Consider the following 121,896-nt stretch of genomic DNA (forward strand, 5'->3'; position numbering starts at 1 on the left):
TTCTTTTGTTTTCCAAAATGGCATCACGTAATATACGCCACCCTGCATCTTGTTTTTTTTTTAGTACATCGTGGAAACGCCAGATCCAAGCTGGAATCCACTCGATTAATGGCTGAATATTAATCTATGGCATAAAGGCGTCTCAGTTTATTTAATAGTTCTGTCGTTTCTGCCTTTACTTTGTTGAGTTTTTAGCAACATAAACGGCGCTGCCATGAATATATTCATCCCCCAAACCCGGAACAATTCCTGTTTTCACCAGTAAGGTCTGAGCACTAGTCTCCTCAGGCCCACGAGCATTTTGCCGGGCCGACGGGTGTAAATATCACGAGATCAGCGCCTGCTTTCCGCCCTGATGGAATCCACCACGATGCACTCTCCATTTTCCTACAGAAGGTCTCTCCTTTGCAACACTAACTTCCTGGGCCTCAGCCCTCTCTCCTCCCACTCCCTGGCCTTCTTTCACCAAACCCCTCCCCCTCACATTTTCAATTTCATCTTCCAAAGGTGTTCAAATCTCCCCATCCTAAGGGAAAAAGAACCTCCTACTCCCTTCTGTTACTGTCCTACTGCTTTCTTTCCATTTACTACACAACTTGAAAAACAGTTTTAGATTATGTTGCTGTTAGATATGATATGCCGTAGCTCGTAATCAATCCAAAGGTATAATATAAAAGGGAGAGACAGCACACCCTTTTTGCTAACCATCCATTCCTATCCCCCAAAGTGATACCACTTTCCTGTATATTTTTCCAGAAGAATTATAGCACTGTATATTTCACAAACAGTAGCATAAGGCACAGACTGCTCTGCAATGCTGCATAATTTCTTGGCCGTCTACCTGAAGAGGAGCTGAGGAGCTCTCTGGCTCCTTAACATTCTCCCCTCTGCTCTTCTCACACACTGAAGCTGCCTTCTCTAAGTGGCTGAAAAGTCACATGGAGTCCCATAGTCTAGGTTGTCTCCCATATCTGATCAGATGCTGCTTCCTGACAGTGCAGCCTTTGCAATATTTATTTCTCCAATCCTTCCTCTTTGTTCCTGTGACCCCCACTTTCTTCGGGCTTCATGTGTCACTTTGCCAAGCCACTGCAGTGGCCTCCAGGCTGTCGTCTCGCAAGATCTGGTGTTGATCCCTCATCCTGCCACTGGTTATCGATCCAGTAGTCCGTAGCAAATGCCCCTTAGTTTTAGCAGACTGATTAAGTTTATTGAATGGAAGGAGCATGGGTAACCAGAGGTCAGGGTAGAATCCAGACCTGCCCTTTCCTTGCCCGGTACCACCTTCCACAAATCGCTCCACATCTCTAGTTTCCTCACCAGATGATCTGCAAGGCTTTTTGGCCCTCGCCTCTGTGAGGCTACAATTACAGCTCCACTCCTCCCCGGTCTCCAGCCTGTGTGCTGGCCCTTTCCCCAGTCAGCCGCACTTTCCATTTCCTCTCATTGTGCCTCTGGGAAGCCCTCCTTATTCAGAATCGACCCATTCTTGAAGACCTTTAAGTCATGGTTTTTCTCGAAAAGCCTTCTGCAGTGTCCCCAGTGAGAGGAACTGCTTTGTCCTGGCAAGGCAGACTGTCTAGTTTTATCTCACGAATGGCACCGACCACTCTGCCTTGTAGAGTTGTTCCATACCTGTGCTGCTACACCATCCACCTCTCCCCTATGATCCCGAGCATAGTACTTTGTACATACTAGAGAATGCGGTTTTGGGAGTCCCAAGATCCGGGCCCCCTCTGACACTAAACGTGTGAATATGTCACGCGTTTTAGATTCTCAATATCCCCCAATGGAAAATGGAAAAAACCTATTTCATATTGCTGTTGTGTCGCTTAGATAATACGTGTATGTGAGAAAGTGCTTTGTGAACTGTAAAGCTATGTACTTATGTAGATAATAAGAGTAAAGATAAATAACACTCATTTATACATCGAAATATTACTCATCTAAATATTACTCATTTATTGCTGGCAAGAGTGATTGCCTTTCCAAAGCAGAATTTAAAAGGAAGGTAGGGAAAACTGGACAATGAAGGAGTTTTTCCTCTTGGGTGCAGTCTCAAAATTTGGGGACTGCATTCTAATTATTCTTGTTTGGTCAATTACCAGGTGGTATTAAATATAAGAGTAAAAGCTAGAAATAACTGAATTTTGAACAATGTGAAATGATTAAATTATGGTTAATAGGAGTAATGTGTGGTCATTAAAATTATATATATTTTTTTTAATTTTTTATTGGGGAACTGTTTCTCCAGGGCCCATCAGCTCCAAGTCAAGTTGTCCTTCAGTCTAGTTGTGGAGGGCGCAGCTCAGGCTCCAAGTCCAGTCGCTGTTTTCAATGTTACTTGCAGGGGGCGCAGCCCACCATCACCGGCAACCTTGTTGAGAGCTTGCACTCTAACCAACTGAGCCATCCGGCTGCCCTTCCAGAGGCTCAGTGGCTGCTCATTGTCTTCACTCTAGTTGTGGAGGGTGCAGCTCAGTGGCCCATGTGGGAATTGAACCGACAACCCTGTCGTTCATAGCTCGCGCTCTAACAAACAGCCATCCGACCACCTCCAAAAATTGTATTTTTGAAAAATATTTAATGACATAGGAAGGTAGTCATAACATAAAAGTTAAAATAGCAAGATACTAAATAGAGTGCGTGGAGAGGAGGTGTAAAAGGGGAAGAGGCTTTTCCCAGCACTCATCATAACCCTCTATGAGGCCTCCAAGTGGGGCACCTAGTGCCAGAGAGGTTGGAACACATTCCAGGGCCCTAGTCTTACACAAATAGCTCACTCCTTGCCTCCCAGGAGTCAGGGATTCAGGACAGATGAACCAGGAACCTAGTGCCTCTGGGGAGGCCACAGCCTGCCCCAGATCCAGGCACAGCCTTTGACCTGCCACTGTGTCCCAGGGTCCTCTCTGTACCATTTCTCCCAGCTGGACTGTGGACTTCAGACAAATACAACCTCTCAGGGCCTGCTTTGACAGTTTCCAGAGGGGGGTTACAGGAAAGGCCCCCTCTAGCCAAAAAGCAGACTCCAAGTACAAACACTGCAGAACTGAGCTTCAAAAAGAGTCCATAGGCCACAGGAATGGGCAAAAATGAGCTGTCGCAAATGACTGGGGAAGCTCAATGGACTCCAGAGAGAAGGTGGCATTTAGCAAGTGGAGATATGACCATTAAAATAAGGCTGTGTGGTCATTTTGTACCCAATGTTCATGAGGGGAGGTGTTTTGTTTAAAGTATCCTTTCTCCCTTATTACAATTTTGACTGTAGAAAATGTGGAAAATAAGGATAATGAAAAGAATAAAAGTCTCATAACTTTACCAACCTAGAGCAGTGATTCTAAACCCTGCTTGCACATTGGAATCTCCTGGGGAGCTTTAAGAAATGCCGTGAACTATCTGCAGAGGGTCTGATTCACTTGGGATGAGGTAGAGAATCCCAATGTCTACACACATAGACACACACATAAATCCACAAGTCTTGCCCCATCAATTAGCAAATCCTGCCAGGCTACCTTCAAAATATACACAGGATTGAATACTTCTAACCACGTCATGTGCTACCACCCTGTTCCAAACCACTGCATTCTGTCTGGATTATTGCTACAGCCTCCTCATTAGTCTTCAGTTTCTCATTAGCCCCCACACTCTTTGGACCCGCAAGCCTGTTCTCTACATTGCACTCCCCAGAGTGATCCTTTAACAGTGTAAGTCAGGTCATGTCCCTTCTCTACTCAGAATCTCCCCATGATTCCCCATCTCACTCAGAGTAAAAGGTAAATCTTTAAAATGGTTGCAACGTCTTACATGACCTGACCTGGCTACCTGACCTTGTTTTCTCCCACTCTCCTCTGTGGTCCCTGCACTCATCATACTGCCTCTTTGTTCCTCAAACACAGCAAGAATTTTGCTGCCTCAGGGCCTTTGCACTGGCTATTCCCTCTGCCTAGATTTCTTTGGTAGTTCTCACCTTTCCGTTTGGTCTCTGACAAATGTCAGCCCAGCAGAGGAGTATTCCCTAACCACTTTCAATGAACCTGTAAAGTACCCCCATCTCCCACGCTCCCTGTACCCTCTAAGCTGCTTTACGTTTCACCAGGACACTTTTCACCACAACATCTATCTTTTTTTTGTTAATTCTAGGCCCCAGACTTCAAGTCTCGCAAAGTTTCTCAGGAAAACAGCTTTTCTACTTCTGTCTCAAACCTCTCTCTCCTTTGATAATCAACAGTCCCATTGTCTGCCTTTCCCAGCCCCCAAGGCTACATTCCCCAAATTCCTCCCTCCTCCTGCCTTCACCTGTCAGGAAAATGAACTTCCAGAGGAGTCACCTGACTTCCAGCCCCACAAATGGCCCCAACGCTAGGCCCAGGCCAGGCTTTGATAGGGAACTCTGCTACGCATGTGCTTATTTATTTATTCTTTTAACTTTTCACTCAAAGTAGATCATAACATTTCTATTGTTGGACAGTTAGGGTGTTTTCCAAGTTTTTACTATTGTAGGCAACCTTGCACACACCCATGATTGCTTCCTTTAGATAAATTATTTGAAGAGGAATTATTGAGCCAAAGGGCTCAATTTTCAAGGCTTCTTGTGTGCATTGCCAATTTTCTCTTTAGTTTATCTAATTATAGTCCCAACAGCTGTATGAGATGCCTTTTATATTCTTACATCCTTGACAAAACTGGGTATTTAAAAAACAATGGGAGGTGAAAAAAGATCTTGTTTTAATTAACATTATTGGTGAAGTTGGACATCTTTTCATCTCTCTTTTTTTCAATGATTTGCCTCAGCCCTTTTTTCTTCTATTGGGATATTAGACTTTTTCTTCTCTTTTTATATGAAGAATATTTACTCTTTGAAACATATGAAAGTTTTTTCAGTTTGTTATTTACCTTTCAAATATGTTTTGCACTTTCTTACATAGAAAAGTTAGAAATATTTAGGAAATCAAGCTTCTAAATCTTTTTCTTAGCAGCTTTTGGTCTTGGTTTCATACTTCTAGGTGACAAGTTTTAAATAGTGCCCATGGAATTCCCTAACAGCTGAGACCTAGTATTGAATGGAGAGGATTATAAACTGAGAACTTTCCAGCTTTCAATCCATCTACCCAGTGGCTTTCAGACTTTTTTATTACTGTGACATGAAGTAAAAAATATATTTTACAATGCAAACCACTACCCACAAAAATATTTATCAAAAAATATCTTTAAATATTTCATGGAAAATTATTTATCCTAACTACATGTGATATAGTCTTATATTTCCTGTTTGACTAATTCTATTCTCTTTCATTAAAAAAAAAAGTGTCAGTCTTGTCCTAGTAAATTAACCCATCAATGGAGCCTTGACCCAGAGTTTGAAAAACACAAATCAGAACCATGAAGAGACTGATTTCCTCTCTCCAAATCTTACCTACTTCCATTCACTTCCCACTCCAAGGGGGTGATGGAGAATCCAGACAATCATCAGTCCCTAGAGATTACTTAAAACCAGTGTACAAGCATTGAGGCTGAACTAAGCTTTGATTGACATCTAACAGGCAAAAGCAAAAACTCTGGTTTTGGATTTTAATCCTGAGGTTTAGAATAAGGTTTTTTTATAGTTCTGTGGTCCCGAAATCCTCACTCTAACTATATTCACTTTAATGTAGTCCTAGAAAATTGCATTTGTCTACTATGTAATCTGGGATTTGGCAACAAATGGTCAATAGTATCTGCTGCAGCTCAGCTGTTCTTGCAATTAAAGACCAAGAAAAGGGTGACACTATTTTCTTGGGCAGAGAAAGTAATCTGATGCATTTTTTACACAGCCCCTCTGTGTAAAGGTTGAGCGTCGTTAGGTAACATACTCTGCAAGAAGGCTAATGACAAAGGAAAAAAAGAAGTCATGAATCCATTAGAAAGTCCTCATAACAAACAATAGCGTAGGATTCAGGGTCAGAAGACCTGAATTCAAGTCCTCATTCTCTCTTGGATTTCCTAATATTCTGTTCTAGGCCAAGTCAAAACTCCCCTGTACCTCATTTTCCTCATCCATAACTGGTTATAATAATAGCAGCTTTCTCAGGAGTCTAGAGAAATGCAGTTACCATAGCAGTCAGGTGCTATGCAATGGTATTACGGTTGCTGTTGATGCACATCCAGTCCTCCTCACTTTGAAAGGCTGGCTGAAGTACTGGCCATTTAATTTGGTTAGTGATTTGTGTCTATAGCTGAACTCCAGTTAGCGCTAATGGTTCTAATAGCCTTAAATGAGTTTTGGAATTTAGGCCAGGCACCTCTGGTTATTGCTTGTTAGGATTGGCTGTGCACAGATAGGTTTCTATGCACTGAGCCCAAACACACAGCTAAATGGAGTCAAATGCATGGCATACTTTTTTTTTTTTTTTTTTTTTTTAAAGAGAGTATTTGGGTTCATGGAGAGTGAGCACAGCCTGCCAACTCTGAGCTGTCTAGATTGTATGTCTTCCTTTCTCCTTGCCCTGAGCATCCTTCTGACCTTTAACCCCCAAGGGTTGCCTTTGGAAGACAAGCTCCAGAGCAGTCACTTTGGTGCAGTGAAGATGAGTTTTAACACTGTCAGGGGTCCACTGAGTTTAAAATTGCAGATATGCTGCCAAAGTTCGCAACCCTGGATAATGATGAAAGTATGAATGGAACAATATGCAGAGCTTAGGCTGAATTTATAGCTCAGAACATTACAGGAGCTTGTCGGGGTGACAGGGCACTCCTGTTCCCTTCTTCCCTCCCTTAGAAAATTTCCTGCTGGGACACACCTGGGGGTCTGTCTGGCTCACAGCTCTTTCTCTCATAAGAGCTGACACCCAGCTTACGGCACAGTGGCCATGGCTGGGGCCCAGGACACCATTTCCCCGGCAGAGCTGACTGACAGGGCTGTAGACACCTAATCCAAGCAGGCAAACCAGATTCTCTCCTGGGAATTTGAAACCTGAACGGACAGTCTCGGAGCCTGGCAAGCTTGGGGCCTGGTCACATGAACCACTGCATTCTAGAGAGAAGGTCCCCGTTGTCTGGTTCCTGCCAGTCTGGCCCTGTTTGTTTGCTCTTCCTTCGGCTCTCTGCACCCTGCAGTCTCCTTCCAGTAAAGCCCCATTTTGATCAGGTCATCAAAGTTGCTTTGGAAGGACTCAAAAAATCCCAAAACCAAATCCAACCAAGCCGAACAACGAAACGATTATAAATATTATAGCATCTAAGAAGTGGAGGCATGGTGAAGTAGAAAGAACATGGACTTTGGTTTTAGTATTTGATTTTTTAACGCTTGCCACACCGAGGGTGGTTTTGAATCTTGGTTCTTTGGCCAGCTGTATAGATTTAGGCAAGTTACCCTTTGTGAGCCTTTTTTTGACTATGAAGTGGAGATCAACTATGTCACAAAATCGGTTCTTTAATTAATCAACTAACATGTATTTTGGTCACTCAGAGGCTATTTTTGCTTATTTCTTAGTCCTGAGCTGCGTGACAGATAGCTGAAGCTTCTGGAAATTAGTGCTATGAAGGTATTTTAAGTATCACTACATTTGAACATTTTATTACACCAGGAATACTGTCTTTCTCCATCTTCTTGAAGAATAAGGAGTTTGGGGATGGGTGGTTAGCTCAGTTGGTTAGCACATGGTGCTAATAACACCAGGGTTGCCGGTTCAGTCCCCACATGGGCCACTGTGACCTGCACCCTCCTTAAATAAATAAATAAATAAATAAATAAATAAATAAATAAATAAATAAATAATAGAGTTTCAATACTTTTCCTACTCAAAGAGGTTTCTGTTTGATCACCTTGAAATCTCACTGGACCAAAAGGCTAGGAGCATGGTGTTAGCAACTGCTTTTTCAGAATGGCTCTTTAAAAAAAAAAAAAAATTATGGTGACATACACATAACAAAAATTACCATTTTTAAGTGTACAGTTCAGTGGTATTAAGTACATTCACATTGTGCAACCTTAGGATGGTCTTGTTTTTAATTTAAAATATTTAATCATGTTGTAATTTAATATTTAAACCCTTTGTCAGACAACTTGTGTCTATTTTTCTGGACTGGGAAGTGCAGTGACTATCAGTATGAACTGGGTCAGGTTCTAAGCAGTTTTGAACTCTGTCCCCAGAAACAATTCTTAGAAGGGAATTTAGGAATTGTCTAGTCCAAGGGCCTTCACTTGCATGGTTGTCCATTTAGTTGGTCATTCAGGCATCAAACCTTTACTGAGCCTGTGCCCCAGGGACTGGGATGGGTGCTGGAGGATGGATGCAGCCAGGGTGGCCAAGCCACCGTCCTTCCCGGAGGAGCTCGTGGCTGTCCCAAGGCAGGGGCAATGGTTTCTGTGGGCTGGAGAGGAGAAAGGTACAGATCTGTAGGAGACGAGATCAAAATATGTAGCCTCGGAACCGATTTTGAAGGGCTACAGATGACACTGAGAAGAGTGTAGATTTTATTTTTCTATAGGTAATGGAGGCCGTGGGGTGGGAGTGGAGCTGGAGTTCAATCTTAAATGAGGGAATAACACAGATGTGCATTTCAGAGCCATCCCTGGCAGCAAATGCAGACAGATGGTGGGCTGGAGAGGCACAAAGGAGGACGGGGTGGGGGGAGGAGCATGCAGGGAGAGAGGCCTGTTGCACTCAGTAGCTTGGAAGCATGAAATGTCTTTTTAAAATCACACGGTGAGAAAGCCAAGTCTATAGCCCAGCCCCCTTTTCTTTCGAAGTGACTGTGATACGAAGGATTTTTCAAAACTTTGCGTTGCAAAATGTGCTGATATTTCCTTTCACAGAAGCCTCCCTCCCACCCAATCTGCCTTCTTTTTCCTCATTCCATTGCCAGTTTCCCCACAGCCGTGCTGGAGGAAGGTCCCTCCTCTGAGAAAATGGTAGGAATGAAACCTGCTAGAAAAATGTGAAGCATTCCTAACTATGCCACCTCCACACCAGCAGCAGGTTTTGCAATGCTATCTTTGTGCTTTCAGATAAAGTCAAAGTTTCTCCAAGATCTGATTCCCCAGGCTGGTTTACATGAGGAGGAGTGGAGGTGGGGAGGAGGGGAGAGGCATGATAGGATGCAGATGGAAATTTCTGTTTCAAAGCCTTGGATCATTAGCAAGGGATCGCTAGCCCTGTTCTCTGCCTATGGGATTAGAGGCTGACCTCAATCTAGAATCCTGAAATGTGTAGGCCGGAAGCTGCTTTAGGCCTATCTGGGCCAACCCACCTATTTTATAGATGGGGAAGTTACTATCTCAGAAGTGTCCTACCAGACTGAAGACACCTGTTCTTGGCGTGTGTTTTTTTTTTTTTTTGATTGAAATATATTTGACATATAACATGTAAATTTAAGGTATACAGCATGTTAATTTGATACATTTATATATTGTAATATGATTACCATTGTAGTAATATTAATAATGAGCACCTCTATCACCATACAAAATTGTCATTTCTTTTCAGTGGTTGGAATCATTAAGTTCTAGTCTCTTAATATGTTTGATGATTATAATACAATATTGTTGTCTATATTTATTATACTGTGCACTAAATCTCTAGGGCTAAAAAATAAATACAATCAATTAATCAATTGCTAGGGCTTATTTACTATTTGTTGCAAATACTCTTGGCTTTTTATCCAGTGTACTTTCCACAATCTCCTATTGCTTCCATCCACTAATATGTGTGTATGTGGGTATAGGTTAATAATAAATAAAACTTGTGAGATAAATAAAAATGAACATACATTGCCCTAAAGTAGCTATATTTTTTATATGCACTAATTCAGAAAGAGCCAAAGTTAAAATGCTCTGCCTTTAAGAGGGAGAGGGAGTTTGGGGGCTCCTGTCTCCATATGAACCAGTTAACTTTTTAATCCAGTGATTCTCATTTATGGCTGAACATTAGAATCACCTGGGCAGCTTTTAAAACTCCTGAAGACCAGGCCCCAAACCCAACTAATTACATTAGAATCTCTAGGGGTGGCAGCAGGGATTTTTGAAATTCCCCAGGTGATGACATTGGGCAGCCAAGGTGGGAAAACTGCTGCTCTTTCCCAAGGGTATGTCCTGAACCTCTTATTCTGACCAGCATGTCAAAAAAATGTTCAATCTTTGAAAAAGAAGTTGGTAAAGAGAATGCAGATAGCTTTCTGTGTGTTTCAATCACACTAAAAAACATTGAAAGTGTATGTGTTTCTGAGGGTAGGTTTTTAACTTGGGTATTCTCTGCCGTGTGACACCATCTTTGTTGTGTCAGGGCATGTATCTGTGATGCACCCCAACTAGACATCAAAGTCTGCGCCAGGGAGGCAGTTAGGCCAACTGGTTAATAATGGGGGTTCTGGAATCCAACTCACTTTCTTACCTAGGATAAGTTACTAAATCAGTGCAAAGTGCATGCAAGTAGTCAACCTTGTAAAAACTGGAGCTATTATTATTTTTGACTTTGTCCCTTCATGTTTCCTTGGGCAAAGTAGATATTCAGTAGAGGTTCATTGGTTGATGGGCACAGGCAGTTCTGTCCAACAGAAATATGGATGCCGTGGATGTCATTACAGATTTTCTGGTAGTCATATTTTTAAAAGTAAGGTGAAACAGGTGAAATTAATTTTAATAACACAAGTCACTTAACCCAATATATCCAAATATCATTTCAACATGTAGTCAGTATAAAAAAGTGTTAATAAATTATTAATGAGCTATTTTACATCTTTTTTCCTGTACTATCTTTGAACTCTGGTGTATATTTTAAATCTTAATTCAGACCAGCCATTCACAGGCTTAATAGCCACATGTGGCCAGTGACTGCGTGTTGGGCAGTGCAGGTTTAATATTTCCCACATGTCCCAAACCTGCACATTGTAAGTTTCCATGAAATGTGCTCGTCTGGGCTGGTCCTGTCTCCTGACCCCTCCTCACAGTCCATGCTCTGCCCAGGACTTCTCTTGTTCCAACCTGAGCCGTTTTGGAAAAAGGCCAATGATTGCCTCAGTATTGTAGACGCTGATCCTTGTGTGAACATTCCATCCCTTTGCAAGATCCATCAGCCTCTGTCTTGCTTCAGCTTGCCTGCTTATGCCAGGAAATTTGTGCCCATAAGAGGAAAGTTACATTTTCTGGTTTAATTTTTACAAAAATATTTGGTTGACCCAAAAGGCAGCCTGCCCATAGGCAGGGTGGGAAGTTCACAGGAGCCACTGTACCTGCAACTCCTCCCACCCAGGCCCCGCCCAACTGTGGGTGGCCCCTGGGTGGCCTTCACAGCCAAGCAGCATGACTCATCCCAGTCACTTGTTAAACCTCGCTCCAGTCTCAGAGCCCCTTTTGTATTTCAGTTGAATTGGCAGCTGGAAACACACATACACAGCACACACACTGAGAACTAGGCTGAGGGTTTGGTTCTTAAGCAGGGAAGCATATTGTTTGTCATAACTACTATCATATTCCCCAAACTGACTCTCCACTGCCATCCTAGGAGTTGCTGGCACTCTGTCTGGGAAGCTCTCTGTGGTTTAACTTAAGGTAGAAGGTGGTAGAGGAATTCAGATCCTCATGGAAGGGCACTACAAGGCAGGAAGTCGGCCTCCTGTGACTTGGGGGGATGGCCACAGACCCCACATTACTTACTGCTCCGGCCAGGGCAGCAGAGCCTCTCCTTGTCCTCCCCTCTGGGGTTGGAGATTCAGACTCCATCTGCCCAAATTTACTTTTTGACCCCAGCAATTCTTAACCATGGTTGCACATTAGAGACACCCGGGCAGGTTTTAAAATTCCTGATGTCCAGGCCAAAAACCAGACCCATTAAATCAGAATCTGTTGAGGTCTTTACTCTGTGACCAGGTGGATTTATGATTTCCAGTTTCAGCCAGAACCCCAACCTCTGCCCAGCAGCACTTCATTCCTCCTGAGTCAGCAGGCCCCAACGCAGTGGTTCCACACCTCCACTGCTCTCTCCTTCCTCTGCCAGTCTGGTCGAGAAAGGACAGAGGTGGGAAATTATTTTTTCCTGAGACACTCATCTTACATACTTCCTTCCTGCGCTTCAGGGAAAGCAGAAATTGAGGCTAAAAGGGTCCCCAGCAAGGGAACCCATCTCTTCCACACTCTCTGTGCTTTGCTGGGTTATATTTTCTGTCTCTTATTCAAACTTTTAGTCTGTTTCACTGTCTTTTCCCTTTCAGCTTATGAACATCATTATATCACCATAGTACGCCACCTCAAGCAGTTTTTCTTTCCATGGTTTCAGTTACTTGCAGTCAACCTTAGTTTGAAAATATTAAATGGAAAATTCTCGAAATAAATAAATAATTCATAAGTTTTAAATTGTGTGCTGTCCTGAGTAGCGTGATGAAATCTCAATCTCACGCCACCCTGCTCCATCCCGCCCGGGATGTGAATCATCCCTTTTTTCCAGCATATATGCTACCCGCCCATTAGTCACTTAGTATCGCAGTTATCAGACTGACCATCTCAGCATTGCAGCATTTGTGTTCAAGTCACCATAATTTTACTTAATAATGGCCACAACAGTAGTGACGCCGTCAATTCAGATTTGCCAAAGAGAAGCTATAAGTGAAAAGGGGAGGACGGTACGATAAGATATTTTGAGAGCAAGAGACACCGCATTCACATAACTTTTATTACAGTATGCTGTTATAATTCTTTATTTTATTATTATTAATCTCTTACTGTGCATAACTTACAAATTAAACTTTATCATAGGTAGGTATCTATAGGAAAAAAACATAGTATATATATGGGGTTTGGTACTCTCTGCGGTTTCAGGCCTCCACTGGGGGTCTTGGAACATATGCCCTGTGGATAAGAGGGGAACCACTGTACCACCTGAAAAATCCTTCCTCAATTCTGTCTCCCTTTCAGTTTAGCAATTTATCTCTTGGCTTCCCTTCCCTGCTAAGAGAAGGACTCCTTGAAGGAGTCCTTAGGGAGTCTGCACTTTCTCAGCTCTCCTCAAACCACTGTAAGTAACTTCAGCCCCATCACAACACTGCTGCCGCTGACACTCACTAAGGTTGCTGGTGATCTCCTAGGTACTAAATCTTTGGTCTATTTTCCATCTGTCTCTCTTCGCTCATGGGCTGTGTTGATCACTCCCTTTCCCTTGAAACTCATCTTTGGTCTCCTGTGACACCTCTCTACTGATTTCCACTCATTTCTTTGATAGTTTTCTCTTCCTGTAGTCAGACTGGTGTGGTGCTCCCCAGTGCTATCCTTGGACTTCTCTCCATGTGACTTTATCTACCCCAAGGCTTCAGCTACTACTTATATGATGTTAACTCCCAAATCGTTGTCCAACCCAGATATCTTGTATATCCCGCTGTCTACTGGACATCTCTACGTGAATACCCCTCTGAACATGTCCAAAATGGAATCCATTTTATTTTTCCCATCAAATTTTCTCTTCCTGTAGTCATCATACTTAATGGTGAAACACTAGAAGTATTACTATAAAAGTTAGGAACAAGAAAATGTGTCTGCTGCCATCACTATTAGAATTGTACTGAAAGGACAATAGAAATCTGAATACAAAGATCTATTCAATTCAATAAGTCTTATAAGAAAAATAAATAAGAACAATACATGTTGGAAAGGAGGTAATCATCAATTTTTACAGATGTGGAAAATTCCAGAGAATCACTTGAAAAACAAAGCTACTCAAATAATTTAGCAAGGTTGCCTGTTACGAATTAATGACACACTAACAATAGCATTGCTTTGTACCTTTATTCCTTCACTCATTTAAAAACTTTTTATTGTTAACTCCTACAATATGGAGTTATTGTTTCTTAAGCTGTAGGGCTAGTTATGAACAAAAGATATATGATCTCTGCTCTCATGAAGCTTACATTCTATAAGTTAATACTATATTAAAAAAAAAGATTCCACTTATAATAGCCACCACAAATGTAAAATATCTAGGAATAAACTTAACCACTCATGTGTATGACTTAGAACAAAACTATTCAGAGGCGTAAAGGGGATCTTTAAAAATGGAAAGAAATACTATATACCTAAACTGGAAAATCTAATATGAATTTTAAATTTTAATTAATTCATTTTGAAGGTACTTCGATGCAGTAAATTTAGTCAGAAATTTAAATGAGAGAAAATATTCAAGAAAGGGTAGAAAAGGGTGCTACCAGTTATTACCATTTAGTACATAGACACAATAACCAAACAGGGTAGAGCTGGCATAAGAGAAGACAGGCTTATCAATAACACAAAAAGTCTAGAATAAAAAAGAATGTATTTTCTAATAAAGGCCTCTCACGACGATGGGGAAAATGATGGATTAGTCTAGGGAATGACAAAAAGTTTCATCTTCATGCCAAAACTCACAGGTAGGCAGTGGCTGCCTGAAGTTCTGGGAGGGCTGTGAGACCTAATATAGTTTTAGCCAGGAGTTCTGCATTTGATTAGAAATGTCTTCCAGGGGCCCAGGACTGGAAGACTACACTCAGGCCACATATTTGTCATTCCTGGATTATTCAATAAATATCATTGGGACAACTAGACAGCAATTCTGGGGGGAAAGTATCTTTTCCCATCATAGATACCAAAATAAATTTCAGGTGGATTAGATTTAAATATAAAAAAATGAAAACATAAAATACTAGAAGAAAAAAGAGGATTTTGTGTGTGTGTGTGTGTGTGTGTGTGTGTGTGTGTAATTGTGGTGAGGGAACTTCACAAGCATGTCACTTAAGACAGAAACCAGAGTTAAAGATTGATAGATTTAGCTACTTAATCATTAGAAATGTCTACAGAGCAGAAGTTAATAGAAAACTGATAAACTAAGGGAAAAAATGCAGTATATATATAATGAAGCGTTAATATTTTGCTATATAATGAGCTCCTCAATCAATAAGAAAAAATAAAAACACGACAATGGAAAAAAGTGAAAAAGATGTTAATAGGTAATTCACCAAAGGAGAAATGTAAACAGCTGAGAAACATAGTTTTTTCTCCTCATCAGTAATCTAAAGAATAAAAATTGACACGATGCTATGCCATTTTTTTCATCTGCCAGACTCAAAGAAAGATCTCTAGTGTGGTTAAGAATGTGGGAAACATTGAGAAAATCCCAGCTAATGGGGCCTTGGACACAAAATCCACTTTGTAATGGTTTCTGGTTACCTTTTTCAGAGAGCAGTCAAGCTATAGAAGGTAGCATTTACTGGCGAGATCTGCAAAAAGTTGTGAAAGGAGATCTCCGTAGCTAAGCTATAATTCTGTAAATTTGTGGTTAGCTAGAATATCCTGTCAGACTGTTAAGTTCTAGTTTCCTTTTCTTATTTTAAAATGTGTCTTCCTAAGAAATGGGTCATGAGTGCTTAGGCTATCGTCCCCTAATCAAGCTTTAACTTCTAGGATAACCCAAATCCCTTGCTAAAATTTTGGGTATAAACTGGCCCCACCTCAGGGTACGATGAGACAGCCCCCTGCTGGGCACCACAGTGCTGGCATGAGGCCAGGAGGCCCACCCAGGTGGGTCATCTCCTCCCCTGTGAGGAACAGGAAACTTACAAGTCTCCAGCCTTCTGAACAGGTGAGACCTGCCACACAAACAATAAACTCCACATTTATCATCCTGTTCTGGGTGAGGAGTTTTCTCCCCAAGAACATTTAGCTGGCAGGTGTCCTGACATGATGACATCAAAGATCATCTTCATTGTGGCTCAGATGTGATTTCATTTTTATTGTGTTATATACCCAAATAATCAATAGAATAAAACTGGGAAGATTTTATAAATATGATGAAAGTGCTAATCAGTTCCCTCCTGATGCCTTCCTAAGGCCAAACAAGCACATTCACACACTGCTGGTAGGAAATTAAATTAAAGAACAATTTATTCAACTTTGGGCTAATACCCTGAATATAAAGAGTGCTCTTACAATCATTAAGATAAAAGATGCCCATCCCAGCACAAAAAATGTGAAAATGATACAAAAAGGCAGTTTATAAAAGAAAAATATAAATTAGAAAACTCATGAAAAAAGATTCCATATTATTAGAAATACAGAATGCAAATTAAAATCACAAAGCCTGCTTTTGGCCTAACAAATAAGCAAACATAAAATAAAAAGAATCATGCCCAGGGCTAGTGTAGGTGCAGGGAAAGGGGCACAGTGAAGGAGAGATCTACGGTAAAAATCTTTCTACAGAGCACCATTTCTCAAAAGAGTGGTCAGGGACCCCTATGGCTCCTTGAGACTCTTTCAGGAGTCTGAGAGGTTAAAACTATTTTCATGATAATACCAAGACGTTATTTGCCCCTTTCATTCTCATTCTCTCACTGGCATAGAGCGCAGTGTTCCAGAGGCTGCATGATGTGGAATATCACAGCAGATTGATGAAAAAACAGACATGAGACTCAGAGCATATACTATTAAGCCAGACATTAAAGATAAAATGTCTTTAACAAAAAAATAAAACTGCCAATTTTCTCACTAAATATTTTTTGTTTTGGAACATTGTTATTTTTAATAAAAATATATCACTTATATTAGCATTTAATGGTTTCATTATAGTTATTTTTAAATGAATTAATATATAAATGTTTAACATTTTTCTACACTTTAATTCTAAGACAGTTAATATGGATAGAAATTACCCACACAAACAAAAGCCCTTTAAAACCTCAATAATTGTTAAGAGTATAAAGGGAAATGTTTGAAAACTGCTGGCTTTCAAGCTAAGTGCTAATATGCATCTAAAGCCTTGAAAATGGAGCTACCCTTTAATCCAGACTTTCCTCTTTTAAATAATCTGTCCTAAGAAAATAATCAGGGATGTATCTCAAGATATTTTTGTAAGTATATTCAGCACAGTGGTGAATATACTTACAAACATGAAAACAACTTAAATGTCTGTAAATAGGAGATTGGTTAAGTAAATTACATCAGTGTAATGGAGTACATACAGCTAATAAAAAATACTACAAAATATTTATTATGGTGAAAATGTTCACAATTTATTAAGTTCAGAAACAGGATATAATGAAAGAATAGATTTTTTTCAACAAATGGTGATGGGACAACTGGATAGCTACATGCAAAAGAATAAATTTGGACCCATGCTCAGACCATATATATAACAATTAACTCAAGGGATGCCCAATTAGCTCAGTTGGTTAGAGTGTGGTGCTAATAAAACCAAGGTTGTCAGTTCAGTTCCTTCATGGGTCACTGTGAGCTGTGCCCTCCTTAAAAAAAAAAAAAAAAAAAAGTATTACCTCAAAATGGATGAAAGACCTAAATCCAAGGTCATAAATATTTATACTTATGTTTTCTTTTAAGAGTTTTATAGTGTAAGAAGTAGAATTATAAAACTCTTAGAAGAAAACATTAGAATTGGATCAGATATAATACCAAAAGCACAACAATCAAAGAAAAAAATAGGTAAACTTGACTTCATCAAAATTAAAAACCTGTGCTTCAAAGCACACTATGAAGAAAGTTAAGAGGGCACCCCACTTTTGGGTATCCCCTCTCGTAAGAGAGCTGTACTTTCGCTTTAATAAAAATCTTTGCTCCTCTACGTCTCAAAAAAACAATAACAAAAAATGAAAGTTAAGAGATAACCCACAAAATGGGAGAATATGTTTGCAATCATTTATCAGATAAGATTCTAGTATACAGAATATATAAAGAACTCTTACACTCAACAATAAAAAGACAACTCAATTTTTAAAATGGGCAAAGTATTGGAATAGACATTTCTCCAAGGAAAATATTGAAATGACTGAGAAACACAAGAAAAGATGCTCAGTGAAGGAAATGCAAACCTTTAGGGAAATGCACATCAAAATCACAATGAGGTACCTACCACTTCATGCCCAGTAGGGTGACTGCAAAAAAAAAGTAAAAATAAAGAAAAAGAAATTAACAAGCATTGGCAGGAAGATGGGAAAATTGGAAACCCTATATACTGCTGGTGGGAATGTAAAGGGGTGCTGCCGCTGTGGAAAACAATTTGGCAGTTCCTCAAAAAATTCTGCATAGAGTTATCCCGTATGACCCAGCAATTCCACTCCTAGGTATATACCCAAGAGAAATGAAAACATGTCCCCACAAAAACTTATACACGAATATTCATAGAAGCATTATTCATAATAGCCCCAAAGTGGAAACAACCCAAATGTCCATCAACTGGTGAATGGATAAACACAATGGAATATATTCAGCCATAAAAAGGAATGAAGTATTAATATATGCTACAAATGGAGGAACCTTGAAAACATACTTAGTGAAAGAAGCGAGACACAAAAGGTCACATCTTGTATAATTCTATTTATTTGAAACATCCAGAATAAGTAAATCTGTAGATTCAGAAAGTAGATTATTGATTGCCAGAAACTGGGGTAAAGAGGGTCGGGTGAGCACTGAGGAATGACTGGTAATGGGTATGGGTTTCTTTTTGAGATGATAAAAATGTCTGGCATAAGATAGCGGTGATCATTGCACAATGTTGTGAATATGCTAAAACCCACTAAACTGTACACTTTAAAATGAATTTTATGGTATATATCTGAATTTAATAAAAAGGAAAATAGCATACAAATTAGTGTGTAGAGTATGATCTCATTTTTAAAAGAATAGTATATGTTACTTTAAAAGAGTAATATATAAATCAAAGAATAGAAGATATTAACAGTAGCAATATGTATGTTTCTATGTTTCCCCGAAAATAAGACCTAGCGGCACAATCAGCTCTAATGCGTCTTTTGGAGCAAAAATTAATATAAGACCGGGTATTATATTATACTATATTATACCTGGTCTTATATTATATTAGACCTGGTCTTATATTAATTTTTGCTCCAAAAGACGCATTAGAGCTGATTGTCCGGTTAGGTCTTATTTTCAAGGAAACATGGTAGTATATATATTCACACATGTTTTATAGAAATATGTATCGCTGTCTTACTTGAAAAATTGGGCAATGAAAGTTATTAAAGACAAACTAAAACAAAGTGCAGACTATCTGTCCATTTAGACTCTCCCCGAGGCAGTTTTTCTGGCCTAGAGGGATGGTCCAGAATCGTGGTTAAAAGAGCAGTGTGGGGGCCACCTCACTGGGCTTCAAATACTGGCTCTGTTACCAACTCGCTCTGTAAGCTTGGACAAGTCACTCATCGCTGTGTGCCCAGTTTTCTCACCTTTGTAAAGTGGCATCAAAATAATATCTGCTTCATAGGTCTCTACGGATTCAGTGAGTTAATTCATTTTAAAGTGCTTGGAACAGTGGTTTGCACATACAGTAGCAAGAATTTGATAAATGTTAGGCAGTCCTGGAGACGTTTCACAGGTTCCAGGCTGGGAAATAACCACATCTGACCTAAGGTCCTGTCAGGAGCCAGTGGGAGAAGGTTCTCTTAAGGGCCCACTTGAGTAAGCCCAGAAAATGCTTTCTCGAGCAGAGGTGCACCAACAAATGAAAGCACAGGTTTTCATTCTCATGGAGGCAGGTATATGAAAGCGCATCTGTTACTCCTCATGGTGGGTGAACTGCTCAGGGAATAACTAAGTTCGTGTCTTCCATCACTCCAGTGATGAACTGGGTAGTGTTTGCTGTCACTGAAGTCCAGTTGCTTTAGCTCCCTACCAAGCTGTCCTGGGCCTGGTGGCAGATGTCTGGAGTCCTGGGAGTAGAAAGGGGGCAGCTATAGTCACCCTCTCCCTACTTTAGTGGACACGGGGCCAGCGGCCATTCAGGGGACTCAGAGGCCTCTCATAGAGCCCTGACCATTAGGGCAAGAGAGCAGGGGAAGAAGAGGTAGGGGGCTCAGTTCTGCGAGAGGACTAACTCCACCTCCATGTAACCTTCTCTGGCATGCCCCCTTTGCCTTCCCCTCTACTGCTCCCTCCTCTTCCCCATAAAGTTTTGAAGGTGACAGCACCTTCAAAAATGTTCAGAGCAAATTTCTCTGGCACTTCCTTTCTTTCTGCTTCCTCTCAATCAAGTGAGTAGTTACCCAAAATGCCAAGCTGGGGCTTGTAGCTGCTGTTTTTTTTGTTAACTTCCGCTTTTCTTTCTTAGAGTGCTTATGGAAGGCCTATATGTCAGAAGTCAGCAGAGATGGGTGCCCACAAAGGCAGTATTATTTCCCACGCAGCCAGAGAATTGTGGGTATTATGCCCTCTTCTCAGATGGAGGATTAAGACCCAGAAAGAGGGAGCAGCTTGTCTAAGATCACCCAGGGAGTTGATGCCAGAGGTAGGACTAGACTCAAGTCTCCTGATCCTCAGCAGAGTGTAATTTTCCTTCCCGAATGTTGATGCTCAAGAGCAGGAACCCCAGAACCCCAGGCAGGTAATAAAGCATTAGAGAGCCAGGGTCAGAATGACGAAGAAACAGCTATTTCCCGAGGATGCCTAACAGAATGACTTTGGGGAACTGTAAGTCATTCTGTATGGGAAGCTGAAGGCAGAGAAGACAACGGCAAGGCTTGCACTGCTGAGGCTGGTGGGAGCAGATCCTGAAGGGTGTGGAAGCTGTCCTGGGGAGTTTGAATTTTCTGTATGCCATGGGTGGAGGTAGGACTTGATGGCCTGTAGGCAGGGGGGTGATGTGACCAGATCAGAATTCTAGGAAGGCGCCTTCAGGTGGCCAGGCAGGCAAGGTGGCCAGAAGACTTGGCAGTGGAAGGCTTCTCTGGTGATGACTGCCTATTTATATGTCGGCTGGGTGCTGTCTCATTGGCAGGGGGTGACAGGCCCAAAGATGCTGAACAGTATGTGGCTCTCTACTCGGTGTAGCCAAGACTAGCAGGGGGTGAGTTGGATTCAACTTACAAACCTCAAGCTCTTGGCCACTACTCCTTACTCTCCAGCTGACAGAGAGTAAGTAGCTAGCTATTCTAGGGGTGAACCTTAGCGTTTCATTGCCCAAATTTCTGGCTGGGGTGGGGCATGTGGTGTTGGTGACCATGTGCGCATGTTGATTAGGGCAAGGAAGGAGCCTGGGGATTGGGGGGAGAGTAGCCTTCTAAACACGTGGCATAACTCCTATGGCTACGACACAACACGTGCTTGTCAGTGGTTAGATAAATCATTATACACTCCTGACTGTGGCAGTAGCTGTGGCCTAACACTGGTGGTAGAAAATGGGCTATGACAAGAAACACAGCAATGGTAGAGGCGACTCATTCATCTCCAGTGCTCAGTCCTAAAGAGGACAGGACATACTCAAACTGCCCCAAAGAGAAAGGAGAGAAGTCCTGAAATGCAAGTCCCCATAGGAGTGGGTACAAGTGAATTAAATTCTAATAGTCAAGCTGGTCTGGCACTTGATATTCACTGCTCCAAGACCCTCTTCTAGCCACAGTCCCTTCTAACCTGTAGCTTTTATTTTTAGCCTTCTATTGATTCCTCATTATTTGCCTTTGGCGAGGTGCTTTCGAAAAACAAAAATTTCCCCCCCAAGTTATTGTCCTATTTCTTTTTCTCCTTTGCACCATCAAGTGTTTGAGCCATCTGCACCTGTCTCCACTTCCTCACCCCCTCACCCCCAGGCCCTCCTCTCCTGGTGCAATTTGGCTTCTCCCCATCACTCTTCTAAAATTCTGCTTCCCAAAGATTCCTATGACATTGAAATTGTCACCCCCAGTATCCTCTTGGTCTCTAAAATGACTGGGAGAAGGGGTGTAAAAAAAAAAAAACTGTTAGAAATTAGATTTCAATATTTTTAATCTTAACTGTTAACATTTAAGTTTTTGTTTTCTAATATATTTAGATTATGCTTGTATATGGTTTATAAATAAGCATAGTGTACATATACATAATTTATAAATAAACATGTAACAAGGGTATATGACGAAGACTTTTTACTGAAGGGGTACACATTAAGAAAATGTTTGGAGATCACTGGTTTTTTAAGATCAAGCTTAAACCCTTTATTATTGCATTCAAGGCTGTTTACATTTTAGCCCCAAATGATTTTGTGGCTTCCTCCCCTTCCCTTTATCACATACAATGCTCTTACATAGTTGGAGCTGCTACACATATTCTAATTGTACCAGAACATCAACTTTTAGTTCAAAGTATTTTGCACGTAGGTGTTCAATCAAATCTGTTAAACCTCTCTGTAGCATTATTGTCATTCCATCAGCCTTGAAACGTTCCTCCTTGACTCTTCTCAAGGGCACTATCCTGTTTTTTGCCCCTGCTGCTTTGACCACTCCTTCATTGGCTGCTGCTTCTATCTTCACTCCACAAATACTTACGAGCCCCTGCTCTATCAGTGTATTAAGTTGCCATCATATTAAGTTGCCATCCATCCTATGCCTTGCTGCCTAAATAATTACGAATCATTGCCAGCTTTGCCTCCTAAGGGAAGTTTGAGAATTTGAGGCCTATGTTTTATAGAGCATTCGAACCACGTCACCCAGCGTTTCAGGGATTCCTCCTTACAAACCATTTGGCTTGGTGTGTGAGGGGCCAATCTAATGATCCATTCTTTCCTTCCCCTACACAAACTTGATTTGTGCTCATTTCCAGGACACAGTGAACCATTTCAGTCTTCACTAGTCTCACCTGTTCTGGCCCCTCAGTCCAATTGTCTTCTCTCAGCTTATTTAGTGCACATTGCCTTGTTCCCCACCTTTTAATATCTATCTTCAGTGCCCCAAAATATTGTGGACAGCAATGGGCCTTTGGCTTTTTGCAATCTAAATTAAATTGAAGTTTATTGTGTTGTAAGCAGTTTTGCTTTACATGTTTTTTTTTTTCCAATAAGCCCAGATGATGTGTACTTTTACCACCATTTTATACTGAGGCACAGCCATTTGCCCAAGGCTACAAGTGGCAGAACTCAAATTAGAACTCAGGTTTAACGCCAGAATCTGGGCTCCTTTCAGTGACTGCATGCCGGACCCCACATTGGGTGGTGTAAAGTGCATAACAGACCCCAAACTTACCTCCGGGGACTCTCAGAAGTAGGTCTATACCTCTGAAAAAAGCAGATGCCCTGTAGACAATAAGTCTCAACATATATTTATCGCAGGTAATATTCTCCCACTGAAATTTTTCTTTGCTGTTAGTGAGCTCCCAGTGCCTGTGGTTTGAACACTTTGGCACGTAATCACCTATTGTCTTGTACTGTTGTTTCTGGTGTATCTTTGCCTAACGTAGAGAATTTTCTTCTCTCAGGTCCAGCCTAGTTGCACTGGCAGATGTGGACATGAGGCTTCTCAGGTCTTCACTGCAGGAACTCCCTAGTCCACTGGCGAAGAGACTCAATGGCACTCAAAATCTACCTTTTGGAGTGTTAAAAATGCAGTCTTCTGATTACATTTGGGGTGGGACCCCAGAATCTGCATTTTTAACAGGTCTTTCTTAGGCCACAGCCAATGAATGGTTCAGTCTACATTCTTGCCTGTGAGGACTGCCCCATTTAGGCAGAATTATTTCCTGGTATAATGATTTCTCTAAATATTGCACACAGCTGAAGAATTAGAAGCTGGGCCTCTTTTGTTTCTGCATAGGCCACTTGGCAGGTGTTAATAACATCCTGACAGGCTGCTTGCCACAGGTGCATGGTTTGACACGTGCACCCCGCCGGTACCATCCCCCACTCGGCCCTTCAGCCCAACCCAGACCCCTATCCCTACCACCACCCTGTAACAGTCGCCCTCTTCCAAGCCCTCAAACCCACCCTAGCATTTCCCTTCCCCCAACCCCCAGCCCCTCCCCCACTCCGGACGAGCCATTCCCTCCTCCCTTTCTGGGTCCCCCAGGCTCCTCCCACCCGAGAACATTTTTTTTTTGTTTCTGGCTAAGAGTTTTCCAAGTGTGACTGGGGGTGGTGGTGGGCTGGTTAGACCGGAGGATACAGTGCCACTCAGGTCCTACCGAATGGGTGTACTTGTCCCAGCTGAGAAAACACGTTTTCTACCCGAGACGGGCAAAGGCCTCTCTCTGCAATTTGGGTGGAGGGATGTTATTCCACCAGCGAGACCCTCAGTGTACAGACATCCCAAAGCAGGCTCGGCCTGCTGAGTTCCTTTGTTGGGACAGGGAGGAAACGGAATCTTACCAATAAGGTGGAAAGGGCTTGAGAGAATACCAAGGACCCGCCTCGCACTAAAAGGGAAGGAAAAAAAAACCACCAACAAAGAGTTTAAGATAGCAGTTCCCAGCTTTTTCAAATATGAAGCATTTTTTTAACCAATCCACTTTTTAATTTTTAAATCCTTGACATTACAGAACTAAACTGAAATTTATTAACATTCCACTCTTACATTTCTCATTGACAAACAGAAATAAAATTCATGAGCATAAACCCAAAACAAAACTAAAAACAGGGAAAAGCTTATAAAACTAAATATGGATCCCAGCATTAACAGCTGAACAAAGAATGTGATTTTTAAATTCTTAGCGGATGAAAGTCGTGTAGAAACTGAACCCTTACAAATTATTTAAAACCTGGAATCACTGACCAGAAATTACACAGTTGGATCATGGGAAAACAGCAGAAAGGGGTTACGAGTGGACCTACACTGTTCTAGCTGCACCCCATGCCCTTCTCAGAGGAAAGCCTGGCATTGATGAGATACTGGGCCAGACTGATACTGGCAGCAGAACCAGTGATAGTAACCTGCCGCCCAGAGGAGCCTTCCACTGGGTTGGCAATTTTGATCTGGGCCCCGGACATCTGGCGGATCTCATTAATGTTGGCGCCTTGGCGCCCGATTATACAGCCAATTAAGTTATTTGGAATGGTGAGTTCATGGGTGGTTTGAGTAGATGCATCCAAACTTGCCCAATAGCCTTTCACCTCTGGAGAGCTGGAGTCAATTCCGGCGAATCCGGTCCCGCCGTGCATCATGGCAAAGTGAGACTGTTGTCTTGCCACCTGGTTCAGCTTGGCCAGATCGAGCGGAGAAATGGTGTGTTGTCCTTGAATCGAGTAGGCATCTAGAGGTGGTCCCTCCAGGTCATGGGTGGCGTGGGGGTAGCCCGCGGCGTCGCTGCAGCGCTCCTGGCCGCCCGCGCAGATGACGGGAGAGCTGGCCGGCATGGGCTGGTACGGAATGGTCATGACTCTCCCCTGCGGAGACTGGGAGAGCGTCTCCAGCATGACCAGGCAGATCTGCTTGACACACTCGGTGACAGACTGCGGCACGCCAGCAATGGTGATGGCCCGCTCGGTGGAGTTGGGCAGCATATCGCCCGCCACCTGGACCTGCGCCCCCGTGCTCTCGCGGATCTCTTTGATCTTACACCCGCCTTTCCCAATCAGGGAGCCGCACTGGGTGGCCGGCACCACGAGCCGCAGGGTGACCGGGGGCCGGCTGGCCGCCGTGCTGTTGGTCATGGAGCTGTTGATATCTTCCTCCAGCTTGTCGATGATCATAGCGAAGGCCTTAAAGATGGCATTGGTGGGCCCCGTCAGAGTGATGATTCTCTCCGGGCAATTCCCCTCCGAGATGTTGATCCGCGCGCCACTCTCCTCGCGGATCCTCTTAACCGACTCCCCTTTCTTCCCAATGATGCTTCCTACTTCCTTTCCGTGCATAAGCAGCCGAATGGTGAGAGTCACATTTAGTCCACTTTCAGTCACACCGGCATCCATGGCGAGCGGCGGGCGGCGTTCGGGGGAGTTGGGCTCGTTACGTGGTCAAGTCTTTGGTGGCTGGCGGGGGGAGGGGAGGTGTAGGCCCAAAACTGCCGGCGCGAGGCGAGCGAGGGCCGCGGGAGCGAGCGGGCGCGGGTGGGAGGCCGCAGCGTCGTCGCAGGGGCGGACGGCGGCGGCGGAGGGGGCGAGCGGGGCCGGGAGCGGCGGGCGGGCGGGTGGGCGAGGGCGCGGCGGTAGCGACTCCGGCGGCAGCCTCGGCGGTCTGGGCGGGGCGGGAAGCCCGCTTTCAACCCCGCGTACCCTCTGACCCGGAAGTGCTTGCTGCGCAGGACCCCTTGAAAAAAAAATGAGGACCCGTCTTTTTTAGGTCACAAGATTGCGCCAACCTCCACACGGTACTTAAAAAAGACAAAACCTCTTAACAGTCTGGTAGTGAAAGTAGAGCCCCGATGGGCAGAAGCTGTGAGTCCGGCAAAGTTTTAAAACGAACATGTATTTTATTAACCCTAGAGGCACTGGCGGATGTTTGGAAATGTTAAGTGTTGTGAATGGGGACGACACATTATTTTCGGGTCCTGCACAACGGGTTTGGTCACGAAAGAACACGGGCAACCCTGGCAGTAACTGCAGGCGGCAGCTGGGACGCCGCGGGTTTAAAACGTGCGCGTGAGGCGGCCAGAGCGCATGCGCGAGGGTGTGGGTGGACGGGAGGGGTAGCCGCAGTCTTCCGGGGGGGAGGGGCGGCGAGGCTCGCAGGGCGGGCGCGCGCGCGGGCGGGCACGTGGGGCCTTTTGGTCCTCGGCATTCGGGAGCCCCGCGCTAGCCACCCCCCAGGTTTCGGCCCCGTGGCGGCGGCGGGTGAGGAAAAACACCGAAGCCCACTTCCCGCCGCCGCAAGACCTGCGGGTCCGCTCGTCGTTTCTGGGAAGTGCTAGAAACGTGGCCTTAAAAAAAAGAATGGCGTCCATTTACATAATGCTTTGTTTGCACTTTGCAAGTTTCTTGCGTTAAACCCGCAGAAACTCCGCCTCCTGCCCTGGTGTCGTTTTAGCCTCCGCAGCCTCCTCAGACATTTAAGACAATGGTGTGCTTCTTGGGGTTCCTGTTCCAACAACTGCCCTGGGGAGCTCCAGCGGCTTGCCCCGCGCGGTGCACCCTCCCGCTGCGGCCTCGCGGCCCGTTCCTCGCTTGGTGCAGTCGCACTCGCTTGGTGCGCCCCGCACTCCGAGGGCGGTCCCCGACCCGCCATCTTGGAAGGCCTTTTCCCGTCAGTGCCGCTACCACATATTCTCGCTAAAGAAGGGTCGCTGGGAAAGCTGGTGTTACCGGTTGTTATTTCTGCCCCTTCCCCTTTGTCCAAGCCCCACAGAAAAGGCCGTGTGCGCACCGTGTTCCTGTCCCCTCGGGGAAAGCAGCTAACGTGGCACTCCGCCCCCTCTTCCTTCCCCACGGGGGTGGCCGCCATGTTTTCTGAACACAAAATGGCGACACGTGGCCTGTATTTGTCGCCGAGAAATTGGGGTCAGCACGAAAGCTCTAGAATGCGCCCAGCCGTCCCCCCCAACCCTCGGTCCGTGGTTGGGGGGCCTTCCCGCCTAGCGAGTCTTTTAACCACTTTGATAAAACCATCTACAGGATGATCCGAATCTCGTGGGGTTAATTTTAAGGCATTTCTCCCATTAATTTGAGACGGGAATGGGAATAAAATGTAGGCATAATACCGAGTCTCTTGGTCATTTTAAATTGAATGCATAGTGGGGGCCGATACCCCTGGGTAACTTGGGCACCAAGTACCAAAGCGTTTAGGAATCACTTCCTTAAGGCATGAGATGGGGAATTCCTTTCCTGGACTTGCAGCACAGCTTGTGGTGCCCGAGAGACCGGGAAAGACGCTTACAAGTCTTTTAAAACAGGCGAGTTCCATGAAACAACAGGATGCCTGCTGTTTTCACCGGCCCGCTGGACAGCCAAGGCCGGCTACCCCACTTGGTATTCCTTTTCAGTTCAGAAGGGAGACATGTATTGCGGATTTAACATTGCCAGATCCCGTGCTAGGCATTTGAGTCCACACTATCTTTAATTTTCACAACGATCCTCTGAGGTAGGTGGTATTGTTTCTCTCTCTCTCTTTTTTTAACAGATGAATTCACTTAGTCCCAGGGAGATGGAGTGATTCATGCAAGGTCACACAGTGTCAAGGATGGAATCCAGACCTTATTTCCTTATTGGTGAGCGCATTTCCACATTTTTCTGTAGATCGGGATTTTAGAATTTAAGTGCGATTTTAATGTTTAGGTGAGCTTGTCGTTTAAGGGAATCCCTCGGGTAACCTTTTGGTGGGTGGTTACCCTCTATTTGTATCTGTTTGGGGATTCCCGTTTTTCCTGGTGTGAGCTACACCTGTAACGGCCTCAAATGCTTTTTTTTTTTTTTTTTTTTTAATGAGGTGTCTGGGTGAGGATAGGGAGGGGGTAGTGATTCAGCCCTGCCTAAAGGCTCGAGTACAGTGTCATTCCAGCCCTGTTTGTGGCACTCGTGAGTCTATCTGGCTCTGTGGAGCAGGCAATTTCTCTGTATGACTCACTGGCTTCCTTCATCTACCCATGGGCTTGACTTCCGCCTTCCTCACCTCAACTAGGCAAAAATAAATAATTTTACACTGGCACCAAGTGTCCATTTCTCTGCAAATATTGACAGAGCATGACAGAGTACTAGATAAATCGTAGTCTGTGGACACTTCACTTCCCTGTAACAAATAAAGTGGGCCAAGCAACAAATAAGTGCCTAAACAGGGCTCTGCTTGTGTGGGTGGTAGAGATGGAGAGAAGGGCTTTTTGCTTCCTTTAACTTCCATTAATCTCACATACCAGACTTGCCGAAGTTTTTTCACATTACCTTATTTAGTCCTACAAACAATTTTAATGGGTAGGAGCGTAACAGCAACAATGACGATAATAGCACTAAGTGCTTACTGTGTGCCAAGCACTGTTCGGAGTTTTATTCTATGTGTTAATTCAGTTCTCACATTTTTAGAAGCAAACCACTTTTAAGAAATAAATTTTACATAATAACGTGTGTGTGTATGTGTGTATACCATGTGTGTAACAAACAATTTTTGCAAAGTGTTAACTCTTACTACGTATTATGTACGCTGGTAATTTTTATTCTCTTCACATTGAAAAAAGGGGCACATGAAAACTAAAGTGATGAAAAATCCATTAGTAGGTTGTGACCAATATGATTAGTGTTCACATTTAATTTTCACCCAACCTGAGATGGGGGTGATGTTATTTCCATTTCATAGAGGTACGGAAAGGTAGAGGATTCTGTCTAAGGTCACATAGCTAGTAAGTGATAAAGCAAGGATTTTAATCTAGGCAATCTGAGTCCAGAGCCTATATACTTAACCATGAAGCTAGATGTGGTCTCTGCAGAGGTCCTTACAGGGAGACAGAGTTGATTAGGGAATTAAAAATATTAGCAAATGTTAAAAACTAAAGAGGCAACAAAAGGACTGAATTACGTATAATGAAGAATTATGCTGATGCAAAGAGTTCTGGTCCTCTAAATCTCCCACCTGTTTATTTTCCCTAAAGAAGATTTTATCCATTGGGTCTTTCTTCACAAGACTTCTTACTATTTTAAGCCTTTTCTGCCTGAAACGTTCCTTTGGTTTCTTAGCTGAGTACCTCCAGGACTATACTCACCTCCTCACTGAAGCCTTACCTTTCCTAGCTCTCAGCATCTTCTCTTCCCCCAGAGTCCTGCAGCCTCTCCTTCGAGTAGCCCATGTTTGGCTGTTGATTAAATTATAGTGTGTCTTTGTGTTGATAATGTGTTATACAGGCCATAGGTGCCTGGGGTGACTCTGAGATCTGGCAAAAAAAAGGGTGCTGGACTTGGGAATCCGTGGCTCTGGCTCCTAGCTCCAGCTCTACCACTCATTAGCTTCGAGACTTCCATAACCTAGTTCATTTATCTGGACCTCAGGGTTTCCATCTGTAAGAAAAGAGATTAAATGGTCTCTAAGGCCCCTTCTAATTCTGTCCGGGACGTGATGATGCTTGTTAATGTTGGTTATTTATCCCTGGAAGGGAGGGTTGTGAAAATACATACTTTACTCACTTAGGGTAAATTCTTCACTCCCTTCCTCAGACCTGCACTATCATGTGGGTACGTGACTGAATTCCACACCACCCATTTTACAGATGAAGCCACTGAGATATGGAGCAACTGACTAAATAGTTACCGCCCCACCCCTGGAGCCTTACACATGACTCTTCTCCTCCCACTCCAGTGACTGCAGGTTGGTTAAGGGGTTTAATGAGGTTGGGAAGGTGAGTCAGGCTTAGACTTTGGAAACTGAACCACAGGATTTATACTCCATTCAGAAGAAGGATTTTTTTGCTTCCTCTTACCTCACATTGGCTTGTTATATAAAACCTTTCAAAGTGATTTCACATTATTTATTTAGTCATCACAAACAATGTGGCCAGGAAGATATTTATTCTGCCCATTTTATGGAAGAGCCATTTTTGGATCAGAGTAGTGAAGTGACTTGCTCAGGTTCACACAGCTTATTAGGATCTGAGCCTCTTTTTGTGTTCTTTAAACTTTTTATTTATTTTAAATGTGTTTTTCTAGTACCCATCAGCTCCAACTCAAGTAGTTGTTCAGTGGCCCATGTAGGGATTGAACCAGCAACCTTGTTAAGAGCACCACACTCTAACCAATTGAACCAACTTTCTGCCCCCTAGGACCTGAGCTTTTTGACTTTTAGTTGTGCGTGTTCCTTTCCTTGGCTTCTGCTGCTTGTGGCACTGACTTGGACACATGGAATAGCTTTATCTTAAACTCAAAAAGCTTTCTACCCAGTCTTCATTTTGCTGTTTCAGAACATCCAATCCACTTGTTAGGTTCCAACTCTTCTGGTTTAAGAGAATCTCTTCCCTCTTATTCTCTAATGTTTATGTATCTGTGAAGTGTTGGGCATGATTCCTCAGTAAGACTCTTGAGTTCCCAGTGGGCAGGGATCACATTTTTTTTTTTTCCTAACTTTCCTGGTCCAGCAAGTATACCATAGTTTTTAAAATTTGCCCTACCAACATGCAACATTTTTTTTAGAAAAACATGGTTTATTTTTCTCTTCTCCCTTCACATTTAACTTCCCATTTCTTTTTTATTTAAAATTATAGGAAATTAAAAGGGCCTTTCCTTATTACTTTCCAGGATACTACATAGTGCAGCCTAGAAACATGTCTTTGCCACTTTGTGAATAGTAACAATTTGACCTCATGTGTTGGTAACCCTACACTGCTGTTGTGGGGTCACTACAAGGTTTCCTTCGAAACAGAAGAAATGTGTTGGTGTGCCTTACAGAAATGAGGGGGAGATACAGCAACATCGTTGGCCTAAGTTCTCCCAACTGGGCAAAGCACTGCCCATGGATTCCCCATGGTCACTCTGATTGAAATAAGGCTCAAGAAGGGAGTGCCGAGAAAAGCTAAGGGGAAAATGAGAACAGAATGCAAATGCAAAGTATCTAAAGTGAGAAAGAAAAAAAAGGTAAGAAAAGGACAGAGAGGAAAGTGTAGGGCAGAGAAGAGGAGAATATAGGATTAGTGGAAGGGAGGTAGAGAGCACGGTACAGAGTCCACAAGCCCCTCCTGTGGTGTGGGAAGCATAGGCTGCTGTCTTGTACCCAGGAAGAGCAGCTGGTGTGATAACTCCTCCCGAGCTGATCCTGAGTTGCAGGTCGCTCTTTTTTTTTAATCCTGTATTTCCAATATCAGGTAGGGGAAATTTTTTTGTTTCTGCTATCAGCTGGGAATGGGATTAGATCCCAAATAATTTTTCCCCCTCTTCTGCCTCTCCCCCCACCCCCAATGCGGTTCAAGCTGTTGTTTCTCACTCTAGTTATCTAGGACACAGCTCCCTGGCCCATGCTGGTATTATGAGCCTTGCGCTCCCCCCCGGCTGAGGCAGTTGGTAGCCGGTTGTCTGTTGGATGCTCACAGCAGCTCATGGCAGCTCACGCTGGCTGCCGGCCGTTCACACTGGCTGCCGGCCGCTCCTGGCAGCACAGCAGCCCATGGCAGTGCAGGGCCTCCCAGCTCCAGGGAGAGCCGTTGTTCACACTCTTAGCTGTAGAGGGCGCAGCTCACTGGCCCATGTGGGAACCACCTGAGCCATCAGGCCAGCCCAGATCCCAAATAATTTTAATATCAGCCTCAGTTCAAATGGTTTATCAAAGAAAATGTGCTATAAAAATCATAAGGTATTCTAGGTCAAATTTCATCTTATTCATTGAACAAATACTGATTGCTTTATATGTCCCAGACACTGAGGCTATAAAAATGAATAAGATTCTGTCTTTGCCCTCAAGGTATTTATGGTCTGGAGAGAGAGACAAACAGTTCATAGTACAGTGTGTTAAAATACTAGGATATGAGTAAGCAGAGGGTACTGTGGGCTCAAAGGAGGGCCCTTGATTCAGTCTTGAAGGGGACCCAGAAATGTTGCCTAGAGAATTTGACATTCAGGCTGAGTCCCAGGTTGGCAAATTGTAAGGTGGAGAGCAGGGAATGGTATTCCAGGCAAAGGTAGCAAAGGCGCAAAGGCAGAGAGAGCACAGTCCATACAGAAGTTGTAAGCCATTTCAGGAAGGAATGAAATATGTTTGCATGATACAGGTTTTGGTGATTGTTGTTCTGCTTCAGAAGTTTAGATTATTGAGACTTTACTATTCTTGCTAGAGCACAGAAAGTTAAAATCTTTATTTTGTAGCAGTAATTCTCTTCCAAGATGAAGACACCAGAAATTGTACTTCCTGTCTTAGAGAGTCTAAGGACAAAATATAAATAAAGCACAGCCTTTGAATTAGTAAATGATTGTTACCCTTTGTGCAGTAAAAGAAGGAAGGTGCAACACATGGCATGTCTTTCTCATTCTTTTGGATTTGATTATGTTCTGCTTTGTTTTTAAAGGGGTGTGTGTATGGAAATTTGAGGTCTTTGGTTAGGATGTGTGAGTTAGGGAGGAGTGAAAGAATAATTGTTTCTTTTATGGCATAACAAAAGAAATTTATTTAAATAGCTCATTTCTCTGATCCCACCTCCTGAGCACAAGCAAGATGTAGTTGGGGATTTGTTTCAGAGAGACACTTACTTCAACCAGACAAAGTGTGTGTTCATCATGATTCACTGTGTAAAATCTGTTGTGTCTAGATTAGGAGCATTGATTTTTTTGGGTTTTTTTTTTGTTGTTGTTTGTTTGTTTCCTTTGAGACATGGATATAGCTACATTAAACAGAAACCTTACGTGTATTCATTGGCCAATACTGGGATTTTTACCTGGGGATTGAAAGATAAAAAGTGGTATGTGTGGTGTAGGGAAGAACATGCTTAGAAAATAGTAGATAGATTCAGTGGTCGGTTCTCAGTTTTCTTCTTTCTTGACCTTTCAGTAGCACTTGACACTCCCTTTTTGCAAACTAGTTTTACTCGGTTTCCAGGATGCCACTCCCTTGGGTCTCCTCGCACCTTACCAGCCCCTTCTTCTCAACCCCTCTCCCCCTCCCCCCACTTTTTTTTGGGCTGATTCCTCCTCTCCTCAACCTCCAATGATAGAGTACTCAGATCAGTACTTGGATCACTTCTCTGTCTACACTGCTTTTCTCAGTGCTCTCTTTCAAGACTTTAAATTCCATCTATACTGTGACAGTTCTCAAGTGTATATTACTAGCTCGAATGTCTTCCCCTGAACTCAAGACTCTTGTAGCCAACTGCCTACTGGATACTTCCACTTGGGCATCTATTAACTTCTTGAACATAATATATTTTTAAAAATTAACTCCGGAATTTCTCTCAAACCCTCATCTCTGACAATTCTTCCCCATCTCAGTTTCAGTTGTATTGAACATACAGAGGACTCTCCCTAGGCTCGCTTCTTTCTCTTACTCTCCTCATCCAATCCACCAGCAGGTTCTCTCAGCTGTACCTTAAAATACACTCAGAATTTGAACACGTCTCACCGCTTCCTCTGCTATTAGAATAGCTTTTAAATGGTCTTCCTCCTTTTGCTCTCAGTCGCCTGGGTCTAAACAATGACCAGAGTAATCCTGTTAAGTATTTATAAAATCATGCCATGCCTCTGCTGAAAACTGTCCACTGGGTCCTTCTCAGATTAAAAACTAAAGTCCTCTCAGTGTTCTGCAAGGGCACATAGAATCTTCAGCACTGCCCTCCTCAGCGGCTCTGACCTCATCTTCTACCACTTTCCCCCTGTGCTCTAGCCACTTGGTCTCCTTGTAGTTGCTCCAATATGCCAAACAACTTTGGGAACTTTGTAATTGTTCTGTCTGGAGCACTTCTTCCAGATATCAGGATGGTCTCCCTTATCTCCTTCAGGTTTCTGCTCAGCTGTCACATAATCTGTGAAGCATACCTTGACCATTTTATTGAAAGTAAAAGCCATCTTCTGTCCTCTGCCTATCCTGCTTTTTCTCCACAGAACTTATTGCTGCTTGACATACTATTCATTCATTCATTCATTCACTCATTCTTCAGATATTTATAGAGTGCTGCCTACTATGTGCCAGTTCTAGGGACTGTCTCTACTATAGTTTGTTTATTATTTGTCACCCAGCACTGGAATGTAAATTGTATGATGGTTAGGACTTTGTTTTGCTCATTGCTGTGTCCCTATTAGAACAATGCCTAGCACATAGGAGTTGAATGAATAAATATATTCAAATGTTAAACAAAAACATATTGAATATATGTGTGCCAGAAAATGAGGGAAAGACGTTGTTCCTGCCCTCAAGTTTCTTTGTCTAAAAAATGCTTATATTGATCTGAACCATGCTGTGATCTCTAGCAGGATAAAGTGATACATCATATTGGAATTGGGGAGGTGGGACTGGTGTGCAAGGGTGTGAATATCTTCAGAGACAAAATATTACTTTGTCAGGCTTATCAATACTTTGTGCTGTCTTTGGGAGGGCAGGATTGATAATAGCAAACTGCATTACTGGCTTTTGGGTTACAGTTCCTGTTTGCTCTTGCCTTGTTAACAGCAAGAGTTTGTTAAAAATCCCATTATCAGTCACATTATCAGGTACCTCCTAGGAACATCCTATCATAGTCACTTCCTCTCAGGATAAGTGAAAGTTTATTATTTTTACCTCCTCTATATCTGAAAATTGTTTTCCAGAATCCCTGGCCATCCACTTACTAGCTGTTTGGTCTTGAACCTCAGTTTCTGCACCTGTCAAATGGAGATAATGATAAATGACACCAATCTTATGAGGATTAAATGACTAAGTAATATAATGGTTTTGAGAACAGGAGAATGGAAAGGGGAAGAAGTAGAGGACAGAATTCCTTTTTTTTTTTTTAATAGCAAATACTGTATATTTCTGCTTTACTTTGAAAAAAATTTAATAAGCATATTTCTTTTCTAATGAGAGCAATGAAGATTTTATTTTTGAAAACGAAAACTTTAATATATCACGGGCGGCCGGATTGCTCAGTTGGTTAGAGCGGGAGCTCTCAACACCAAGGTTGCCGGTTCGATTCCCTGCATGGGCTGGTAGGCTGCGCCCCCTGCAACTAAAGGTTGAAAATGGGAACTGGACTTGGAGCTGGGCTGCGCCCTCCACAACTAGATTGAAGGACAATGACTTGGAGCTGATGGGCCCTGGAAACACACTGTTCCCCAATATTCCCCAATAAAACTTAAAAAAAAGTTTTAAAAACAAACAAAAACTTTAATAGATTACTTTTTATAGAGTAGCAGGTCTATAGAAAATATTTTCTTGTCTCCTCACGCACATACTTACCCCTATATTGTCCACATTCTTACCCTTATATTGCATGAGGGAAATGAAATGCTAGATAATCCCACCGCAGGCTGCGCAGTGAGCTGGTATCTGGGTAGGAAAACAACCGTTCCCTTTAGGTGAAGTTGGAACTCAGGAGGTAGTAGCACTTGAGAGAGGCTCGAAGAAGTCCCTGATGATGATAATAACGGCAGTCAGAGTAATGGCTGAACTTGGTGCACAGGCAGTGTGCTAAGCACTTTTTGTAGATTGTCTTTCCCCTCCTTTCTTCTGCCTCCCCTACCATGGCCTCCCTCCACCCCACTTTCTTTGTTCCATGCATTTTACATGGATTATTTACACAGTAGCCCTGCTCTAGGGAGAGCTGTTGTTCACAATCTTAACTGTAGAGGGCGCAGCTCACTGGCCCATGTGGGAATCGAACAGAGGACATTAGGAGCACAGTGCTCCAACCACTTAAGCCACCGGGATGGACCCTCGATTGTCTTATTTTAACAACATTATAACCATATGAGGTTGGTGCTGTGAAAAGCAGAGCAGTATTAAGAGTAAGGAGCATACATAGATTCTGAGGTCAGACCTCCTGCACTGGCATCTCAACTTTGCCAGTAACTAGCCATGTGCCCTTGAATAAGACAACTGTGCCTCATTTTCCACATCTGTATCTGTAAAATGAGGGTAATAGCAGTACCTGCCTCATAAGGTTGTTGTAACGATTAAATGATGTAAGCCATGTAAAGTGCTTACCAGAGTACTTGGCACATAGAAAGTACTCACCAAATGTCAGCTGTTATTATAATTAAAATAGTTGTTTTCCACATTTAGCAGATGGAGAAACAAAGGCTTAAAGAGAGGTAAGGTTATTTGCCTAAGTGACACAGCAAATAAATGATGGAACAGGAATTTGCACCCAGGCAGTCAAACTCCAGAGCTCTTGTTCTTAAACATTACACTATGCCACCTTCGTGGGTTGAGGGGAAGAGACTGGATAAGCACTGCATTTTGTCTAACTTGAGATGAACATAGATGTAAAGGTCAGGTCTGGGTGTGGACCTACCTAACTTTTATTTGTGATCTTAAGCATCTAATCACCATAGCATGTGCTTGGTTATTCTCTTAGTTAATGCTTCCCTAGATCCAAAGAAATGAATGAGTGATGGGTTAGTTATGGTCTTTTCCTGCTGAGGGATTGGGTGTTCCCTGGCTGGGGCCAAGAAATGGAGCTAAATAAACACCTGTGTCCTTGCCAGTGCTCTTTGGACAAGCAGTAGAAGCTTGTCTGGTCGCTCTTGTTATTATGATTGTTTCTCAATACAACTGGTAATGATGAGAAGCAGTGCAGTGTATACGTTGAGCACTTTCTTTGTTCCATGCGTTTTACATGGATTATCTCATCTAATCCTTAAAATAACACTGTAAAGTAGTTGCTTTTATCCCTATTTTATAGAAGCAAGGAAAGGGTAAGAAACTTGACTACAGTCACTCAGTAAGTGTTACAGCTGGGATTTGAATAAGAAATCTGGCTCCAGAGTCCATGCTCATAACCTCTATACTGCTTCTATTCTTGTCTTACCTGCGTAAGTACTGAGTATGTGCCAGGAGGTTTAGTAGGGCCAGTCCTGTATTTTCATAGGAAAAAATGGGAAGTTTTTGACTACTGGGCTAAGAAAAAGGAGGCCTGTGATCTTGTGACTCTGTCACTAACTTGCCACTTCCAGGACTTCACTTTTCTCAGCCTATTGTCCTCAGTCGTTAAGCAAATGTGTTGCTGTAGATGGTTTCTGCCTTCTAACTCTGATACTCTGTGATTGAAGTGAGGAGAATAACACCAGCTCAGCTTCTTGATTTTGAAGCAGTGGTATTTGTGAGGTTTTAGGGAGTCCTTTTTGTGCAGGGAAAATGCCAGATTTCAGGGCTGAGAATGAGCCGCCTTCCTGAAGAAGGTAGGTCTGGGCTCTTTTTTTGAGGTTGGTTGCCAAGGGAACCTAGACTCTGGCCAGCAATGGTCAGGCATGCTTTGGTTGAGAGGGGTACAGATAACTAAAACAAGCAGCACAGTTAGGTTTCACTTTCCAAACTGCCCCCCCCAAGTTACTTTTCCTTTTCAAGCTGTTAGTTTTATATACTTTCTATATGTTAGGCACTATTTTAAATACTTTACAAAGTATTATTTAATCTTCATAGTAATCTTATGAGATAGGTACTTGTTCTACATTTGCAGATAATGAAAGTGAGGCAAATAAAGTTAAATACTTTGTCCACATTTACTTAAGTAGAAAGTGGTATCAAATCCACTAAGTTACAATGCCTGGTTGGAGCTTAAAAAAAGGGAACCTAAAATGTAGAAGGAGGGGGCAGACGGGTGGCTCAGTTGGTTAGAGCGTGAGTTCTGGGCAATGGGGCTGCCGGTTCGATTCCTACATGGGCCATTGAGGTGTGCCCTCCGCTCCTAGAATGAAGTCAATGGGCTGCGGCTGAGCTCCCAGATGGCAAGATGGCTCAGTTGATTGGGGCGCGTGCTCTCAACTACAAGGTTGCCGGTTCGACGCCCTCAAGGGATGATGGGCTGTGCCCCCTGCAACTAAGATTGAACATGACACCTTGAGCTGAGCTGCCGCTGAGTTCCCGGATGGCTCAGTTGGTTGGAGCATGTCCTCTCAACCACAGGGTTGCCGGTTTCAACTAGAAATGGCAACTGGACCTGGAGCTGAGCTGTGCGCCCTCCACAACTAAGACTGAAAGGACAACAACTTGACTTGGATGGAGCTGATGAATCCTGGGGAAAACACGCTACTGTTATCCCCCCCCAAAAAAAAAAGTCCTGGAAATACACACTGTTCCCCAATAAAGTCCTGTTCCCCTTCCCCAATAAAATCTTTAAAAAAATTTTAAAAAGTAGAAGGAGGACCCTTTAGTTATTTATTAGTTGTTTTTGTTTATTTGTTTTGTTTTATTTAGAATGATAGACCCTTGGAGTTGGAAAGGGCCTTTGAGGTTATACAATTAGTCTCCTTGTCTCCAGTCTGCCATCCAATTAGTTATAGGAATGCTTTCTGTCATCCCCCTGACAGATGATCATTCAAGTTCCTTTTGAATACTTCCATTGCTGGGAAGCTCATCACTTCTTGAGGATCCCATTATATTGTTGAATAGCTCTCTTTGGTAGGAAATATTTCTTGTATTAAATTGTAATCTAATCTAGACCTGTCCCATATGGTACCCCTGGAACCATAGAGGAGAAATATAATCCATCTTATACATGCCAATCTTGTGAATGTTTGAAGATAATCTTCCTACTTACGAGGCATATTTGCAGTTTTTTTGTAGCATCTAAACTTGTATTTAATTCAGATTGGTTTATAAGCAATCTCCGTCTCTTACTACTTGGTAAGTACAGCCTTGCAACAGATCTGTGCTTCACTTTTTGTGATTAGTTAGGCACAACATGTGGGCCCTTCCCACATTTTTGGAGAATGAATGGATAGTGAGCTGAATGTATACAATTATATGTGAGTCTGGAGGTAGTTTTCTATTCTTGTAAGGTGCTGCCCTATACACAGAACTTACAAAATGGCTGGAAGTTTATCCGGGCACTTGACGAAACTGCATTTACTTCATCAGACCACTAGGTGATGAACGACTCTCAAACCCGAACTGCCAGGGCCAGTTGTGTACGTGACAGTTTCTACTTGTACCCGGAAAGGCCATCAGAAGTCATCTGGTACAACCTCTAAAAGTTTTTTGTGGGGAGGAGGAACACATCTATGTACACTTACTTTGTCTTTCCCAGCTTTGTTCTGTTTTAAATATTAATTTGACTAGGATGCTTCTTTGAGTAATTTTCTTAAAAAAGAAGCATTGTTGGTACTTTCAAGGTTATTGTATGTCCAATTTTTTTTCTTTAACCTTCATGTATAAATGATATCTTGTTTGGATTTAAGATTCTTGAATAGTAATCTCTGTCTCTACAGAGACTGTATGCAGCTTTCTACTGCGTTCAGTTTCTAGTGATATAGATGGAAAGTCCAATGCCAACAGGATTCTTTGTTCTTTGTGAGTAACCTATTCTCTCTTTCTGAAGTTTGTAAATTCTTTATGCTTAGTGTTTCATCATGATATACTTATGTGTGTCTTTTTAAAATACCTCTGCTTGCCACTTGATGAACCTTTTAGACTTAAAAACTTCAGTGTTTTTTTAGTTCAAGGAAGTTTTATTGCTTTCCTTCCATGTGTTTCCAACCTCCTTACTTTATAGATGAGGAAATTGAGCCAGAAATGTTAAGTGACTTGCCCAAGGTCACTCAGCTAGTTAAAAATGATCTTTAGCAAATGATTTGACTCCTTTTATGAGCTAGACTGTCATTGTATTTATTGACTGTTGCTCTAATGAGAGGGCCATCATGAACAACATGGACATTTTTTAGTGAGACTGGAATTTTGCCAAGGGTTTATGGGGAGATGAAGGAAGAAGAGATGATTAAATTCATTATGATTAAAATGTGGCCCATTTGAAGGACTGTAAAATTCACCAGTCCCTGAGTATCCCAGTTATTGGAGTACCCCAAAGCTTTAAAAGTTAAAGCCAGGAAGTTGATTGAACACTTGGAGAATTAGATATTTAGTTGTCAGGAGTTGGATAAGCATGGTCATGCCCTGTTGTAAATATTGGAAAACATAAATGGCATCTGAAGGTTGGAGACAGACATCATAAACTGCCTTATCAGTGGTCTGGTTTCTGTTTTGAGTTTCAGCTTGGGATCCTATTCTGCTGGGAATCACTCATTCCTGGCTCTGTTGGATTTCCCCAGCCCTTGAGTCCCTTTCGGTTTTGAAATGAAACCTGCCCCAGAGCGTGAGGTCAGGTCCTCGACAGTACTTTGACAGCTCACACCAGGTTGTTTTCTTTTAGAGCCATCTGGCATGTGACTGCATGACACGTAAGGCTCAGTAGGCGGTGATATGGACTCGTTGATGGTGAATCAGCTGTTGGGTAAGGCCTAGGCAGTACCATTTCTTTGAGTAACCAGGAAAACATGTAGACCAAATATGTTGTCTTTCATCCCCAGAAAGTTGAAAGAGCACAATCACTAGAGACCGGCCATGTTCTTTCCACCTTTGGTTTTCTGAAGAAGGAAAGGCTTTGTTTTAGTTTGTTTTCTCCTCATTTGTAGAACCTCTTTTCTTTTCAAGAAAGACCCATGTCCCTGGCAGCTTTCTGCTGCTCCAGCTTCTAAACATTTAAAAAAAATTTTTTTATTAGTTTCAGGTGTAGAAAACAATGTAATAGTTAGACGTGTACACCCTCACAAAGTGATAGCCCCCCTCCCCCAAGGTACTACCCCTCTGGCATCATATATAGCTGTTACAATTTCACTGACTATTCCCTATACTGTACTCCTCATCCTGTGACTACATGTATCTTAAGCTTCTAAACTTTTATACTGTGCCTCTTGGAACTGCTGCTTTGATATGAGGTAATTCCTCTAGATACCCCTACACACCCTACCCCATACCCTACTCCTGATCCTTTCACAGAATGCAGCTTCCCCTTTTCCCTTTACTGTAAACCTGGTTTCTACCATATTACAGCACTTCACTTGGGATTTTTATAAGTGGAATTGGCTCTTTCTTCAAAGCATTCCATACCACTTCCCCCTGATTGTGCCTGAGTGTCTTCTAGTCCCATCCCCCAGAGCTGCAGAGCTGCTTCCAGACCTTCAAATACCTTTTCTCCTTTGAGACTTATGCTGGCCAGCAAGGCCACCTGATCTCTGTTCTTAAAGCTGGCATCTATACTCATTTTCCCATGTTTACTTAGGACTTTGCTGTCTAACCTCCCCTCCTGGGGTCTGGCCAGGCTAGGGGATTGGTGGCCAGGCTTGGCCTGGCGCCAAGGATTCAGGATCCAGCATGAAATTAGGGGACTTGGTATTAGCATCACAGATGTGGGCAGATGGTGGGGTGGAAGGGACAGAGAAAAGTTAATATCTGAAGCAAAGGATATCCTTTATAAGGCTCCCTCTTCTGCCCACTTTTGATTTTTTAACTAAGAGTTATTTTTTTTTTTAGAACACTTTTGGTTCACAGCAAAGTTGAGAAGGTACAGATTGCCATTAGTTTTTGAAAAATTGATTTTTAATTTTACAGAGAATATAGTAAAAAATCAAAAAATCGAAACGTAGATATTTTGAATACTCCTGTTTCCCCCTCCCCCATTTCAATTATTTCTGTATCCCCCAGAGGTAACCTCTTAGTGGTTTGGAATATACCTTCTAGACTTCTTTTTTTCTGTATGTTTGCATACGTATGTATGAGCCCAGAAAAAATTTGAAGTGTTATTTTTGTGTTTTATTTATTTACACAAATGGGGTTACATTTTAGGTATTGTTCTGGTATTTCTTTCTTTGATTCAGTAATGTGCCTTGACAGTATTCCATATCAGTACGTAAAGATATTTCTCATCCTTTTGGGCTACTGTATAATTCATAGACAAGGTATACTGTATTTTATTTAGCTATTTTCCTATTGAAGGACATTAAGGTATTTCCAGTTTTTTGTTGTTATGAATGATTCTTGTTGTTTTAAATGTCAACTTTCTGTTCCTAGGCTTTTTTTTTTTTTCCTTTTCTTCACATTCTCCCTAGGTGATCTCTACCTCTGTGATGGCTTCAGTTACCATCTCCACATGGATGATGCCCAACTCTCTCTCTAGACCAGAATATCCAACTCTACTGGGATGTTTTGCAGACACAGGAAAAGGCAGCTTCCTGCTCTTCCCCACTTGCTCCTCATCCAGTGTCCTGTCATGTGATAAATAGCATCACTGCCCCATGCATTTGCTAGTCCCCAAAACCTGGTAGCCATTGTACGTCCTCCCTTTCCTTTCTACAGCCGACAACCAGCCTGTCACTAGGAGTTGTCCTCCCCAGTATTTCTTGGATCCGATTGCTTTCTTTACTTCTTCATAGCCACAACCCTGTACCTTCATTTCCTAATTTATAGAGTATTTGTGAAGATTAAACAAAGTAATATGTATAAAATTCTTAGAACAATGGATTGGCACCCAGTAAGTGCTATGTGTATGTTGGGTATTGCCATTATTGTTGTCTCCTCCTCCTCCTTCCCCAGTCTTTGCCTCTAGTCTTGATTTTATCCTCTCCTACTTCCATTCCATTCTCCACACTGCAGCCAGAGTGATCTTTATAAAATGTAAGAAGGTTCGTGGTCTTACTCCCCTGCTTAAAAAAACTTCAGTGATCTTTTCGTTGGGCTTGTGCATGTACTATTACCCCCACCTAGAATGCTTTTTCCCTTGATCTTTGGATGGCTGGTTCCTTTTTATTGAGATACCTGCTTTTAAATGTCTTCTTCTCAGGCCTTCCCCCGAATCATTAGGTCTGAAGTAGCCACCCATATGCTTTCTATTACATCACCTACTGTGTATAGCACTTACCAATATGTGCTATTTTTCTGGTTTATATACATACTTGTTTACAGTCTCCTCCACTTAGAATGTAAATTCTGTGAAAATAGGGGTATTGTTTGTTTTATTCATGTTGTATTACTGGCACATTGTTGGCACTGAATGAATAGTTGTTAAGTGAATGAAACAGCTTCACATGTCTTATGGGCCCTTCTTGGTCTCTCCAGCATCATCTGCCTCTTAGTATACTCTCTGCCTTGGCTCACCCACTTTCCAGCTCTTCCCATCTGTTCAGGCATGCTTTCTTGCTGCAGAAACTTTGCATATGCTGTTCCCTCTCCCTAGAACACCCTTCTTCAAATACCTAGGCCCTGCTACTGCCTGGGTATCTCCTATTTAACCTTGAAGTTTCAGCTTAGGTGTAACTTCACCTTACTAGTCTTCTTAATTTTACAGGCTGGTTCTGTGTGTATTGCCTTTAATTATACACATTGTAATTATTCAGTTGTCTGTCTCCTTACTAGACTGTAAGTTCTGTCGGACAAAGGCCTATATCTTGCCCACCATGTATTCTTAGTTCTAACTGCCGTGGGCTGGAAGGGTCCCTTGAGGTGGGGCTAGTGGGTAAGAGGGATGGAGTACCAGGGGTATCACTTGAGTGCTAACGAAGTGTGTCTTAGAATGTAAGGGTGAGGTCTAGACATTCGGCCCTGACTTATTGTAGTTCTCCTTATTCCATCATCTTTAGTGATGCCAGTGTTTGCCTGGCTGACTATATTTGTGTCTCTCTCAGACGTATTCATAAAATCAGGTTAAGCTTGGCAGGCGACTTGTCCATGAAGGGGGCATGAGTGCTGAGGATAAAGGCTGAGGATCTGGGTGGGTTGATTATTTACTCTGAGTGGCTGATGGCAGAATAACTGGGAGTGGAGTAGAATCCTAAGCAAGGAAGGAAGCAAAAAGGCCTTAGGGAAAAGGAGAGGCAAAGATGAAACAGGAAGTTGAATCATTAGGTCAGAAACGCAGAGAATCAGGATAGTGGGTGGAGTGTGAGAAGGCATGGAGTAAGCAGTCAGGATTAGGGCCATAAGTAATCTTGGGGAGTACTTAAATCATCTTTTAGCATTCTTACCTCTTTAGTGTGGAACCAGCTTTTGGATTATAGGAAACATCAGGGTTTGAACTAGATTGCTGTTGCTTTTTTGTGATTATGTGCTATTTAAAGTCAAATCCCCAGAAATCCTACCTTACCACCCCCCACTCACACATACTTTAGTTTCTGCTGCCTTCACTCCTTTTAAATATACCGTGTTTCCCCCAAAATAAGACCTAACCGGAAAATAAGCGCTAGCATGATTTTTCAGGATGACATCCCCTGAACATAAGCCCTAATGTGTCTTTTGGAGCAAAAATTAATATAAGACCCGGTCTTATTTTCGGGGAAACACAGTAGCTCGTCTTTGCAAAAAGTTTCCTGTACAGAAGACTGCAGCCGTCCTGTTGCTCACTTCAGGTCGGGGGAGCACTCTTGCCGGCCCCCTCATCTCACCAAACCAGGCATAGGGGTTACCTCGGCAGCCTTAGGAGTTCAGGATGCTCTTCCCAGCCTGAATCTGTGGAATTTCTCTTTGAATTTTGGGGAGGGACATGAGGGTGCAGAATATAGGGTGGGACTCTTATCGGTGAAGCATAGTAAAGCGTAGTGAAGGACTGGCTGGGTATGATAGACAGAAGGATTTGGGTTGTGTATGTGAGGGACTTAAAAGTTTTTGACCTGGAATGGTCCTGGAGTTTGTGGCAGCGTTAGGAGGTTCTGATGTGTGAAGTAGAGAATCTTGGTGACTAGTGCTAGTCATTAGCCCTTCGAGGTATCCTGTATGTATTTCTATGTGGCCTGGAACTCTTCTGCAGATTGCCTGGTAGCTGGCAGAATGGTGGCTGCAGAGGGGGAATCATGGGGATGGAAACAGTGCTTACTAAGGAAGGGTGTGTTCTGTTTTGAGGGTTGGATGGAGTAATTGTGTGCACATACTGGGCAGTCTAAGGCCCAGTTAGCTGGCCTGTGTGAGGCAAGGCATCTGCACTCCCTCCGTAGGGCTTTGCTGAGAAAACCAACCTAAGAGAGCTGAAGGTCATGGCCGTTGTTAGTGATTGCCCCAAGAGTGCTCCTTGACTTTGACTCCTCTGCTCTCTAGGCGCCGTGCTCTGATGTCCTGCCTTCTGTTTTCTGCTTTGTAGCCTTCAAATTTCATAACCTATTCTGACTCCTCTGTCTAGATTACTCCCTACCCAGCTTGACTCTTGGCTCTATGTAGTCCCCTAATTTTGACATTGCCAGCCAGCTTCAAGTGAGGGCCTTCCTCCATTAGCCCTCTTCCCAGAGTTATGATTTTGAAGCTTTAATACATCAGAATTATCCAGATGGAAAGGGCAGGAGGGCTGGAGACTTGTCTAAAATGCAGATTCTTGGTCTCTAGTCCTAGCTATTCTGATTCAGTAGGCATGGGGAATCTGCATTTTGAATGGCGTTCTGGTGACTCTTACACCACCAGTCGTCATGTTCAGACCATATTTGGAGAAACTCTGACTTTGAAAGGACTCTGCTGACCTCCCCATTCCTAAAGGGGAAGAAGGGATTTGAACCTTTACTTGGATCCTAAAGTCCTAGGAACCTTAATCTGTCACCGGTCAGCCAGTGGGGAGACTGGATAGCTATCTCTGTGCTGGTGCCTCATCTCCTCAATTACCATCATAGGCGCAGAGCCCCGATAAAGTCGAGGGCCTTAATGACTCCCCCATAGCAGGTCAGTATCTCTGGGATTTACAGGGGGCTCTGACTTTGGACTTAGAAGGCAGGGGAGAATATAGACCTTGATGGCTGCTAATTGCACCTCAGCTTTGTCTCTGAGGTGCCTTTTTTTCCTGTGCACATAGACTGCCCTGGTGTAGGCCATCTTCATTTGGTCTCCGAGCTCTCCTTACTCGCATCAAGGCCATTTCCCTCCTATAAAACAATCCAAACGGTCTCTCCTTTTCAAATCCTCTGTTGCATTCATATTACCTACACAATCAAGTCCAAATGTGTCAGGTTGGAATAAACAATCTTGCACAATTTGGCCTAAACTATGGCCTACATGGCCCAGCAGGAACTGGCCCCTACCTGTTTCTCAGGTCTTATCCTAAGGCCTCTCCTCCTCCACTCCTGCAGGCGCCCCGCCCTTGCTCGCAGCTCCTTGACCTCTTCTTTAGCTCCCTGGCTTCAGGGCCTTTGCACTGCTGTAGCCTCTGCCTAGAACACCCTTACCCTGCTCTTAACCTCGTTACCTATTCCTTCCCTTTAAATTTTATTTAAGCATTATGACCTCTTTTCTGGCCACTTCATACAAAACAAGTCCATGTTATACATGTTTCTTTAGCACCCTGTTTGCTTCCATTAGGTCATTTTATCATTTTTTACTGTTTTGTCTTTCCCTCCTACTAGATTATAAGCTCCATGAGGGCAGGGACCTTCTTGCTTATGGTTGTATCTTCAGTGCCTAACGCAAGGGCCACTCAAGTACTTATTGACTAAATTGTCTTTCATGGTCTTGTTGGTACCTTAGTTGGTGCTTTGGGGGCTCTCCACAACTCTCACCCTTTGCAATGGATCTTGCCTCTGCCGGAAGCCCCCTTCCTCTCATCAACGGTCAGAGTCCTTCTTGTCCTTTACCACTTCTCTAAGCAATTCCTTGACTTTCAGAGGCAGTGGTAGTTCCACAGAGGCAACACTTCGGTCCTCTCCGAAGGACTTTCACCCTGCATGGTGATTCCCCAGGGTAAGAGAGAGATGGTATTGCCCTGGGTTTACCACATGGCAAGCCAGAGGCTGTGAAACGTGGATTAACTTGGAAATAGCAGAACTGAGATTTGAACCACCATATGTCTGTAGAGTCCTCACTCATCTACCTCAGTATGTTCTCTCTAAGAGAAACCAAACAGCACACTCAGAGACACTGAAGTGAAAGAGGTGCTTTTAAAAAAATTACTTAGGTAATAAAAGTATATATAAATATATTTTTAAAATTTCCTCAGAGTTAAACAGAGTAAAAGGTATACTATTGATGAGCCATTTATAAGGATGATGGAGTAAAGGGAGACCGTAATATTCAGAGGATGATGCGTGTTTCACGTGTTTCTTTGAGCATATCTTTGGGGACTCTTTGTGACAATGACAGAGTCAACATATAACCTAGTAGAAATGAGCCAAGGTGAAACATTATTAAATTCAAACCAAAGCAGATATTCATCATTTATAGTTGCTTGGAGGATAAAGAGTGAAATCTGAACAATTTTGTTGAGCAAAAAAATATGCAAAATTTGTGTACAAAGCTTTTAATACATTTTGCTTAAAATATATATCTTACTATATATAAATAAGGTAGTAATTGATTAAATTATGGCAGATATTATCATATTATGCAGCTATTAAAAAGGGTGAGACACACACACACACACACGTTCACACTCTGATATGGACCGATCTCCAAGATCTGTAATTAAGAGAAAACTAAAGCCAAGTGCAGAATAGTGTTTGTGGCATGCTAGTTCTAGTATTTGTATGAAAAAAGGGGAGAACTCTATATACTTGTTAAATCCATACTACCTCTGGAAGTTTGTTTTGTTAATATTTTTTTGTATTGTTGAAATTTTTTATTTTTTTATTCACGTGTACATTGCCTTTTTTTAAATTGTAGTAAAAAACTAACAAAATTTACCATCTTAACCATTTTTAAGTGTACAGTTCAGTATTGTTCAGTATATTTACATCGTTATGTAACAGATTGCCAGAACTTTGTCATCTTGCAAAACTGGACCTCTTATACCTACTAAACAATTGTTCATTTTCCAGTCTCTCTAGCTCCTGGTAACTACCATTCCACTTTTATGAATTTGACTACTTTGATACCTCATAAAAGTGGAATCATACCGTATTTGCCTTCTTGTGACTAGCTTATTTCACTTAGTTCATCGATGTTGTACCATGTGACAGGATTTTCTTCCTTTTTAAGGCTGAAGAATGTTCCATTTTAGGTACATACCACATCTTATCTATTTACCTGTCAATATATTGCCTTTTAATAACTTTTAAAAAGTATTTTGCTTCACCCTATACATGTGATCTCAAAAAGGTGAATGTGAACAGTGTGTGTGTGTGTGTGTGTGTGTGTGTGTGTGTGTGTGGTGTGGCAATAGGGACAGAGGTTGGAGGATTATTAAATTGTATCTCCATAAACTTTATAGCAAAAAGAAAGATCCCCTTTGTCTAGTGAATGATCCCCAACTTTATGTCTTGGATTTTTGTATTTAAGATTTTCTTTTGAAGGGAAACACATCTCTTACTAAGAATGGAACAAAAAAAGGGGAGATTATGTTTGAAATTGAAGATAGTTGTGTATGTCAGGACGCTCCACCATTTGTCTTACTTAACCTACCCTCTGTTTGTCTTACTAGCATCTCTGTTCTTCCTGTTTCATGCAAGAAATCTGGGGGGGGGGTCCCCTTTTTTATAATATATTTCCTATGTGTTGATTTTGTCTTCACAAATGGAGTAAATTCTTGAAGGCAGGAGACATGTGTTATGATTATATCCTATAGTGATGAGCATAATAGAAGTTGCTTAAAAACTACATATTCAAGGAAGACAAGGAAGACAAGGAGAGAAAGAGGTTCCTCTGCTGAAGAGATGATTGCTTTTGGTTTTCTCTGACTCATCATACTCTCTACTAGTGAAGAATTTCTCCCACTTGCAGACTAAGTGTGTTGGAGGATGTGTGTGTGTGTGTGTGTGTGTGTGTGTGTGTGTGTGTGATGTTCTCTGCTGAAAGCCCAGGAAAGAGAGTAGAAGCTGGCACAGAGCCTTGGTAGTGTGTACTGAGACTTCTGTGTGCAGCCCCAGGGAGAATCTCCGATTTCTACCCTCTTCCTAATTTCAAGCCTCATCCTAATTTCAGCTGTCAGCAGGATGGCCAGACCTGTATGTGCCTTAGCCTTCACAAATTTAGTAGACTATAGTAGGAATGTTTGATAAAAGTGATTTGTCATTTTTGGTGATAGTATATGAAAGCACTTAGCATAGGACCTGGCATATAGTAGGTATCCAAGAGGTGATAGAGAGTATGTGAGAAATATTTTCAAACAGTTAAACCTTTCTCTAGATCCCCTACCTCTACTCATGTGCCTCCACTCCTATCCTCAGGCTAAAGAAATAGGGGGTAGCGACATGGATCCCACCTTTGGGAAGCTGCCAATTCCTTGTTTGTGGCTTTATGCTCAGGTGAGAAGCGTAATTTGCTTCCACATATCTGAGAGCAAATATATCTGGGCCGTGTCCACCAGGTTACTTAAAACCTCACCCTAGACTAAAAATGTTCCAATCAAACTAGCATATCTGGTCACCTCGGGCAGCTTTCTGGGTAGGGACCTATTTTTGAGAATCTTAGTGGAGAAATGTGTGAATGTCTAGGGGAGTATGGTAAGGAAGTGGGGGTGGCAGTTGGGCATGAGTTTACCTTAGCCAGGATAGCGTGGTGGATGTTGGCATGGAAGAATGGATAAGGGAGGACGAAAAGGGCTCAGCTCTGTGTCATTTTCTGTTCACAGGAAGATGCAGGCACTTGTTCTGGGTGCAGACCTCTGGCGGCTGTGCCTTGTCACCTCCCTGTGAATGTCACTTCCCGGCTGCCCTGCAAAGCGTTTGGGGTTAAGTAGGAGACGAAATAGGGACTCTGAATCAGACAGCCTTGCTTTAAGTCTTACAGCTCTACCGGGAGGAAGTGTGCCTCCCAGGTGCTGCTTCCCATGTGCCAAAATGAGAGGAATCCCATCCAGATCTGCCGGAGCTTCCCTCCATCCTTCTTATGCCTCCTCAGCTTACCTTGATCTTAAGCCTTTATCTCTTTCATCCTATCACTGGCCTGACTCCTGGGAAGAGGAGGGAAAAGGATGAAGGAAAATAGGGAGAGTTAAAAGAACTGGCGGGGGTATGTAGATTTGCTGTCCTTAAATGTTTTCTGGAACAAAAGTGTAGGTGTGGGGAAGAGGATGAGTAAGGGGGTGGGAGAACAAACAAATGCCGCCCCTACCACTTGTCTGGCATCAGCCTGAACCCTTGCTTGGTATTATCAATATCTTTCTGTGTTGTTCCCTTTTCCCATTTAAAAAAGCATAAGTATGTATACACATGTAATTTCGTATCCATGGAATCATACCTTAATACTGTTTTTTAATCTTTTATCACTTTTTTCTCAGATTTATTGATATATAATTGATGTAATGACATTGTGTAGGTTCAAGGTATGCAATGTGATAATTTAATATACATATAGATTGTTAAGTGATTACCACAATATGGTTAACACATCCATCACCACACAGTTGCTTATTTTTTTTTAATGTGTGGTGAGAATCTTTTTTCATTTGATTGTGTGTTATAAACATCTTTCCATGATTTATTTATTTTAAAAAAAAAGATTTTATTGGGGAAGGGAAGCAGGACTTTATTGGGGAACAGTGTATATTTCTAGAACTTTATTGGGGAACAGTGTGTTTTTCCCCAGGACCCATCAGCTCCAAGTCAAGTTGTTGTCCCTTCAGTCTTAGTTGTGGAGGGCACAGCTCAGCTCCAAGTCCAGTCGCCAATTTCAATCTTTAGTTGCAGGGGGCGCAGCCCACCATCCCATGCGGGAGTCTAACCAGCAACCTTGGTGTTGAGAGCTCGTGCTCTAACCAACGTAGCCATTCAGCCACCTGGGAGCTCAATGGCAGCTCAGCAGCAGCTCGTTATCTTCAATCTAGTTGTGAAGGGCACAGCTCACTGGCCCGTGTGGGTCAGAGCTTGTGCTCTAAGCAACTGAGCTATCTGGCCTCCCTCATGTTAACTAATACAGAATAAGTGGTTGGATTATATTTCAATGTGTAGCTATACCACAATGCATTTTTCTCTATTATTTAATCTATATCTTGTCTGTTATCAATGGGGTCTTTCCTGACCCCCATACTTAAAATTCTAACAAACCTTCCTTTCCTGTCTCCTCTCTGTCTTTTATTTTTCTCTATAGCATTTAGCACCACTTGATATACTACATTATTAAAATTTATTTGTTCATTGCCTAACATACTCCATTAGAATGTAAGCCCCATGAAGACAAAACATTTTTTTTTGTCCACTGCACTTATACTTGGTGCTTGGAACAGTTCCTGGCACACAATTGGTGCTCAATAAATATTTGTTGAATTAATGAATTATTTGGACTTTTGATGAACCTACTGAGTTTTTTATTTGCAATAATTTTGTTATTATGTATAGTCTGTGATAAACACCCTGGTATATAATCTTCACACACTTGTCTACTTATCTTCTTAGGATAAATTCCAAGAAATGAAATGGCTGAGTTAAAGGGTATGCACATGTAAAATGTTGATTCATGGAGCTAAAGTACCCTTAAGAATGTTAAATTCTACCAATGGCATGAGATTGCTAAATTCTCCACATCATCAGTAACACTGGGTTTTGTGTTTTTTGTCTTCCCTGTCTGACAGGTGAGACATAGTCTTATCGCTGTAACTTGGTAGTTGAGAATGTGACTCTGGAGCCAACCTGCTTGGGCCTGAATTCTGACTCAGCCACTAACTGTGTGACCTTGGGTAAGTCATTTAACTTCTCTTCCCTTAGTTTCATCTTTGGTAAAGTAGGGATAATGATAGCACCTATTTCATGGTGGAATAAATCAGTTAATCCAAATAAAATGCTTCAATTAGTAACAGATGGGACACTCAATAAATATTATTTAATTTACATTTCTTTGAATATTAAATATTGAATATCTTTTCAAATGTATTTTGGACATATATAATTTTCTTTGGATTACTTATTCATGTCCTTTGCACGTTCCCAGTAATATTTTCCTAATAATTTGTATGAGCTAAAGGGTTGACTATTGTATGTGGTACAGAATTGTTCTCTGTTTGTCATTTGTCTTTCAGCTTTGTTTATGCAATTCTTTTTCTGTCTGGAACTTTTTCATTTTTAGGTAATCAAAATAATATTTTCCTTTGTAGTTTTCTTTGCTGCTAGGCCAGTGTTTAGAAAAGGCATGCTTTGCTACCTCAAAATTATAAACATAGTTACTCATTTATTCTCTTCAAGTAATTTTTGTGTGTGTATTTTTAAATCTTTAAGTCTTTGATCCATCTGGAATTTATTTTGATATGAAGACAGCAGTTGAGATGTAGCTCTATTTCTTTTCAGTTGGGTAGTGTTTGAAGCCCATTTATTGAAGAAGAAGGAGCAGGAGCAAGAATCAGGAAGGATTCTCTTTCAGGAGAATCTATTCTTTACTCTAATTTGAAAGTAGGATATCCTACAAACAACAGATTTCCATTTCAGAGAATAAATGTACTGTTTGGATTCGGTCAGTAGCCCAAATTCAGTAGAAGCTGTGGGATGAATATGCTGTATAAAGCCATTTGGAATCAGAACTCACAACTTGACTTTAAGTGATGAGACTGCTGTGCTCACTGGTGCAGTTCTCTCCTGGCTCTGGAGGCTCCTCCTAAGTGGATCCTAATTTGGGGACTGTTTTGAAGGGGCCGTTATTATTTTGGAATGATAAGTTCTGTGTTGTTAAAAAAACAAGTGAAGTGACTGTAGCAGATATTTCCTCACTCCAGCCTGGGGGTTATTGAATGGTAATAAACTCAGTGTTCTAGCTTTGCCTTCATTACCTCTTTCTGGAACTCTAGTCCCATCCAGTTTCTTGCTTCTGACTCAAGACAGAGGGAGGATGATCCTTCTATAGGAACACATCCACATATCCCATGGCAGCTCCTATCTGCCAGAGATGAAGAAGGGTCGCTGATTCTTACATAGCGTACATTACGTGCCAGGAACTGTCCTAAGCATCTTATAACTGCTTTTTATGAGGTAGATGCTCTGTACTGGGTTGAATGGTGTCCCCCCTCCCCAAATTGATGTCCATCCAGAACTTACGAATGTGATCTTATTTGGAAATGAGGTCTTTGTAGATATAATCAAGTTAAGATGAAGTCATACTGGTTAGAGTGGGCCCTAATCCAATGACTAGTGTTCTTATAAGAAGAGGGAGACACAGAGAGGGAAGATGGCCAAGTGAAGATGGAGGCAGAGAGTTATGCTGCCACAAACCAAGGAAGGGCAAATATTACTGACAAGCACCAGAAGCTGGAGGAGGCAAAGAAAGATTCTTCCCTGAGAGCCTTCAGAGGGAGCATGGCCCTGCCAACACCTTGATTTTGGACTTCTAGACTCCAGAAATATGAGAGAATAAATTTCTGTTGGTTAAAGCCTCCCAGTTTGTAGTATTTGTTATGGGTGCCCTAAGAAACCAGTATATCCTCTTATTATCATCTTCATTTTTAGATAAGGAAACTGAGGCCCTAAATGGTCAAATACTTGGAGATCTCTCCAGGCCACTGCTTTACTGTCTGGGCACTTACTCTGAAGCTTCTGCTGTTGCTGTTGTCAGCTCTCCACCTTCAGCCGTCAGCTTCTGGTAGCACTGGGGCTGAGCTGCTGGAATGGCTCCTTTCTCTAATAGCAGGCACAGCCTTTCTACATCCTTGGCCACTTCACACGCGAAAACGGCAACTCTTCCCAGGAGGCTTCTAGCTGTAGCCTGATCGTTTCACTGGCCCCATCTGAAATCAGGCTTTCATTTTTCATTTCCAAGCAGTGTAAGAGAAATGTGGGTGACATTTGGGGAGAGGGTCACTCAGCTTCTTCTGGCAATTGTTTTTATGCTTCTCATTTCTGGCCTGCTACACTTCCTAGAATTTCTGTTAGTCAAGTCTTGTTTTTCTTTATAGCTTTCAGGATCTCACACACCCCTCACATAGCACATACCCTGTTCCCACGAAAATAAGACCTAGCCTGACAATCAGCTCTAATACGTCTTTTGGAGCAAAAATTAACCTAAGACCCAGTCTTATATTATATTATGTTAGATAAGACCCAGTCTTATGTTATTGTAAAATAAGACTGGGTCTTATATTAATTTTTGTTCCAAAAGATGTATTAGAGCTGATTGGGGAGACACAGTAGCACAGTTCATGGTTGTGAGCAGACAGGAGCATCTTCATGGTAGTTAGCTGTGAGAGCCCTGCGTACCTGTTCTTTTTCTTAAATTTTTAATTTTTTTTATTGGGGAATATTGGGGAGCAGTGTGTTTCTCCAGGACCCATCAGCTCCAAGTTGTTGTCCTTCAATCTAGTTGTGGAAGGTACAGCTCACTGGCCCATGTGGGAATCGAACTGGCAACCCTGTTGCTCAGAGCTTGAGCTCTAACCAACAGAGCCATCCGGCCACCCCCCTGGTTACTTGTTCTTGATGAACTCAACCCACCACAGTGCCTCTCCCCTTGCCAATGGCAGGGGGTTGGAGGGGGAGGGGATACGGGTACTCTCTGACCCAGCTCATCTCCCTCAGTAGCTCCTTGTCTGCCCATGGTCTCTTCTGCCAGCATCCCAGAAAAGGTTTCCTTCTTCTGAATCCTGTTATTGGCCGCAGAATCTCGCTTGTTTTCCAATATAGACCTTTGCCTTGGATCCTGCTCTTATTGTCAGCTCCTCTCACTAGACTGAGCTCCGGGAACTCAGGAACATACCTGTTTTGTCTGCCGCTGTATCCCAGGACTGAGCAAAGACCTGGCACTTACTAGCTAGCCCCTCAAGAAATGTTTATTGAATGAAGAAATGAATATTGACTTTGAAGCTTTGGAATCCTGGTGTTCCTTGCTTCTTGTTGAAGCCAAGGACCAGATTAAGAACTTTAGAGGTCTAAGCAATATAACGATTATGATGTCCCTCATACTTTCAGCCCTCAGTATATATTTCACAAACAATATTAAACACAAAAGAAGTATAAGGAAATCTGGCACAATATAAGGAAAATGATTTTTACCATGGTGACTACTTGGATAAATATAAAATAATTTAAAACATTTTTTGGTTATTGTCTCTGCTTTGCCTGTTCCCTAAACACAGGCTGTTGGATAATTCTGCCGGGACCAGCCCCTTCCTCACCTTGGACTTCGTCTTCCTCTTTATTCCATCTGCTGAAGCTGCCAGCCAGCCTCTTTCACCCCCCAGGCGTGTCTGGCTCCTGAGACCCCATCCTGGGCTAGTGCCCTGGGCTTCCTGGGAGCTTGCCAAGAAAGTCGAGTCGAACATGCACAGTGCTAAGGAGTGCCTCTGACTGAGAACTCCCGTGCTGAACTGGGATTTATAGTCAGCATAACACATTGGGCCAAGTGATTACACTGAGACCGTTTTTAGTAGTAATAATCTGCTTCCTGATCCTACGTGTGGAAAGCCCTCCTCTGGATTACTGAAAGAAGTCAAGATGCAAGTTCACTGTGCCTCCTGTATTATTCTGGGCCTTCCTGAGACCGTTCAGAGAAGTAAGGGGGGGATTCTGAAGTGAAGCCCAGGCCTCCTACTGGCTGTTCCAGGGCTATGATCATAATCAAAGCCGGTTGCTGCTTGATTCCAGAGTTTAAAATAGTGTTGGAAACCTCCTGGGGAAAAGAGCACCACCGTAACCTCTTGGCTAAGGAAGTGGTGTGTGCTGACCAGAGCAGAAGGGGTAGCTAAGGCTCCCAAGTTCTATTCTGGACCTGTTGATTTGTGGTGTGACATTCAGTAATCTGAGATGATGTCCTGTAGTTCTGATGGTTTTCTCTTCTCTGCGCAGAGAGTGATGTGGCTGTGCTTGCAGGAAAAGAGACCAATATACTGGGCCCCTGTCCTCTAAGAAAGACTCACCATTAGATGTTCTTCCTTTCATTTGAATTTCCAGGTTCCTTTTAAAAATGAAGGCTCCTCCCTCCCCCACCACATACACACGCAGAGTAAATATAGGAACCCAGCAATATTCACAGTTTACTTGAATTCATTTAATCAGAATTGCTTTCCTTTTAGCAGTGTGATTAGATCAGCTCTTTTAAGGAATGAGAACTTTGATAGAGTTTAGGAAAGGAAGGAGAGGTTTGTGTGCGGCACATAACCTTGGCCTTGGACAGCCAGAGAGTAACATGAGGGCAGCAGGTACCTGATATGCTAGATGAGGAAGAACAAACTCACATCCCTGGAGAGCCAGGCATGTATTAGATGCTTTTCATATGTTTATTATTTAGTTACCATAGTGCAAACCAATGAAGTACACCATTTTTGCACACGGGCAAGCTGAAAGTCAAAGAAGTTCTGTAATTTGCCCAAGGTCAGACAGCAAATAAAAGGCTGAGCTAGGATTTATTTTGCCTCAAGTATGTCCAATTCCAAAGCCCATGCTGTTTTCACAGAGCTCTTCTATCTCTGACAAGATTTAGCAAAGGAGGGTGGGCAAAATAAGAGAAGATGGGGAGATGCCCCCTTTCTCTACCTCACAGTTTTGCTTATTGAGCCCTGTTTAGCCAGAGCATCCTGTTGATAGCATACTACCAGGTTCTATATATAGAGATGCTGCAACAACATATGTGGGCTGTAGGAGAGGATTGAAAAAAGCCTTTGTTCTTTACCTCTAGGTCATCGTTGCAGTGTATCCCACAAGTGTCAAAACGTCACTGGTAACTCTGGTTTATTGCTTAAGAGGCCCCGTTCTATCATCCAAATAAAATCTGTTGATGTATCTCAAGGAGTAAGCCATGATGGGGGCAGAGGTGAGGGTGTGGTGTGCCCTTACTGCATGTGCTGGAGCTGGTGGCACCTGTTATGTGAGTGACTACTGTAGTGAATTATTACTGAGTAAACAAGAGGTGTCTCTCTTTTGCTTTTCTAAGGGAGGCCAGATGGCAGTGGGTGTTGGCCCAGATCCAGGGGAGCCTCGCCTCTGGTCTGGCAGAGGAGACAGCTTGAGAGTGTCAGGTGATGGAATAAGAAGAGATAGGACTGGTCTATCAACTGGTGTAATTTTAGGGGCACCAAGAATGTGTCCTGCCCCCTCAAAGACTGGCCTCAGCTATTTCCTATTGCTTGGAATTCCACAAGTGAAATTTCTTTTCTCTGGTTTAAGTCTTTGAGACTCTATTAAAAATGAAGAGACTCCAGGAAATGGTTTGATTATGATGCATCTTTGTCATGTAAGTAGAAGTGTGATTGAGTTTATGAGATTGGTTACTGAGAACTAGACTAAGGCAAGGGCCAGAGAGGAGAGGGCACTTTGCCCCCAGTTGTAGGAACACAAGGGAGACACCATTGAGTTGGAGATAAAGGTCACTAAAGAAACACTGTTTCCTTCATAGTTTTGTCTGAGAAAAAAAGTAGCAGCTGAAGGTAGTAGGGATGGAGGCTCTTGCTCCCAAGGGGGGTGGGAAGTAGAGCGATTTTCCACCAGTGCGCTGGGTGTGCAGGCACGGTGTCGCCTGGAACAGCTGACAGACAGAATGTAATAAGGAGCACAGAACCTTTGGGTCTGTGGTTTGCTGTGATGTCCTCAGACAGGACCGTCACAGATTTTAGGAAGCGTGAGAGAGCTTCGCAGAAATGATGTAAAATGGTGTCGTAAAAGAGACAACATGGGCAGGGCACTTCCTCAGTGGCCACTGGTCATAGACAACTTCTGGTCTTGATTTCCCAATGAGCTGTGCTGAGATGGGGCTTTACCGGAAAGCAGAAATAAGCCATGTCAAAAGCAATGACAGAGCACTTGGGGTGTCCATACAAAGATCCAGTTCCCCCTTGTCCACTAACTTTGTGAAACCAAAGTAGCTAATCCAGAGGCTGCCAGCATAGCACCTATAATTCAGATCTATAACATTTTTAGCCTGAATTCCTCCAAAGAGAGTGAGCCTTCCAAGTTCACTGTTCATTTTTTATTTTTTTCCTCCCCAAGCCATCAAATCTCGGTGCTTTCCCAGCTCCTTACAGTGGGGTTCATGTACGTTCTTCACGCTCAGGCTTCAGCTGCTACTCGTCCACATTCTTATCCTAAGTCTAGAGCATTTCCTTTTGATCAGACTTTTGGTTTCATTTACGCCTCTGGAGTTCTTACTCATTTCTTCCCGCATAGTACCCTAGAGGGCTATCCTAGGAATTGACTCTACCCCTCACCTCCTAAATTGGCAGGGTCTGGAACTTATTCCTACTGAAATCAGCACAACTCTGTGGCGGATTCTGGATGTTCCACATGCCTTCTTCTTTCCCCCACCACCATAGCCCCATACACAAGATCTAGTGAAGGAGCTGGATCTGCTGATCACCAAGATTTTGGAGCTAGTACCCCCCGGGGAGTCTCCTGGGCATGTGTCCTGTCCCTGAGAGACAGCTCTGTCCACCAGTCTCCGCCTCCCCTGCGTGTCACCTTCGGCTTTTTCCTAAGAGGCTCAAGCTGTGTCCAGTCGCCCTGCCTGGACCCCCAGCCCTGTCCAGGACTACAGCTCTGCTGTCACACTCTCACCAGGGGCGTGGCCCTTGCTTCCCAGCCTCTATTAGGCCAGGTCCCTTCTCTAATTCTAAAGCCTTTTCTAGCATCTAGGCTTTGGTAGGTGGCGTCCTTCCTGCTCAGGCACAGGTCTCCCAGTGTTGACCACCCTGAATCCTGCCCACTACTTTTTGGGCTAATTGGGTGTCATACTGGTCTGTCCAGCTGCACTTCCGCAACAAGGCTCATAGCTGTCAGGGCCCTGTCTTGAATTTCATTTGAGTTCTCCAGCTGCATGTACTTCAAAAAGAACTTTAAATATGCATGTCTAAAGCTCCAAAAGGGAGATAGAGAATATAACATTTTCCAAACTTTTTAACTAGAGAACCATTTTTTTTTTCTGAATTTTACAGAATGTGGAGTTTGGTGGAGCACAGTTTTGGAAAATCTGAGCCTTTCTCCCAAAGGAATGGATATGAAATGGAGGAATTCCTGGTGAAGGTAATGTGACAATCAGTAAAAAAAATTCTTTGGGGGTAGGAAGTCTTTCCTTGTGCTCTTCATTGAACATTGCCCACTGAACAGCTCCTGTTTACTGTCTCTGCTGGCATGACACCATTATTGTGTGTCTGCATAAGGCCAGTTCTGACCTGGCCTGGAGCTGTAAGGTGGGGAGGAGGTAGGGATTCTCCGTTCTTTCTCCCACATCTGGATCCTCTTCCCTTTTCCTGCATTTGAAACAGGAAGTGGTGATGGGGTGGTGCATTATGGCCACAGACATCATCAGCTTCTGAGTCCAAGGAAGGAGGGCTTGTCTGAGGCTTCTTTCCCCACATTTGTCCTCTTCTAGGATTTCTCTAGCACTTCTTGGACTATTTATCTCAGCATCAGTCTAAGTCTCACTGGTAGTTTAGGATTTTGACTTTACATATGGGGATCAGTGCCAAGTAGGATGGAGCCCATTTTTATGGAAAGGGTGTGACGTTACATTTTCTTTTACTTCTCTTTTTATTTTATTTTTTATTTTATTGGGGAAGGGGAACAGGACTTTATTGGGGAAGAGTTGTACTTCCAGGATTTTTTCCAAGTCAAGCTGTTGTCCTTTCAATCTTAGTTGTGGAGGGTGCCGTTCAGCTTCAAGTTGTTGTCCTTTCAGTCTTAGTTGTGGAGGGCGCAGCTCAGCTCCAGGTCCAGTTGCTTTTGCTAGTTGCAGGGGGCGCAGCCCACCATTCCTTGCGGGAGTCAAACCAGCAACCTCGTGGTTGAGAGCCCTCGCTCCAACCAAAGGAGCCATCTGGGAGCTCAGCGGCAGCTCAGCTCAAGGTGCCATGTTCAATCTTAGTTGCAGGGGGCGCTGCCCACCATCCCTTGCGGGACTCGAGGAATTGAACTGGCAACCTTGTGGTTGAGAGCCCAGTGGCCCATGTGGGAATCAAACTGGCAGACTTCGGAGTTAGGAGCACGGAGCTCCAACTGCCTGAGCCACCGGCCTGGCCTATACATTTTCTCTGTTATGAAATACCTTTTGTTTTATAGCTCCTGGGCAGTCCAGACTATAATAACTTTTTTTCAACCCTTCAGTGGAAATAAACTCATGCTCTGTGACCAGGTTAATTTTGCAGGCAGAGAGCCATTTAAATCTGGTAGGGTGGGTCACCAAGTACCAGAAGCTCTGGCTGGCATAGGTGGTAACCCGAGAGGAAGCCAATCACTTCCTCTTTATGCCATTCCCATTCAGAACAGATTGGAAAAGACTACTTGAAGCCGATAGAGATCTCTAAGACTCTTGATGAAGAAATTACTAGGTCTCTTTGAGACTCTGAGGTATGTGTCTTTACTGTCGTGAGTAAGATCTTTAGTTGGCTGATCTTTACTCAGTTGGCTGAGCTAATCATAAAATAAACTAGACAGGCTCAGCTTTGACCCTGCCCTTAGGTGTGATGTTCTTTGAACATCCAGCAAGTACCATCCTCCACCCACAAGCCCCATCCTAGGGGCCTTGGCCTATCGCTTTGGTCCATTTCTGCCACTTCCTCTGAAAGACCATGGTTTTAACTATGAAAATCAGGGAGTGAGCTGACATACAGAAAGGTGGAAGCAGGGCTTGAAATGGGCATTTAGAGATCTTAAATAGAACCCCTCAGATATTTGGTCAGTCTGTAGGCACTTAGAAGTATTAGTTGGCCTGTAACAACAGAAGGCCTATTTTCCCCTACTAGTCTTTCCCTAATAGGCTCCCTACATAAACGCATTTCCTAAGATTCTGTTTTTAGCTCTCTTCTCTCCCTCCCTGGTGTCATTTATGCTTATGGTTTTCGCAACCACTAATATGTCAGAAACTCTTAAATCTCTATCTCCAGTCTAAATTTCTCTTCTGAGTTCCTGACTCACAGTGGTCAAACACTGTTGACATCATAACCTGGATGCCTCTTAGGCATTTTAAACTCAACCTATCCAAAGCCAAATTCTATTCTTTGTCAAGCCACCTCCTTCTCTCCGTCTCCTATTCCTTCCTATTTCTACTCCTCCTCCTTTGTTCTTTGACTTAGGAGCATCACCATCCAGGGTCATTAGTAAACTTGTTTCTACATCACTGTCTTATGAGGTGTGATCGAAAAATATGGTGAATGTTTCAATAAAAATTTATTACAGTAAAAGACACGTTGCCATTAATTCTCCTCAAAATACTCCTCCTCACTTCCAACACACCCATCCCATCATTCTTACCACTTTCTGAAGCAGTTCTGGAAGTCCTCTTTCGTGAGTGTCTTTAGTTGTGCTTTCGAGGCTGCCTCAATGTCCTGAAGCGATTCAAAACATTTTCCTTTCATGGTCCTTTTGACTTTGGGGAAGAGCCAAAAGTCACATGATGCCAGACCCAATGAATACAGTGAATGAGGACACACATAATGTTTTTATTTGGCACAAAATGATGTACCAGAAGCGATGTATGACATGGAGTGTTGTCACGATCGGGGATGAAACCATTTGCCCATTTCTCAAGCTGTTTTCTATGCACGTCGTTTCTTTTATTTTAAAAAAAAATTTTTATTGGGGAATGTTGGGGAACTGTGTTTTTTTGCAGGGCCCATCAGTTCCAAGTCAAGTTGTTGTCCTTCAATCTAGTTGTGCAGGGCACAGCTCAGTTCCAAGTCCAGTCGCTGTTTTCAGTCTTTATTTGCAGGGGCGCAGCCCACCATCCCATGTGGGAATTCAACCAGCAACCCTGTTGTTAAGAGCTCGCGCTCTAACTAACTGAGCCATCCGGCCGCCCCCGCACATTGTTTCTTAAACACTTGTAAAGACACTCACAAAAGAGGACTTCCAGAACTGCTTCAGAAAGTGGCAAGAACGATGGGATAAGTGAGTTGGAAGCAAGGGAGAATATTTTGAGGGGGATTAATGGCAATATGTCTTTTACTGTAATAATTTTTTAAAATTTAAACATTGACTGTATTTTTTGATTACACCCGTATACTATTACCCCACCAGAAATTTAATAGGCTCTGAGTATAATGTAAGATGTTAGGATGTGGGTGGGTGATTTCCTTCCATCTTTCTTCCCCTCTCTCCCTTCTAGGTTGTGGTTCTTGTCTGCAAGGCATCTATCGTTGAATTTCACAGAGCAATTAACATATAGAAAATAAAAACCATAAAGAACAATTAAAGGTTAAAGTGAGGTTCAGATTCTAAGTAAAATGGAAGTTCTGGAAAGGAAGTATCCAAGTTCTAAAACCTAGGGAGAAAGCATCATGGAAGAGGTGAGAGTTGACCAAGAATATCCTAGGTGGGGTAGGGATCAAACAACCTCTTTCGAAGCATGCGGCGTGGAGAAGGGATGGGGCATATGACCCTCAACTTGTTTCTTTTTTCTTTTTTCTTTTTTTTAAATATTTTATTAGGGATGGGGAACAGTACTTTATTGGGGAACAATGTGTACTTCCAGGACTTTTTTCCAAGTCAAGTTTTTGTCCTTTCAATCTTAGTTGTGGAGGGCACAGCTCAGCTCCAGGTCCAGTTGCCGTTGTTAGTTGCAGGGGGCGCAGCCCACCATCCCTCGCAGGACTCGAGGAGTTGAACCGGCAACCTTGTGGTTGAAGAGCCCACTGGCCCATGTGGGAATCGAACCGGTAGCCTTTGGAGTTAGTAGCAAGGAGCTCCAACCGCCTGAGCCACCGGGCTGGCCCTCAACTTGTTTCTTGTGCAAGAAGAGTAATTAGCACTTTCCCCACTGCCTGCTTCTGTAAGTCACCACTGAACCTCATGCAATTTGGTTCCTTTTAAAATGTTGTGAATATTGAGTATTTTAGTGTTAGCTGGATCCATCCTTTCCCTTAAAATTTTGGCTCAGTGTGTCATTCTACAACTTGTAGAAAGTCTGATTCCTCCCAAATTTCTTCAAATTCCTAGGAGCTCATGTATTTATGGTCACTCTAATTGTGAGCTCTTGCTTTCACTAAATTAATTCAGTTTATAGATGTTCTTATTGTCTCAAGCTTGCTCTACCGATTTCCATCCACAGTGACCCAGATGTAGAATTCAGATATTTCCCAGTAAAAGCCTTTGTGTGTGTAGCAGACTTTATTAAAGGTTTGGGTAATGGAGAGTATATTACATTGTACTAAAGCAAGCAACTTGAATTCTAATACTGTCTATTGCTGTCCCTTAAAGTACTTTTGCCCACCTTCCCATTAGGGATTCATCACTTATTCACATCACCCAAGGTATAAGGCCTTGGTCTCTTATAATCTTATCTTCCTCCTCTCAGCAAACCTTCCTTGCTCTCTTGTCACTAAGTACTCCAAATACTTCTTTCTCTGTTATGCAAAGCAATTGAATTCTACCTTTCCCTCCCTAACTCACCTCTGTATGTACGCAGCCCACCTAAGTAAGGGCTCTGCTGAATAAAAAGCTCATCCACTTTTTTGGCCACACAAAGGATTTGTAGAATCTATGATGTGTTCTTTTATATTCTCTTACCTCTTTGGAAAGCATTTCTTGTTTTAGATAGCATTTACTTCTTATTACCCCAGCAATGGTTTTGCTTTGAAGGAACTATGGAGAGAATGTGAGAGGATGTTGCAGTTAAGGACAACAATATAAATATACAACCTACATGCAACCTATTGTGGGCAATGAAAAAGCTAGTCCAAATGGAAAGAAGAATTCTTGTTGGGCAGCAGAGCTCAGAAAAGATTAGAAAGCCCAGAGACGGCCCTACGTTACAATGGGAAAGAATAGTGTTTGGGACAAATGTTAACTATTAAACAACAACAAAAAAAGATATTTCTGCCACCTGCTAGCAAAATTAATTCTAAAACTAAAGTAATATGTATACTAAAAAATAGTTTTTTAAGCATGGCACCAAAGGTAGAAACTATAAAGAAAAAAGTGTGATGAGTTATCTAAAAAAAAAAAAAAATTACAACAAACCCCATGAACAAGTTAAAAAGTAGACGACAAACCGGTTACAAAGAGTTTTCAACATGTCTCTAATGTGCATAAAGCCCTACAAATCAATAGGAAAGAATAAAAAACACAAAAAGAAAATGGGCCAAACTCATAGAAGAGTAAATACAAATGATCAATAAAACATATAGAAAAAGGCTGTTTCACTTAGAATCCAGAAAACACGAATAGAAATAAGATACATTTTTTCAACTGTTAGATTGACAAATATTAAAAAGAAGAAAATATTTATTGCTCGTGAGGGTTTGAGGATACAGGAACTCATACTCTGTAGCTGGGGATATAAATTAGTACAGTTTCTCTGAAGTTAAGTTTGGCAATATGTATCACATTTAAAGTGCACATGCTCTTAAAGCAGCAATTTGACTTCTAGGTATTTCTCCCAAGGGCAAGCGTGCAGAGATACATGTATGAGGATATTTGTTACTGCAGAGTTTATAAAACAGTGAAAATGGCCATCAATAGGGGATTGGTCATAAATTATGTTATGTCCATACAATGATAAATGAAATAGATCTATAATTATTGGTATGGAAAGATGGCTACAATATATACATGAAAAAATATATAGCATATGAACATGTTTCAGCTGAGAAAAATACATATGGCCATAGCTACGTGTATATATTTAAAAATTCATACAACACATTGTAACAGAAATTATCTTTTCTAATTCAGAAAAAAAAAGACCACTTTAAAAAAATAGGAGATAGATTCCGACTTGAGGGTGGTGGGTACAGTTATTTTACTTTGGTGGACTAGGTAATGAATAGTGGTGATAAAAGCAGTGTTTGGGGAAGGTTTTGTAGTGTGAATGTGTGAAATGAATGAAGTGAAAAACGTGGTTAGAGAAATCAGTCAGGAAGCCATCTTGGGAGTTCAGGCCTGAAATAATGAGGCACAAACTGGGGTAAGTGGTGGGATTATAAGGAAAAGGACTAATCTGAGGGACAGTCCATAGAAGTAAACACTGATTTGATAGTCTGTCAGGCAGGAAGAGGATAAAGAAGAAAGAGAAGCAAGTCACTGATAATGCCAAGGTGTCTGTGTACCCTGTGAAGTTGGAAAATTACTTGTCATGACGGAAATGGGGGTAACTGGAAGGTGGAACCACTCTTCTAGAAAGGGGAAACAAATTTGTTTCTTGGAGTTGAATTTGAAGGGCCAGAGGTACATCCAAAAGGAAATGTTTTGTAGGCTGAGGATTCCCACTTAGAGAGAAAGGTACTTCTAAACTAGATGAAATAGGTGGAAGTGGGGATTCTCTAGACTTGAGATGCCTGAGGGAGGGTGTTTATATCTTGGTTTTCCCTTTCCTGTTGGCAGCCTTGATGGACCTTGGAGTGAAGTGTGTGGCACTGGTTTCAGCTGGAACCTGAGAGGAGAGCCTGAGGAGAGGTAGGAGTGGGCAGTCATCGTCATAGAAAAACAACTGCACGACATTACTTAGAAATCACTACCGTTTACAAAGGCCATTATATATGGTGACTTAGCTAACACAATCCTGTATGCTATGCGTTATTATTTTTCTGAGGCTCAAAGAGGAGAATTCGGACTCAAATTCAGGTATTCAGGCCTCAAATTCCATTTCTCAGTTCTTTACTATCCATCTCTTAGAGATGCATTTTCTAAGGAGGGAAAGACTAGAGCAAAAGCTGCAGCCTGGAGCTGGGGGTACCCACAGTTAAGAGGTGGGAGGAAGGAGAGTGCCAGGGAAGACACCATGTCACTCATAGTCACTGCCTCGTCCCCTGGCCTTCGTAGGCCCTGACATTCCTCTAAACTAGAGAATGTTGGCTCTCTGTTGAATTCAAGGGGAAAAATAGTCCTAATCTGTCTGTAAATAGCTTGAGGTGTTTTGGAAGTAAGGCTGGCCGTTTTCCTTACAGCAGAGTTAGTGTAGTGGCTTAGTGGGTTATTGAATTCTGGCTTCATTCTTTTGAAAGTAATACAGTAAAAGCATATTGACTTTGGCCCATGAGGAAAGGGCTTATCTGAATTAATTACATGAAAAAATTTTTTTACAAAGTCATTAGGTTTGTTTACTTTTGGAATCACATGGTAATTCACGTGTGCGTGCGTGCGCGCGCTTGCTTGCTTGCTTGCTTGCTTGCTAGCTGGTAGAGATCCTAAGAGGACCCACTTTAATGAGTAAAAAATCAAGTCTCAAGTCACTTCAGTTTTCCAACTGACAATCATATTTATGGGTTTAAATTATTTAGCTAAGCCATTCTGATACCATAAACACAAAAAGCAGTTATTTCTTGTTAGAAGTTCTTAACAGCGTCCACTTTAAAGAGGTTCTCAGGCAAATGCTAGACCAATGTCCACTAAGAATCCTACAAAGCATCCTTGCACCCCAGTGCTAGGAGCATAGTGGGAAGTCAGGAAACAGTGGTTGAATGTATGAGTGAGTGAACAAATGAGTGAGTGAAGGACCAAAGGAGTCTTTCTTCCTGAGGCTTGTTGAGCTGCGTGGAACAGTCTTCCCATAGCCTCACACTACAGCTTGGCTGGGTGCTTTTGGGACTAGTCTTTCCTTCAGGTTTTGTAGTGGGGAGGGAGAAAATGCAGGCACCACGGGAAGTTTCTGTTCTGTGAGCTGATGACTTCACAGAGAAGGAACGTTTTCAAAACCAGTGAGCTAGTGTCACTTGAGTCCCAGTCACATGATCTTTCCTTCTTAAAAGATCAGGCTGCTGAGAAAGTCTCTGGAGCAAGTGAGGAAGGCTCTGGAGGTAGGAGATTACCTACTGTGTTTCCCTGAAAATGAGACCTAACTGGAAAATAAGCCCTCACATGATTTTTCAGGATGACATCCCCTGAACATAAGCCCTAATGCATCTTTTGGAGCAAAAATTAATATAAGACCCTGTCTTATTTTGGGGGAAACATGGTATTGGCAACCTGGATCTTACCCAGAGAGGGCAGCTACTTTCTAAGTCCTCTGTACGAGGTTCTCCAACAACCACCCTTCCTCCTCAGTGCGTGGATTCTAAATCAGGAGCCCGTCGGGCTCATTGCAGGCTGTTGCTTACCCAGCCTGGCCCTGCCCTTTGGCCGTGTGCCATTGGAGATCTTACCCTCTTAGAAATTACACCTTCTAAGAGGGTAAAGAAAACTGGGAGGTTCTGGATGTGGCTCCAGAAGGACTGGGACCTGTCACCTGCCCTGCCCTGTTTCCTGGCCTGCATGCCCAGCCACCTTTGTACTTTTAGCATAGTCCTCCAAGCCCGTAATTCTGCCTAGAAGGACTGGCTTCTTCAGAGGGACTGTGGGAGCAGGCGTGGCCGTGCTTTGGAAGGTACTCCAGACGCCAGTCTCCATCTCCTGTGTTAGGAGAATTAGTGATCTCATGCGGATGGTCTGGTGCTTACATTGGGGTGGTTGGGGGACTGAAGAGTCTTCATATCATGAGAGGATCTACCACTGGGTTTCTTTAAGAGTTGAACCTGATTTTCAAAATAAAATTTGATTTTCATGCTGTAAGGAATGTGCAGTTATTCACATCAGAAAAAACTTCTGACACTTTCCAGGCAAACCTCCTTGTTTGAGAAAAGAGTAAACTTTGGGAGGTCCAGCAAGGGCAAAGCCATGCCTGTATGAGGAGCTGACACTCTGAGTCTGTGAAAGAAATTGAAGCAAAGGGGAGTGGACACTGCGTGAGAGGAAGCCTCAGTCCCACCTGGAAGAGCATTTCTTGGGGGCATTTTTCAGGTGAGGGAGGGAAAAAATGTACGCATTCCTTCCCCCAGGATACCCTGCTTATATCCCTCAGATGGAGTAAGTCCTGCCTCGCTGGCTTTTACCTTAGTCCTTTCAGACTGAACCCAGACAGCATGGTACTTGGGTACTTGAGACTTTACAAGGCACATTTAGGGAAGTGAAAACCTAAATTATTGGATATGAATGACTGAATGCAACTTTATTGTATCCAATGTGTAAAAAAAGACTAATGTTCAGTTAACAAAATGTCAGTGGAGGTTTTTCAGGGTGGGGTCGGACTCATTTAATTAGCCAGTTTGATTTGCAGTCAGAAGTGTATGAACTATAATAGGTGCTTATAAAGTCCATTCATTTATTTATCAAAAATTTATTAACTGCAGAGAGTTCTATGATAACTTGAGATAAAGCGATAGGGTATGGCAACTATAGTCTTCACTGTGGAAGCTCAGAGAGAGGAGAGATTGTTTCTAGCTTTTGGATCTAGAGAATCAGGGAAGTTAATGCTTTGTTCAATCTTGCTTTTTACTCTAGTCAGAGATAGTGTTGATACAAAGGAAAATCTGTTCTCATTCCTATTAAAAATTATTCTCATTTATATTATTAAAACTGAATTAATAGCAACACAATGTATTCCTTTTCACCGTGCTTTTTTGCTAATCTCTAAAGAAATTTTCCAAAGAGCAGACCTTTGGAAAATAAGGCCAGTCCACTCTCTTCTATTAGACAACCTCTGCAGCTAGTGCCTGGAGGGAGGGGATGGACCAGGCAGGGAGGCCACTCTTTCAAGAAGCTTGTCTGTGAAGTAAGGAGAGTTGATGAAGGAGGGACCCAAGATCTAGGGAGGGTTATTTATTTTTTGAGACCCGAGCATGTCCTTGTGTTGGGGAGAAAGAGCTAGTAAAGAAGGAGAAGGTGAAGACTGAAAGAAATAAAAATTATTGATCATGTCACCTGGGGAGAAGGGGCTACTGAGCACAGGTGCAGAGATTCAACTTGAACTGAACAAAGGACGAGGCTACCAGTAAGGTGACTCCGTCACCACTATCACTGCCATCATTGATTACTTTCCTACATCTGCTAGTACTCTGTTGAGCATTTTTAAGTCTCATTTGATGGGGGCAAGGGATATGACGGGGCAGAGGGATTTCGTAAGATTTTAGGGAGACAGAAAGTTGGAGTTTCCTTCTGTTGGGTTTTGTTTTCTCTAGGCAGGAGTTGAGGTTATCTGCTAAGAGCAGGGAATAGTGGGGACAGTGGCCTGGTTTTTAAAAACGTGTGCCAATGGCGGTACTCTGTGGACATGTAGCTGAGCAGTGCTGAAGACCCAGCTAATGTTGGAGATGATGACTTTCTAGAGGAAGCAGCTTTCATGACAGTGGTTGCTTTAGCAGCACTTAGCAACTAAGAGGTTAAAGCAGAGGGCATTCTATTCTATAGGAGCTGTGTTTTGTGGGGCAAATGGTAGACTTGGAGGGAGGGGTGTCTAGGATATTGGTAACACAGTGGTTGTCATCTAGTTGGCTAGAAAGACGAGTGAGTCCAGGAGAGGACGAATAGGCAGCAGTGTGCTGGGGAGTGCGTATCAGGGACTGAACATCTCAATGCTGTTGAAGAACAGAAGCTATAGAAGTACAGACAAGGAGAGGTAGAAATATAGGAGGACATAGGAGGTCACGGCAGGCAAGGGTCTGATGAGTGGAAAGGCAGACTCTGATCAGGTGGCCCATGTTCTTGGCCCATGTCCTTGGCCCATGAGGTCAGTCATTGACAGCAGTGAGGAGGAGTGCAATTGCTTGGTACAGGCCTCAGCAAAGGAAGGATTTTTTTTTTTTTGTAAGATTGTAGGAATAATGGCTTTGTTTCTCCTCTTGGTACCACTGGTTACTGCTGAATGATGTTATGGCAGAACCTTTATTGCCCAGAAACCAAGTTCCACAAGGAGTGTCAGGTTTCAGCTGGGGAGAAAGAAGCCAGAACCATCTTTTAGGCCTGCTTTCTACACTGCCTGCGCGAATACCATGGAGGTCTCATAGTTGGGGGAGGACTGGAGGGGAGTTCTGGCCAAGTGGGAGGACCTCCACAAAGTACTCGGCTTTCATGCAGAGTTTGCAGGAACAGGGACTAAGTACTCTTGCAGGCAAAACCCCATTTGGCCATTAGGGTTTTTTGAACTGTTCAGGATCAGGTTGGGCCAGTGCTAATCTTCTGTGAGAGGCTGGAGGGAAACTCCGTAAAGGTTTCCTGCTTAAAATTCTAGGAGTCATGGACTCTTGAGCCTTTCTATTTCTGTGGGGTCTTTAATTTATTTTTTACCTCCACATACGGTAACAGTAAATAATGCCCTAAGGCCCACATACTTTGAAAGAGTCTGAAAACACTCAGATTATTGTTTATAAAAATGTTTTTGGTTTTTCAGTGATTCAGGATACCTTTGACATTGTTAGTACATGACTACAAACATTTAAGAAAGAAGCCTACAAACAGCTGAAAACAAACAAAATCTTGACAATTCTTTTTGCTCCTTCTTCACTGGATCCATTTACACTACCGCCTGGCTATACAAGCAGATGTGAAGAGCTCAGAAAATGATTGCCTAATCAGCCGTTTACCACAGGAACCTAAACAAGGTTGTGCAGCCCCCAGCAGAGAGGCTATGTGTCTCAGAGCTCCGGGTGCTGTTCCCATGGTTGTACTTTCTAAATCGTTTGTAACTGGTTTTGCCACCTAAAAATGAGAAGCTTCTGTCTGGCTAAAGTCATTGTAAACAAAGTTGGAAGACAACCAACAGGCTGGGAGACAATTTTTGCAATATGTGTAAAAGACAATGGATTAAATTAACATCTATAATCTAGAAAGGCACTTGCCACCCTCTCTCCACACGGCCATAATGGTGCACATGAATGTCCTGGCCGATGCTCTCAGGAGCATCAGCAATGCCGAGAAGAGAGGCAAATGCCAGTTCTCATTAGGCCGTGCTCCAAGGTCATTGTCCGGTTTCTAACTGTGATGATGAAGCATGGTGACATTGGCAAATTTGAAATCATTGATGATCTGGGAAAATTGTTGTGAACCTCACAGTCAGGTTAAACAAGGGTGGAGTGATCAGCCCCAGATTTGATGTGCAACTCAGAGGTCTAGAAAAATGGCAGAACAACCTGCTCCCGTCCCGCCAATTTGGTTTCATTGTACTGACAACCTCAGTGGGCATGAGGGATCATAAAGAAGCAAGATGAAAACACACAGGAGGGAAAATGCTGGGGTTCTTTCTTCTACGGATGTAATACATACATGCAAATAAAAATTCCTCAGTGGAAAAAAGTCTATAAAGGGTTCCTGTAAATCAGTAAGGAAAAGACAACAAACCCAATAGAAAAATGAGCAAAGAATACAAATAATAATGAATGAAACATCAACTTTCATCTTTGTTTATGTAAGATAAAAGATTTATTCCTCATCCTTACCTTCTTATTCTCTTTATTTATTTAACCTGGTATTATAAATCTTAACCTCTGACAAGAGTTTAGGGACCTTTCACTACCCACCCTCCTCAGGAACTAAAAGGATTCCTGAGGGAGACTACTGGGCCATGGAGTCTGCTGTTGCACTTTTTGGTGTGATGAACAAAGGAATTCAAAGCTCAGCATTCTCCCTTCCTAGGATTTGCTCCTTTTTAGTAGTATTTACGGCCTTGCAGAGCCTCTCTGCCTCCAGCCTCTTGGAGTGTCCTCTGCTTGGGAGGTCTTGCTTGCTCTTTCCCCGTAGAAAGGGACTGGAATTACTTGAGTGGCCCAGGAATTCAAGACATAGAGCTGGCCTGGGTCTTGGGAGGAAACCTGCTCCTTGCACTTGTCCTTGCCTTTCCTTTGGAGAAGCCTCTTAGCTGCTTTAAACTTGGTCTCAGGCCCCATCAACCTAGATGAAAGGAGTCATTGAAGCTAACTAATTTTGCCTATTTCACTGGGGTTTGAGGCTCCAGAACTCCAGCCTGGAAACACCAGGAATCTCATCACAGGGTAGCACAAGGACATAAAGATTTTGTCTTTGAAAGGCAGGTAACACCTTTGAGACAGAAATACTGCTTTCCTTCATCACATCCTTACTGTCAGTGGGCCCTTGTACAGGTATATGTGAATTGTTTTGGACTTGGAACACAGGCTTTTCTCTGAGCTGGAAAGTTTACATTGAGTAATGTAGGCATACCTCATTTTACTGTGCTTCGCTTTGTTGAGTTTTTCAGATAATTGTATTTTCATCAACATTGAGGCGAGACCCTTCACCAGCAAAAGAACGAAGACTTACTGAAGGCTCAGATGATGGTTAGCACTTTCAGCAGTAAAGTGCTTTTATTTTTGTATTTTATTTATTTATTGTTTTACAACTCCTGTATGTTTAATCACATGTGTCATCTACTGCATTTTATAATTAGTGAGCAGCAATAACATTTATCCTGCACCACTTCATTATTTTAACTTTCAGTTATAGTTGGAATAAAACATTATTTTACCAGAATCAGTGCTCCGTCATCTCGAAGCGGTAACTGTGAGAACTGACTAGTAAAGTGCTTTTAAATTAAGGTATGTGCTTTGTTTTTTAGACATAATACTATTGCACATTTACTATACTACAGTGCAGTGTAAGCATAACTTGTGTTTGCACTGGGAAACCAAAACATTTGTGTGACTCGCTTTATTGAGGAATTCTGGAACCAAACCTACACTATCTCCAAGGTATGCCTGTAGGAAACTGAAACTATCTAAAACTAAAACTGACTGCAGCTAGTTCTGTTTTAAAGAGGGGTGGCATAATTCATATTTGTAGGGGAAAGAATCATTCAATTTGCTTCATCACTACAGAATGGTGACAGTGAGAGAGTGAAAGTTCCAAACTTCTTTTTGTTCCTCAGTGCTAGTCAGCAGTGGAACCTGGAATGGATGGTTCATAATGGGGCTGACACCAGCTGTGGGTCCTTGGACATCAGTGGAAGGAGGATGGAGAGCTAAGCTCCTCTGAATAATATGAGGGGAACTTAGTTTCCTGAGGGAAGGACAGACCCCTCCCAAACGTGGGAAGCGTTTAGATAGGATAAAGGTGCCACGTAGCATGGTAACATAAAACCCCTCTGTCTCTCCGTAACTTCAGGAAAGTCTGATGTTTTGAGTAAGTTTGTGTGTGTATTTTTTCTTTTTGATAAAGCATGGGAAAAGGGAGGTGAGTCCTACATCTGGGACAGCTCAGAGCAGAGAGAGGAGACCAGCCTTAGAAGATGAAATGTGAGTGAGATCAGAAGTCCAGAAGGAGATGGAGTCAGAGCCAAAAGGGACTGTTAAGAGCATTAGCTGTTGGGAATTTGTAGAAATTGTGGGAGGGTCATGGGACTTACCATAGAATTTGGGATGGGGGATCTAGGCATCTTCTAAAACATGCCCGAGGACAGGGTTGTTGCAGCTGACACCTGACTGTGATAGTGCTATGTGACTCAGAACATTTGACAGGGACTCCGCCCACCCCCTTAAGGACCCTCTTGTGGATGTCTGTTTGTTGGATGCTCTAGGAACTATCCTGATATTTCTTTTTCTGCCCAATGAAAGCAATTTTCAATTCAGACCCCAAAAGGAAGCAGAACTTTCCAACACAGGGCTTGTCATTCCCTTCCCTCCCTGTAATTTATGCAGGTCCTGAGGACACTGGTCAGAGTCAGAGAGCTGCAGCCTGTTTAGTTACACTAGCGCGGAGTAGGACACATCATTTTTGAGTGAAGAGAAGTGGGAAAAGTCTGCCACAAAGACTTAGGACTTGAATACTGCTCTGAGCAAGTACCTAAAAAAGGGTGCCCTAAAGCCAGAAGCCAAAGCCAGTGCCACACTGTACAAGTGTTGTTGCTCATTCCTTGGGGAGGAAGAACCTATTGTGTAGTCTTAACATCCACTGGAGCTGCGAAGTTTGAGGACAGTAGAGATCAGCGGGCTTTGACTGCCCAGCACACTTCTCCCCTCTTAGGTGAGAGTCCCGGGTTTTCCTTTGGAGGACCCCCTCTGTCCCTGTTCTCAGACAGGATCCCTCAGCTCTAGATGGAGGACACATATGCCAATCAGAGAACAGCAGTTGGCATGGGCATGGTCTCAAATCTAGGCCAGTCATGACTCTGGACTTTGTTGGAACTATTAAGCACTGAACTCTCTTTTCCAACTGGGTTGCCAAGCTTATAGAATGTACATAACCCTAAGGCTGCTGTAACCGTCTTACCACCCCAAGGGGAATGCTGAAGCCATCTCATGAAAGCTGAGCTGTGAGGTGGAGAGAAATGGAGACTAGAGGACATCTTCTCAGCAACTGCATCTAACCATGCCTTACACTAGTCTAACCCTGAGCATTTCATTTACATGGGCCTGGGCTTTCCTCCCCCCACCCCCCTTGAAAGTTTATTTGGATTTTTGTCACCTGCAACCAGTAGAGTCTTTATTCACGTTATGAATTGTATGCAATTCTCATTACAACGTGTGATTCGGTCTTTCTCAACAGGTACTTTTGTCTTAAAGTGCTGACTTGTGAGTTTGCTATATATATCAAATGAGACCGGCATGTAGAAAACCTAGCGTTAGCCTCTGTACATAGAAGAAATCTAGTAAATATTAACTACAGGAGGACGGGAAGTGAAGGAAGATGGGATGCTGAATTAAAAAAAAAACCTTAGATCCTATTAGGTCCCTCTATCCTACATGTCCTTAGCACCCTAAGTTTTTCCCTCATGACCCTTTATCATGGTTTGTGATGATGATATGCCTTTGCAGTATTTTGATTGTCTCCTTCACTGACCAGGCAGTTCCATGAGGGCAGTGATTTTCCTCACTGTTATAGCCCCAGCAGCTAGTCCAGTGTGTGTCATTCAGCAAACATTTACTGATGGAATTGTCACATGTAGTTACCCAAATTGGACTGACCCTCCTTGATTATTGGGGTTAGGATTGCGGCAGAATTGGCAGTCAGGGAAAGCTATTCCTGTCCCCTCTGTGTCTCCCACACTACCTACACCCCCAACACACACAGAATTTGGTCTTAATGAGATAATTTTTATTTAGTTGTTAAACCTTTCACAAAACTTCTAGTCCTTATATATTTTTTTTTAAGTTTACCTTTTATTTATTGATTAATTGATTGATTGATTGATTGGTTTTTAAGGAGGGCACAGTGCCCCATGTGAGGATCAAACTGGCAACCTTGGTGTTATTGGCTTTAACCAACTGAGCTAACTGGCCAGCCCCCTAGCTTGGGACTTTTTGAACATTTTTCTTTTCTTTGCTTTCCTCCCCTCTCCCAAACCTTAATGTCTCTGTTTACTCTACATTTACTATACATGCCAGTTTCAATGGTTCTGTTTACTCCAGACCTTATGCATACCAGGCTCAATGACCCCTTTTCCTCAAGGAAACCTCCAGGACACTGACTTGAAAGAAGTTTTTACATCTGCATCCTAGTCCTTATATTTTTATTGGATCATTTTAGTGTGGTGATTGGCCTAATACGTGGAAAGCCTTGTAGAGGAGTGGGTCAGGTCTCTGTGGTTAACAAGCAGTCTTCCTTGCTCCTCTGTCTTTATAAAATCATGCATTAACTGGGATAGTCCCCCTTTACTCAGGCTTGTTCAGGGATGTGTTGAAGGCTCTGGGAAGGCCTAGGAGCTGATGAGAGAGGTCCTGGATGCTGGAGACTTCACTGTCAAGCAAGAAACAAAAGCAATCAAAGGTGGCCTCGGGAGGGGGTGCTGAGCTGAAGCTCACTCCTCAGCCCTCACCTGGGCCCAGCGGGAGCTCCAAGAACCCCCCCACCCCCCCAGCTGGGGCTGCAGTTTACCCCTTCCCCCAGCCGGCTTTCCCTGACGTGGGGAGAATGTTTCCCAGGGCCCATGTGACTTCCACTGGCAAGTGACGATTACAGACGGTTACCAGTCAGTAAAACTGCCAAAGGCTTTGTGCTGTAATGATCCTTTTCCTGTTTAAAACTCTGGGGATTTTCTACTGTTGCCAATAGTTTTTCAAGTCAGGAATTACGGTGTGGATTATGTAATGGCTGGGTATTAAAAATAGAAAAGACCAGAGTTTGCATCTATTTTAACCAACTCAAAACAGAGCAAAAGGAGGGGAATGGAGGAGAGGGAGAGGCCAGAGGAGGAGGGAAAAAGATTACGTGACCAGAAGCAGTGAGAACAAATCATGTGACTGGACAATCCAGCCCACGATTTACTCTGCCCTTTTCCTGCCATTCTTGGCCTTCTGGGGGGGAGAAGGGAGCCTACATAGAATTCAGAGGATTGAAGACCCTCGAGGATATTCCTCAGCTCAGCCTTGGAGTGTTTGCCTGCCTCTGACTGGCAAAATGAGTACGGGAGGACAGGGACTGATTTGACATCCTGCCCCCACCCCTCCTCGTCCAGGACTCCTCTGTCTTGATTCCTGTGCTCTTAGTGCTCTGCTTGTTTCTCTTCTGGCGGTGGTAGAATCCAGGGTTGCTTCCACCTCTCCCCTCTTCCCACTGGATTGCCACCTCTCAGCCCCTCATTTATGAATTCCAGGGCTACCATTGGTTTGTTCTTGTATGACTTCTCACTAATCTCCACCCCCCACTCTGAGTTAAAAGATCTTTGTGTTTTCTAGAGACCTACTGAGTAACTTGAAGGACCTGCTGATGGTGAAATTTTAGGTGTCAGGTGAGTCTGGAGCAGGGGGTATATTTTTGGAAGGAGGACTTCTAAGGGCTGATTGCTCACATCAAAATACACCAAGTTTCCTATTTTGTCCCCCTCACCCCCCGAATATAGAGGCACTCACAGAGGGAGGTTTTGAGTTAATCACTTACACCCCTGAGTCTACAAGGACCACCCAACATTTGGTATGGCTCAGATTTTAATTCTTCCAATCCACTGTGTCCATTAACGCACTTGAACGTGCCTGGTCAAGTGTCCTGGCCTCTAGTATGGTCAGTATTGTTGCAGCATCAGTTTTCTGTTATCTGGACAGGCTGGCCATTCCACACCAGGCAGTCAGCAGAAGTTGGAGATCACAGTGAGTATCTGTCCTCCACATCCCATCCCACCCCTGAAGCTTTGAGCAAGGTCCACTGAAATACCTATCTTACAGTCTGCTAGGGGCTTGAGTCAATCCAGGACTAAAATCATTAGCAAGGTCCACAAACGAACCCTTTTCCCCTAAACTCAACTCTCTGTTATGGCCTCTTCCCACTCTTACCCCCCATGGATAGGACCATAAGGAGACATCACAGCTTGACCACAGCAATGGTGGGTACATTGGTGACCCTCATCCTTTTCCTGAAGAAGCTCATTCTTATCATTAAAATACTTAGTGGAATCCCACCCACCCCCAATGCACACACGCACATGCACACACCCACACACCTTTTAGTGGGGGGTGCTTCTAGGTCTGTTGCTTGAGATAACTAGTGGTCACAAGCTGATATGGACAGAGTAACATATTTAAATAGATTTAATTTTTATTGACCCAACTGCATTGACAAATTTGAGACAGTAATGCTTATACGCATATTTGTGGGACATTCATTTGGACCACGGACAGTGTAAGACATGAATGGTAGCTGTCTTACATTAACTCTCCTACCAAGGCTCAGTGTAGACAACTCTCCCTTTACTGCACATATCACCACACCTGTCGGACCCCTTCTCTGTTTCATTTTGGCAGGAGACTCAGAAGTGAGTTGGGGGAATGGGCCGAGATAGGCAGAGGGGTTAGGCCTCAGGACTCCATCTATTTGCTACAACTCCCTCTGGCCAGAAGTACCGGCAGTGGGAGTAGGGAGAAGGGGGGATGTGGGGAGAAGCGGTGTGGCACCTGATGTGACTCCAGCCACACCTGGAGCTACTCTTTGTCTTCCAACAGAAGATGAAGGGCAGGGTGGGGAGGCAGGGAGACACAAGAAGAGGAGAGGAGGAAGGAAAGAGGGAGGGATGAGGAGGAGGGGTAAGAGGAAAGGAGGTAAAGGAGGAGGGGATTGTAGGCTGAGCCTTGGGGCTAGGCAAAGCCAGATTGACAGGGAGTCTTGTGTGTCTGCCCACCTGGGACTGATAGGCTAGGCAGGATCTTGTGTGTGAGGCTGTCTTGGAGAAGCAAGTAGGGGATGTCGTGGCAGCCTGATACAGCCTTGGGGTAATGATTGCAGGCCACCAGGATGCTAAACAAGGGGCATTGCCAGCCCCTCGTCTGTAGTCTCAGCACCCTCTTTCCTTCCAACCAGATGGGCCCAGATTCCAAAGACCCATCCATCTCTTTAGTCACAAAAGGCAACTGAAGAACGAACTCACTAGCACTTACTTTGCTGAGTGGTTTGCATTTTAAGAGGAGACCCCAGAATATTACTTCTACTACCGCTATAAGTATTACTAAAACTAGTACTTCTCTAGTCAATTTTGGTAATTTTTGAATTTTTTTCAAAAATGTTTAAAAAGTTAAAAAAAAAGTTTAAAAAATTGCTAGCATAAAATTTTTGTAGTCATCTCTTGTTTTTACATCTCTACTGTATTTTATCTTCCCTTTTTCATTCCCAGTATCCCTTATTTAATGCTTCTTGCCCTTTCTATGATTAGTTTTGTTAGAAGTCGATTTTATTTTCTAAGAACTGGCTTTTGTGTTATCTTTATTTGTCTTGTACTTCATTTATTTTAATCATTTTAAAACTAGTTTTATAACTAAAAAGTAATACAAGGGTCAGGGGAGGGGGATCTCCACCCCCCCATCAAAGGGTCACTTTCTCTTACAAATTATTATAAAATGACTAGTTACCCAAAAGAATGGACAAAGGACTAAAAAAAAAAAAAAGGAGAGGCAGAAAAGTATATAGCAGCTTGTGGATCGTGTGGCTCCTGCTTCCCGTGTCTCCTGCTTCCTGTGTCTCCAACCCAGCCACCAGCGAGAATATAGTGGTTTGATTAAAAAAAAAAAGGAAACCTAGGGGCGGCTGGGTGGCTTAGTTGATTAGAATGCAAGCTCTTAACAGCAAGGTTGCGGGTTCAGTTCCCACATAAGATGGTGGGCTACGCCCCCTGCTACTAAGATTGAAAACGGTGACTGGATTTGGAGCTGAGCGGTGCCCTCCACAACTAGATTGAAGGATGACTTGCTTTGGAGCTGATGGGCCCTGTAAAAGCACACTGTTCCCCAATATTCCCCAATTTAAAAAAATATGTGGCTTATAAACAGGAAAAGACCTTACTTGCACATAAAATAATGCATCTTTAATGGCGGGCCTCCAGGCTTGAGTGGGGAATAGAGGTATCTTCGAGTTAGTAGAGGGAACCCTGGATTCCAAGCCCTAGGCTGCCGCTCCCAACTTGACTTTTATTGATTGTTGTTAGGTAAGGCACAGACCTCCCCTGTCAATTGTGACTGGTAAAAACATGGCTCCACCTGCCTTACTTCATTGGTGCTGTGTCACATCAATACGGAATGTGAGGGCGGTAAAGCACCTAAACACCTCCTTAGCCCTCCACCCCTAGACTTCCTTTTCCCACAGGTGGCAGTAGGGGGGCACGTGGGTTGTGGATGAAAACAGCATAGCCTGATAGGGCCAGTTACCAGGTCTTGGCCCTTAAATTGGAACATTATTTTGAAGAAAAGGGTTTTATTCTCTCTTTAGCTGGCTGTGCCTACTGTCTTATCTCTTCTTCAGCTAAGTGTTTTTTTGTTTTCTTTCGTTTTTTAAATTTTATAACTGAATTCTCTGGAGAAGTGGGTGGGAGGGTTAGGTAAGCCCCAAAATTTGGGAGACAGGAATGGATGGTCTGTATCAGTGATTCTCTAATATTTTGGTGTTGGGCCCTTTTACACTCTTAAAAATTATTGAGGAATTCAAAAAAATTTTGTGTAGTCTGTAGCTATAGATATTTACCATGTAACAGATATGGAAACAAATACTAGAAACAGAGGCTTTAAAAGTATTTGTTATTTTTTTTAAGTAACAGTAGTAAATTCCTTACATGTTAACATTTTATAAAAAGTATATTTTCTAAAATAAAAAACTTTAGAGAAGAGTCACTGTTTTACAGATAGGCAGATTTCTTTAATGACTAGCTTAAGAGAAGACAACTGGATTCTCATATCTACTTCTGTATTCAGTCTGTAGCAAAATGTTGTTTTGGTAGCAGCATGTAGTAGTAGATGAATAAAATCCAGCTTCATACAGATTTGTGGTTGGAAAAAGTAGGACTCTTTTAATAGCCTTTTCAGATAATTGTGGATATCTCTGATACGTCCCCCAAATTGGACAAATGGCAGTTTCTGAAAGATTAGTTGTGGTAAGGGATCTGAAACCACATCCCTGATCTTCTCACACACAGCTGTATAAAACTCCATTGATCCGTTTTATACTTTGAATGGGTTTTGTATTCATGCCTGATTTTGTCACATCATGCATTAGTCATTTGGAAAATAATGGCTCAGTGAGTTACGCAGAGCTTCCAAATGTGGACACTTTCAGTCCCCGATATCACATTTGTTAATATTACTACTGATTTCATCACCAAAGTCTTTAGGTATTGGGAAGCTGTCAAGCTCATGGTGTGGATACAAGTTTTCTAAAAGTCTAATTTTCACTTGACAGCACAAATTTTATCATTGGCAAAAAAATACTGTCAGTTCTTTCACTTAATGTGACAAGCTCACTTCATTCATTTTCGAGAAAATGTCTGCCAAATACCCAACTGATTAATCACAGTTTGCCAATTTCTTTTTCTAATAAAAATGATGTTCCACGAAAAAAGCAAGTAGTTCAGTTCTCAATACAAACAACCATGTGAATGTGTCCATGTCTTTGGTATGTAGCGAAAGTGCTTTGTGCATAGGCTGTTAACAAGATGTGTACTCAAGGGTCATATCTTAATAAAATTAACAATTATTACTCCATCATGGACATTCTTATGTGAAGCTGGACTTTTGTTAAACCACAAGTATGTGGGGATAAGGGATAGGACTTCGTTGATTTGTGTTAAAGCCCCGGCAGTTTTACCATTTTTTGCTTTTGCATTATCAGTGCAAATGTCAACAAAGTGAATACTACAGAAAGTCTTGGTATTATTATAAAAATGTTCTTGAACTCTTGAGCCACCCTGGAAAGGTCTTGGAGACCCTCTTCCTCCACCCCGGAGTCCAGGGATCATAATTTTGGAGGCACCGATCTGTGTGACCATGGGCACTATTAGCTCGTGGCTTTGAACACCTCGGTTAGCCTCCCTGGGCTTGAGTTTTCCAATTTTAAGGGGGCCTTGGCTGGGCTCTTAGTTTCTCTACATTATTGAATCCTGTTTGCTGGTCCTTGAAGCCACTTCTGCCCCAGCAGCTGTGATACTGCTCTCTGTTCTCCCTCCCTCTCTCATAGCTTCCTTTTCCTCCACAGTTCCACAGCCCACGTCTTACAGGTGGGCGTCCTCCTTGTTCTTTCATCTGTTCATTCACTCCCTGGGTGATCTTATCCCCTACCTGGTCTTTAACCATCACCTACAGGATGACGGCTCCCAAATCTCCATCTTCAGTTCAGATGTCTGTCCTGGGCTCCAGTTCTATGATTCCAGCTGCCCCCAGAGCCTTTTCACCTGTGTGCCTTTCACCTCGTCAAAGTCAACCAGTCCAACTGATTTAGTCATGTTCCCCCACATACTGCTTTCTCTTCCAGAGTTAGCCAGGCTCGGTTAATCCATCATCCACCCGACTGCTTAAGCCAGAAGCCTCCGAGCCTTCCTCCCCTTACCTGGCCCCCTTACTTCACTCATCTAATCACCCAGGCCTATCATTTTTGCTTTCTAAATAATCTCCCAACATCTTCCTGCTGTCCAGTTCTGCCACCACTGCTGCAGATGAGGCCCTCAGCACTTCCAATCGATACAGCTCACAAGACTTATCTTCTCAGATTGTTTTCCATTAAATAAATACATATTGAATACATATGCTGGGCCCTGTGCAGGGTGCTGGGGATATAACACAGAACAAAATAGACATCATCCCTGGTCTCTAGCACTTACAAGATACGAGGGGAGAGAAAAAGTACAGGGCACAGGTAATCAAGACAATGTGAGAACCCTTGGAAGCCTTGGCTAAGGGCTAGCTGAGTGACGGCTGGTCAGGGAACACTTCCTGGAGGAAGCAACACTCTGAGACTTCTCACTGGGAGGGAGTTAGGTGGGAGGGACAGAGTGTGGCGTGCAAAGCTTTCCTGGTAATTTGATTATTTCATTTCCCTACTTAAAGCCCTTCTCTGAGCTTCACCACTGCCTGCAGGATGAAGTCCAATTCCTTACCGTGGAAGACAACCTTTGTGGCCTCATCTGCCATTCCCCTGCATTCTGCCTGAGCTGCTTTCAGTTCCCACAAAGTGCGGCTCACAGCTCCAGGCCTTTGTACACTGGTACCTCGTGCTCTCCACCCTTCCCACCCGCTGAATTACCAGGCAGCTGACTCAGGAGACCTGCCCTGACCCTCCCGTGTAGACTCTGTGGCTCCCTGTCCTGTGCTCCCCACCTGCACACACCTGCACTCCGGTGCACTCATCACATTGTTAGAGCTCATTCACGTGTGTCTCTGACTCTGGCTCCTACCTGCCAGTGCAGGGTCTGCCTCGTTCCACATCCTCACCCCAGGCGCATTTGGGGCATCCTCAGGGGGTGTGTCTCCCATGTGCTGGTAGATAAGGTTAGACAGTTACCACCCCCACCCCCAGCTATCTTTTCCCCTTCTCAAGCTCTGCAACCTCCCTTTGCCCCTGCCACACCCCATGGAGCTATCAGCTCTGCTGGATATTGCCTCTCCCATCAGGCACCCCACACGTGCTGCTGGGAGCCACTGACATTCCTGTTGGCATGAGGTCAGCTAGCTCCACTGTAGGAGCAGGGCTGTGGGGCTGCTGGTACCTCCATTACCTTACGGAGCCACAGGGTCTGGCCCCCACAGATATGTCTAAGTCATGGATAAAACTGGAGCTCAGAATTACCTTCTTTCCATTGACCAAAGCTTTGTCTCTTGGTCAGCTTATTATACCTCTCTCCTCCTTCCCTTAACAAGAGTTCTTTCCCAATAGGCTTCTTAGCCCCTCATGCAAATACGCTTCCCAAGGTTCTGCCCATCAGTGGGCCAGACAGGTGTGACTTGCGTCACCCTCCGTCTGCAGCCTGGAGGCAAAAGGTGTAGACATCTTTTTTTTTTTTTTTTTTTACAGTAGATCATATAAGTAATACTGAATGTAGCTTCATCATTTACAAAATCCAAGCAGTTTATAAATACATAGAATAAAAAGGTAACACTCCCATTCTACCCTTTCCCTTATCCTAAAGCTTACCCTGCTGTTAATTATTTGGTGGAGATGTTCAGACTTTTTTGCTCTTTATGCATAATATTTGAGAGATTAATCTCTCCCTACCCCTAGATTTCCCCCTTTCTTACTCTCACATTCATGGAGCTCATTTCCTCCTGAACTAGCTCCCCAGATTAGAAAATGGAAGCCGTCTTCAAGTGTCTCTGGCTTTGTGTGCCAAAAAGTTTATGCACTTAGGGAAACTTCACGATTTGCAAAATAGTTCATCGAACAAAAGCATTCTCTTGCACAGTCTGTGTGCCTTGACTAGAAACAAGATGGAGGAAGGATTTCACCTGGAGTGGAAAGACCCTCAACTGTTTGGAGCCCTCCCCTCCTCAGGCTGGGGGCAGCAGAGACCGAGAAAAAAGACCTACGGTCTCCATCCTGCCTTCTAGCAGCTCACCGGGGCAAGCAGGAGTAAGATCCCAGAGAGTGGTGGCCACGTGGTGGGGCCAAGCTGTGGGGACACAGGTAGGCTGGTCCAAGATTCCTGGCTGCCCACGGGGGCACAGAGCAGCGGAGGCTACTAGACCTGGCCTCGGCCCACCTCACAACCACTTCCTCTGTCCCATGCTTGGCACTTCTCAGTGTTCTGGAGAACTCAGACACACCTAGAATTCAGTTTTCTGTTGGCAGGAGGGAAGCTTACCATAAGCATTGAGTTGAGTTACAGAAACGAAAGTTTGGTTTCTTGCATACTGAAATTTGTGAACTGAGATTTGTTCCTGTGGCTTGTACTATTCATATTCTGCCACTTTGGAAAAAAAATTTCACAATATTTAAAAAAATGTTTCCAGTAGATACAGATTTATGTTATTCTTTTTGAAAAACAATATATGCTCATAATAGGAAATTCTAACAGAAGCAAAGGAGAAAGCAAAAGTTCTCCAGTGCTCCATTCCCACTCCCTAGATATGTAACTATTGCTAACAGCTTCTTGAGAGTTCAAGAAGTTTTTTATGTAGATAAAGACATGTATCTATTTCTGTGTAGCTTTTTATATAGAAATAATCTCAAACTATACATACCTACCTGCAACTCATTTGTTTCTTTATTTAACAATTTGACTTGATTGTTAAATAAATTGTATTATTTAAATAAGTATAGTTCTACTTCATTTCTTTCAAAGATGCCCAGTATTCCATAGAATGGATGTGTCATGTATTTCACCAGATGGTTCCCATAAGTTCCCAGATTTTTAGCTATCGTGTTTCCTCGAAAATAAGACTTAGCCGGACCATCAGCTCTAATGTGTCTTTTGGAACAAAAATTAATATAAGACGCAGTCTTATTTTAATATAATACCAGGTAATAATATTATATAGCATAGTATAATATAGTATAATATAACATAATATATAATAAATATAATACCAGGTATAATATAATATATATAATAGCAGGTCTAATATAATATAAGACTGGGTCTTATATTAATTTTTGCTCCAAAAGACGCATTAGAGCTGATGGTCCGGCTAGATCTTATTTTCGGGGAAACACGGTAGTTTGCTGCTGTTCTCAGTGCTTTATAGCCATTAACTCATTTAATCCTCACAAGTCTATAAGGCAGTTTCCTCTATTACCATCCCATTTTACAGATGAGGAAGCTGAGGCATGGAACTGTAAAGTACCCAGTCCAAGGTTCCTGCGGTGGTGGCACTCTAGGCTTGGTCTCCATATAGCTTCTCACATGTGCTCATGGCAAGTGCTCCAGGACTTCTCTCCTCCCTCTGCTTCTTCTAGAACCTTGGAAGCACCAAGGATGGTTTATATCTATACAAGGAGAAAAAATAAAAAAGGCATTTGATTAGTCTTTTCTCCCTGATTCTGACTTCTCCATTTCTGATGGCTTTTGTAATTTTTTTTCTCCAGAGGGTGTAACTGAAGTAAGTACTGATTGCAGATATTATGGACAACCATGAAAATTTACTTGTTGAATCTGCATGAAAAAAATCTTTTGTCATTCCTAGTGGTCTCTTAGGGCCGTTCAGGTCTCTGGGCCTACTGTCTGAGATGCTTTTGGGTAGAAGATTTGCTTAGACATGAAAGCAAACTTTATCATCCAGGAGGGCAAGGAGATGCTGGTGAGTCAGGCTTAGGACCAGGGACCCAGGGCTGTTTGGACTAGACCCATAGTTTGGATGAAGGGGGTACTTGGCCTCTATCAGCCAAGATGGGAAGTTGTAAATGGGCTGAGGGTGGCAGAAGACGTGGGAAGGGATCTGCTGGATTAAAGCCAACTTCACACCATTGGAAATACTAAATGGCCCATTAATTATAGGATGCCATAGAATTGGCTCTGCCTCTGGGTGTGGGGGCAGTAACCTATGCTTTGAACAAACAGCCCCATCACTCAATAATAATTAGCAGCAACAATGGGCATCTTCACAGGACCAGATTGACAGGTGGCCCACAATACACAGCCTCCAGCCTGACCTGGAACTGGGCTTGGATGGCACACCTGTGGAGCCAACCAGCCCATGCTTAGGCAGCCCACAGGGGCACAGGCACGGAAATGACACATCTTTCCTGGGCCATTTGCTGAGGACTTGATGTGTACTGGCTATTGAGAGGAACACATGAGCAGTGTAAGGCACAGACTGTACCCACAGTTTACAGAGAATTGGGGGAACAAGATTAAGTGGGAAAAATTAAACCGCAGCGCAAGAAATATCATATATGTCACATATATGGGACGCGAATGCTCAGAGCAAACCAGTTCTGGATGGATTCCCCACCAGGTGGTCCGCCTCATACCTCTGTGTTTCTTGTGAAAGAAGTTGGAAACACAAAGGAAAAAAATCATACACTTGTCAGAGGTACATATTGTTACTATTTTGGTTATATCCTCTAAGATCTCTTTCTCTGTTCATATATATGGAGATACATATATCTCCATATATATGTACATACACACATTTTACTACATAAATTATACCTATTTTTCTGTGACTTGCTTTTTATACTTAGTAATAAATTGTGAACAGTTTTCCTTGATAAACTTCTTACGTATGTCTTGTATTTTACTGTATACCTACCATGATTTTAACTAGTCCCTTATTTATTGCCCCTTAGATTTACTAACAGTTGTGCACATCCTTATTATTTTTATTTCTGGGATATAGTTTTTAAGTAAAATTGCTAGATCAAAGAATATGCATACTTTGACTGATTTGATACATATTGCCCAATTGTCTTCCAGAAAGGATGAATCAATGTAGGCTCTTATCACTTGTCCTATGAGAGTATCTCTTTCCCAACACTAGGTATTAATTTTTTTTAATTGCAAATTTGATAAGCAAAAATATTTCGTTATTGCTGTTTTATTTTGGTTTTCTTTTTATTTTATTACTTAGACTCATTTTTTTATAAGCCAGTTAGTTATGGTAATTCTTTTTTGACAAATTGTTTGATTATGTGCTTTATCTAGTTTTCTATTAGTATATTATTTTTTTCCCCATTTCCTTTGTGCAGTATTTTATTATTTAGTGTGTCTTATTCTTTTTATCTTATTGATTTATAAGTGCTTGATATTCAGGCTATTAACTCTTTGTCTTATATTACAAATATTTTATCTTAAATTGTCATTTGCCATTTAGTTTTGTTCACTATTCAAGCATTCATAAGTCTGCAATACCCATGTAACCAAGGTAGTCCATCTAGGCTTTCCAAATCACTGGGCTGGAGGTGGCCAGGACTGGACGCAGGCAGGCCCATGGGTGGCCCCTGCGCTGGTACCAGGGTGGCAGGATGAGGCCTGAGGTCAGGACCAGGCTGGGGAGGAGCGAGCTGAGCAGAATTAAGTTGGAGTGGAGGGATGGCCAAGATGTGGTGGCCTTGGGTCGGGGAGTGAGGAAGTGGGGGAGGAGTCTGGGGTGACTCACAGGGTGCTGACCGGACAGGGTAAGCAGGTGGAGGATGAGCCAGAATCAGGAATATAGGAAGGGGGTGGGGTGTAGGGGCAGAGATTGTTATCATTCCCTTTGGATTGTTGGTGGATGCTTCTGCTGGAGAGAACTTGGAGGTATTTGGATATCCAGGTCTGCCCTGGTTTCTGTCTTTGTGTAAGGCTCAGAAAGGCTTTTTCTGCTACAGAATTGTGTATTCACATAAATGCTCTCATAATACTTAGTTTTTCTATGTGTTTGTTTTCTACATTTAAATCTTAATCTAGATGGAAATTGTGGTATTTTGGGGAATTATGACAGTTAAGGATTTAACCTTTTTTTCTGAAGTCACCAATGATTAAAATACCTACCTTCACCCTCCTGATCTAAAACGATACCTGTATCTTACAGTATGTTTCCATGTGTATCCGGTCTGCTCTCTTCCAGTGAATTGCCTGTTCCTATTCCAGCACCATCTGCTTTGATCATGTTTTCTTTAAATATATCCTAATAGGTACTTGGGTAAAGTGTACTTCATCGCACTTATTTTTCCCTCAGAGTTTTCTTTGCTCTTTTAGGATGGACTTCAAAATCATTGGGTCAAGCCCTGCTCCCTTGGACTGCACTGTGGGAGCTGGAAATAGGTGACTCCAGTGGGGCCCTTTGTATTCATAAGCACCACACATGTCAGAAGCTGGATTTTATGGGGCTGGACTTTGTCCCTGGTGCAGACATCACATGGCGTGTTTAGGAAGAAGCCCCTCACCTCATTGACCTTCACCTGGAGTTCGCCCAGACTCTGGCCTAAGCAGTCCTGTGGACGCTTAGAGCCCCTGTGTCCCTGCTGCCATGGCTGCTACAGCACCCAGCCATATACCCCCCACTGTAGCCAAGCCAGCTTATGCTGGGGTTTTCCTGTCCCTCTTGCAGGGAACCCTACCGCCAGCCAGTGTTTTCTCCAAGTTCTGTTCTCATCTCAGGATTTCCTACGGATTAGCTCTGGGGATCTCCTTAGTCTGTTCTTAAATGTGTTATTCCAGAAAGAATCCTTCATACTTGCCAGTATTGTGATGGCTTTTTCCTAGTTGCTTTTGTGCATGCATGTTTTCCCTAATTCACATTTGTTAGGTTCTTTCTTATTTGAGTGACTTTTTCAGCATCTTTTTTTATTGATGAGTAGTAAACATACAGTAAAGTCACAAACCCTAAGTACCCATATCAGTGAATATTTACAGAAGTGTACACTATGTAATCACCACCTCAATCCAGGTGTTTCTCTTAGAGTTCAGAAGCTGTTGGTGGAAGGTTGGATGGAGAGGGAAATCATGAATATGTCCCCAAGCTGCCATCTTTTTCTAGAACTGTCCTCAAAAGATGTTAAGAAGAAGCCACTTGTCAAGTCTGTACAGTAGTGAGGGGAGCAGCATGGTTATGAGTGGTGGGTCATGTGCCAGTCCACCCCTTTACTAGCCATTAGACTTTTGTGCCTCAGTTTTAACAACTGTAAAATGGGAGTAGTTGACAGTTCCTACCTCACAGAGTTGTCACAAAGATTACATGAGGCAGTACATATAAGTGCACAAAAAATGTTAATTGTTGTTTTTGTTATAAATAATGAGGAGGAGGAGGCAGTGGTTCTTAATGAAGGGTACACATCAGAATCACCTGGGGCACGTTCGCAAAATTCACATGCTCATCCTGGCCGGGTGTACTGAGTCAGAGTCTAGATTTTAAACTCCATGTCGTTCTGTGGCTTATCCGTGGTTTAGAACCATTGGGCTGGAGGTGGTTGTAACTAGAAGCCAGAAGGCCAGTGGGTGGCCCTGCAATAGTGAGGGCTAGAGAGGAGCGAGCTGGGCAGACTCAAGTATGGGTGGAGGGATGGCCAAGATGTGGTGGCCTTGGGTAGGGGAGCGAGGAAGTGGGGGAGGAGTGTGGGGTGACTCACGGGGTGACCTGGACGACTGGGTGAGCAGGTGGAGGAGGAGCCAGAAAGGGGAATACCGGAAGGGGGGCAGGGAGTGGTGGGCCAGAGATTGTTATCATTCCTTTTGGGATTGTTGAGTGGAGGCTCCTGGTGGAAATAACAAGTTAGTATTTGGATCTCTAGGCCTGGGCATGTCGTGCTTTTCTGGGAGTCGTTGGTGTGCAGGAGGTAGATAAAGCCATGAGCCTGCTCATAGAGCGAACGTAGAGGACAGAAGAGGGCCAAGTTCAGAAGCATGCACCTCTGGGAAGGCCTTCATCCACTTCTTATTCCCTCTCCAGAAAGAGAGAAGCACTTGTCTCTCACGTAAGGACCCCTTTGCTGAGGACCGTTGGGGAGTGAAATCAGTCTTCTCACTTGAAGGTGAATAATAACTGAGTCACTTCTTTTCCTCACAGTTCTCAAAGTTTTCTGTATTCTCTCATGGAGGAGCTTGATCCCATCCATCAGTACCCACAGATGGCACGTTTGGTTAGGGGCAGTGTCTTACCTTCTGACATCCCTTCACCCCATGCGGTCACACATATCAGCCTCCGGTGGGTGGCTTCTTAGGCTCTCCAGGCTCTTGAGATCAACCAGTTACGCTTTGGTAAGAATTTGAGCCATTTCAGTACCTCTCCCAGAAGCGTTTGCACTTAGAACTACAAGTGTAATGGGAATAATGGAAGATGTTGCCTTTCTGAGGGAAAGTGAACCTGGAATGAGTTACTCATTTGCTCATTCTAGAAAATCGCTGTCCAGCAGACCTTTCTGCATTGATGGAAATGTTATCTGTGCTACACAACAAGAAAGCCACTGGCCACATGTGGCGTTTGAGTCTTGGAAATGTGGCTAGTGTAACCGAGGAACTGGATTTTTCATTTTAATTAATTTAAAGTTAAATTCAAATTAACAAAAGAAAAGCAGGCACTATTAGGTTGCATTTACTGGATCAGTGAGAGAGAGACATGGGCACTGGGCCTGACACCCCACTTGATGCCCCACTATCAAGTGCTCTCCAAAGGTAACTTTGAAAATAGGTCTTTGAAATCCAGTGGGTTTTCCTTCTCCCGCTGCTCTAGCCTCAGCCCCTCGATTTGCCTCCCCAAGAAGGCATGTATCTACAGCTGTCCCCACAGGCCTCTCCCAGCCCTCGTTTGCGCCACTGCTTCTTGCCACAAGACAAGACAGGGCCCGTGCCTTCTGCTCTGCTGCCCTCTCTCTCCGCTCCTGCTCATGCCACAGCAAAGCCCCACTTCCTCCAGGAAGGCTTCCTCAACACCTGTGCCTTCCAGGTGAGGCCTGTTTTAGGGCCATTGAACAGATTCCCCTGGGCTTCCCAGTCGGGGGTGGAGGTGGAGGATGGGTCTCAGGAAGATGCGGCCGCAAAATGGGTGTGTGTTTGCTGACTGAGTTACAGGCTTTCTTGACCACCACTCCCAGTGAGAAATGTATGTCACGTCGCAGCCACCACACACACTTACATATAGACACATAAACCCGAAGCAAACATTTTGTAACAATAATACCTACCCTCACTATGCATGATGCACTTGGATATTTTCCATTCTGTTCTATTTATTTTTTAAAGAAAAATGCTGGTTGTGACCTACTAAACTGATTTCACAACTCAGTAATGGTTCACAACCCACAGGGTGAAAAATGCAGAGTGAAATCACTGCTGCTCAGAACAACTCCAAACACAGGCTAAGTGGCCCTGTCCAGGTGTCATCCTCCGGGTTCCTTGAAGAGCTGGCAGACGATGGCTCAGGCAGCTGTGTGCTCCTGGTGGAGGGCGCACCTGGCGGTGCTCTGCCTTGTCCTCTCAGGACCCAGCTGGTTGTGTCATAAGGTGGCCGTGCTCACAGATGCTGTCTGGTGCTGTGGAAGGAGGTTGAAGTTTCTAAAGTACTCCAGACACCTGAGAGAAAGATGCCGCTCCGTCAGGTGCATGGGGCTGAACATCTCTGCCCTCTTGGTGAGGCTCCTCCTGGAGTCAAAGCTCTCAGGTCTAGTGGGGCTCACCTGTGGGGCTCACCTGTGGGGTTCACCTGTCGGGCTCACCTGTCAGGCTCACCTATGGGGCTACGAATGACAGAAAACGGAAGAGCAAAACACGGAGCGCCTGCATGCAGCTCCACAGTGGAAACAGCTTACCAGTTAGATGACGGATGATAAATCCATAGAAGGAGCATTCCAGGTGCGATTAAGTCTTGGAGCCCTACCTTTAGCCCTCAACTGGGAGTTATTAAAAACAGAACCTGCAGAAATAGCTACTTCAAAATCCCAGCATCTAAACCAGATGTTTTATCCCTCTGAGGGCCTCAAACTCTAGTCACACTTATTTATTAGCACACTAACGAGAGTAGCTTCCGGATTTCCCAACCCACCGCAGAAGAAAAGAAATGGCCTGGAAGCGTGGTGGTGTTAGGTGGTTTTCAGAGACGGACACATAGATAACAGGAACTCGAAGGCCACAGGGAAGGACAGAGAAACGATGAGAAGGAAACAATCACGTGATTTTCTAGGTCCATAGGGAATGCCCAGAATGATCAGAACGGTGACCATTTCAGTGGAAAAGAATGGTTTTTTTTTTTTAAGGTATTAGGGAACCACAGGCCACATTATAGTAAGATTTCCCTTTAAAGTGGTGAAAACTGTGTTTTGGCAACTAAAGTTGCACTTTTCAGAAAAAGTAATTCATGGGAGCCAGAGTGATTCTCGGTACATGAGATGTTGAGCTGCTTCTGATTAGGGCTCGCCATACCCCTCATGGGTGTGAAGCACACTGTGATCTCAGGTTCAAGGCCCCCACCCCCCTGCCTTAGTCTGCCTCACAGCCTATAAACCCTTCCTTATTGCTGGAGTCCTTGGTTCACCAGTGTGAACTTGTGAATAAATCCTTTTCAGCCTGAAAGCTTGCTGATAGTAGCTCCCTGGTGCCCTGAAGGTAGGTGCAGAGAAGGGACTCTGAGCTGGCCACTCCCTGGGGATGGCAGGCCTGGGTGGCATGGCCTAAGTGACCAGAGGGCAGGACAAAGTAACTGAATATTTGAGCGTCTGAGAAAGTGTTAAGTAGAAGGCAGTGGGGTTGGAGATGTGTCACACCACCAGGAGGTTTCTGTCTTAACAATAGGTTATTATATAGTACACATGCGTAATACATTACACATTCTATTGTGGATATTTACAAATGATGAAACCGTTTCTCCTAATGGGGGACAATAACAATAATAAACTAACATCAAAAGTCTGTGAAGAGATTTCAGAGGTTTGCAGAGCCATTCCTTAATGTATCCCCAAGGCCAGAAATGGAACAGGGCTTGGCCTCGTGGTGGTTCTAAGACGCTGCCTAATGGAATTATATTTTTCAGTAGGAATATAATAATGTCAGGGGTAGAGAAAAACTACCCAAGCTTAAACATTCTAACTAGTGGAAATTAGATTCTGATGATGAAATCACAGATGATTTTAAAAGGGAGAAGGAGGGGGACAGCAGCAAACGAAGACAGATGAGCTTAAATTTTCAGTGACCGTACTGGCTTTTCACATGTAGGTGAGAGCTTGTGTGTGATATATTTATGTCAGAATACCCAGAAGGACCAAAGTCCAGAGTTATCAGTGGTTGTAATGCAGCCCGGCCAGCACAGAGGCTGCTCATCCGCTTCCTTATTGAAATCTGTTTCGAGCAAGATGAAGGACAAAGACAGGCCCTTTGCTAGGACGAGGCACAGAGTGTTAATGTCAGAGAGAAAGAAAAAGCTCCCAATTCTCATTTGTTTCCAATTCTACCTCCCTTGAGACTAGTCCTTACATTGGGGCGGGGGTGGGGGAAAGTAGCAAAGATCACATGGGGTGAAATGTAGCTCGCAATAGTAGAGGGCATGTTAGTGCAACCCCCTCCACCCCTTCCTGAGGCACAGTCCGCCCGTCATGTTTCCCAAAGGCGGTCATCCAGGTTGACTCATGCCTCCGAATCAGCACTGCAGGGGAGAGGTGGTCTAGCCAGAGACAAATCCATGTATTAGTCCTAGATTTAAACACATCCGAGGAAACTGAAACCTGTCCTGTACAAACATTTGTGTGTTTTTTTTTTAATTAATAAAGATCCTACAGGTAGGTTTCTCCAGGCTGCAGATGACACAGCCCTGGGAGAGACAAGTGAAATGGCTTTGGAGTGACAAAGTCAGGATTCAAACCAGTCTTGTCAGGGTGGAAAAAGAAAGAAAAAAGGGTATTTTACAAGGGAAAATACAACATTTTATATTTGGGTTCAACAAAATTTGTCATCCAAGTACATAATGGGGGCTCCAGAGGGGGGTTTGTGGAGGGGCCCCAGGGGCCTGATTTTCCACAGGCTCCATGTCAGTCAGGAGTGTGGGGCTCAGAAGAGGCATTGTCCTAGGACGAAGTAGGGAACACAGCTCATCTCCACTCCCCACTCCTCAGGTCACATGGCTGTCCAGTGTGGGGCATGGTCCCAGAGACTAACAAGGTAGGAAACGTCCAGGGCGTGTCACCTCTAGGGACGGAGGAGTAGGTGATGAGGCAGGGACCATCAGCCTGAGCAGAAAGGTGAGTCCAGATACCTGAAGAGCCCCCTGAGGGTGAAGGAGGGGATAATTCTATATGTCCAGAGGGCAGGTCCCATTAGAGGGAAGCAGGTATGGGTTCCATCTGAGAAAGATGCCCTGTGTCTGCCCTGTCAAGGGAAGGTTTGCACAGCCTTGGCATGGCCTCTCTGCCAGAGACATCACAGAGGGCACTGCAGTTCCTGCCTAGGAAAGTGGCCTGAGGATTCTCAAGTCCCTTCATAGATGTTCCCTTTCCCGTGAATGAGGAGTCAGCAGGGAGCTAAGCAACTTTGCCCAAGCACTTTGGACTAGCGGTTAAAGGGCAGACGGATGCACTGGGGTTCAAGTCCAGCTTCTGTCACTGTGTGTGTGACCTTTGGCACGTTACTCTGTGTACCTCAGTCCCTTCATTAAAAATAAGGACCATGGCAATAGTACACACCTGCTAGAACTTTTGTGAGATTCAGACTTAAAGTAAGGCACTTGGAAAGGTGCCATGCCTGTGGTAAGGGCCATGTACCCAGATAGCTGCTATAATTGTCACCATCTCCATCATTGTCACCGCCACCAGCACCACCACCACCACCACCACCAGTGTATCACAGTTACTGATCTCTGTGTGCTGTGGGAGTAGCGATGAGTAGGTTGAGTTCTTGCCTTCAAGAAGTTGCAGCCCAGTGTGGAAGGAAGAGAACTGTCACATGTGGAAATGGGGCTTGGGGAGAGCTCCTAGGGGTAGTGGGTTGGGGCCTCCTCCCTCAAAAACCGGCTCCTGAAACCATGACTCGGCTCCAAAACATTTTTAGGCATCTGAGGGCCACTGTCTCATCAGTCCAGTGCTCTCCCAGGCTGCTTGCTGTGGGGGCGGCTGTGCATGAGGTACCCCCTCTGCACCCCAAGCAAACACTGGGACTGGCCAGGCCAGCTGGGCAGGTCTGAGGGTTGAGGGCCCCACCCTGAGGCCTCCCAGGCACAGCTGGGGCCCACAGCCCCCATTCCTGAGCTTGCGGGCTCGAACACTAAAGCTCCCTGTGCGTGCCCCCTCTGTGCCTGGCACTTAGCTGGTGTCATGCACATCATATCCTGGGAGGCGGGTGGCGTCAGGTTATCTCCATTTTACAGCTAAGTAAACAGGCTGGGACGTTAAGTGTCTTATAAAGGGCAGAGCGGGGACATGGAGCCAAGGTTCCCAAGGCCAAAATCGGGTGCCGTTTCCATACTCACTGTGGGCAAGACCAGAGGTGACTCAGCCAAGAGCCCTGCCCTGTGGAGGAGATGGAGCCAGAGATCCGATGTCTGAGCACCCCAGCCCAGGGGAAGGGCCACAAGGGCTCTGAGAGCCCTACCCTTCGGCTGGTCTGTTCCTCGGGTCCCTGCCCATTCACGGCGCCCTCCTCACAAAGCCCGTGCCTGCCTGCGAAGTACTCCGGGGACCTCTCCTGCAAAATGGTCCCTGCTGCTCACTCTTCACAGCAACTTCTCTCAGTCAGCAGTCATTTTAGAGAAGGAAGGCATTGGTTTAGAAAAAGACATGTTTTTAAGCAGTGGTGACCTTTTTTTTCCCTCCTATAAAGACTATATTTTTACAACAGTTTTAGGGTGACAGCAAAATTAAGGTGCAGAGATTTCCATATGCCCCCTGCCTGCACACGTGCACAGCCTCCCCCATCATCATCCCCACCAGATCAGCACTTCTGTTACTATTGATTGATCTATGCAGTGGTCTTTTTTCCTAGGCTAAATTTCGTTTGAACATGCTTAAAATTGAAAGCAGTTACCAGGGGAAGTATTCTGTGTGAAGAGAGTGTGGGGGAACCTGTGTGTGACGTGCTTCTCCACCCCCTCCTATCACCCCACCCCTGCTCTGAGGTGGGGAGAGTTAACGCTGCTTAATGAGCTCTTCGCCAGGTCTGTGCCTCTGCATCGTAAGTTCCATGTGGCAGATTAAAAAAATCAAAACAAAAAACTGTGGTAAAAGATACATAACAAAATCTACCTTTTTCACCATTTTTAAGTGTACAACTCAGTGGCATTAAGTACATTCACATTGTTCTGCGACCATCACCACTCTCCATTTCCAGGACTTTTCATCATTCCAAACTGAATGTCTATGTCCATTAAACAATAACTCACCATCCTCTCGCCCATCCCCCCGCCCAGGTGCTGGCAACCACCATTCTACTCTGTTTCTGAATTTGCCTAGTCCAAGTACCCCAGATAAGTGGAATCATACAGTGTTTGTCTTTTGGTGTCTGGCTTATTTCACTTGACACAATGTCTTCAAAGTTCATTTATGTGGTACAACGTGTCAGAATTTCCTTCCCTTTTAAGGCTGAATAATAGTCCATTGAATGTATAGACCACATTTGTTTACCTGTCCATGGACACTTGGGTTGCTTCCACCTTTTGCCTATTGTGAATAATGCTGCTGTAAACATGGGTGTATAAATACCTGTTTTAGTCTCTGCTTTCAATTCTTTGGGGGTAGATACTCGGAAGTGGAATTACTGGATCATATGGTAATTCTATGTTTAACTGTTTGAGGAGCCATCACATTGTCTTCCATGCTGGCTGCACCATTTTACATCCCACAAGCAATCCACAAGGGTTCCAGTTTCTCCACATCCTCACTATTGTGGCAGGGGTTTTAAACCTCTCGTTCACGGCTGTATCCCCTTCCCTGCCACGCCCCAACCCTGTGCCATCTGCGGCTGGCAGGGTGGGAAGAGAATGGTGTTATGCAGTGTGTGTTTCGGCACTGCCCAATGGGGACCCCTCTTCCACTCCAGCTCGGATGAGTCTTCCCCACTCGGTGACCTTACAGTCCCTTCCCACTCTCCTGGCTCCCGGTGAGAGGGACACCGGCCACTGGGGCCCCAAACAGTCAGTCAGCATGAGACCAGCAGTTAGGCCCCCAGAACCGGGTTCTGCTGTCCCTCATCATCTGGGTCAAATGGTTCCCAGGCTCTGAGTGAGAAGGGGCTGGGGACTAATGTCAGAACCCCTGATACCTCCTGTGTTTGCTGCACGGATGAGGTCTGGGAAACTGCCATTCCACTTCCAAACGTGGCTTCCTCCTACAGTACAGCTGCGCTGGGGGCACAGGCCTGAGTTAAAGAACCTTTTAGGTGTCCTCATAAGGACTTGCTGATTGGGAGGCTTTCCCCTGCCCCAGGAGAGAGCCCCCAGTGGGCAGATTCCATCCTGGGCGACTAGTTTCTGCCTGGGGTTGGGAGGGGTGCCCTTCTCAGCTGCTGGGCAGCTGGGCTACTTGGGAGGACCAGTCACCACTGATAGCTAAACTGCCCCCAGTGCCACTTATCCCGGCCACATGTCGAGTTAGCCATGTGGGAAGCAGCCCCGCTAGGACTGCAGCCTGCACGGTTTTTGGTTGGGAGTCATATTAGATGCCCTGTTTGTCTTCTCCAGTGAAGGCCTCTGTATAGGGGGTTCTCTGCGTCCCATTGGACACTCCGGCCGGCCTCCCCTACCCCGGTCTCCACAGGTCTAGTCTAGCGTGACTGCTTCCTTCTCTGAAGTGTTCCCTTATGCTCCCCACATTTAATTTACGGCACGCCACAAAGTCTGCATGTTAAGTATGGCCATCCCTCACTACCTCGCCAAATCTGATGAGAATCCCACCATAGTTATTTTATGATGCTGAGACAGATGAGCAGAAACAACTGTATATATCGATTTATATTTCTTCATGACTTCTGGATTAATGTTGCTATCCGAGCCACACCCAGGCCTATGCTCCGTGTCTGCCTGGCTTCCCTGCATCTCCCCTCTCACAGACTTGTGACGGGTCTAATTGCTCAACTATCTTCTCCCCCAGTAGGCTTTCGCTCTCTGGGGACACTAGCTGTTGCATTCATCTTTTTATCTCTGGACCTGGCACATATCTGTTGAGTGAATGGATGTATGAGTTTTAAATTTCTTGAGGTTAGAGCCTGGGTCTTTCCCTTTCTTATTAATTCCACATTTCAGCCCAGCCCAGAGCTGAGCCCATAACAGGGCTGATGGCTTGGCCAATTATTGGCAGTGCTAGAGAGTCACTTGGAAAAGTTTACCAGGTCAAACTGGATTTGAAACCTCCAGGAGACAAAGCAACTCAAGGCTTGACTCTCCCAAATATCTGAAGTGCCTGTTAGTGAGAGGCCAGACCCTGTCACACACATATGCTCCATAATCCTTGGCAGGGAGAAGGTAGTGTGGTGAGGTGAGAAGAACTTGGGTAATAAAACAAGAGGGGGCTTTGCATGAACCAATAGTGGTCAAGTGCCAGGAACTGAAGACTTCGGTTTATTAGCCATCTGTCACAAGGTTCAAATCCAAAAGAGAGAGGAGGAGAGGGAGGGAAGGAAGGAAAGAGAGAGAGCCCAGACATGGAAGCTAGATCAAACTGGACCTGAATCCCCTTTCCATCTTTTTAAATTGCAGAACTCTAGACATGGTAGTAATCTCTCTGGGTAGTCCTGCAGAATAGAAGCTAAGGCCAGTTTTTAAATTTTCATTTGCTTCTGCCTTTTGCTTTTTCAAAGTAAACTCAAACAAATTGACTCTTTACTCTTGGCCCAATCCTTCAGGAAATACAGCAGGTTCTTAAATAACGTTTTATTCAACATTGTTTCATTGTAACATTGATAAAATGCTGCAGGAACTTAATTCTTGTTTATATCAGTTAGCTTGTGGTAAAATTGGATTTGGTATATGTCATTTCATTAAAGTAGTAGAACCTATTGATGACGTTAAGTGAAGACTTACTATATGTTCTTAGGAAGGCTGCTAGGAGACCTTGGATTTCCAGTAGACCAAGAGGCTCAACAGAAACAAACTAAAAACATGAGTTCTGAGGATTGCCCAGTATCCTGAAGTACTGAGCCCTCCGTGGAGCTGTGGGAGGGAAGGGCTCGGGGGAGGGACCTTCTTCTCTCCCTTTTTCTGCTCCCAGTATTCTACTGCCACAATATCATCCACTCAGGATGTCGCGAAGGCCTCCAGGCCTGAGAGGGTCATGCTTCAGTGGCCTAATAGCTCCCAGGGACCAGCACTAGGCGTGATAAGGGTGAGAAGTAGGCTTACCTTCTCAGGACTGGTAAGTCAGCATATTTGTCTTCATACTGAGGATTCCTGGTGCGAGCGCCATCATACCGCACCAGGACTCGTCCATTTTGAAAGGTACCTCTCCTCTCCCTTTGCTCTTATTAAAGCTTGGCTATCCTGTGTCTCCTTCCCTTCTAGCTAGCTATATGTTAGAAGGCTCCAATCAATTCCCACACAGAGTAAATTTAAAATTCAAAAAAACTTGTATTTTATAGGGGAGATTTAATAGGACAGGGCATCTATTTGAAAGGGTGACTCTAAAGATTAGCTCTTTGTTGTGGGGGCCCCCTGGGCAGTGTAACTCGAGTACCAGAGGGAGGGAGGAAAGGGACTGGTGGGGAAGGAAGGAACCAATTGAGGGGAGAGTTCCATCACAAAAACCTTCCCAGGATTCCATCCACCATGTAAACATATGGCTGCCTGCTCTGCCTCCAGGGGCGTGGCTTGGGTGGGGAGGGGGGCAGCTGGTCTTACTAGCCTAAGCATCATTTAAAAGTAAGGAAAACAATTTTTTTTAAATTAAAGTTTATTGGGGTGACAATTGTTAGTAAAGTTACATAGATTTCAGGTGTACAATTCTGTAAAACATTATCTGTATATCACATTATGTGTTCACCGCCCAGAGTCAGTTCTCTTTCCATCATCATATATTACAATTTTTTTTTTAAAAAGAAAATTATGAGAAGCAATGAAAAGTGGCATTTGGGTAGGGGGATTTTTTTCTCTCTCTTTTTTTTTGTTGTTGAGAGAATAATAATCTATAAACCACAAAATTCACACTTTAAAGTGTCTAATTCAATGATTTTTAGTATATTCCAAGGTTATGCAACCATCATCACTATCTAATTCCAGAACATTTTTTCACTCCAAAAAGAAACCCGTATCCATTAACAGTCACTCCCTACCCCCCAGCCCCTGGCAACCAGTAATCTACTTTCTGTCTCAATGTATTTACTTATTATGTACACTTTATATGAATAGACTCATACAATAAGTGGCCTTTTGTGTCTGGCACCTTTCATGTGACATAATGTTTTCAAGGTTTATGCATGTTGAAGCATATATTAGTACTTCATTCCTGTTTATTGCTGAATCATATTCTATTGTATGGATAAACCACATTTTGTTTATCCTGATGGACATGGGGATTATTTCTACTTTTTGGCTATTATAAATAATATTGCTATGAACATTCACATACAAGTTTTGTTGTGTGGACATATGTTTTCAATTCTCTTGAGTATAAACTTAGTAGTGGAATTGCTGGGTCATTCTGTGTTTAAATTTTTGATGAACTGCCATGAGTTGGGGATTTTTGATACCTTTTCCCCCTGATTATAAAGAAAACACATATTCATTATAGAAAACATACATAAATGTGTTCAGGAGAAAAGATTCACTCTAATTATATGACCCAGTAATAACTACCTTTAACATAGTGGTGTATTTCCTGCTTGTTTGCTTATATACATCACTTAAAAAATTATATTGAGCTCAAAATATATATAGTTTTGTGTCCTAATTCTTTCATTTTACCTTCTGTTGTAAGCATTTTCCATGTCAATAAATATTATAATGTGATTCTTTCTGACCACATGCTATCATCCTTGGATACATTACAACTTATTTAATCAATCTGCTATTCATGGACATGTAGGTAATTTCCACATTTTTATGCTTATCACAAGTGGTGCAATGTCTTTGTACGTAAATGTCCATCTACATCTCTGATAAGTTTTGAGATAAATTCTTAGAAGTGAAATTGTGGGTAAAAGAACGTGAACATTTAAAAAAGTAAACCTTTTGTTTTGAAATAATTTTAGATTTACAGAAAAATTTCAAAGATAGTAGAGACGGTTCCCATATAGCCTTCACCCAGCTTCCTCTAATGTTAATATCTTACCTCACCAGAGTATCTTCATCAAGATTAATAAATTAACATTGTTTTGGTACTATTAACAAAACTCCGGGTTTTATTTGGCTTTCAGTAGTTTTCTTACTAATGTCCAATCCAAGAGACTATGTTGTATTTAGGATGTGAATACGTTTAAGGCTTTTGATGTGTGTGTGTGTGTGTGTATGTGTGTGTGTGTAAAAGTTGTATCAATTTATACTCCTCCCAATACTCTAGGGGGAAAAAAGCTGACAACCGAATAGGCATAACAGCAACAACAAGGTAATTTGTGGGCATTTCTTAATTGCTAGTGCGTTTACTGATTTTTTTCATCTGTTTGGTGGGCAGTTCATTTTGTTTTTGATTTCCCAATCATCTATATGGGTTTGAACAATGTCTAGGCCGTCAGCTTCCATTCAGGCTGACACACAGTGTCAGGCGAGCATCTAGAAAGCTGTTACTGCATCCTGTACCCACTAAGGCAAGGGCACTGGGAGGGCGGGCTGCCAGACGCTCCCTTGGAGGCTGCCCCCGCTGGGTATCCTGGATGACAGCAAGGTGTGCTCTCCAAGAGAGCAGGAGGTCAGCTGTGTACCAGGAGCATTGCAGGGTGGGCAGTGGAGTATTGTAAAGAGCACTGTCTAGACGTCAGGAGAACTGGAGTTTCATCCTAATTCTCTTACTACCTATGTGAACTTGAGCAAGTTGGTCCATCTTCCTGAGTTCTCTTTTTTTCATTTGGTTAACAGGCACAATCTTAGGGACTGAATGGACGATTGTGAAGGTGCTTTGTAAAGCACCGTACAAATGAGTGATACGGTCATAGGGAACGATGTCACGAAGGGGACCGAGCAATGCCTTACGTGGACAGTATGAATCTCAATCCACCATCCCAGGGGACAAGAAATGCTCCTGAGATTAATTTAGTTCCAACCCTGAGCTCCCATCTTGCCTGACAGGGAGGAAATTCCATCATGGTCATTATAGGCCCCCTCTTCGGAAGGGTCACCCGAGAATCCAGGAGGCTTATGGTGCTGCCAAGGAAAGGGACACTTCTGTGGGCTGTCCACTCTCATGGGCCCCATGCCCTGGTAGGCTCAGGCTCTGCCTCCAGTCCACGCTTGAGGCCTGCCTCCCAACTCTGAGGTGTGCCCCTCCCTGGAGGACTCAATCCTTTTCCCACTCCCCAGTTTCCCTTTCTCTGCTCCCTCTCATTTCCTCCCTCCCTCAAGACATTCCCCTTGGAGTCTGCCAGGAGCCAGGCTCCAGAAAACAGAAATAAAGGAGAGAAGAGCCTGGGGGTGGCTTCTGTCTGGCCCTAACACTTAAAGAGGACAGGTCCAAGACCCTGTAATGGGAAGGGAAAGGAAAAACGCAACCATCTAAACACAAATTAATATCTGAGAAAATAATCTGGTCACCCTGAGAAAAAAATTGAAATGTATGTCCACTTGTCTAAATACTGTCAGAAACCTGCAGTGTGGCCCCAGGCACATCACCCATTGTCTCTGAGCCTGCTTCCTCAGCTTTGCAATGAGGGGTTAGGTTCCATAATTTCCAAAGAAGCCACGGGCACTTACAGTCCTAAGAGTCGGCCGCTTTCTGGGAGGGTCAAGGTTTTCTTTTATTTTGGAGTTCCTGGCCTTTTCTAGTCATGTGACCCGACAAGGAGAGGCTTGTTGGTCTAATCTGTGAAAGTTTTTTCAAAGCTCTGTATAATAGCTCATGCTAAAGAGGAGCTAAGTGCTCTCCTTGCCAGTGCATTTATCTCATTTAATCCGCATAACTACTTGTTGGGTTGGTCCTATTGTTTTCATTTGATGAAAGAGGAAACAGAGGCTGGTGGCAGGTCCCAGAGCCATAGGTAGGTGAATGGTGGAGCTGGCCTGGCTTTGAAGCTATGCTGTCCTGCCCATTGGGTTGTGTCCCGTTGAGGGGTCAGGGAATCAGAAGGCAACTGTCCTGGGATGAGTGTGTGACTGTCTTTAGAACCAGTCTAGGAAACCCTCCCTGAAGAGACTCCCAGGTTCTCTGTCCCCTGAATCCTGAAGAGCTGGAGAGAGAGAGTTGGGAGCATGGTTCTCTGGGGGGTGAGAGCGAGCATCTCTCAGAGTTCTGAGGTTGCTGCCCAGGACCCTGCCTGCATGCTCGCCCTGCAGAAGACTGTCCTCTGTCATCCAGGGGTGGGACAGACACATGGCCAGTGTGTTCATGCAAAGGTGGTCCTGCTCCCTCTGTGGGAATCAATGTCTGGGCTTGCATCCGGTCTCTGGGCAGACATGTGCCGCCGCCATTACTCACCACCCAAGGGCTGGGAACCATATCAGGGGCTTACCACCCAGAGAAGATCCACGACAGCTGGGATGGTTCAGTTACAAGTGCCACCAACAAGCCTCTCCCGCATTGATCCTGTCACATCGGTCCCTCCACTGTCCCCACAAAGTTGCTCCTACTTCTAATTTCCACCTCTCTCCCCTTCACCCCAGGGTCTAAAAATTGGCTGTGGGAAAAGAAAATTCCAAGATCTTGTGACGGCCCGAAGATGCATTCTGTCCAACTTTCCTGATGAAACTTTTTGGGAAATGGTACATTATTTATCCAAATTTTAATTTAATCCAGGTTTGGGGGTATATTGACTCAAAAATCATGTTGGGCCATTTCTTTCCACTTCTGCTTATGAAGCCCTTCCAAGGCAGCCCTGGGCCAGGTCCCATGAGTACAATAGAAATTGAAGACAGAAGTTCTAAAGGCCATCTTTCATTTTGTAGATGGAAACAGGACCGTCCAGAGGTGCTAAGAAGTTTGCCCAAGATCAACAGCTACCTGGGGGCCATTGTGGGTTTGGAACTTGAGGTTCCTGCCTTTCAGCCCTGTGCTCTTTTGACAGCATCTTACACAACTTCCAGTATGGTTGGAGGAGCGGGAATGACACCTCTGCAAACGATGAGAGAGCTCTTGGGGGGTGGGGGGCAGAGTTCCCCTGGCTGGTGATTTCCCACCCACAGCAGGCCGCCCGCCAGAGCCTTTATGCTGTTTACTTAGGTATGCTAGTCTGGGGTTTGTCCTTTTCTTTTGAGACACTGGGAAATCCCATAATGACAAATAAGTAATTAGGGGAAATTGAATTCTTACATGTTTGCCCAGTTTGTTCTTATTCAGTGTGTGTGTGTGTGTGTGTGTGTGTGTGTGTGTGTGTGTACGCGCGTGTGTGTTGTGGGGGCATTAGAATACGTTCTATCCTCAGACAGTTTCACATAGAGTGAGCTTGGTTAGGACTCTCCAGGTTTGCTTGGCACGCACAGTGACAGGCTCCGAGGAGAGTGGAAATGAAGCACGGGGAAGAGGTAACTGGTCCCATGTGGAAAGGAGACATTGCACCATTGTACTGACTGGGGCACTTTGAACTTGGAGGGAGAAGGGGGTCTACCATTGTTGTCCCCTGGGGGGGTGAAGTGGGCTCTCTGGGTGAAAGGAAAAAGGCTGGGAAAGGGCTTTCTTAACCCAGAAGCATACAGGTTTCGAAGGTGCCTGACTCAATGTCAATGTCAATGTCATTCATTCATTCATTCACTCATTCATTCATTCATGTAAGTAATTCTGGAGAGCATTCACAAATGATCTAAAATCACCTGTGGGCAGAGCATTTGAGGTCTTGCTCCCTGGCATATGTCATCAGTTTGGGCACAAATAAACTTTTATAAAAATTGATAAGTAAAAGAAAAATCACCGCTGGGCAAGAACCCTGTGTTAGGTTCCAGGAAGGATGTGTTTTCTATCTAGGGACTTGTCTTGGTAGTAGTTTCTCCTGAATAGGAGAGACTCTGTCTCCTTGGGGGCCCCACAGCCTGCCTTGGGCTTCCTTTTAGGGCTCCAGAGTTGATTCCTGTCTGGTTCCAGGCCCCCCACCGCCTGAGGTTGGGGGGTGTGAAGGCTGCCCATCCACCTTGTTGCCTCACCAAGCTCAGATTGGAGCATGTGAGGCGCTGTAGGGCTGGGCCTGGTTCCAAGGAAAACCGCCATTACAGCTCCTCTGAGAAGCCCACTGCCGAGAGCAGGGGCTGGAGGGGCATGGGTTTCCACCCCTCCCTGACTTATACAGCCTTTTTGTCACAGTAGATGAAAGCATCAGGGCCCACCATCAGAAATGAAAGCAGATTTGGATCTCATGAGAGATCAAAATAGAGTCTGAAAACAGAAGCCTGGAGACCTTGGCACAAGCAGGGGTGCACGCTGCAGACGTGGCCCATCCTGGGTCAGGGCCTCCCCAGGCCACATGGTGGGGAGAGATGGGGCCGGATGGGGCAGAACTGTGGTTGGGTCACATTGCTAACTCCTGTTTCTTTGGAGCTATGAGTCGGACAGATTTTATCTTGCCTTTTTTGACCCTCCATGAGCCAACAGCTGGGGTGTTGGGGGAGAGAAGAGAGCAGCAAGCATGCTGGTTCTTCTTTTGGCCCGTTTAGCAACTTCCCGTAACTTTTGAGTAAGGACAGGTATTTCCCCTTGTGTCCTGAGGTGTGCAGTCTGCAACATATGCCTGTGGCCCCAAGGTCATCTACTAATGGACCGTAGCTCCGCCCAAAAGCAATTTCATTGAATTCACTGACCACAAGGAAAGGGTGGGGGGGTGTTAAATAGGCAGCCTTGGCCGGGCCAGGCCTTTGCGTTCATCAGACCCATCATTCAGTAAATCATTTTTTGAGCACCTACTTTGTGTCTGGCAGAGTGAGGGGCATTCTGGCTCATGTTTCCTTCATTCTCCACACATTTTCCTTTTCTCATTCAGCAAGGCCCACATTTTACCAATGAAAACATGGAATCACAGGGAGAAAACCATGGACTTGGCTTCTGTCTCTAAGTGTGTGAAGCAGGTAGCAAAGTCTCTTGGCAAATTCATATGTATCTGCTACAAACAATCTTTTCCTCAAGTAATTTTGGGTACTTTCCAAATTTACCAATTCCCTAAAGGATGGGGGTGGGGGGCTGCTAGGCATGTGACCAGGGCCTGCTCTGGGTCTGTCAGACATGGGTGCAGGGCAGCTAGCCAGCAGGGGATGTGACAGGAATGTAAACGTGCCATCAGCCCCTGACCCCATATCCTGGGAACAGCCTGACCTGAGGGCTCCCTGCCCTCTCAGCCACCCAATGTGTCATTGCCCAGAACTGTTCTGCTTCTGCTCTAAAACAATTCCTGAATCCCCGCTCGTCGATCCCAGCCTTTTCCCTTCCAGAGTTTTCACCTACATCTCCCACCACCTCTGCCCCCGACCTCACAGGATTCCCCAGCACCCTTCCCTCCTAGCCTGTCCTCATCTCCCTCTCCTGGAGGTCCAGACCCTTTCCTTCACATCAGACACATCTTCCCCAAACCTGCCAACCCCTCTCGCCTCTGTCCTTCCACTGCCCCCGACCAGGCTCTGGGTCAGGACAACATTCCGCTGCCCTCATCTCCCCAGTGCGGGGATTGGAGCTTCTACAAACTCCAGGCCTCTAATCACATGCTTCTAGCAGCCAGCATTTGCCTCTCCCTTTCCCTGGAATTGTCCCAAGCCTTCCCTGCTGTCTTCTGCTCCGTAACCTCTCCACCACACTTTGGGCAAACAACCCAAATCCCACTTCTCTGAGCAATCAGAGGTCACCAGATGGGGAGCCCCTGCTATAGCAGTCATGTCCTCCCTGCCAGAGGGAAACTGAGGGGCTGGGGGAAGCACGGTCAGCTCAGCCCCCAGCTGTAACCAGCGCTGAGCAGGACGGGTGTGAGGACCCAGCCACTTCTCCCCAAGTCAGGGTCTGCCTGCCCATCCTCCCGCCTCCTCCTGCTCCCGCTGCCGCTCTTTCACAGGGGTTACCCCCCCACACTAAATCTCTTGCACTTCTAACTCCATTTGGCATCCGCTTCCCAGATAATCCAAACTGACACCCACCTTCCTGGCTTGTCATCTGAATATTTACCTGCCTGGGTTCCACCTGGTGTCCTCCTTGCGCGTCTCCATGAAAGGCAGCTCTCCTGCTGGCCCGAAGCTAATCCTTTCAGCTGGGCTGTGGAGCCACTCCCTTGCTCACTGTCCGCTGTACCCCACACACCTGATTGCTGTCATCCCAGCTTCCCAACCTTCTCTGTCCCTTTGCTGCCCTGCACTTTTCCTCACCAGCCACTCTTCCTTCACCCAATGCCACCAGGGCCACCAGTCAGCCCCAAGTTGCTAAAATCCTTGGGTACCTCTCAACATTTGCCACACTTAATCTGTACTAAGCACCCTCTCCTCCCTGAACCACTCTCCTCTCCTGACTTCTGGGACCCCATTCTGCTCTCTGTCTCCTTCCTCTCTTACCACGTCTCAGCCTACTCATCCAAGGCCAGCCCCTTCAAAGCTGGTGTCCCACAGGGCTGGTGTGGGACCCTCATCTCCTCTCAGTCACCTTCCTCCCTCCATGAGGGAGATGATTCCCAAATGCTGACTTGCTGATGACTCCCAAATGCCATCTTTCAGTCAGGAATTTTTCCTGAAGTCCAGATTCCAGTAACCAGTTGGCAAGGGGACTTGTCCATTGGCTCTGCCATGTGTACCTCAAACCCAGCATGTCCCAGGATGAACTCATAGTCACCCCACAAAGCCAGTCCTTGGGTTTCCACTCTAGAGAGTGTCACCATCATCTTCCATGTCACCCAGGCCAGAAACTGGGGCAGCCCCCTGAGTCCTCCCCTCCAGGTGGTCACCAGGTACTGCTGATTCTACACCTACACTCTCTCCTGATCTGTCTGCTCGCCTCATCTCTGTCCCTGAACGTGGCCTTCAGCCATAACTGTGAGAGCTAGGTGGGGTGTCAACCAGATTCTGCTATCTCAACCGAGTGTCTTGCCTCTCACCCTATATCTCTCCATTACATTCCTCAAATGGAGCTTTCCGAAAGGCCTGTGATTCTGGACTGGGAAAACTTCCAGTTCTCCCACTGCCTTCACTAGTACCAGCTTCACCATTTATCAAGCTTTCTCCGTGTGGCAGTTAAAACACTCTGGATCTGGTCTTGCCTTCCTCTTGATCCTTCGAGGGTGAGCCAGACTGAATCATATGTAGCTCCCAGCACATCCTGCACTCTCATGCCTCGGGGCCTTTGCACCTGCCTCCCTCTGCCTGGAGCATTCTCCCCCATTCCTCTCCTCACTAATGTCTACTCATCCATGAAAGCTCAAATGGAGGGCTAGAGTCCCCAGGCGCGTGAGTAAAGGTGTCTCCCTTCTGCTCTTCTCCAGCACCCTCTGCAGAGCTCTGTGTACCAGAGGGCTGATCGCCCAAGTTCTGTTTCCCCTACGAGACTGAGAGCTTTCTGAGAGCCGGTCTCATTTCTGCATCCCCAGCACCTAGCGCAGACCGGCCCAGAGTTAGCCCTCCACAAATGCTAGTAATGAAGTAATGCATGAATGAGCAGATGAATGAATTCTGGTTGGGGATGGTGGTGCTCACTAGGTGTTAATATTTGAAGTGAGTCCAAAAGAATGACTAAGGATTTGTGAAGCAAGAATTTGAATGGAGAAAGGCATTCCAGGGACAGGGGCTCGTATGTGCAAGCCACGGAGGTTTGGAGAGGCGGAAGTGTTCAGGAAAGTATAGTGAGTTCTGCAGCTGCAGCAGAGGTTGGGTGTGTAGGGCATGCTAGAGATGGTTCTGGAGAAATGGGACAAGAGACAATGACTCTTGGCCTCTGGGAAGCCTGACTTTGTCCAGTATACAACGGCAGGACAGAAAGAGTGCTTCATGAGGAAAGCAGTGCCAGGCCATGGGGGCCTAGGGAGGAGGTGATGGGCGTGACCCTGAGCAGGCCAGGGGACAGAGAGCAGGGGCAGTGTGGACAGGGGTTTAGATGGCAGTGACCTGGTGCTGGAGGAGATGTGAAGGTTGAAGGGTGGTGCTGCTGTGGTCTGGCTTGGGTTTCTGGTGGATGGAACCCTTCACCAAGATGGCAGCCTTGGAGAGGAGCAGGTTTGAGAGCAAGAGAATGAGTTCAGTTTTGCTTGTAAGTTAAGACCTGGAAAGTGTACAGTGGAAGGGCTGTCAGGTTTGAAGAACCTTTTGAGGGCCCCCTTCAAGGCAGAGCTGGAGGGAGGGGGTCAGATCTGGGTGTTTTGTTCAATTTTCAGGAATTTTGTGAGATAGTTAAACCTAGCTATTATTTAAAAATTAAGTTATATAAAATTACAATTAGATAAATTATATTAAAAAGAAAGATAAATACTCAAAACTTATCACTTCCTGAGAATTTTACAATATTTTATAGTTTATACTTTCAAGGTTATTTCCATCTATTATGTCTGTGGAAATACTATATGTGTTACTGTGCTTTTCTTCCCAATTTTGAATTCAGTGACAGCATATTGATAGTTTAAAATCAGCCATAGTGGAAATATTTACACTGTGGAAGTTGGCAAAGCCCACAAATCAGGGCTTGATGTATTGTTCTGTTGACTGTCTAGAGTTATGAGTTATAAAGAAAATATTAATTATGCACGTTAAACTTAAGTGTATTTGTGCCATTACATTGTGACTGGCACAGAAAAACAAAGCAAAAGTTCTTTTAGTGTTCAAAAACTATTATCTGCTTCCATGAAGAAGTTGCTTATATCACTGACAAAGGAGTGAAGTTCCAACATGTATCTTCACTGTTTCACCTTTTTCTTACTAGTTGGCACAAACAAAAATATCAACCAGTATTCATGTAGGAACTACACTCATTTGTCAATTATAATTATAGGTTAGTTATGGATTCAGCAGGTCGGTAAAAATCAATGAAAGCGTTTGTAAGATTCAGTTTCCTCTTTGCAATTTACAATAAAGTGTACTGTATATTTTATTATGTATAAACTGCTAAACATCCTTTATATCAATAAAATTTATAATACACTCATATATGCACTATTTTCTCTGCCACCTGGGATGCCAGCCATCTTCTGAGAGTGAGAGGCAGAGAAGAAGAGAGGAGCTGAGTGGGTGAGAGGCCAGAAAGGACCTGCGAGGATGAGGCCAGAAAGATAGGAGACGACAACATGACAACAACAGAATCATAACCGTGAGAGCTAGGTGGGGTGTCAACCAGATTCCGGCCCTGGGCCAAGCCCCACTTTACGGATTTGCTTTATTAACCTCCCAGGACAATCCTAGGAGGACACCCAGGCTTGGAGAAGTTAATTCCTTTATCCCATGACCCACAGCCACTTAGTGGCTGAGTCAGGATGCGAACTCAGGCAGCCCGGCTCTGTGGGCAAGTCAGGAGCCTGCCTCCCATCCCTTGCTCCTTAGCAAAGCCGCTCGAACTACGCACATTGGAACTGGTCCAGAGATGGGCAGGGCATGTGTGGACACCTGTCAAGGACTTGGGGGCACCAAAAGGACTGGCAAAGCTGCCTCAGGCCTCTGGCCCCCATCAGGTGTCCACCTCCCAGCACGGTCCTGTCACCACTCCCCGGTGTCTACTTAAGCTAATAATAGGAATCGGGGCTTGCATTTAAAAAAACCTTTGTTATTTTCTAATAGTTCATTCTTACTGTATTTTTAAAGAGTAAAATACGTAACAGATTGGAAAGTTCCAAAAATTGGTCCTTCCCCTTAGAACATTTGAGAAGCACTGTCCTAACCCGCCCTTCTAATCACAATCCTCTCCTGCTGGAAGCCCTTCCTGATCCCCACAGGCTATAGCAGAGGCTGCAAATGGTGGGCGGGGACCAATCTGCGGGTTGGGAACTTAATTTAACGCGTCATTACCGGCATTAAAAAAGGAAAAAGAAGTGGCGTGAAAAGAAGTGGCGTGAAGAAGTGGAAAGAAAATATCAGGGGATATTACATGTGGAAAATACATTTTGTTTCAGCTATATATAAAAATAAATACATACTTATATATTGAGTATATAATGTATAATGTATTGATATTAAATCTGTGACACATAATTATTATATACCATATACTAATATTAAATATATATTAAATATATACATTTATATATTTATAGATAGCTATATCTATCTATCTAACATATTATAATGCATATGTGTACTGGACTATGATGAGTCCTTACTATGATTACAGTAAAAACAGTTTCAATGCCGCTGGTCTATTAGATAAAGAGCACTGCCAGGCCTGACGTTCAGAGCCGTAGCAGAGAGAGCCATCGCTGAGGAAGAGCAGGCAGTGCTTCCTGGGAAAAGGGTGAAGTGAGCTGGGCTTGGAGGATGCCCAGGTTATGGAAGAGCAGAGGGAACGACATGAGTGAAGACCCAGAAAGACCACGACTTCCACGCCTCGATTGTGCCGATGCTCCAACTCTGAGAGGGTCTGGACCTGGCCTCTGGGAGCGTGCCCGTAGCATGCCGACCGCAACCCCTGCGGTGGCATCTTAGAGGAGGGGGAGCCCCTCAGTCTGCTGGGGGAATCAAAGGAGACAGCTGGAGGTGGTAACACCTTAGCTGACTTCTGAGGTAAGCGTTAGGGTTCATCGTGAGAACGGGTGTGGGGAAGGCTCACCTGACCAAGCAAGTGGCTGTGAAAAGGCACAAGAGAAGCCCGTCATGTGTAGGGAACTACGAGCCATTTAGTGTAGGTGGAGCATGAAGTAGGGAGGGGGCCTTCATGTGTCACCTTGAGAGTCAGGACTTAGTTTGAGGATGAGGAGCCAAGGAGGAATGTTGAGCAGAAGAATGGCATGCGTAGACTTACGTCTCAGGACTCTGGCTGCCCCGACGAGAGTGGATTAATGGAGAAGGGCAGGAGGCAGGGAGACCTGCAGAATGACTGGTGCAATAGTTGGGCCTGAACTAGGGCACTGGGGGCACAGACGGAGGGCCGGAGGGAGACCCCAGAGGAGGAGCCAACAGAAGGTGGCTGCCCATCAATCATTGGATGGGGCAGTGAGAGAAGGGATTGTCACGGGTGACGCCCGTGGTGCTGATTGGGCAACTTGCTAGATGGTGGTGCCTTTTGCCCAGATGAAGAATGCAGGAGTCAGAGGGGGTCTGGGGAGAAGATAACGGATTCACTGTTGAAAGTGGCACTCGTGTTGGACGTGGCAGTGGCAGCTGGAGCAGAGGACTGAGGCTGGGCCAGGAAGACACACACTGGAGAGTGCAGAATGAGAGAAAGGGCTGTTGAAGGAAGCCCATGAAAGACTGAGGGGAATAGTCTTTGAGGCACAAGATCCAGAAACTTGGGTCACAGAAGCCAACTGGGCAGAAAAGACCTAAAAGGAAGAGTAGCGATGCAAATGCTTCAGAAAATCAAATTCCTGAAGGGGCCATTGGATGTGGCCATTGGGAGGCCACCGCTGCCTGGAGCAGGGGTACATCCGCGGGTGGCGGGGCAGGGCCCAGGGGCTTTGGGAGTGAACGGAGAGTGACACACCGAGGTGGACAGGGAGCAGGGGGCATCTATTAATAGGCCCTATGGCACCTTTGTGTGAATTAGAAAGGGACGCCCCTTTTCTCCAGGCAGATCAGCCCTCATCCCAACGCGCTGGCTTGGCGAGAAGGGTGCGGTCTGGATTTCAGCACCCTCATGCCCCACAGAGGGACATCCACATGCTATGGCCTTGTGAGTGTGGACCAGTCCTTTTAGAAACTGGGAAGAAAGAAGAGAAGTAGTCATTGACCAAGAAGGAAGCTGTAATATGAGGGCTTTATTTTTTCAGCTGTGAGAGACTGGTGCATGCTGGCTCAGATGAGAGAGGGGAAGCCATGAAGAAGAGGACAGGACAGGGAGACCAGCAATGAGTAGCTGGGTGGGAGCCCAGGGAGGGGTGGGGGGGGGGCGTGCCTCTTGTGCGCTGGGAGCAGGGGCAAGGCTGGAGCCACTGCCAAGGACTGCTGGGGGGTGGGGGGACGTCAATGGGGAGCAGGGTTCTGTGCTGACCGGGGGCTTGGGGCCCAGTGTGCAGGGCAGTTAGCTGGGAATCTCTGTGATGGGGCCTGGGGGGGACACTGAGTGGGAACGCTGAGGTGTGGCTGAGACAGCCAGTCCTAGACGATCAGCAGTTCTGGTGACCTGCAGACTGCCCAGGCAGCAAGCCTAGAACCTGGGGAGGGTCTTGGCACAGAGCTTGTGTTGACTTATTATTTTATTTTTTACTATGGAAAAATTTCAAACATACCCCAAAATTGTGGGAAACGCAAATGATCGGTCCTCTTACACCTATCATTTAACTTTCATGGTTATTACTATTGTCAATGTTATTTGATGACACATTCCTCCCCTTTTAAGTACCTTTTTAAAAACTTAAAAAAAATTTAATAGACTTCAGTTTTTAGAGCAGTTTTAGGTTCACAGCAAAATTGAACAGAAGATACAGAGATGTCCCACATAACCCCAGTGAGACTTTTAAAAACTTTTTTATTTGGACATAACTTTAAGCTTAACAGAAAATGGCAAGAACAAGTTTATTTTTACATAATGTTTTTCTTATTAGAGAATATATTCTCAGAATGTATATAGAAGAAAATTGAGATCATTAATGATTTAACCAGCCAAAAATAAGTACTGTCATTCTTTTGGTGTATTTCCTCCCCGTTATTTTTTTCTATGCTTATACATGTATTTTCAATGGGACTATTTTATCCAGAGACTAACGCCTCCCCCCGGAGCCCTGCTGTCTGGGGTTTCCATGTGGGCTGTCCCATGGCCGTCACCCCACATCCCTCCACAGAGTCTGCCTGTGGGCAACAATTGATCCACCAGATTTGTGGTTTGTGGATGACCCCTTTCCCTGGTTTCAGTGCTAGAGCTGGTCTCCCCGGTGATATTTGTTGTGGTTGTTTTTCTGGGCTACTATTGGCTGATTCTGGTGGGACGAGTTGCCCAGTGCTCCTCGGGCCACCATCTTGCCCACTTCCCACCCTCATCTCTCTGTGTCTGAGTCTGTCTCCCCGACTCACCTGAGTGCTCATCTGCCACGGTAGGGGCTCAGGGCTGACTCATTGCTCAACGTGAGGCAGAGCTGGCCTTAAGAAATATGTATGGAATTGAATCAACCCCCTTATTGGGCACTGCCCCTCCCCATCTATGCTTTAGACTCTCGAGTGACTTACACTAACTTACAGCCACCAGTGTGGTGTCTGGTACACTGTAGCTGCTCAATGAATGTTTGTTATGGCTGCTGTCAATACCCTGGAGATTTCCATACGTGGTAGGGCTCCTCTGTTTTTTCCTTCTGCTCTTTCCCGCCTCCTCCTACTTCTTCCGGATGGCATAGAAGAGAGACCACTTTCACATGCCAGAGGGAAGGTGGCCCTGCTTTGTCCCCCATTTTCTGTAAGTTAGGAGCAAAGCTAAGTCGGCAATGGATTCAAAAGCAGCAGTTTGTTGCGTTGAGGCTGTTTTATATGCTTGCATTGCTGACAATACCAGTTATCATTAGCAGCAATTAAAACTATTTCAGGATCAGTTCAAAGCTGCCTTTGAGGTATTTTAAGTTGGACCAAAGTCCCCCATGTGTCTAGCTCTGAGCCAAGTTCTAGTGGGTGTCATTAGAAACCCACTGGTATTGGGAGAGTACGCAGTCTGTATACTTTGATCGCCTGAATATTTTGTAAATTTCAGGGGTGTTTGTCAAAAGTGGATTAATGTCTCCAGAGCTGTTTCGACTGTCTTCCAAGCCCCATTCCCAACCTCAATGAAGTGGAGGGGGCCGTGAGATGTGAGAGGAGGCAGTGACGTGCATGGGGTCTTCCCTGAGAGCCCGTCCCTCTGTCCAGGCAAAGCCCCTGCGCATGTGGGGTGTGGAGGAGGGTGGCAGGAATCGGAGCAGAAAGGGATGAGGGCTTGGTCAAGGGTGGGGGCATGAAGAATTGGGAAGAAGACAGGAACCCAATTTGCAGGGCCGGCCTGTGAGGGGTGGAGCGGGGAGACCTCAGAACCGTAAGTAATCTTCGGATTTGATTGAAAGATAAAAACAGGGAAAGAAGCAGTTTGGGGTTCTGGCTATTGGACTGCGAGGGAGTTAGTCAGCAGCTTGTTCTGATCAGTCCTGGTTGGCCTTGGCCCTGACCCTGGGCCTGGAAGGCTGGTAATGGCTTCGGGGCCTGGGATCACGGTTCCCTAACACCCCCAGGACCCTCCAGGGGCCTCCAGGGCCACAAAGGGCATGAAGCACAGCTGCCTGCTGATAGAGGGGGTTTAGCTTGTGGGCTGAGCCGGGTGGCTCCCGGGCGGAAGAGCTCTGGCCTGGGTGGTAAAGGAGGATGGAGAGCCACTCAAACGCGAGGAAGAGAGTCTGTAACAGTGGGAACCGGGGAAGGGCTCTCTGGCAGCGGCACTCTGTCCCTCAGCGGCAGCACTGGCCTGTTCAGTGCGGCCTGCGGCAGGACCGAGAAGAGGGGCCAGCAAGGCCACGTGTCTTGCCCGTGTGCTTCTGGCTGTGACTGACGTGACTGCTGGGTCATTTCTGTTCGGGAACAGGGACGTTAGTCTCTGAGGTTTGTGGTTTGGGAATAAGGAAGCTGCTACTACTTAGGGTTTCCCCAGACGCCTTGCTTTGGTCAGAGCCCACCTAGATTCCCGTGGGCTCAGATCAGCACTGCGTCCCTAACCAGATGTTGTGCCGAGTTCACCTCTTTGCCTGTCTTCTCAGCTTGAGGGCCTGATGCCATAACCCACGGACGCGGAACCTGGAAGCGGCTGGCGCTGTGCCTTCAACTCTACAACTCTACATCCACGCACTCACACCGACCCTGGGACCCGGGCCACAGCCTGGGCGGGGGCGGCGGTTGTGCAGGCAAGTGGGACCTCGCTCGCGGCAGGGAGCGCCCGGAGGCGGGCGGAATGGAGGGCGTCATGTCCTTAGCGCCACAGCGTGGGGGGCAGAAGGTAGGATGACCCACTTTCAGAGCGGCGTGGCTGTGACGGGCTGCTTCAAGTGGTCGGCCTGCACATACACGTTGGTCTTAAACTTCAAAACTGGGTGGTTAAACATCTGTATCCTGTTTTCATTAGCTTGTAAGCCATGGTGATGGGGACCTGCCTAGTTTTCTGAGCCAGCAAGTGTGCCCAGAGGCTAATAAACAGCAGGTGCCTCCAATAAATAGGATTTTAATACTCAATGTAAATGTGTATGCAAATAAATCTGTGAAATGAAAGGTGGGAGCTGACTTCTATACTCAAGTTACACAATTTCTTAGCTGTGTTGAACTGAGAACTGTAGTGTGACTGTATGATGTATGTCTCACATGTGCACGGTGTATGTACAGTGTGTTTTCGCAGGCAGTGTATATATGTGTGGTGTGTGGTAGGGAGTGTGTGTGTGTCTCTGTGTGTATGTTTCTGTTGTGTGTGTGTGTGTGTGTGAGGGAAGTCCTCATCAGCTTGGCTGGAGACAAATCCAGCTACCTGTTTACAGGGCCTGGTGTAAAACGAAAGTGTGGGGTCTCTCATTCCAAATTACTGGTAATTTCAAGATAGCAACGGCCGAGCATCAAACCAAGCACAGGCTTTCTGAGTGAGAGCCCCGTGAGACTCCATCGGTCAAATACCCATGAAAGCCGCCCTTCTGTCTCCCTTCAACCTTCCTTTGCTGCCATGAAAAGTCCTTGAATCCCCTTTTCTCTCTCCCTGCCCAGCGCCCAGGGAGACCTTGGCCTTGGGAGTGTCTGGAGCTCGCAGCCTGGAGAGGAGCTGAAGCAGTTGCCCTGTGCACTGTGGGGCTCATTTGTGCCTTTCCTGACTCTCCTGTTTCAGTCTGAGCGTCACCGGGGCACCCAAATCCATAAGGTGTCTCTCGGCTCTCTGCTCAAAATGATCTCCTGAGCAGCTTCAGGTCCCTCCGGGCCTACCTTGTGTCACGGGGCCCTGCCGTCCACCCGCAGCACGTAAAGGCTTCAAGCTGCTCCCCAGCCCCCACTCTGCTCCCAGAAGTGAGTGGTCAGACAGCAGAAGCAGAACAGAGAAGGAGGCGCAAGGCATCGGCGTGCATGGCGCCACGGGCTTCCGTTCTCAGTGGGCCCGGTCCTGGGGGAAGAAGTGGCAGAGGGGAGCTGGGGAGCTAGGCCACTTCGGGCTGGCAGAGTTCACGGCTGGGAAATCTCAATGAGGGGGTGTGGAGGGTGGGGTCTGCCTCAGTCTTTCCTGTTTACTATCCTGTTTTGCCTCCACTCGGGTAAGTGCTGTGCGCCTGCTTCAGAACACCCTCTGCTAATGGCACAGGAGGGTGCTCCGCCCCAATACCTCTACTTGTCAATAATTAGCCCTGATTTCTGAGGTTCCGGCAGGAGGCACCTGGCCTGACCCAGCTGGTTTAGCTCATCAGTGTACCAATAGCCTAGTGACTCTGAGGTCTGTGGTTCTGGGGTGTTCCGAGTGTGGGCATCTCTAAGGGTTAAGGGAGCGTGAGCACTCACTTCACCATGTTCCTTCTCCTAGCCAGAGCCTGGCCCCTGAACTCAAGCCCTTCCAGCTCTCAGATGGGATCCCAGATGGGACTGTGTGAACAGGCAGCCTGGGGGCCTCCCACAGTAGGGCCAACTGCTTCAAGGTAAAGGACCCAGAAGTGTAGAGGTTGTGGGGGAATGTGGAGCAAGGTAGGCTAGAAAGAGGATTTGGGACGAGTGGAAATTGCTATAAACTTGTTAATGGGCTTTGCCTGCTCCAGAGACCGACAGAGTGACTACGGTCCCCAAGTAGGAGTGTAAAACTAATCTGGCTTCCGGGGGTGGGGGGAGTCCTGATTTAGAATTTGCCAATTCTGTGGTATAAATACTTCAACAAAGTCCAATTTCAAGCTACCAATAGGCTTAACAACTGGCTCACAAATTTCTTGAATATTTAAAAAACCAGCTGTTGTTCACTGCCCATTAGATCACTGTCATCAACAGCACAAGCCCCCAGGGACTAGCTGTGCACCTTCCTGAGCCCAGCACACCCACTTCCCCGACTTTATTTGCGAAATGCCCATCTCTGTGCATTGCACAGCCTGGGGCCTGAAGCAAGCCGTCCAGCCATTCAAGCTCCTAGTGCTTCAGATCCTAGAGCTGGTGGGCTGGTCTGCCTCACAGGTTGTCATGCTGCTCACTGAGGTGATGGATGGGAAACAACTTTGCCAAAACAAACACCAAGCTCAACCAAGTGAAGTGCCACAACCAAGTTCCAGCAACCGCCTGTTTCTAGCGCAGAGCAATGGGGAACTCTGACTTCAGTGTCCACACATTTGTTGGAAGAGCCAGTCTGGGGCATCCAGCAATCCTAGTTTGACAGCTGACAAGCCATCCTGCCTCTCATCTCTCGGTTACATGCCAGCCTCCTCACTCATCTCACTTCCAGGGGACCAGGTGTGGGGGTGAAGAATGCCACGGAGCCAGGAAGCCGCCAGGTCAGGTCGATGGCCACAGAACAACACCCATCCTAGGGCTGGGAGTCTATCCACAGAAGTCCACCTGCAGAAGGGACTTCCTGGTCCTGCGGGTGGTGGGGACATTTCTCCAGGTGCAGTTTTTTTTTTTAATACAATCTTCTTGGAGACCCACCTGCCCTTGACACCTTCCCAGTGACTCTATTTCCCCCTCCTCTGGGCTCCTGGAATGACACGATGGCCCTGCCTTAGCCTGGCAGCTGTCATGAGAGGTGTTGACCCAGCTGCCTCTCTGCTGGCTCACTGTGTCAGGTGGAAGGGCCTGAGATGGCAGCGGGGACCGAGGGTCTTTGGGCATGATTGGGGACTTTGAGACCGTCAGAGGCAGGACCGGGGCCAGGGTCTTCTGGGATTCAGCCAGTCACTGGGTATGAGTGGTATAGAGAGCCAGTGAGGGACAGGCTGTGGGCCAGGAAAAACAGCCCAGAGCCGCACATGTGCCTTTGCTTCTTGCTCCTCTCCTGTCTTAATCCCTCCTGTTTGGTGACAGCTCACGCAGGCCTGGAGCCCAGCAGAGAGCACCTGCTGACCCCAGAGTAGGTTTCTGTGGGGGTTGGAGACAGTGATATGTGTGAGCCTCACTCCCTGGTTCATCAAAGGAGACTGGTGAACAAATCTGCACAGCTCACTCAACACACACTCAGTGGGGAGGAGCACATGTTGGAGGGGCAGGGCAAAGGGCTCGATAGAGGGGGGACACTTGAATGGGGTTGTAAAAGTGAGACCCCCCCAACAGCTTCAACCTCTCTGCATGGATCCAAATCAGGCTCCAGCCCTAAGACTCACAGATCTGCCTTCTGGGGATCCACGGGGGGGCCCAGGGGAGCCCTGCATTCCGCCCCCCAACAGCAGGAAGTCACACAGCCAGCCTCCTCCAGCCAAAGCCTTCCAGAATCTTACCCCCAGCTTCACCAACATGGCAGACATTTCCCCCTCTCAGAACAAGAGGGAGTGAAATTCTCTGGCTGCTCCCTTCATAAATGATGAGGTGTGTGTGCATGAGGGGTGCAGTGGGTACAGTCCTGGAGAAGGGGCTCCTGGAAGGTGAGAGGGGCCAGCAGGGGAGGCAACAACACATGTGGAGCACCCAGAGCTGGAGCTGGAACCTGGTCTCGGATCCCAGATCCCAGCGTCCAGCGTCCACTCCCAGAAGTTCAAGAGCCGCACCAGCCGACTTTCAGGGCCTTAAAAAGGGCATAAGGGCCGAGGCCTAGCCCAGAAAAGTGCTGACTCTGAATTATGTGTGACCAGTGACAAAAAATTACTATTGCAATTGAGTGCATGGAAAATGCTTGTGTGTGTGTGTGTGTGTGTGTGTGTCCTGTCATTTAAAAACTATTTCTGTGCATTCTTGATTCTGAGACCCTTCTCTCTCTCTCTCTCTCTCTCTCTCTCTCTCTCTCTCTCTCTCTCTCTCTCTCTCAACTTATAGGATTCCACACTTGGTTCAGAAGGTGTGAGAAGCACCTACTCCATGCCTCACACATAATAGGAGCGCAATATAAGCTCCTTTCCTTTAACGACTCAAAGCGGTCATTTGGGGCTGAGGGCAAAAGGCTTCCTCAGTCCAGGCTGGTCCCTGCCTCCCCCTTCCTTCTCCAGCTGATGACAAACACCTAGATATCATAACGCCTCTGTGTCTTCATCTGTTATTCTGAGACAGGCTGGGGAGGGTACCTGAAAATGCCCCCTCTGACTGGGGCTGGCCTTTTTTGCAATGTGGGCTGGCCTGTGCCAGTCGTGTAGATGGATGCAGAGGGTGAGGCACTGAACCTGCTCGTTGGGCAGGATGCTGGCGGGAGGGCGGGACAAGCAGGGGCGGAGCGTCCAGAACAAAGGAGAATGGGGAGCCCTGGGGGCCCAGGCTAGGCATCAAAAAGGCTCTGCAGAGAGAGCAGGCCACAGCAGCTGCCCGCCACTGCGCCCTGCAGTCTGTCAGACAACGCTTGCCTGCCCTTCTGCCTGCCCCAGGCTGGGCACCTAAACCACACTCTGCTTCGAGAGGCCTTGTTCTCCAGCGTGATTGCGCCGGCACTGCTCTGTGGCTTTTTCTGTTTGGCGTGGGTGGCTGCCGCAGTTGCAGAGGACAGCAGAGGCATGGCTGGGAGCGGAGCCAGGAGCCAGAAGCGTACCTTCACCCCAGAGCCTTTTGATGGAGCCAGTGTAGCTCCCCGCCTCTGGCTGCATCGCCTGGAGGTCATCAACGACCTCAACCATTGGGACCAGGGCACCCAGCTAAGGTTCCTGAAAGAGTCCCTCAGAGGAGACGCCCTGGAGGTCTACAACGGACTGAGTCCCAAGGACCAGGGCAGCTATGGAGCTGTGAAAGATGCCCTGCTGAAGGCCTTCGGGGGCGCAGGGGCGGCCCACAGCCACCTGCCCAAGGAGATTGTCTTTGCCAACAGCATGGGTAAGGGCTACTACCTCAAGGGAAAGATTGGCAAAGTGCCTGTGAGGTTCCTGGTGGACTCGGGGGCCCAGGTCTCCGTGGTCCACCCGAGCCTGTGGGAGGAGGTCACTGATGGTGACTTGGACACCCTGCGGCCCTTTGAGAATGTGGTAAAAGTGGCCAATGGGGCAGAAATGAAGATCCTGGGCATCTGGGATACAGTGGTGTCGCTGGGCAAGCTGAAGCTCAAGGCCGAGTTCCTGGTGGCCAATGCCAGTGCGGAGGAGGCCATCATTGGGACAGACGTGCTGCAGGACCACAACGCTGTCCTGGACTTCGAACATCGCACCTGCACCCTGAAGGGGAAGAAGTTCCGCCTTCTGCCTGTCGGAGGCTCCCTGGAAGATGAGTTCGACCTGGAGCTCATAGAGGAAGAGCCCTCGGAGGAGGGGCGGCAGCAGCTTTCCAATTGAAAAACCCCCATTTCCTTACCCCCCAAACACTGGTGGAAGCCCCACCACAGTGGGGGGCAAGGGCAGGGCCTCAGGGGGGCACTGGTCTTGCCCCCTCCTTCCCTCTTCCTCCTCCCTCCGCAGGGGTCTTAATCTGCTCCTGGTGGGGGAGGCTTCCATTTGAAAAGGCACAGGTGAGGGAGAGCAGGCCGGCTTTCTGAGAGGGAGAGAGGGTCTTCATGGTTGTCAAGCTGCCATTGCTGGCCAAGACTCTAAGGTTGGAAGAGGGTTCCAAGACGGCTCGATATGATTGTCTTTGAGAGACGACTAGGGGAACTCTTTGACCCCCTGAGACATGGCTCAGTCACCTTCAGGTCCGTGTGGCCTGAAGCAGCTGGGCTGGATGCCGGCTGTAGGGTCCTCATGAGCCAGACCCAGCTGTCTCGGCTGAGGGTCACAGCTGCTCAGGGATTCTTCCATAGGTTCTTCCCACCTGCACGATGTATATGTCCTTCTGTCATTTGCTTTGAAACCCATGGAGTCTTGTGCCAATAATTCATTACTTCCAAAACCAATAAAGATTGAGTCATGGCAAAACCATGTAATGTGTTGATTGGTGATGACTGGGATGGATGTGAGAGGGTGGGGAAAACAAGGAGTAAATGTCAAAGGGAAGGAAGATTCCAGTATGTACTGTGCTCCTGGCCTGCGTGAAGGAGGATGTACATACCGAGACTATCTATAGCTTGGATTTAATGACAGCCTCAATGTAAAATATTTTGACTTATTTTCTCCATAATTCCTGCCATTATTTCTGATTTAATCATAATTTCACTAGTCATTTCAAACTGTAATATCTTAGCATCCAAACTGCCCCTTATACCCAAAAGTGACCTGAAGTTATTTATGAGATGTCTTAATGGGGGATTGGAAAATTATGGTTATTGGAAACAAATGGGAAAGTATCTACTTGGCAAAAAGCTTCTTATAGCTGCTTGGGAGCCAGGGCTTGGAGGCCGAAAGCAAGGTCAGGGGACAAGTGTTGACCTGCCCTGGGCCAGCCCAAGGGCATTCTGGAGGACAGAGGAGGTGGTGGCAGCAGGGGAGATGGTGGCTCTGGTGGTGGGAGGACAGCTTCTTCCTGGAGGGACTTGGAGTGAGCCTGACACTACAGAGGCGGGATGGAGTCAGGAGACATTCCCAGATTTGGGAATGGGATGCCCACCTCTTTCAGGGTCCACCACACATTTGCTTCAAGTGCCTGCCTCTCTCTGGGACTCAGCAGGACCAGGGATCTGAAAACCCTCAGCCAAAAGGGAGACTGAGGGGGCAAAGCTTCAAGAGCTTTCGTTGGGAGGTGGGAAGGGCCATCTTCCCTTCATGAGTGTGGAATGAGCC

General features: G+C 44.7%; 2 protein-coding genes, 1 long non-coding RNA gene and 1 pseudogene across 6 annotated transcripts; 3 read left to right on the top strand and 1 right to left on the bottom strand.

Moving 5' to 3' along the window:
* Positions 1-21,705: 21,705 nt before the first annotated feature.
* On the bottom strand, positions 21,706-25,916 carry PCBP1 (poly(rC) binding protein 1). Its single transcript, XM_081068572.1, has one exon. The coding sequence runs from the start codon at positions 25,599-25,601 to the stop codon at positions 24,531-24,533; it is 1,071 nt and encodes a 356-aa protein (XP_080924698.1). The 5' UTR covers positions 25,602-25,916; the 3' UTR covers positions 21,706-24,530.
* A 417-nt stretch (positions 25,917-26,333) lies between these two features.
* LOC308505831 lies at positions 26,334-115,390 on the top strand. Of its 3 annotated transcripts, XR_013994627.1 has the most exons (5): positions 26,334-27,832; positions 51,446-51,550; positions 58,712-58,799; positions 65,094-65,165; positions 114,889-115,390. It is a non-coding gene; the product is annotated as an uncharacterized lncRNA (long non-coding RNA). The 3 variants fall into 3 exon arrangements; XR_013994628.1 differs by lacking the exon at positions 65,094-65,165 and having other exon boundaries at positions 27,362-27,832; positions 114,889-115,130; XR_013994629.1 differs by lacking the exons at positions 65,094-65,165; positions 114,889-115,390 and adding an exon at positions 62,285-63,699 and having other exon boundaries at positions 27,362-27,832.
* LOC308505830 (small ribosomal subunit protein uS8-like) lies at positions 70,381-70,791 on the top strand (annotated as a pseudogene). Its single transcript has one exon. The product of its transcript is annotated as a small ribosomal subunit protein uS8-like (transcript).
* A 4,162-nt stretch (positions 115,391-119,552) lies between the features above and the next one.
* ASPRV1 (aspartic peptidase retroviral like 1) lies at positions 119,553-121,019 on the top strand. The gene has a single exon (XM_081068769.1). It carries the CDS (start codon positions 119,755-119,757, stop codon positions 120,517-120,519), a length of 765 nt encoding a protein of 254 aa, XP_080924895.1. The 5' UTR covers positions 119,553-119,754; the 3' UTR covers positions 120,520-121,019.
* Positions 121,020-121,896: the final 877 nt, after the last annotated feature.

Source organism: Rhinolophus hipposideros, assembly GCF_964194185.1.
Source record: "Rhinolophus hipposideros genome assembly, chromosome: 12".
Lineage (NCBI taxonomy): Eukaryota > Metazoa > Chordata > Mammalia > Chiroptera > Rhinolophidae > Rhinolophus > Rhinolophus hipposideros.

Coding starts and splice junctions, on each gene's coding strand:
- ASPRV1 (XM_081068769.1), top strand. CDS start 119,755: ATGGCTGGGAGCGGAGCCAGGAGCCAGAAGCGTACCTTCACCCCAGAG.
- PCBP1 (XM_081068572.1), bottom strand. CDS start 25,601: ATGGATGCCGGTGTGACTGAAAGTGGACTAAATGTGACTCTCACCATT.